This window comes from Melitaea cinxia, chromosome 8 (assembly GCF_905220565.1).
Source record: "Melitaea cinxia chromosome 8, ilMelCinx1.1, whole genome shotgun sequence".
Classification (NCBI taxonomy): Eukaryota; Metazoa; Arthropoda; class Insecta; order Lepidoptera; family Nymphalidae; genus Melitaea; species Melitaea cinxia.
The window spans coordinates 11,852,482-11,996,660 of NC_059401.1; the positions used below are offsets into that span (position 1 = coordinate 11,852,482).

A 144,179-nucleotide genomic window follows, 5' to 3' on the forward strand; every position below is an offset into this window, starting at 1 on the left:
CCAATCAATAATTTCGGAAATGATTGAACCGGTTTAAACAATCATCCAACCATTAAAGGGCTACATTTTGGTACGGCAATGAAGACACACATAGGTATGGTACTCACGCGGGAGATAGCAAGATAAAGTTGTGTTTGTCCAACTGGTAATTCACTCGACATTGGAAAAATAATAAGTGTCAATAGGACCTATATACTCGTATACAATAGCCAGTAAATAAAGAATCTACTGAATGTATTTTCTTCATTATTTGTAATGGTTTTTCTTCATAACTTTATTGAAATTATTATTTTAGGATAATATAGATATTAATTTTTGGAAATAATATATTTATAACCAAATTTTATTACGAAATTTAAAGTAAGTAAATATTAATGTCTCGCACGATTTTATTGTTGACTAGGCTGTGCCCGCGACTACATCCGCGTCGAATTTGACAAAAAAGTAATCGTTCATTTCGCAGATTTATAAAATAAATAAATTTCTAAAATAAAAGTAGCCTAAGTTACTTCTTATTACATCAGCTATCTGTCAGCGAAAATTCCGTCAAAATCTGTCCAGCCGTTTCATAGATAAGCCGAAATAAACAGATAGACAAGCAGACAAAAGTTGTAAAAAAAATGGTATATGTACCGTGTATACGTCCATGTGCATTTAGTAAAAAGCGGTTATTTTAATATTACAAACAGAAACTCTAATTTTATTTATTTGTATAGATGAAAGCTGGTAAAACATTGAAAATCGATAAACGATAAATTGAAAATTCGAAGAATTCGGAATTTATATACAAATAAAATTTGTTGCGAAATAAATAAAATTGAAGTAAAATAATGTATTACCGACAGTACTATTAAGTTACTATAAAGGTACATTACATTATATTGCGATTTATTTTAAATTTTCAACTATACTAATTACAATTTAATATAATATCATAAATATCGATATTACTTTATTTAGCAATTTTGTAAATAAATGTAAATTCTACATATAAAAAAATATAACTTAATTTTTAATGGCAATTATATTATAAAACAAATCTTAAAAATACTAAATAGAAATTACCTTATAAAATTAACAAAAAGACGCACGTTGCACTCATGCGGCACTCACTATCATATCACTAGTACAGCCTTTCGAATCGTGATGTATTTTAAAGACTCAGTTCACTACAACGCCAGCACGCAATACCGCCAAGCTTTGCGGCGTGCAAGACCAACACCTCTTACTTATAGTTTCAGGTGCAGCGCGTAATACTTTCCCCTACCATCTGCTTACAACTGATTTTCTCTTTGAAAATCTTCCTCAAATCTTAAACTTCACTGTTATTTTTTTAAAAATATTTTAATTTAATTTTTGATCCATTAATATAATTCGTAGTATGACCGTCAATAAAAATAATCGCATGTTTTCGTATCTATTATTTATAGGTTAAGGTTAACACGCGGGATATGTATGTATGTGGAGATTTGAATCGTTTATATATTTAAACTATTCTAAGACTAATTAAGATGATAGTCACTGTTGCAAAAAATAGGATATGCAATTATGTTTAGTAAACTTTTCCACTTAGGTATTCATATTTAATGTAAATTATTCCGTATGTATATATTCTGCACGGAATAATATATATATTATATATATAACTGATATAATATATATATATATATATATATATATATATATATATATATATAACTGAGGTAGGGCACAGCAGGAATTTCTTGGTCAAAATATGGAGCAGCCCGACTGGGGTAGTACCTCGACCTTACAGAAGATCACAGCTAAATAATATGTTTTCAAGCAGTATTGTGTTCCTGTTGGTGAGTAAGGTGACCAGAGCTCCTAGGGGGATTAGGAATTGGGTCGGCAACGCGCTTGCGATGCTTCTGGTGTTGCAGGCGTCTATAAGCTACGGTAATCCCTTACCATCAGGTGAGCCGTATGCTTGTTTGCCAAACTAGTGAAATAAAAAAAAATATATTGACGACGCGTTGGCGCAACAGTGACAGCACTGGTTTGTGGCTGTTGCGCTGACGGTTGCGGGTTCGATGCCCGCACATGACAAACATTTGTATTCGCCATACAGATGTTTGCCGTGGTCTGGATGTTTGTGCAGTCCCTGTGGATCTCCCCACCGTACCTCGGAGAGCACGTTAAGCCGTCGGTCCCAGTTGTTATCATATACACCTGATAGCGAAAAACGCGTACGGAATATATCTGCCGACCCGCATTGGCGCAACGTAGTGGATTAAGCTTTGACCCTTCTCCTACATGGGGAAAGAGGACTATGCTCAACAGTGGGATATTACAGGCTGAAGCGTAATTATGAGCTGTTTTACTAGATCGTTCAATAAGTCCCGAGACTAACCTGGAAATGGCGCATATATTAAAAACTCTTGATTTTTAAAAAGTACTGGCTATCAATATAAGAATATGTGTCAAATTTTTAAAAATGGAACAATAAAATTATTGATTTTGAAACATTTAAGTGACGCTACGGTTGTAATTTCGGACAATGGAAAAAAACGAGTTTCGCATGTTGATAAAACATTGTTTTTTAATGGGAAAAAATACCGTTAAAGCACAGCAATGGCTTATAAAATGTTATGCAGGATCAGCTCCCTCTAAAGCAACCATTTGTCGGTGGTATGCCGACTTCAAACGCGGTCGCATGGACACCAATGATGGGGAACGCTCAGGTCGTCCAAATGAAGCAGTGACTCAACAAAATATTAACCAAGTCCTCAAAATCGTATTGGAAGATCGGAAGGTAAAAGTGCGAGAGATAGCCGAGATAGTGAAGATTTCAGCTGGTAGTGTTTTCACTATTTTACATAAAAATTTGGCCATGAAAAAGCTTTTTTTCTAAGTGGGTGCCGCGTTTGCTTACAACTAATCAAAAGGAACTACGTATCAATGATTCAGAGCGATGTTTGGCGCTGATGAATCATAATAAAAAGGATTTTTTACGTCGGTATGTAACAATGGATGAAACCTAGATATAACATTTCACTCCGGAATCCAATCGGCAGGCAGCGGAGTGGAGAGCGGCTGGTGAAAGCCGCCCGAAGCGTCCAAAGACTCAGAAATCGGCCGGTAAGGTTATGGCGTCTATATTTTGGGATGCGCATGGAATACTTTTCATCGACTACCTTGAAAAGGGGCAAAATATAAATAGTGACTATTACATGTGCTTATTGGAGCGATTGAAGTACGAAATTGCGCATAAACGGCCTCACATGAACAAAAAGAAAGTGGTGTTTCACCAGGACAACGCGCCTTGTCACAAGTCCGTGAGAACGATGGCCAAAATTAACGAATTAGGCTTCGAATTGCTTCCTCATCCCCCTTATTCGCCAGACTTGGCCCCCAGCGATTACTGGCTGTTTGCAGACCTCAAAAAAATGCTTCAGGGTAAGAAATTTGACTCAAATAGTGAAGTTATCGCAGCAACGGAGGCTTATTTTGAAGCCAAAGACAAATCGTTCTACACACATGGGATAGAAAAGTTAGAAAAGCGTTGGAGGGACTGTATCGCTCTTGGAGGAGACTATGTTGATGAATAAAAATTAATTTTATAAAAAAGACCTTTTTTTAGTACGTAGTCTCGGGACTTATTGAACCACGTGTTATGTCATAAGATTATTTTAGTAACTTAAAGTCTTAATGCAGGAAACTTAACTCGAAATGCATGAGAAAGGTAAGTTGGTGAATAAATATTTATTAAAATGTAATAGAAAAGTATGTACTAAATCGCGTATTAATGAAATAGTTCTTAATGTAGTGTTTTGTACAAAATGCAAGGGACCAAGAGTTACCAAGATATAAACAGATGATATACGACAAAGCCAGCCCAGCGGTTAGAGAGCGTCCATAAATTACGTGAGGTGTTATTTTTAATTTTCTGTCCCTGGTGAGATGTTGTGAGATTTTATTCAACCCCCTCCCCCAACCCCCAATGTCACGTGAAAGTTTCCAAAATGTGAGTTTCTTACGTAAACGCGTTGGATTGTTATTGTAAAAAGAAAAAAATTGCTTCGTGTTTTTATTTACAAGTAGTTAAGACTAGTAATCGATATTGCTGGGAGTTTAAATATAAGTGTAATAAAAAATTAACAATAGAGTACTCAAATAATACTTTTTAATCAGAAAAAAAATTGCGTGATTTTTCCGAGGCCCCCCTTCTCTCCAATGTAAGATTAGATGAGATTTTACTCGACGCCCCCCCCCCCCCTTAAACACCTCATGTATTTTATGAACGCCCCCTTAACAGCCCGCCTGCCCAGGCAGCGTGGTGACTATGGGTAACACATGAGTTCACCTTATTTTTGGCGCGAACAATTATATCATTGTTATTTAACAAATAAAAAATTTAAAAGGTATAATGTAAAGAATGTGACTTTATTATAATTTATATATCATCATCATCATCATCATATTGCAGTCCACTGCTGGACATAGACCTCCATAAGTTCGCGCCAAAAATGCGTGAACTCATGTGTGTTGCCCATAGTCACCACGCTGGGCAGGCGGGTTGTTGACCGCAGGGCTGGCTTTGTCGCACCTAAGACGCTGCTGCCTGTCTTCGGCCTGTGTGTTTCAAAGCCAGCGGTTAGATAGTTATCCCGCCATCGGTCAGCTTCTTAAGTTCCAAGGTGGTAGTGGAACCTTGTTATCCCTTAGTCGCCTCTTACGACACCCACGGGAAGAGAGGGAGTGTCTATATTCTTTGGTACCGTAGCCACACTGCACACACCATATTTATATATTAGAGGTATTAATAATTTAGATATATTAACAAATATAGTCAAAGCTAACTGCAATCCAATGACATCGTTTTTTACTGAGTTAGGGCACAGCATTAAATATCCTGTTCACAGTCTGGAGCAGTCCAACTGCAGAAGTACCTCGACCTTACAGAAGATCACAGCTAAATAATACTGCTTTCAAGCAGTGTTGTCTTTCTGTGGTGCGTAATGTGATTAGCGCTCCTGGGGGGATTGGGAGTAAGGTCAGCAATGTACTTGGGATTCTCCTGTTGTAGGCGTCAATAATCTACGGTAATCACTTACCATCGGCTTGTTTGCTGACAAAATTGTATAAAAAAACCTAACCAGAGTAATCTGGACTAGGTCATAAGAAAGGTTTATTAAACTATTTTATTATGTGGTGGACGTCTTCAATTATTATTGCTGTCAGTTATACATCTTTAGTGCAATTCAGAAACTGCATCAAAAATTAACATTTATTAAACTGCAAAAAAAATCCGTCAGTAAACATAGAATTCCGATTGCTTGCCAAATACCTTTACGTAAAACTAAATTTACACAGAACTAAATCGCATATCAGTCTGCACTACTGTATAGTAAAATAAATAACAGATAAAATAGCTAACTGTAACTAAAGTTGAAGCAAGTGATGTGGTAACTAAACTTCTGCTATCTTTAAATTACTATTGAACTGAAACGTTAATAGAAAGACAAAGTTTATAATGCCTTGTAAGGATAACGTTTCAATTTTGGATAACGTTTTAGAACCACACGCTTCTATATCATCATTGCTATTTATTATCATTAACCAGACGGAAAGTGGTTACTGACGATCTGTCATAATAACAGGAAATTTGTATTATAACTATTTTCACTTTTAGTGCTTGCCCATAGCAACCAATTTATAAATATAAATTAGGAGGTAATTTTTAAAATAACTCAATAATTCCACGAACAACTAAGTTCGAAAGTGAGTTTACTCACTTGTAATTTACAACGCTGACGAAATTAAAATTATTTTTAAGAATTTACATAATATCAAACTTGATTTGAAAGGAATCAAATTGGTTTTAATTCTCGACAGACGCGTCTGAAAAACTTTTTTAATTAATTTTTATATTTTGAGACAACCAATTTTAAAAATCACTTCAAAAATATGATTTATTGCATATTTAAATTGCATAAATGAAAATTAAAAGTACACAGAACAATGCATAAAAAGGCTGTCTTATCGCTAAGAAATTTTCGGATTATATTTTTATTTTTCGGATAACCTTTGAATTAAGGACTTGATATTTACAAGTAGTTAAAAGATATGGAAATGTACAAATATGCAAAATAAGTCGTTAAAATTAATGACAAATAAACACTTAAATATACGTGATATTAATAAAAAAATAAAACTTTTTATTTTACACCAAAATAAGGAACATAACAAGAAATAATTGTGTTTACGCTGACCCAACAAAATTATTATATCGTTCTAATGAACTATCCTCGGAAGTAGGTTGTCAACAGGGTGATCCCCTTGGGCCTGCAATTTTTAGTTTAGCTATAAATCCGATAATAAAAATCTAAATTCAAAATTCAACGTCTGGTATTTGGACGACGGAACCATAGGAGGTGATGTGGATACTGTGTTTTCGGACCTTTTTTTAATCAAAAATAAATTTGAAGCCATTGGTTTGGAACTTAATTTTAGCAAATGCGAACTTTTTATAAATAACTGCGACTTAAATTTAAATGACATAAAACAAAAATTTAATATTTTGGCTCCAAATATTAAAATAGTTAACAGTAATTCGCTTTACCTTTTAGGTTCTCCAATTTTTGATGAATGTATTTCTGAATATATTAATAATTCATTCACTAAATTTCAAAATTCAGTTGACCGTCTCCTTGAAATTAGTTCACATTATGCACTTTGCATCTTAAAATATTGTCTTTTCGTCCCTAAATTTACGTATGCGCTCCGTTGCTGCTCCTTTTGGAATCACCCAGATCTTTTAACACAAGTAGACGACTTAATCAAAATTAGCTTAGAATCGATTCTTAATATGCAACTGAACGAGCAATCTTGGACCCAAGCACCAAGACCCTATCCGTTATGGTGGTTTAGGGATTCGCAAAATTTCCAGTGTCGCTTTACCAGCCTTTCTATCTTCTGTCCATAGTTCAGCAAATCTCATAAGTAAAATTTTAAGGGCATCCCCTTCAAACTTTGAGATTGCTGGTTTGGAAGAAGCTAGAAACGCTTTATTAATTGCATGCCCAGGTCAAAATTTTCCAGTTTCTCCAAATTCACAGAGGAGCTGGGACGACATAAACTGCAAATTGACTTATGAAAATCTTTTAAGCTGTAGTACAGGCTCGGCGCGTGCTAGGCTTTTGGCCGTGGGTACGCATGAGGCCGGCTACTGGCTTCACGCGTACCCTTCGACAAATACAGGAACATTTCTTGAGCCTGACACGCTCCGAATCGCAACCTGTCTACGGCTTGGGGTTCCGGTCTGCGCTCCTCATAAATGTCCCTGTGGCAGTGATGTCGATAAGCTAGGACATCACGGTCTGTCATGCCTAAAAAGTGCAGGCCGCTTCTCGAGTCATGCCGCACTTAACGATATCATACGCCGGTCCCTTGCCACCGTCAACGTGCCAAGTCTACTTGAGCCGACTGGTATTGCAAGAGGCGATGGCAAGAGACCGGACGGTATGAGTTTGATTCCATGGAAGATGGGCCGGGTGCTGGTATGGGATGCAACCTGTTCAGACACGCTGGCCCCTTCCCATCTACATGGAACCAACAACAGAGCTGGTGCGGCTTGTGAAGCGGCGGAAAAAACAAAAGCAGACAAATACAGGGGTCTAGGCTCCGAATATGATTTTGTCCCATTCGGTGTCGAGACCCTTGGTCCGTGGGGTCCTAGTGCTATAACCCTTTTTAAGGAAATATCGAAAAGGTTATTCGACGTCACAGGAGACCGAAGAGCTGGCAGCTACTTCGGACAAAGAATTAGTCTAGCTATTCAAAGGGGGAACGCTGCCAGTATCTTCGGAACCTTGCCTAAAGGGACTCCTTTTAATAATATTTTTTAATTATTATATTACGTATATATATATACTTAAGGTTTTTTAGTTTAATGTTATTTATCTAATTATTATTAGTTTTGTTAAAACAAGATTTTATTATGACATTATTTATGTAAGCAACACAGGTGAAGAATTATTTTCAATATTTTTTTATACAAATATGCTATGATTAACTTTGTAAATACATTGTGTTTGCTCGCAAACGAAAAAAAAACCGACTTCAATTACATCGACAAGTAATACAACGTAGATCGACGAAAAAATAGTCAAGCAACTACGCGTTATCAAAGATTACTCAAAAAGTGGTTATCAGATTTCGATAAAATTTACATGTGACCACGTGATAAACATCAGCTTTCGATTAAATTAAAAATTATCAAAATCGGTACACCCAGTAAGAAGTTATTACGGATTTTCGAGAGTTTCCCTCGATTTCTCTGGGATCCCATCATCAGATCCTGGTTTCCTTATCACGGTACTAAACTAGGGATATCCCCTTTACAACAAAAAAAGAATTATCAAAATCGGTATATCCAGTAGAAAGTTATGCGGTATGATACAACGTAGGTCGACGAGAAAAGCGTCAAGTAAACATGCATTATTAGATATAACTCGAAAAGTAGTTGTTAGATCTCAAATAAATTTAAATGGGACCAATTGGCACACACCACCTTTCGATTAAAACAAAATTTGTCGAAATCGGTCTACCCGCTCAAAAGTTCTGATGTAACATACATTAAAAAAAAAAAATACAGTCGAATTGAGAACCTCCTCCTTTTTTGGAAGTCGTTTAAAAAAAAGTAGGTAATAAGTACAAAAGATGGCTTTATCACTAAAGCGCGATCTCTTCCAGGTGACCTTAGGGTAAAGGAAATGGTGTCTTAATGTTGTAGGTGTACTATTTTTACATACATACAAAGAATTAATAAATATATAAAAATTCAACAAATGGGTACAAACTTATAGACACATAAATATAGGTTAGATAATTATACTATACTATACTATACGTCATGGTAATTGATGGTTGAAATTTAGATAAAAATGTTTTAAATCGGAGAGAGTAATCTTATATATAAAATTCTCGTGTCACAGTGTTAGTTACAATACTGCTCCGAAATGGCTGGAATAATTTTTATGAAATTTTGTGTGCATACCGGATGGGTCTGAGAATCGTCCAACATTTATTTTTCATACCCGTAAGTTATAAGGGGGAGATTAACAGGGTTAATAACATAAATGGCAAAATAAGTTTACGGGGTCAACTAGTAAATATATATTATTCAGTTTCGGGACTTGAATCGAACACACAACGTCCGGAGCACAAAGCAAGGTCACTGCAAATTCAGCCAGTATAATTATAAAAATTTTATGCACGTTATGTACAACAAAAAGTGATGGGATGGGATATCCAAAAATATAGTAAGTAGCAAAAATACTAAATAAAAGAATTAGCTATAGATTTGAATAATCAGAAATAGTATTGATGGATTTATTTTCAATTACTCCGAGTACAAACGTTTTACACTGGAATACAGAGTGTTTACCAATTAATAAATTATATTTCAAATATAATTCAAAGTAAAAAAAAAAACACTGATTAAAAGAAATCACATAAAACTTCACTCAGCTCTGCGTCATTGTATCTCCGTTTCTCAAATATCGTTTGAAGTCCTAAATTTCATAACATTTGCATTTTTTGGGTTTACAAATTTCGTTTTAACTAAGTCTCAGAAAGTTTTTTCGACGACTGATAACTGAAAAGGAACATTCATTTTCAATAAATATTTGTATAATGATTCGTATTTAAAAATAAGTACCTGGGTAACCGAGCACAGCTCGGTATTTTTAGTAAATCGTGAAGGATTAGTAAAAGAGAGAGTTAAAATGATTCGCTGCCGGTTTTGATTATTTTTTTGTAACCGACTTCAAAAAAGGAGAAGGTTACTCAATTTGGCTGTATATATGGGTGATTATACAAAACTTGGGATAGTTAGTTATAAATTCGGGTGTATATGATGGCTAATCTATAAATATATTGTTTCAAATCGGGCCAGTCACTTTTTTAATTAGATTGTGAGATATTTAAAATTTTCTGAATTCGACTGCCAGGGGACTGACGAGGGTAACATAGTACTGATAGAATACACAATTTTGTAAGAATTATAATGAAATTTAATAAAAATTAGTACAAATCTCTTAGTTTTAACAATGACACATGCCTTTTAAGTATTAAAATCACTCAGTAACAATTAAAAATAATTATTAATATGTAATACTAGGAGAAAATACTATTTCAGTTTTCAATACAGCCTTTTGACATTTAACGTAACGTTATTCACTTAGCTTTTACTACTTTGACTTAGTTTTACTTAATATTTCTAAATAATCAACAAACGATAGAAACAAAAATCTAACAATATTTATCTTAAAAGTACTAATTATCATGAAATTAAGAACAATAACAATATAATTGTCAAACAAATTGCTTAACAATTGTTTGACAGATTTAAAAGAGAATGAAAGTGGGTTGAGAATGAATAAGTTACTCGTGAAATGTCTTCTGTATGCTGATGATCAAGTATTACTTGCGTCTTCGGCCAAGGAGTTGCAGGAGATGGTAACTGCTATGAGTGGGGCTTTTGTAAGAAAGGGAATTAAGATAATGGTAGGACAGGTAGTAACCTCGACCTTACAGAAGACCACAGCTAAATAATACTGTTTTCAAGCAGTATTGTGTTCCTGTTGGTGAGTAAGGTGACCAGAGCTCCTGGGGGGGATTGGGTATAGGGTCGGCAATGCGCTTGCGATGCTTGTGGTGTTGCAGGCGACGGTAAGGTAGGCAAGCTACGGTAATCTCTTACCATCAGGTGAGCCGTACGCTTGTTTGCCGAACTAGTGATATAAAAAAAAAGAAGAATGTAAAGAAGACGAAAGTGACGGTGTTTGAAAGAGATGAGGCAGTGACAGACTGCAGTATCGTGATTGGAGATGAACAAATTGAACAGGTGAATGAGTTTGTGTATCTGGGTTCAAAGTTTACAAGAGATGGAAAGTGTGAGAGTGATATTGAAAAAAGAGTGAATGCAGGAAACAGGGTGAATGCAGCTTTGCACTCCTTTATGAGCAGTCGGAAGGTGTCTAACAAGGCTCGTTTAGGTGTGCATGAGAGGGTGTTCTGACACTCACGTACGGAAGTGAAAATTGGGTACGGCAGAAGAAACATGAAAGCAGAATAAATGCAGTTGGGATGAGAGCGTTAAGAAGTATGATAGGAGTTAAACTGAGTGACATTATAAGAAATAGTGAGATAAGGAAACGTTGTGGTCTGAAAGAAGATGTAGTGACAAAAATTGAGAAAGGTATGCTCAGATGGTTTGGCCATGTCGAGAGAATGGGTGAAGAACGATTGACGAAAAAAGTGTATAAGGCGAGTGTGAATGAAAGGGTAGGAAGGGGTAGACCTAGGCGGACGTTCCGAGACCAAATAAGGGACGTTTAAAAAAAAAGGTCAGGTCAAGAGTGCCCTAAACCGAAGAGCATGTATGAAGGGAATAATGAAAGTAGACGAAGCAAAAGAAGTATGTAAGGATCGTAGCAAGTGGAAATAAGTGGTTTCTGCCTACCCCTACAAAAAAGAGGTGTAATTATATGATAATGATGATAACAATATAATACTATTAAAGTCAACTATCTCAGTCTTCATAACAGCCTTTATGTTATATTACTTAACTTTAATTATTATTTAAATCAAGTAAATACAATAAACTATACCTTAAAGGCATCTAAAGATATAGTAATAATTAAAATAAAATGAGATCTTTTTTTTCTCTTTTTTTTAATATTTCTTTCGTAGTCAATTAGCTTTTAGCGTGCCACATGATGTGTTAAACTGAAATATAAAATAGAAATGCTTATACATGGTAGCAATAAAGATAAAAGTGCTATAAGACAAAAAAAAACATCAGTACTATGGAAACACGTCAGTCCTCTGTCGCGATATCTGACAAAGGACTGACGCCAACGGACTGACGAAAAAGACATAATTTGTGGTTATAATCAGAACTAATCTTTTTTTTCTCGGTAATTTCGAATATCAATAAACTACATTTTAACAAATCACAGTTAACAAGAAAATAACGACTCACCACAGGACTGAACGTGTATACGACGACGATGACGACAAACACAACTCAAGCATCGGTACAGTTATGGCGACCGTCAAATTGTGCGGTCCACAACTAACTTCATTACGAACATTAAAACGCAAACAGGGATTTAATCTAGAGTTAGTGATATTTGGCGTGAATTTCAAATTAAAAAAAAAACACAACGGACTGACGAATAAAACAAACACAAACTTTCTTCTTTTTTTAAAAAATAAAGTGGAGAACTGGAAGATTGTAGTAAATTAGTCAGTTTTCTGAAATCAATGATAATGTTTAATGGATAATCTCTTGATTGTTGGTTTTCGGGATTGTGACATGTCAAAGAACTGATGTATTAATTTTTTGTTTTTTTATTAACTTGTATTAAAAATGAAGAAGTGAAATTGAGTCACTAAATAAAGGACTTTTCATTGTTTTAAAATAAATTGTAGTTTCAATAGAATATAATAAGACTTTGTATATACTGGCTGATGACATTGAGTTACCTAATTTTTGTATATTCACCCATATATATATTATTTTTTTATTTAATGTATGTTCGGGGATAACTTTGTCGTTTAGGAAAAGATTTTGATAATTCTTTTTTGTTGGAAAGGGGATATCCCTAGTTTGGTACCATGATAAGGAAACCAGGATCTGATGAAGGAATCCCAGAGAAATCGAGGGAAACTCTCGAAAATCCGCATAACTTTTTACTGGGTGTACCGATTTTGATGATTTTTAACTTAATCGAAAGCCGATGTTTATCATGTGGTCATATTTCATCGAGATCTGATTACAACTTTTGAAGTAATCTTTGATAATGCGTATTTCTTGACTATTTTTTCGTGTACCTACATTGTTAACGCACGATGTGTAACAAAGGCAATGTATAAAATAAAAATAAAAAATGACGATAAATTAAAAATTAATACAAATCCAACAATTACAAGATTAAGAGTAATTGCTTCTCAAAAACTGATAGGCACTCCAACAAATCGTGTTTTCTTGGAAATCATATTTAAATACGAATTACATATTTATAAAATATGAGTAACATTTTTTGACCGACAATAATAAAAAATATAAATTAATATAAAAAATCAAAAATAGAAAATAATTAAAAAATAATAATGACAAAATATGAATAATATTTTTCAATTTTACCGAGATAATACTAAAAAATAAGAACTGCCTATTTAAATAAAAAATAACGAGTGCAATTAGAAAAAAAAAGAAAAAATAATCGATCAGGGACATGGGGATTTGAACCGTGATCTTCTCGGTTGATCCCGACCGGCCGATTTCCCACCGAGCTACTGCAACTAAATTGGCAGATGCGAAATTTACCTACGTATTCTAACGATATTTTTTCACTCCCTAAAAACAAGGATAAAACGACATTTTCTAAAAATGAATGCTAGCTAGATGGATTTATTTCTCCCGAAACCTCCTATATACTGAATTTTATGAAAATCGTTGGAGCCGTTTCCGAGATTCAGATTCTATATAATTATATATATATACAAGAATTGCTCGTTTAATAGTATTAGATTAGATAAAAAATATTATGTACTTCGACTATTAATTTTATTCCTGGTTGGGTTAGGTTAGGTTTAAGTTTCCCGGGGGGAGCCTCCTACGTGGGAGGAGCTCGCACGCATGCAGAGACTGGCGCAGGATACCCTGTTCCGCCGGCCGACGGAGGACCTGGCCCTGCCAGTCCCCAGGCAGTGGACGGTGGACGCAGTGAAGCCGGTCCTCCGGAAGTAGGTGAGGCGGCGGTTCAGGCCGCTGACCTTCCGTCTGGTGCAAGTACTTTCCGGACATGGATGCTTCGGTAAGTACTTGCACCAAATCGCAAGACGAGAGGCGACTCCAGCCTGCCACGAGTGTAGAGCGCCAGAAGATACGGCGCTCCACACGCTGGAGGTGTGCGCCGCTTGGGAACCGCAGCGGAGCATGCTTTCAGCGGTTCTCGGACGGGATTTCTCGCTGCCGAGTGTCGTAAAGGCCATACTTGACTGCGAGAGATTGTGGCAGGCGGCGGTCTCCTTCTGCGAAGTGGTAATGATGTAGAAGGAGACCGCGGAGCGGGCCAGAGAGGAAGACACCTCTGCTGGCCCACTCCGGTGCAGACATATGGAGGCAAGGAGGAGACGGTATGCCCACCTCCTCCCTCCCTCGTAATAGTGGGGTCGCCGGCCGATAGTCGGGGGACGGCCGGACGACACGACCCCACACGTCTGAGGGGTGGCCTTGTTGTGAGCGAGGCCACCCCACCTTTGTGCCGGGGCCCGGAAGCTTTGCCCGGGCCTACCGGGACGAGGTGGCGAATGCTAGCGCGACCCCATCTCGCCCCACTTAGGCAGAAGACTGCTCACATGTCTTGGTTTTTTAGTCAGTAGGAGTCTGGCATAACACTCTGGTGCCCCCGCGCTGAAGGGTATCCATGATGGATTTTCCCCACGTAAAAAAAAGGTTAGTATTGAGTTACCGCCGGGGCGAGGTGGTAAATGCTAGTGCGACCCCAGCTCACCCCACCCAGGTGGATGACTGCTCACATGTGGTGATTTTTTAGTCAGTAGGAGTCTGGCATAAAACTCTGGCGCCCCCGCGCTGGAGGGTATAAAACGTTTTTCTTTTTTCTTTTTATTTAAGGCTCTTGAAAAACAGCAATTACTTGAAATACTTGTAAGAAATATGATAAACTTATAATAGTTATTTAAACAAAACGTCAACTGCTCTTTTACGTCTGAGAATTCCGCGATATGTTGTTGTGTCCATTGTTTTATTAATTTTTTAAAATACAATTAAATTTAGTAAATAAAAACGAACACAAAAACGTGAGAAATTAAGTCATTGTCTAAATAAAAATTCTAATAATATTTTTTAAATGTTGAGTATGACGCGTTTAATTTAACTTATTAGGTATTTTTACAACTAGAAGTAATAATTATTATAATGATTCAAATTCATTTCTAATATTTTGTGTATAATATTGTTGTATTTTGTATTTTACATTTGCTACGCTTAGCTTGTTTCTAAATATCATTGGCAATTTATTACAAATTTTAAATAATGTGTGTAGTAATTAGACACGTAAAAAAGTAATCACAAGTATTTCAAATTCTTTAATTTTTATGAATAGTTCAAGACCACATATATTGGAATATAAATCTGATAAACTTCATCTGTGCCAAGTCTTAGTAGTTTTTCAGAAAACTGTGGCTATATTAATCACAAAATCCGATCAGCCCTCACCCCTTCTTCACTTAAAAAAATAGTTTCATTTCGAATCATTTCAAAAAACAAATCCATCCATATTGTTTGGGGCAGGCGTAAACTGTACATCATTACTTGAATAGTTTGGATCTGAAATTGAGTATCTGAAGTTTGTATAATCGGTAAGAAATCTATAGAGTAGAGTTTCTACCCGCAACTTCGTTCACGTGGCCAATGATACAAAGTAGGTAGTAGTATTTCAGTTTATAAAGAGAATCGAATTTTAAGTATCATTGAAGTGGTCGTGTATTTCCGGGCTTAGTAATTCAGTAGTGCAAGCTATGGAAGCCATTTTTGAATTAATAATTGTACCAACAAGTTATATAAAACTATTAATATAAAACAATATATAATTTAAAAAAAACTAAAGAAAAAAACACGCTTTTATAGCTAATCAAACTAAAAAGTAGAAAATAATTATTTATTACAAAGAGTTTATATTACAGTAGTAGAAGATCGAACAATCAATCATAATTAATTACTTCAAAATAATATTATAATAAAATTTAAGTTATTAAGAGAATAATTCAATTCAGAGTAAAAAACGTGGGATGCATTTTATTGTGTTGCATGGGGTTTTTCCTGTTAACTTAGAGCAATCAAGTTCTTCAATCCGAATAGAATAACTATTCCGCGCAGAGCAAAGCCACGAACGTACACGAACACAAAACAGCTAGTAAATAATAAACAAGGTAAAAATGCAACTAGCCTGAAAAAGTATCTGCCTCCGTTGTGCTGTGCCGAGTGGGACTCGAGCGAAAGAGTAAGTCCGAAACTACAGGCATGCGCAGATCGCTGGCTAGCTTTATCTCTCTTACTTCCTTACAGAGGATCCACGAAATAATTTATTAATCCTGGTGGTCCTAATAAGGACATTGGGAAACTGTTATTGAATTATTGCATTGTCGTCGGTCCTTGATACGTGTGCAAAGTTTCAATTTAATCAAACTTCTGGAAATTGGTGAAAATTGTGCTCAAAGATTCCATTACATACATACAACCCAAGCTAATGAAATCGTGGTAAAAATACCTCCTTGAACTTCTTGGTGAAACCCTTCAAAACACGCATACATATATACAAATTCGAATCTTGCAAATTTTACATATTTAACTACTCCTCTTTGGAAAGGCTTTTGCACTGCAATATTTACATCTTTTAGATGTGCTAGGTATAAATATATGCAAACGTACGTTTACTAAGCGCACTTCATTAAATACATCAAAATTTCCACTGTTTTTATTTTTGAAAGATATTGCTTTCCTTTTATGTCAATTGAAACCATTTATAAAGGAAGCATAAGCCTTAAACGGTAGTCACGATGAGAACAATCATTTTCACTATGTTTATATATTATTTACGAATTAATTACTGCAGCTTGAAATATGTACCAAAATATACGAAGCCAGGTTTTCTTTGATCTCCGGCCAACGGTATATGAAGATTTAAAACATTCAAATAAATTGCCGTTTCTCGTTGTTTTCGTGTAGTCACAAATGGTCGCAGAGAAAAAAATTTCTTTTTTAATGCCATCTTTTTAAGTTCATATTCATAAAATAACTAAAACTCGTAACACAAATCTGGAAAATTAGCTACTATCAGACTATACAGAGACCCCAAGCATAGCCCGTTCCATTGCACGTTGAGCGACTTTAAACTTGTGGACCTTTCCCTTGGTCAGTGTCCACGTCTCGGCTCCGTATGTTAACACAGGCAGGACGCATTGCTCGAAAACGTTTGTCTTCAAGCATTGCGGAATCTTCGAAGTGAAGACTCGACGGAGTCTGCCAAACGCCGCCCAGCCCAACCGAATCCTCCTATCGGCCTCCTTCTCGAAGTTGTTGCGGCCTAGTTGGATAGTATGGCCTAGGTAAATATAATCCTGAACAACTTCGAGAAGAGTACCATCGACCGATACCGGTATCGGTATGACTTGGTTGTTAAACATAACTTTCGTCTTATCCAAGTTCATACAGAGACCGACACGTCGGGAGGACTCGTTTAGGCCGGCCAGCATTTGGCCTAACTCATCCAGCGTCTCCGCAAAGATGATAATATCGTCGGCGAAAATCTCAAAGACAGGATTAGAAATGAGACTATCCGCGAGAGAACGAAAGTAACCGACATAGCCCACAGAATTAGCAAGTTGAAGTGGCAGTGGGCTGGTCATCTGTGTCGCAGGACCGATGGCCGTTGGAGTAGACGGGTCCTAGAGTGGAGACCGCGTCTTGGCAAACGCAGTGTGGGACGTCCTCCGGCCCGTTGGACCGACGATCTACGTAAGATTGCCGGTGTAGGCTGGATGAGGATTGCGGAAGACCGGGATGTGTGGCGCGAACTTGGGGAGGCCTATGTCCAGCAGTGGACTGCGATAGGCTGAAGTGATGAGACTATACAGCCAACCAGCCATGTGGAAAACAATGGCCAATTAAACCTATATAATTGAAAATGAACATGTGAAATAACCTTGGAACTCAAGAAGCCGACCGATGGCGGGATAACCATCCAACTGCTGGCTTTGAAATACACAGGCCGAAGACGGGCAGCAGCATCTTCGGTGCGACAAAGCCAGTACTGCGGTCACCAACCCGCCTGCCCAGCGTGGTGACTATGGGCAAAACACATGAGTTCACGTTATTTTTGGCGTAAACTTGTGGAGGCCTTTGTCCAGCAGTGGACTGTTTAAGCTGTAATGATGTGAAATATGTGCCCAGCAGTGGAATATTATAGATTGAAACTTGGGTCAAATGCATTGGTCACGACTAACACATCTTTTTGTCGTGCCATCGTATTACAAATCGACATCTGCGATGTGCATATTGTTAAGGACACACAAAGAAACTAGCGCCATCTAGCGGCAACCATTGAAACCACGCAGAGACAGAGAACGCATGAAACTCTCTACTCAATACTAGATGGCGTTAGAGGAGCAACTGTGGAACTATATAGAAGTATAGTCTCGAAAACCGTGTACATGCGCGAACTTTCCAGAATGGTCTGGGCCTCGTCTCGGCCGATATAAATAGCCGTAGCGAGGCGAACGAGTACAGTTCAGTTTGAGCGATCTTCGAAGCGACTTCAAGAGTGAAAACTAGTGATCAAGAGTGGTACTAGCGAAACCTACGACATTGGCTACGACATAGGACATTGTTAGTGCTTAGTGTTTGAACCTAGTGCTTTGTGTTGGACCTAGTGCTTGTGAATAAAGTCTTGAAAAGAGTCAGCAGGTCTTTTTCTCCAAATCATTCGAACCCTAACACGTAACAACTGGTGTCAGAAGTGGGATTTGGAGATGCCATTGACTCCGAGAGAAGACGTTAAGGGGGGCGTCAGGACAAGGGCACAGCGAGCTGCGGAGGCCACACCCACTGGGGACCAAGCTCCGCCCAGCGTGGGCCAAGCCCCGCCCACCGGACCCGTCCACCTTACCGCACCCACCAGTGACACCGTAACTTCTACAGACTCTCAAGTGGCTCTTCAATTAGGAAGTTTAATTAAATTAATGGAGCTGCAAAGGGCTGAAATTCGTGCTTTGCAAGAATCACAAGAGCAACAAAAGGCTGAAATTCGTGGTGCTTTGCAAGAATCACAAGAGCAACAAAAGGCTGAAATTCGTGGTGCTTTGCAAGAATCACAAGCGCAACAAAAGGCTGAAATTCGTGGTGCTTTGCAAGAATTACAAGAGCAACAAAAAGAGCTCCAAGAAAAAACGCTTTGGGCTGTAAAAGATGTTAGTGACGCGGTGACTAAGCTTCGAAAAGATGTCGACGTAGTGGAAGAACGAGTTACCGGGTTAGGATTGGATCTTGAAAATGTGAAAACCGGCCTCGCTGAACTACAGAAGAGAGTAGTACGCCTTGAAACCATGAGAATTGCGATGTCTAGTGGAACGACCGGAGTGGGGCAAGGAGCAAAAGTGAAAGTGCCTCCATACGACGGCACTACTTCGTGGAACGCTTATCGTCGACAATTCCAGACTGTTGCTACTGCCAACGGATGGACGGAAGAACAATGCCTGACCGCTCTCACTGTTGCGCTCAGGGGGCAAGCTTTGTCGGTTCTGGAAGCACTGCCACATACGGAAAATGGGTTCCAAGACTTGATGGAGGCACTTGAATCCCGATACGGAGATCGACATCTGGAGCACGTGTTCCGTGCCCAACTGCGCGACAGAGTTCAACGCCCAGGAGAAGGACTACAACAATGGGCGTTGGAAATCGAAAAACTCGTTAGGAAGTCACACCCAGGAGCAGACACCGAGATGGTAGACACGAATATTGTTCAAGCATTTGTCGACGGAATCAAAGACCTGGAGGTCAGAGCTGCAGTGAGGCTTCGTCACCATACATCGTTAAAGGAAGCATTGGCGCATGCTTTGGAGGTCGAGGCTGTTCGCCATGACATACGGCATAAGTACCGCGAGGTTTCTGAGGAATTCAAGGTAGTTAAGGCTCCTACGAAGAAAAGTTCTGGAGTCATGTGCTACAAGTGTGGCGAGAGGGGCCATCTTCAGCTCAACTGTCCGCAGAAGAAGACCCAGATAGCACGGATGAAAAGGATAGAGGAACAAATAGAGGAGCTGAAGAAGGAAAGGGCTTCACCTCCTGCCCGGGATCAGGAGTATGACTTCAAGACGAAACACCGCAGCGGGAAATTGTATGGGAATGCCGACGCACTCTCACGAAGGCAGTGTTCGGAAGTCTGCAAACATTGTGTTAAGCAGGATTCTAATGAAGTAACATTAAAGCTAACAAGAACAAGTCCTTCGGGTATCTGGGAAAGTGATGCTATGAGGGAGGCTCAAGAAAGAGATGACGACCTTCGGCACATCATCACATGGAAGAAACGGGGTGACGTAAAACCAATCTGGAGTGAGGTTGCACCCACTGGCGCTGTCACTAAGGCGTACTGGGCTCAATGGGACAGTCTGATACTTCAAAACGGAATACTCTACCGGAAATGGGAGAAGACTAACGGCAGAGAGTTCCACCTTCAGATAATTGTCCCAAGAACGAGAATACCAGATGTTCTCCGTGAAATACATGATGGCGTATCAGGAGGCCATCTAGGTGTCAAGAGGACGTTAACAAAAGTGCGAGAACGATTCTACTGGTTGCATTGTCGAGATGATGTACAGGATTGGTGCCGCAAATGTACTACTTGCGCTGCTGTAAAAGGACCACAGACCAGGAGCCGTGGGAATCTGCGGTTGTATAACGTCGGTGCACCATGGGAACGAATTGCAGTTGACGTAGCGGGGCCATTTCCTGTAACGGAATCGGGAAACAAGTATTTTATGGTCGTCATGGACTACTTCACCAAATGGCCCGAAGTATTCGCCATACCAAACCAAGAAGCTACAACAGTCGCTTCTAAGTTAGTCGAAGAAGTGATATGTCGCTTTGGTGTGCCTCTAGAAATCCATTCTGATCAGGGCAGGAACTTCGAATCGCAAGTATTCCAGGAAGTGTGCAGAATTTTGGGCATGCATAAGACGAGGACCACCGCGTACCATCCACAGTCTGATGGAATGGTTGAGAGATTTAACCAGACCCTTGAGAGGCATTTAGCGAAATTGGTAGACGACAAACAAAAAGATTGGGACAAGTATATACCGCTCTTCCTTCTGTCGTACCGAACCGCCGAGCATGAGAGCATAAAAGCTACCCCGGCGTATGTCAATTACGGTAGAGAATTACGAATACCAGTAGACCTATTGACTGGAGGGTCACCGGAGGAACCAAATACCGTACAAGACTATGTCAGCGATTTAAGGGAAAAAATGCGCTATATACACGCCTTGGTTCGGGAAAATGGTTTACAGTCAAGTGAGAACATGAAAACCCGATACGACCGGAAATCGAACACGAGCGGCTTCAAGGAAGGGTCACTGGTGTGGCTGCATAACCCAACCCGCCGGAAAGGGAAATCGCCAAAGTTGCAGACCAAGTGGGACGGTCCATACAAAGTGGTTACCCGACTGAATGATGTGACTTACAGGATTCAAAAGCAACCAAGAGGGACATTCAAAGTGGTACACATAGACCGAAAGAACGATGCTCGGGACGAGCATCTCTAAGAGGGGAGTAGTGTTAAGGACACACAAAGAAACTAGCGCCATCTAGCGGCAACCATTGAAACCACGCAGAGACAGAGAACGCATGAAACTCTCTACTCAATACTAGATGGCGTTAGAGGAGCAACTGTGGAACTATATAGAAGTATAGTCTCGAAAACCGTGTACATGCGCGAACTTTCCAGAATGGTCTGGGCCTCGTCTCGGCCGATATAAATAGCCGTAGCGAGGCGAACGAGTACAGTTCAGTTTGAGCGATCTTCGAAGCGACTTCAAGAGTGAAAACTAGTGATCAAGAGTGGTACTAGCGAAACCTACGACATTGGCTACGACATAGGACATTGTTAGTGCTTAGTGTTTGAACCTAGTGCTTTGTGTTGGACCTAGTGCTTGTGAATAAAGTCTTGAAAAGAGTCAGCAGGTCTTTTTCTCCAAATCATTCGAACCCTAACACGTAACAATATTCACACATAAATTGTCCAGGAGCCAATTCTCAAGAAAGTTCGGTGCTCAAGAAATATTAAGAAATATTGCAGTGCAGTCAGTCTAACGGGCCGGAGGACGTGTCTCACTGCGTTTGAAAAGATGCGGTCTCTACTTCTGGACACGTCTGCTCCATCGGCCATCGATCCTGTGACACAAGTGACCGGCTCACTGCTACTTCAACTTAATAATTCTGTGAGCTATGTCGATTACTTTCGGTCTCTCGCTAATAGTCTCATTTATCCTATCTTTGTGAGAAATCCCAAGCATTAGCCCGTTCCACTGCACATTGAGCGATTTTAATCTTGTGGACCAGTCTCTTCGTCAGTGTCCACGTCTCGGCTGAAGACTTTTATCTTCAAGCAATGGGAATCTTCGAAGTGAAAACTCAACGAAGCCTGCTCGATGCAGCCTGCTGATACCGGTCTTGGTACGACTTGGTTGTTATACATAACTTTCGTTTTGTCCAAGTTCATACCGAGATCGTCTCGTCGGGAAGACTCGTTTTAGCCACCCACCATTTGGCCTAGCTCATCCAACGTCTCCGCAAAGATGACGATACCGTCGGAGAAATGAAGTTGCGAAATGTATTTCCTGGTGATATTGATGCCTTGTCACCCCAACCCAACGTCTTTAAGACATCTTCCAGCGCAGTGGTAAACAGTTTTGGCGACATCACATTGCCCTGTCTTACATCACGTCGAAGGAAAATGGGCCTGGTTCGCTGGTCCTGGATATGGACGGTCATTGTAACCGCGTCGTTCATACATCTCAGTACTTCAATACATCGCCATTCGATATGACATCTCTGCAAAGAATCTAGGACAGCCCAGTTCGCAACAGAGTCAAAAGCTTCCTTGTAGTCCACAAATGACATATACATATGAATACAAATGACACATACATGATACATAGCGGCTGATAGCAGAAGATGCTTATGTTTAAAATGTGTATTAAAAAATAAATCCTGAAGATCGTCAAAATTTATTATTTACTTTATGTATCGAATGTCTCGAAAGTCTCGAGGTAAAAGTATCGAATTCGAGACAAGCCTGGAAGATCCGGGACGAAATTCCCTGGCATACAAACTCTAGTGTAAATGTTATTAGTATTATTTATTATCAAACACATAAAACAGACTTCAATTTACATCGAAAAGTAATAAAATAACAACATTATCAATGTAGTTAGTTGAAAAAATTGTTAATTAAATTCGCATTATCAGAGATAACTCAAAAAATACTAGTAGCAATCTTTCAAATTTAAATGGGTCCACAGATAAACATCAGATTTCGAATAAAAAAGAATTAATCAAAATCGTAACGCATAAAAACAGTCGAATTAAGAACCTCCTCTTTTTTTTTGAAGTAGGTGAAAAATCTCTAAGAATGAGTAAGTTTAATTTAAGAACTTGCGCGTTATTTCATGCAACAGCTTTTGTACAATCCTGGAACAGACGTTAAAACAAATAGACAAGCATATAGTCTCGTATTTCCTTAATGAGTAGAGGAGAATCAGTTGAGGACATAATTATATTGAACATAACTACATAACATATTACATCTGTACATAATGGAATAAAACAGACAATAATATCTGAATATAGATTCAAACAGATAATAATATCTATATTTTCAAATAATTAACAGACAAAAATTACAGATTTTTCCCACAGGCGAATAAATTATTTCCGACCTTCGAGCTTATGAATAGCTTAAGCATCCTGTTGCAAAAAAGCTCGAATTTTATCATTAGTTATAATATATTTTATTGAAGTACGTATATATGTTTTACATACGTATTTATTTGTTGAGGGTTTCATAATAAAAGCTACAAAAAAGAGCCATTTAAGATCATCATGTTTTTCAATTTACTCAGAATCACACAATTACACACGAACTTAAAAAGTACGTAAACGTAAATAAATCCACGAGACTCAAATAGATAATAAGTAAAATAATAATAATTGTACCGTTCGTATTCGTTACAATTATTCATATGAATTTTAATATCAATTTTACAAAAAAATATGAACAATATATTCGTCGACCCCTATTTACGAAACTATTTAACCTAAAATTTCAGAGTTCATTTTATTTGTTTATATATTTTGATTAATTTATTATAAAACTTATGTACAGGTATGTTTGTGTATGTGTATGTGATCAACACCAATTTTGAAACATATTGAATCAAAATCCGTAGTAATGGATAAATTTGATTACATAATAATATTTTAACAAGCTTTTTGAAAGTTTGAGAACTCCTTGGATTTAAATACAAGGAATGCCACTGACTGCTGATTATGGAAGCAGTTTTACATATAACTTTAGATTTAATCAACAAAATATTACAGACTATCTTTTACCCGCGGCTTCGCTCGCATTGAACCTTTAAGCTATTGCATAGCTTTTATCGCGGGCTTCATCAAATCAAGAAATTCAGTAACGAAAATAAAACCTAACACCCCCAGCCCGCCTACCATGTAGCTCGGCCGAGCGTTCGCTTAAAGTGTATGTACATGGTACGACTGTACGAAGCTCGCACGGATCAAGACGAGCTGCTCCATGTATTGTAAAATAATAAAAATATTTTAAACAACATTAACTTCTCATTTATTCAATAAAAGAAAAAAAATGTTTTCTACTTTTCTTATCGGTCACCACGTTAAAAAAGTGTAACTTGAATTAATATCAAAGAAAAAAAACTGCATAAATAAAAAATAAATAAATAATTATAATTGCATAAGTTGATCAAAAATGCTATGCAATACCTTTACCGCGGTAGTCCCCGAGTGTCACACCTTTTTTTATAAATAAAAAGTAGATAGTTATTACTAGAAGTAACATAATCCTATGTTACTTCTAATACCTAAAAAAAATATGTGAACAAAGTTTTATTATGATCGATTAAGTAGTTTTCGCGTGGAAGCGTAACAAACAAACTCACATTGAAATTTATATTATTAATTAGAGATAATAATCTCTGAAATAATAATTCTATTGTCATTGGTCTATCTCTTAGGGATAGCCCACAATAACCATTTTTTATCCTTTACTTTTTACGAGAAATAATGGCTTATTTGCGAGGCGATTTTAAGCAATATAACATTAACCCTTATCCAACTAAGTACATTAAGTACATTTTGCATTTAATATAGATAAATACAGCCTTTTACAGTGTGTGATTTCAATGAATATTTTCGAAGATATTACAGATTTAAGATGCAGGGAATAGCGGTTGCGGCGGTACCGGCCGTTGGCGGCACGTGTCTATACTCCTAGAGCACTTAATGAGTAGCAGCGATCGCCCGCGTTTATTGGAGCTCTCTAACGAGGAAAATAACAGTTATTTATTACTTAATATAAAAGGTGCTTTTCAGCGCGACAGCGTAATCCGTACTAATAAGTACGTTAGGATAAATTAAAGAAATATATCTTCGAAATTGTATGATAGTATTTAAATACTAAAGTGAATTCTTTTTTAAGAAAAAACGTGCTTTTTAGCTTGACTTGATTGAGATTAATTTAATACATTCTGTAGTATAAATAGTATCAGCATTGCACCCGTGCGAAGCCGGGGCGGGTTGCTTGTATTTAAAATAGGAATTCTGCTCAACGCCCAACAACCATTAACAAATATTTAGCGTACTTGTTAGGGAAACGTATCAAATGTTAAAACATTTCTTCTCGACGATAAAGTTAATAGACACCTTTGTTTTTTCAATAAAAATGCCTTTTGCAATATATACGCAATTTGCCACTTTGATGTTTACAGACAAGGGTTTTATTTCTTTTTTACTTGTTTGAATCTCAACATACAAACTTTGATAAAAATATATTATTGACGTATAATCGTAATACTATTTATTAACCGAGCAATTCTTGTACATATATAGAATCTGAATCTTGGAAACAGCTCCAACGATTTTCATGAAATTTAGGTAGTATGCAGGGGATTTCAGAGGAGATAAATAAATCTAGCTAGGATTCATTTTTAGTAAATGTCGATTTATGCCAGTTTTTAGACAATGAAATAATTGCTACAATATCGTTAGAATACGAAGGTAAATTTCACAATCACAAAAAAAATGTTTTATTGTAACTAAATGCAGGAACTCCTCCTTTTAATAAATCTATATACAATAACAATAAAATAACAAAGACAGTTACGTAAAATTTGGAAAACACCAACAAAAAAAAAAACTTTACCAATTGAAATCAGTCATTTTTTTACCGATTATCTTTTTGGACACAGTCGGTGTATACCGTTTTAATACGTGTTAGGCATATGTTACCCTTACAATAATGGCAAACAGATTTGAATTTTCGATCTGTTGATCTTGGATGATGAATGCAAAGGTGTCTTCCTCAATTTTTTTTTATGTCACTGCAATTTATCAATCAATTTGCAACTTATTTTGTAGGTCCCATTTCTCTCCCTCTTTTTGACGATGAAAAACTTTTGTGACGATATATTTATCAATGGCTCTTCATCATCATCTCTATACGAACTTTTAAAATCTATGTGTTGTTTATTCGATTCCAAAAACACATGCTGTTCGTCCAACGATTCCAGAACCTGACGATGCTCACGCAAAGATTCCCAATTCTCAAGCAGTTTGTCCCGAGATACTTCATGTTATTCTGTAGATTCATCTTCACATTTCTGCTCAGAATCAGTGTTATGCTTACTTCTTTTATCCGGATATATACCGCCTTCACCATCTTCATCATACTAACACCGTAAACATCGTTATTTTCATCATCTAACCAGCTTGATATATGACGTTGTTGTTCTTTGTCCATTTTACCAGTTAATAAAATTTAAAATAACAAAAAAATACATAATAATATGTTACAAATGAAATCTAAACTAAAAAAATCAATTAAATTTCACTTACGCGGTTAGTCGCGTGGGGTCTTTCAAAGCCCGTACGCACAAAACGCGTTTTTATCTCACGGCACTTACGCACGAACTGGAGCTAATGGGTATACGCAGCAAGTATAATCCAAATTAGGAGGGTACCCAAAATATTGAATCGTTGAAATGGTTTTAAATGTTAAAATTCTACATTTCTGTAACACCTTGACTTTCAAGGTCGACGATAAACCTTGGGCTCCTCATAAACCTAAGCCCGCGCTGTTCGTGCTCGTGATCGACGATAAGCCTCCGCTATTGAGCGTGAGCCCGCATTACCCCCGAACACCTCCTGCTGCTCTGTGGTTGACGGTCAGCCTCAACTTTTAAGTGTAAGCCCATCATAAGACCATTCAACGGACCTTTCAGCAAGATATCGCTGATAATTTCAACTGTTCATCACCTAACACAAGCCACGTGCACCCCGATTAAGAAGAACTCCACGTGACGACAAGCATTCTTGTTATACGACTCCCTGAGTCGCCAGCTGCTTGCCGTTTCTCACTGCATTACGTGTGACGTAATTTTTCCAGAGTGTTCCTGAGTGCTGCCACCGTATCGCTATGTGTAATTTTTACTCGAACTCATTTAGATTAAGATTATTACTTTTTATAAATTTTATTTTCAATTAATTGTGCATATTTTCTGTTTGATTAATATATTCTACGTAGTTCGTTAATACGATTAATTAAATAAAAAGTAAACTAATTAATGTCTCTAAAAAAAGAGCAATCCGAAGAAATCGCATATTTTCCAGTAGTTCTTCTGTTTACAGTTCAGCACCGAAACAAAAAGTTAAAATGACTGACAAAGTTACCCTGTCTGTCCTAACGAAATATATTAAGCCCTATAATGGGGATCGTGAGTTGTTGCCTGCATTTTTAACCAATTGTGAAAATGCGATTTCCTTCCTGGCAACTACAGAACAACAAAATGTATTCTGTAAATATATTGTCTCACAGTTGGAAAGCAAAGCGTAATTAGCCTGTTGTTTAAAAAGGTTTAGTAGTTGGGTAGACATCAAACAATTTCTTAAAACAACTTTTGGAGACAAAAAGCACTCCACACATTTATTATTTGATTTACAACATTGGCAAAAATTGAATGGTAATAGATACATTTATGTACAATCTAAACCTAATAAGCTAACAATGAAATGTAATAATAATATTACAGACTATATTTTACTAGGAACAGGAATTTTATCTTTAAAAAATAATTATGTAGCATATTTTCAGACACTGCAATTTTATCCTTCAAATAAGTACAAGTGTGTGTGGCTACGGCACTAAAGAATTTAGCCACCCCCTCTCTTCCCGTGGGTGTCGTAAGAGGCGACTAAGGGATAACAAGGTTCCGCAACCACCTTGGAACTTAAGAAGCCGACTGATGGCGGGATAACCATCCAACTGCTGGCTTTGAAATACACAGGCCGAAGACGGGCAGCAGCGTCTTCGGTGCGACAAAGCCAGTACTGCGGTCACCAACCCGCCTGCCCAGCGTGGTGACTATGGGCAAAACACATGAGTTCACGTTATTTTTGGCGTAAACTTGTGGAGGCTTATGTCCAGCAGTGGACTGTATAGGCTGTAATGATGAAGTACAAGACCATTGTACCGAGTCAAATAACTTTAAATTTTGATTTAACTATAGACGATTGTTGTAAATATTATTTTCTTAACGAAAGCTTTCACTCTATAAACCCAATTAGTTTATCTAATATAGATCTAGAATCTTTAATGTTAGCTTCATATAAATTAGATGATTTAGAAAATGAAATTTGTTACAGCGAAAATCAGTCCCACATTGTAAAATATGGTAATTATTATTCAGGACTGACCTATGCAATAATATCAATAATTTGTGTTTATATAATTTATAAAATTTATAAAAAAAAGTTATAGTGCTTCAAACGCCTCGCAAATACAAGAGTATTGAAATTTATAATCAATGCTATATAATTAGTGCAGCCGTGCTGGTGTAACCTGGCCGAAACGTCAGGCCCAAGGTAATATAATATTTTACCTTAAAATTATGTTCGCGTTAATCCCCGTGTGAACATTAAAATATAAAAAATGTTTAGTGTAATTCTATTATTTAATTATTATTTTTTTGTCTTTTAATTTTATTTTTTATTTTTTGGGGTCTAAACTTTTATTGTAATTAATGTAATAAATTTCATGAAACTAATGTCATAATTTTAAAAATCTATTCGATATAATTAAATATTATTAATTAAGTCAATATTATTAATTTTATTGTTAATTGAGTTTTATTTTTTTTCAAATTTTTAAGATTAAAATCTTGAACTTGATCTGAACAATTTTAAATTATTAATTATTTTATTCCTTCACTTTATTTAAGAAAACATAAAGCTCAGTCTAAAGGGGAGGAGAATCTAAACATGTTTTAATAATTATCATATCAAAAATCGACCGTTCCAGCGGGGATCGAATCTGCATCTCCGACTGATAGTGTCGGTGCTCTAGCCAAGTAAGCTATGGAACGCTGTTATGAACAAATATTATATTAATAAAATCCAACATATGCAGTATGTAAGCCTGGGAAATTTATACAAAATTGTTAGGTAAGTCAGCGATAAACCCCGTCGCTTCCATTTTTATTATTTCATATTAAAAATACTAAATGTATTTAGTCAGTTCGAGTCAGATTTTGTGTTAGAATAGTTGACAGTAATTAAATTAATTTGCAGCAGTAAATAAAGTGTTTTTTTTAAAAAAGGATCAACGGAGAGCCATCCTAACAGTATGTACAGCTATTTTATTTATATATTTATAAAAAAATAAATAAATAAACTGAAAAATAAAAAAGCCTTTTATTTCTTGCGAATTTATGACAAAAGTACCAAAAAAATACATCTAACATAATTTAACTGTATACATTTAACAGAAAATATCTTTCTTTTCTAAGAACTTAAGTATTTTGTTATTTCACTTGGTTTCACAAAAAAAAACTTTAACTCTTGCCTATTTTATGCATGTAGATTTAAAATAAGTATTATTTTATTATTATGTTAAAAAAATATTAAATAAAGTTTAATTAAATTAAAATATATACATTAAAATAAACAAAATCTTATCGAATCAAGTAAAATTATTCAAATAAATCAAACAGGATCTTAGCTACACAATTTCAATGTATTATAATTTAAAATAAAAATAATTAACAAAGTCGATAAAGTCAAATGAATTCAACAATTTAATGTGAAAATCAAATTAATGTATACAAATCAAAATATAAAATTAGTAACAATAAACAAGCAATATGTAATACTTATTCATTATTATTGATCAAATTCATCTTTCGCTTGTAATATGATGGCAATGGGTAATTGCATTAACATTTAAATTAATAAATTAGAACTAACAAATAAAATTCACATAACCTATTTATTTTACAAATTTTCAAAATTTATTCATCTTCAAAGTTGCATTCCAAAATAAAATTCAAAATTTAAACTATGATTGCATTAAACAGAACCAAAACTTAAAATTCAAAACATTTCAAAAACAAAAATGTATCCAAACCAAACTATTTCTATTGAGTTAATATCATGCATGCAAGAACCCCTCTTATTTGAGGGTGAAGGCCTCCGCCAGACTTTTCCACTTATATCTATCTTTTGCAATTGTTTTCCAGTTTTTTCCTGCTATTTTTATTATATCGTCTTCCCAACAAGTTACTGGTCTCCCTCTCTTTCTAATACCCGTATATCGTAAGTCGAGAAGCCCAACGGTCGTCGTTCATCCTGGCTACATCGCCCGCCCAGCGCCATTTCAACCTCTATGAGAATTCGAGTGCATCTATAACTTTTGTCTTTTTACGTATGATATCGGTATCGGATATTTTGTATTTTTCTCACATTTGTCATGCTTCTCTCCATACTCCGTTGGCAGGATTTAATTTTGTTTTTAACTTTTTGTGTGTATTTCCATGCTTGATATACATAAGTGATAGAGGTGAGCACGCAAGAATCCATAACTTTTTTCTATAAATTTAATGGCATAGCACCTTTTTTGATTTCTTTTAGGTTCCAGAATTTTTTCAACTATCCACATATTCCAATAGATTTTCGTCGAGATATAAAGGTTGTTTTGTACTGTTAATCATAATTTTGGTTTTACTCAAATTCATTTCTAAACCTATTTCAAAGCCCACAGACTTCAGTGAACATATCATTGATTCTATTTCCTTATCACTTTCAGATAGTAGAATAATATCGTCGGCGAATCTGAGGTGGCTAATAAATTTACCGTTAATGTTTAGCCCTGTTCTGTCCTAATTTAGCTTTTTGATGACCATTTCTAGTACAGCTATAAAAACTCTCGGTGACAGTGGGTCGCCTTGCCGTACACTTCTCTTCGCTGATATGGGCGGTCCTGTCCTTTCAAGTTTTAGTCTACTACTACAGTTGTTGTACAAATACTTTATAACTTCTATATATTTTTGTTCTACGTGATGTAATCTTAAAGCTGTCCATATAGAAAAGTGTAGGATTGTGTCGAAGGCTTCTATAAATGCAATGTAGAGTGGTCTCCGATACTCACGCTATTTTTCTATTATTAGTTCAATTGCATGGATATGATCCATCGTAAAATATCCGCGTCTAAAACCAGCTTGCTCTATCGATTGGTGATCATCTATACTTTTACTAATTCTTTTTTCTATTATAGATGAAAAAAGTTGGTAGAGCGTTGGCAGCAAACAGATAGGGCGACAGTTGCCTATCTCCGTTGGATCGCTTTTTTTGTAGAGCAGAATCATGTCGGACTCCGACCATTGAGACGGCGTGATACCTCTAATTAATATAGAGTAGTAGGTTTGTGAATTTTTTACGACTTTTCTTTAGGTTACGTAATAGCAAAGATGCCCTTATAAGTCTGTGATCGATAGGGAAATTTATATTTAAAACTTTTTTGAATATCTTCTAATATATAAAATTTCTCTAATATATAAAATTCTCGTGTCATGGTGTTAAACATTGAACTCCTCCGAAACGGCTTGACCGATTTTAATAAAATTTTGTGGGCATATCGGGTAGGTCTGAGAATCGGCCAACATCTATTTTTCATTCCCCTAAGTTTTTGAGGGGGGGGGGGTTGAGAAAGTTAATAAAATTTATGGCAAAACAACGTTTGCGGGGTCAGCTAGTTTTTATCTAAATTTGTTAGTATGTAATCAATTTTATTCTTTGTAACTCCGTCTGGCGATTTCCACGTCTATCTTTGATTCTTGGGTTTTTTAAAGAAAGTGTTCAGTATGCATAATTTGTTTTTGTATGTAAAGTCTACAAGGCGCTCGCCTGTACTATTTCTTAAACCGTATCCATAGTTTTTCATTATCAAACTTTCATCAGGTCTAGGTTGCCCAATTTTAGAATTAAAGTCACTCATGACTATTACGTTCCTATCCTATATATACAGCTCCTCAAAGTATCGTTAACTGTATTATAGAAGTGTTTCACACCTTCATCGTTTGAAGTCTCTGTAGGTACATAGACTTGTAGTATATCTAGTTGATTCTCACTTATATTTAGTGTTAAAATACCTACTCGTTTTGATACTCCTCTAAAGCTCATGATACTTCCTTTAAGGTGTTTCTTAACTATGAAACCCACACCATATATTCCTCGTATTTTACCTGTATAACAGAAAATGAAGGCAACGCAATTTGTTAAATGTACTACAGCTATTTTATTTATATATTTATAGCTAAGTTATTTATGTAATTTATACCAATAAAAATGTATATACCACCGAAATATCGGTGGAATAGTGCATAATTATGTACGCGCAAAACTTCCGAGCTATTATACTAAATGAGATTTATTTGAGTTCGTTATGGTCAGGATGAGATTTATATATATATAAAAATATATTTACGAAAAAAATATGGTACGCTGAGTAAGCTACATATTTTTTACAGGGTGGGGATGACAATACAACGATAAATTTGACGTCGTATATGTAATGACATTCCAAGCCCACATACAATAAATAAATATCATTTGTGATAAAAATACATGGGACATGTATAATTAAAAAAAAAAAAAAAAAAAAACATACAAAAAATAAATAAAATACATCCAGTAGTTTAGTCACAAAATATGATTTTTCATTTTTCAAAATTTCTACGTGTTGTATAACATTAATAAACGGTCACCCGCAGGTTAACGACCCTTTAAACGCGATCGATACAAACAATCGATTCGTCATTTCATAATATTTATTACGCGTAATTAAAAACGTGCAAAATTGTTACCTGTTTTGGTAGGTCAGTGATAGGTCAGTAATATGTCTTATATTAAAAACATTTGTTAAATTGTTTTAATATTCAGTATGATTTTCTTTTTATAATTTTTGTTTTTTAAAAATTTATTGTTTCTTTTAATGCTTAAATTTTAAATTCTGAAAATGTAAATTCTGAATCTAACATAGTTTCTTAAAGTAGGTAATATCACGGGGAGCACACATGGCATATTAAATTTATAATCTTTAATAAGTTTAAGTACCTACCTATTTCATTGCCAACATTGACTATATTTATTTCAAGATCGAAATATTCGCGAAACTTTTGTTCGAGCAATTCAAAAAATGCGATAAAGATAACAACAATATTAAATAATAAAATACCACGTTATTATATTAAAATATTAAATCTTGCAACAGCTGAAAAAAACAAACAAAGTAGCACGTGTGTTGCAATGACCGTGAGATATTGTGAAGGACAACTGACAATGCCAGGGCTGCCAGAAAATTTTGAATGAGTGTAACAAATAAAACAATTTGTTACACATACAAAATTTTCTGTAGTCATATTTTTTAACAAAAAGAATTTATTGGCTCAAAATTCGTATAATTTTCGTTTCTTCTTATTAAATGCTTGGCTAATAATGTGCCCTTAAGTGTATCATTGGATGAACTGTTTCTAAGTTTGGTTCTGATTAAATGAACTTCGTTGAATGCCCGTTCATATTACAGATTGCACAGTAATGGAGAAGAATAACAAATTTAAAGCAAATTTAGCCAGTGTTTTATAATTTTCAAATTGTTTTTTATTTCAAAAAGTATTTTTTTTCCAGTCGCAATTATTACCACAACAGAAATTATAAGTTTCATTAGAAAGCAAACAAATGCAGCCTTTAAATGCTTTTTCAAAGAGTCTGAAGAGTTGGGAAATTAAAAAAAAAAAACTTGAGTTCACTCCATTTTCGGTGTGAACTTTTGGAGGCCTATGTCCAGCAGTGGACCGTATTAGGCTGAACTGATGATGATGATGATGATACCCAAACATGAAGCAGCAACACAACTTTTTTGCGTAAAGCATTAAGGTTGTGTTGTGAAGGTTTACTGTTAGTGTTTATTATAGAAGTTTGTAATAGTATATTCAAATAAACGAAAATAGTTTTTTTTGGCGAAAAGTTAATCCGTAGAAAGTCGTTTTTTTGTACGTTCGACAAACAAGTGTACGGCTCTCCTGCAACAGTAGAAGCATCTCAAGCGCGTTACTGACCTTACCCTACCCCCCAGGAGCTCTGGTCACCTTGCTCACCACAGGAACAAAAATACTACCTAAGAACTGTGTTACTCGTATTTCGATGCAATCTTGTGTAAGGTTGAAATAATTCACCAAAAAGTCTGCTCGAGAATCAAGTGAAATGTCATTCTCACGGCAGGTTGTGTTACTACCTAACGTTACTGTTTCACGCGAATTCACTTCCCAATTGTTTCTTCTTTCGGGTTTTATATAGTTGGTATTAACACCAATAATATTATAACGACTTAGAAATACATACAAATAAAATAAATTCATAGCATTAAGTTATTCCGATTTCTGAATAAAAATAATACATATTTAAGAAGGTAAAGATAATTTACAATTTATTATAATCATCTGATTACCGTAAATAATATTAAGATCTTTGTTGAAATATCGTAATAAAATATGAGTATGCAGACAAATTGTTTTAGTAAAAATTACGGAGCACATTGTTGCTATTTTATTTTGTTAGGGGCTTTACTTGATTTAGCGTATGTTGCCTGTCAGTTGAAGCCTGTATTTGTATTTATTGAGGAAAAACTTCTTTATGCACGGTTGACTTGGAGAGTAAGCTGGTGAATGCGTAGCCTTATGAAAAGTTTGATCGGGCGAAGCGAATGGAAGTTGAGAGGGAGATATAAGTTAGTGAAGATAGAAAGATAAGGAGTTACGTTTCCTTAAATATTTGTATTTACACAAACATTTGTTTCTGGTCTAAGTACATGACTTGTAAGTCTGGATTTCGTGCCAGATAGAAGTGGAATATTTTAAAATTCAGCGCCACCAGGTAATAAAGTTTGCCGTTTAAACTACGCGTCAAAGGCATTGTTTATATTCAGTTCAGTTTAGCCTATCGCCGTCCACTGCTGAACATAGGCCTCCACAAGTAGCGCCAAAAATTACGCAAACTCATATGTTTTGCCCATAGTCACCATATTATATATTTTTAACTGACTTCCAAAAAAGGAGGAGGTTCTTAATTCGACTATTTTTTTTATGTATGTGACTTTCGAACTTTTGATTGGGTGGACCGATTTCGACAAAAAAATTTTTTATCAGAAGGTGGTGTGTGTCATTTGGTCCCATTTTAAATTTATTTGAGATCTAACAAATACTTTTCGAGTCATATCTAATAATGCGATTTACTTGACGCTTTTTTCGTCGACCTACGTTGTATTATACCACATAACTTTTTATTGGATGTACCGATTTTGATAATTCTTTTTTGTTGGAAAGAAGATAATTTGGTACCATGATAAGGAAACCAGGATTTGATGATGGGATCCCAGAGAAATCGAGGGAAACTCTCGAAAATCCGCATAACTTTTTACTGGGTGTACCGATTTAGATAAATTTTAATTTAATCGAAAGCTGATGTTTATCATGTGGTCACATTTAAATTTTATTGAGATCTGGTAACTACTTTTTAGTAATCTTTGATAACGCGTATTTACTTGACTATTTTTAGTTATTATTTAATTGAAGTCGGTTTTTTTTTTTCGATTGCGAGCAAATACAATTATTTTCTTAGTTAATTTATTATAATTAATTCATTAAAAACAAATAAATGATTAGATACAATTAAATTGAGGCATCAATCGGTAATGTAGATTCTGCAAAGAAGAATCGGCAAGAAACTCAGGAGCTACTCTTCAAAATAACTATTGAAAATCATAAAGAGTAATATGTATGAATAAACGTTTAGCTTTATGGATTTTTACTGGAAATAAAAAAGTAAAATTAAGTAAGTGTACTTTTGACGTGCGTAATTAGAAGTAACTTCGGCTAACTTTATTTTAGAAATTTATTTATTTAGTAACTCTGCGAACTCAAAAAATATTTTTTAATAAACTGACAAATAACAATTTTTTAATAAACTGACAAATGACAAATAATAATTATTAAAATATTTTTTGTAAAACTCCACGCAGCCTAAGTCGTAGGCACAGTTTATAAAAAATAAACTGCGACCCTAGTAAATTATACAGTTCACTAAGTTGTAGTAGATACGATCACGGAACATCCTTTGATCTATATTTACTGAAATAGTTTTACTAAATTCAGAAAGATTGCGTTGCGAAAAAGTTGCGTACTTTTTCGCGTCTCATCAATACGCGTCATCAAAGATTACTCAAAAAGTACTCATTATATCATGATAATATTTAAACGGGACCACATGAAAAAACTTAAATTTTATATGACATCATGAAAGAAACATCAAAATCGGTGTACGCAGTAAAAAGTTACGAGGATACAAAAAACAATCAAGTAAATAGGCGTTATCAAAGATTACTTAAAAAGTGGTAATCAGATTTCAATCAAATTTAAATGGGGCTACATGACATGCATTATGCTTTCGATTAAAGTAAAAATCATCAAAAATCGGTAAACCCATTGAAAAGTTATGCGGTTTTTAATACAACGTAGGTTGATGAAAAAATAGTCAAGTAAATATGCATTATTAGATATAAGTATAATATAACTCGAAAAGTACCTGTCAGATGTCAATTAAATTTAAATAGGACCACATGACACGCAACACCTTTTAATATAAAAAAATATCGAAGTCGGTTCACCCAGTCAAAAGTTCTAAGGTAACATACATAAAAAAATACAATCGAATTGAGAACTTCTTTCTTTTTGGAAGTCGGCTAAAAAGTAATAAAAACATCAGGATACATCTTGGAACAATAAAAGAGTAACTCTAATTGTCAAAATGTGTGAAATTCCAATGAAAGCATCTACAACACAAGAGCGGAATGAGTGAATATTAAATTCCACTTATTTCAGTAACAGTCATGAGGGCAGGGGCAAAATAACCAAATTTCTTGCTCCGTGTTTAGTTGTATGTCTACATACTCCAAGAAAATGTGATATAAACAAATTCATAACAATAAACAAGGGCCAAATGTGACATTGTCATCACAGAATAAGTTGTTTGTGTCGGTTTTAGGGTTGTCAAATTTTGTTTATCCATGTATTTTTTTTTTAATAAATGCTTGATAATTAAAATGAGAATTACTATGAACTAACTGTGCTCGCGACTTCGTCCATGTGGAATATTGACTTTGGACGGCATTTTCTAGATATATCCTTTAGTTTATTTTGGATATTAAAACAGCTCTAATATTTTGTCTCTTCTCGCAAACTTATAAGACACTCGCGGAAACCATAAACCAACATATTTCCATTCAAACTTTATCCTCTATTCCCTATTGTTATTTTACACCCTTGATGGTAAAACGTTTACAAATTTTGAATATCATATTTATTTATATCGAATCTACAGCCAAAAAAGAAAAAAGTTTCAAGCTTCTAGCTTTAAAAATGACGATACTTTGCCTTTACCAACTTCCTATATTATAATGAGTATTGTAAAATTACTTAGTAAAGAGTATATGTACTCCCATACAACTTTCTTACACCCCATTTTTCGCATTAAAAATTAGTCTATCCTTTCTCAGGCTCTAGACTATCTGTGTACAAAATTTAATTTAAATCAGTTGAGTAGTTTTGATGTGAAAGCCACAGAAAGACAGATAGACAGAGCTACTTTCGCATTTATAATACTAGTAAGGATGTAACAATTAAAAAAAATATATTTTTATTTATATACTACTAACTAACTATAATTTGTTTCTATTATTAAGTTATTTAAAAAATGCTAGATTGAAATTGAGCTCTTTATTTTGACGGTCGCATTGATCTGACTACGACGAAATTTGAGTTAATTCAATTTCGTTAATTCTAAGCCCTAGAGTACGTGCGTAGGCCGTCGTCGCCGCGCCTCGCTGCCGCCTAGGTGACGCATCGGTGGTTGATTCCGCACGACGCGACGGTCTGAAGATATATCTTAGCATTTGTTTTAAGCACATTGATTAAAACTAAAAATCTTGTCCTTAAACTACCATAGAAAATAAAAACATTTAAGTAGCCTTATTATAAATATAAAATCCAGCGTTAGTTTTCTTTCGCTTTTTTATACGCCTGACTTGGATAGTGCGAAACCACACTTCAAATAAAAATTGGAAAATTTGTGACGTCACACTAGGTAGGGGGGGAGTGTTGTAAATGTGATCAACTATTACAAGAACGGGGGAGGAGTCAAAAATCGTAAAATTCGTATAACGTAATTTATAGATGGCACCCTAATAATCCTAATAAGTAATACTATTGTGAATTCTAGATAATTCGATTACAAACTTGCGTTTGTAACCTAGATGTTGAACCTAGGTGTGTATGAAACCCATAGCAGAAATAGGTTTCGAAGCCGTAATCTATCAGAGATAAAATTACCATTTAATTCTTTACAGTGTTATTTATACTGTAAACAATACACGTGAGTTATATTGAAGTATCGTTTTGCTTGTAACAGTTTTCATAAGACCTTGAGACTAAGCAACAGCTGAATCGATTGTTAGTTTTCACGATAAACAACTCTTGCTACGATAGGTCAGTGAATTAATGTCTAGGGCTATTCTAGTTCTAGACTATTCCAGGACAATATAGTTATATAATATAGTATTCCTCCTAGGTTAGTATTGCGTGTAATAAAAGAAAGGCTGAAAATCTAACAATGAGCCTAATTTGTAAAATAGGTACTCACCACGCTGTTCCAAAGTGTTGGCAGATTTCCCTTTTAACTTTAATATTATTATAGATGTGTTTTTGAAATTTTTCTTTTATTCATTCACTAAAACCTGCCTGTATCTTTTGACAATATCTACCAGTATAGCTATTTTGAACTTTATCTATTACTAGTTGTGTCCACGACTTTGTCCACATGGAATTTAACAAAAAACTTATTATCCAGTTCGCAGAGTTATAAAATAAATAAAGTTCTAAAATAAAAGTAGCCTATGTTACTCCTTACTACACCACCTATCTGGCAGTGAAAGTCCCGTCAAAATTGGTTCAGCCGTTTCAGAGATTACCCGGAACAAACAGACAAACAGACAGACCGACAAAAATGATATAAAATGTTATTTTGGTATACGTACCTTGTATACATCCATATGCATTTAATAATAAGCGGTTATTTTACACCAGCTAGCTTGCCCAGCGTGGTGACTATGAGCCAAACACATTAGTTCGCGCTGTAATGTTTGGCAAGAACTTGTGGAGGCTTATGTCCAGCAGCGGACTACGATAGGCTGAAGTGTCATGAACAATTAATGGAAATAAATCATAATATGAAATTAATTCTGTGTATTTTCCAGAAAATGTTTGAAAATAATTGCAGGTAATTTATTCCTGTATAGTTTTAAATTTGCTCATTTCGTTTGATTACGTCTAATACTTTATTTTTCAAACCACTTTTGCGCATTAAATATAATTCTTCGGTTTGATTGTATTTGAAATAGATTTATTAATTTTGTAGAATCTATCTTCTTGAATACTAATAAGCTGTTTGATATTTTTCATTGTTGCTTTATTAATAGAAAGCGAAATTATTTGTACAGGAATAACTTTATTACAAATATTTTCTTTTATTATCTAGCTGACTCACGATTGCTAGTTTGAGAGCCGAATAATTTTCGTTTGATACCACTCATTTACTATTTCTCAATCGCTGATTCAAATATCCGGCGCGAAGGACCAAACTCTCTGCACTAAAATTAAAGTTTATGTTTGAAATTTGAACCCGTCTTTTATTGCAAAAAGACGCTGTGTAATATGTACGCTCAACACTATGTTACTTACATATCAAACAAAATATTATGAAAAATAAAACGCGTTTTAGAAGAGAGGTAGCAATAGATACGTTTGTATTTTCTTATAAATGAGGAGACAGTATTATTTAATTACTCCAAGCTTTTATGCAATTTAAATATTGTTGTAAGACAAATAAAAACAAAGCAGGGAACATAAACTCAAATCAAGCTCTACAATTTTCTAGTGCATATAATTTATATAAATATTATTAGTTAAAACTAAATTGTCTGCGGATAAATCGAAGATGAAGTTTTTTTATAAAATTATTTATTTACAATAAAAGCATGGTTTGCTAAGAAAACGAACGAAAGATCTATCCTCGGTTCTATAATGCCATGTATGCCCGCATTAAGACGTGTTAACTATAATAGGTGGGTACGCAGTGTTTGAATGGCCCCGTCCCCATCCCATCACTGTGACCGAAAGCAACCATACCACCTCACCAGTCCACCAAAACGCGTCGCGAGCGTTGGTGTCGCACGCCCAATTGCACACTGAAGGCTAAACTACTTCGTCACCATGACTAATCCCGTTCGTTATTTTCCGTGAGTTCAGTAAAGCGACAAAGCTACGTGACGCAGTTTTGTAATCAATAGACAGATTCTTATGAAAATTTGTTTACTTTAAATTTCTATTGCTTCGTTGGCCACCTGTGTGAGCAGTTTTTGTGTATGTGTCAAGGCTGGATGACAACAAATTCATTTCAGCGACCCATGTGAACATTTTAAGTGCCTGAAAAGTATGTATGAAATTAATTATTAATCTAATTAAAAAGATTTCATTAAAAGCAATGTATTCAGAATATTAAAAAAGTGTTTTATATTTAGTTTATTTACTTAATAGTCTTATAATTAGTAAAAGTTATTTTCTTATTTTTCCATTACACAAATACGAATAGTTTTATTATAGGCGATTTTAATAATTAGTTGTGAGAGTAGAAAACCCTTTTGGGATATGAAATACGGAAACCATTGCATTATTTTTGTTTTGTACTATTATTCCAATTTACATTTAAACAAAGCATATTGAACTCTAATAACATAACACAATATATATATATATATTAGATTATTGAAACTGAAACTATTGAACTTTTTTTATTATTCAATGATACATTTAAGAATGTTATATTGTCAACAACAAACCGATACAAAGTCTATTATAGGTACATCTCACAAACAAGTATCAGCGTTAAATATTTGTGTGTTTGTGCGTGTGTGTGTGTGTTGTTTATTAGCATAATAGAATTACAACTTTGAAAGTTGATTTTTTCGCTGTTAATAAAAGTTGCATTTATACACATTTGTTTTAAAGTACAGTTTTTGTTGAATTTCAATATTGATTAAAATGGGTATTCTTAATAAAAATGATTTTCCGATAAATCTAATCACATGGCCTCAGTCGTATGACACGGCCTTCGCATGATATCATCTCAGTACAGTACAATATAAATTACATCAATGATTCTGCATGTGAGTGACTATTTAAGAAGATGTATTACGTAATAGCCATCGTAATTGATTATTGACAATGTTTCTATGTGTAATGCTAGTACAAAATATTATCTTATAGAAGGTAAAGTCGTAAATAATAACAATTTACATTAGACATGATCCTATTCGATCATAAATATATCGAGAAGATTTTATTCAACATATTTATACCTTTCGAGGAAAATTCAAATGTAAATAACAAGAAAGTGTGCAAATCTATCAGCATGACAGTCGAAATAAAATACCTTTGTTATTACAGTTACAGTTAGGAAATATACTATTAAATTATTTATTAAATCCAATAGTTCTGTTGTCTGTACTCATAGTATATAGAGTATATGCTTGTTTTTATATAAAATCTTAACGTACTGTATGAATATAAGACAAGTTATACGTGATTTTTACGAGACTTTGTAATAAGGAGCTACTGAGGCTACTTTTATTTTAGAAATTTATTTATTTTTTGTAACTCTGCGAACTGAACCATAACTTTTTTGAATTTTACGCGGACGAAGGGGACGGGCACAGCTAGTTTAAAATAAAAGCTTGTTTTTAAATAAGTTTTTTACTTTTAATTGATTTTAGTAGTACCTAAATTAGCAGCACTAAATGTCAATACGAGCAAAGACGCAAAACGTGTCTAGTACATAACAAAAAAACAAATAATTAAAACTACAACAAATCAAGTTATTACGTATGGTACGTAACCATAACAATCTCAATATCGTTTGCTATTCTTAGTAGGTTGAAACAAGATTAAAGGTTTTTTTTGTCTAGAAACTCCACATAGTACAGCTACAAACGTCCAGACTTCGACAAACATTGATAAGCCCTAAATAAACATTAATAACACCTGCTCAAATATCGTCAGGACGTAATTCGAACCATTGACCATTAGTACAACATACAATCGTTGCAACTATTTCATTAATCAATTACTTAAAAAATGAGGTCATCTTACATAATCTATGTCATCAATGTCAAGTTAATTATTTAATTACCTAACTAACTATTAAATACGCGACTTAAATTAAACAATGACAGCCGGATCAATGACAATACATATATTATTTTATAATATACTAGACCTCGCAAACGTTGTTTTGCTATAAATATGTTATTAACCCCCTTAATACCCCCCCTCCACCTTATAACTTAGGGGTATGAAATATGGATGTTGGCCGATTCTCAGACCAACGGTTTCGGAGGAGTATTTTAACTAACATTGTGACACGAGAATTTTATATGTAAGACTAGCTAGTACTACTAATATTATAAACGCGAAAGTTTGTACGTATGGATGTATAGATGTATGGATGTATGGATGTTTGTTCCTCTTTCACCGAAAAACTACCGAATGGATTTAATGAAAGTTTACAGTAATATAACTTATACATTAGAATAACACATAGGTTATAATTTTTTGAAATAGTGGGTGAATTCTCAAAAAAAAAGGAGCAAATGGCATTAAGAGATCGCGCTAAAAGGAAGTTCAAAATTTGTCCTTCCGGAAGTAATCTCCAAAAATTCAAAACTTTTCGTAATCGATGCAACCGTCTTTGTCGTGCCGCCAAACGTCAATATTTTCACTCTTTTCTCCAAAATAGAAGTACTTCAAACGTGTGGAAATTTCTTAAGTCCGTGGGTATCGGTAAATCACCTATCCTTTCACCTAGCGATTTTGACTTAGATGCTCTCAACAATTTTTTTTCCCATTCTCCTACGAGACTGGTTTCTAACGTCAAAAAGGCACTTTAAAATATTTATCAGAATTACCATTGTCCAATACTCCTTTCTCCTTTACACCTATAACTGATTCAGATATTAAAACTGCAGTCCTTTCAATTTCATCGCAGGCCGCTGGCAATGACAAGTTATGTTTGAAAATGATTACGCTGATTCTTCCATTCTTATTACCGATTCTTAACCATATTTTTAACTACTCTCTTACCACTAGTACCTTTCCGAAAGCCTGGAAACAAGCGAATGTTATTCCTTTGCCTAAAGTTACCAATCCTTCTTCTTTAGCTAATTTCCGACCTATTTCCATATTACCTACTCTCTCTAAAGTTTTTGAATGCATTTTCCGCAAGCAGTTCTCTTTCTTTTTATACTCTAATGATCTTCTCAATTCACATCAATCTGGCTTTCGTCCAGGCCATAGCACAACTTCGGCTCTTATCGACGTAACTGATGATATTCGCTTAGCCATAGAGATTAAATCGCTTACAATCCTTATACTTATTGATTTTAGTAATGCTTTCAATTCTATCGACTTCTATATCCTTCTTGGCGTACTAAAATCTATTAATACTTCTTTATCCGCGTTAGCGTGGTTTGAATCTTATCTTCGGAATCGTTCACAGCGTGTTCAAGTAAATACATCGTATTCCAACTGGTGTAACCTTACTGTGGGAGTTCCCCAAGGTAGCGTACATTCCCCTCTTCTTTTTTCAGTTTTTATTGACTCGATCACTAAGGTCATATCTTCCAAATACCACTTATATGCTGACGATCTGCAAATTTATCGCCATTGTAAGTTACATGATGTCGCGTCTGCTATTATCTCCATCAATGATGATCTAAGGCGTATTACTGAATGGGCTAACAGTTTCGGTCTTACTGTTAACCCGGGAAAGACTAAAGCATTAATCGTAGGTAGTAAACGCATTCGCTCTCGACTTGATATAGCTGAACTACCCCCTATTACCGTCGACGGCGTTCCTATTACTTTTTCCGACTCGGCTAAGAACTTAGGTGTTGTTTTTGACTCCAATCTTAACTGGGATGCTTATATCAATGAGATCAGTCGTAAGGTATACTTTTCGCTCCATTCTCTAAAAGCACTACAAAATTTTTTACCCTTCAAGACTAAAGTTTCTCTTGTGCAAACTCTCATACATCCGATCATTGATTACGCCGATGTCATTTGCTTAGATACCACCGAAGAATTGCTTAACAGACTTGAACGACTACAAAATTTATGCTTGCATTTCATTTTCGGCTTAAAAAAATATGATCATGTAAGTCACTTTCGTAAACAGCTTCAATGGCTACCTATCCGCCATCGTAGAAATTTTAGAATACTTTGTTTCCTTTTTAAGACTCTTTTTAATCCTCGTTCTCCTTCGTATCTACGGGACCGCTTTTCTTTCTCTCACGACGATGATTCTCCGTGCAGATCACTTAAACGTTCTCTTCTTCAGATGCCCACCCACCGTACCGATTTTTATTCTTACTCCTTTACTGTACATTCCGTTAGACTTTGGAATTCCCTACCATATGAAATTCGCGATTGCAAAACACTATCGCTATTTAATAAAAGAGTGAGAAAATTCTACCTTAATCAATCCTAGTCTAAAATCAATTTAATTAAGTGTCCTTATGCGTATTGGAATTTATTATCGTATGTATTATATTATCGTATGTATTGTACTGTGTAGCTACGGTGTACTGTGTGGCTGCGGTACTAAAGAATATAGCCACCCCCTCTCTTCCCGTGGGTGTCGTAAGAAGCGACTAAGGGATAACACAGTTCCACTACCACCTTGGAACTTAAAAAGCCGACCGGTGGCGGGATAACCATCCAACTGCTGGCTTTGAAATACACAGGCCGAAGACGGGCAGCAGCGTCTTCGGTGCAACAAAGCCAGCCCTGCGGTCACCAACCCGCCTGCCCAGCGTGGTGACTAAGGGCAAAGCACATGAGTTCACGTTATTTTTGGCGTAAACTTGTGGAGGCCTATGTCCAGCAGTGGACTGTATAGGCTGTAATGATGTATTATATTATGTATCGTATATGTGTATGCGTGTATGTATAAGTATCGTATTATTTGTATATACGTGTGTATAAATTATTATGTATTTAGTTATATATTGTATAATTATGTATTTATATTATATTTTTACTATCTATATGTTTAGATTGTACACGCTAATTTTGCGACTGTTTTATAAGTTTCCTGTAGCAGGACTACTGGAATAGATTCCATCATGGGATAAGTAGTGCCTTTGTACCAGCATTGTTTATAAGAGCTATTTCCTTTTGCTTTCCTAGTGTACATAAATTGTTAAATAAATAATAAATAAATAAAAAATTAACGATAAATAATTGTCAAGTAAGTCGGAAAAAAACCGCCATCTGGGAACTATTCTGGCGTACGCTGCAAAAACTATAGAGTTTACATATATCGAGAGTGCAAAGTAAAAAGAGTGACATATAAAACAGCTACTTTTTAGGAGACCGCATAATAGGAAAAAATAGGTAAAAAAACTTTTTAAGTTAAACGGTTTTATGTTAAACATACATTGCAATGTTTAAGATAAATGTACTAAAAACCAAAAAATAATAAAATAGATACAGTCGTGGGAATTATAAACATATGCATAGACTAGACTAAAATAAAACCGTGGGGCACGTCAATTGTCTACAAATTGTCAACAAAAAATGTATTTTTTGGAAAGACAAACACTTGTATATTTTATTTCTTCTAATTATGTTTAATTTACAAGATATATCAGTTGTCTGCCTCTACATTGTGCTTAAAAATATGACAACTGAATTAACTACCACTTGGTCGTTTCTACATAGGAATTAATAAATCTGGATTTAATAAAGATGTTTCATATATTTCAGTAAGTATAAAAAATATGACTTTTCCAATTCCAAGAATTTCCAAAAACGTCATTCCATGTCTATTGTGATGTATTCAAATAGTTTACTATTATGATAACACTTTCACACAAACCTTAATACTTAAAGCCAAAACAAAAAACATTGTTGCCGGTCGGCGAAATGCCATCTGACTGATGACACAATAGGAATGAACGTGCGCCCCCCGCGCGGTCTGCGTAAAAGCGGCCAGGCGGTAGTTGAACGCATGTACGTCGTGTAATTTTACAAAACAGCAGTAGTTGTCTTCTTTTACTTGACAAAAGTAGAAGAAATGAGGCGATATTTGTATTTTTTATTATTCCATATTATAAAATATAAATTTTTTAGTTAGTTACTGCAATAAAAAAAATCTCAAAATTGTAGTTAATTTTTTTTTACTTTGCACCCGTTGATATATAATGTATAAAAAAAATGTTCGTCAAAACAGTTAACCATAAATAGAACAAAAATTGATAATACATTTCTAATGCACATTTGGTAGTAACAAATTGATTTTATATCAAAATAAATACTTTTATTACGTCTTCTACATTACATCATTTAGACGATAATTAATTTATAGTAAATAAATAAAATTGAAGCGTCCGTTTGTAATATTAAAATAACTGCTTTATACTAAATGCACTTGGATGTATACACTGTACATATACCAAAATAACATTATTTTACAATTTTTGTCTGTCTGTTTGTCTGTCAGTTTGTTCCAGTTAATCTCTGAAACGGCTGGACCGATTTTGACAGGACATTCACTGGCAGATACCTGTTGTAGCAAGCAGTAACTTAGGCTACTTTTATTTTATAAATTTATTTATTTTATACCTCGGCGCACTGAATAATAGCTTTTTTGTTAAATTCTACGCGGACGAAGTCGCGGGCACAGCTAGTATAAGATAAGCGCTACCGCATAAAATATAAAGAAAAGGTTAAAGAAATTAACCTCACTTATAATCAAATATATCGTTGTTGGTTGGTTTAATGTGTTAATTTGGGGGCTTGGAAGCCTAATCATAGCTTACACTTTTGTTTCGAAATAATCGTTTTTATTACTACTGAAAATTACAGTCGCGCTTCCAATGTAATTACTAAAAGCTATACTGATGTTATAAAGCTGAAGGCTACTGAAGAGGTCCGTTCGTTTGTTTTAATAAAAAACACAAAAATGTGTATGTATTTATTTAAATTTTTGTCACACACAATTCCATAGCACCGTCCACTCCCGCGATAAATAAATCCTATAAATTTGAACTTAAGCAATTTTACGTGACAGAATATGAAAAAAAACTAGTTAGAAGTAAGTGTATTTACTACAACAATTACATAGAAAATAATCTTTTTTCCAATATCTTGCGTCTTCATTCTTTGAGGCCGGTTTCGGCCTACATATACCTACATACACATTTTTGTGTTTTTTGTGTTAGTTGTGTCAGTTAAAGTTTCATGGAAGTTCTCTTTGACAGTACACTAGATTGCATGAGATTATACTTTTGTATACTTACTGACGACTGCTCTGGTGTTATGGTGCGTCTGCTGTGTCGGCGGCATCTAAGCGCCGACGGTTGTGGGTTCGGATCCCGCTCAGAGTGGATATTTGTGTTTATACAAATATTGTTTTCCGGTCTAGTTGTAAGTCCTTGTGGGTCTCCCCACCGTGCCTCGGAGAGCATGTTAAGCTGTCGATCTCAGTTGTTATCATGTACACCTAATAGCGATCGATACTCGTAATAGGGAATATGTCCGCCCACCCGCATTAGAGCAGCGTGGAGGATTAAGCTCTAATCCTTCTCCTACATAGAGAAAGAGGCCTATGCCCCGCAGTGGGATATTACAGCCTGAAGCGTTACGTAACGTACCTATATTTACTGCGTATCGTCAATTAAACCTATATAATTGAGATTAAACATACGAAATATATGTACATATATGTATACATTGTAATTGAACTTATTGTTGTTCGCGTTAATTGTTTTTGTTTTGTGTTCCTTACAATCAGAACAAGGTTTGTACACAAGAAAATTTAAAAGAAATGTGCATAAAAAATTTTGATGGTACAAATTTCCGGTTCATACAACTATAGTTACCAATATTTGCTTGATAATATTTCTACTTACAGAGATAATTTATTATATTAATTTCGCTACAAATAAGAAAGAAAAAAATCGACACAAATATGAAAAAGTATATGAAGATAATTATTATTGTAAGGAAAAGTGCAAGTTATTGGAAATGTTATTGGGATCCTCCTACGTTTACTGGTTTTGATATCAAGGCGTATTAATGTCTCGATATTAGTTTGTGATATATAATAAATGTTTATCTTCCGCAAACTACGGTAGGTGCTCTGGTGTAGTGGTGCGCGTACGGTATTGGTGATCACTCACTGGTGATCGCGGGCTCGATTCCCGCTCGGGGTGAATACTTGTATGTGTACAATGGTGTCTGACCATGAACGTCACCTGACTACTCAGAGAACACGCTAAGCTGATATTAATTGTTACTTATAGTTAGGACCACATCTGCTAGGCCGCAGCGTATCTATCAATCAAGTGATAATATTATACATGTATGTCAACAACGAATCAGTTTTACTGATTTTTTATGTAATAATTGAAATGAATAGTACCTGCAACAAAGAATAATAGATTAATGGAATGGGCTTAGATTCAATTTCCAATGAACTTCTTTCGTACGTATCTAAGATAGATGCAAATCGGAAAGAAAATAGATACTGAGAATACAATTATATTAAAAGATTTAAAAAGTAGACAAAATACACTGTTACATAGCACTTAAGGCAGCTTATTTTATTTTCAACAAAATTTTATAGCATAAATATGTATTTTTATATCGTTATTAACGTTAGTAGATTTTTCAAATATTATTTTCATTTTTAACTTTCTAATAATCAACTTTTAAATATCGTAATACAGTAATTTTTATTAATTTATCTGATCTGATTTAATTAATGATATTTGATGTAATTTTTAAATGAAATTGAAAGAAAGTCCTAATAATGGATACAATCATACCGTCAACATTTCTTTCAATCTTCAATTCTTATTTCAGTAACAACTGTTCTGCTGTAGTAGTGCGAGTATTTGCTTAAAACACCGACGGTCTGCAGGTTCGATTGCTCCTCAGGATGGATATTTGTATTTGTACAAATATTTCTTTCCGATTTGGATGTCTGTCCTTGTGGGTCTCCCCACCGTGCCTCGGAAATGTCGTTAAGCCGTCCCTAACGGTTGTTATCATAAATAGGTACCTACCTGATAGCGATCGTTACTCGTAAAAGGGAACATATCCGCAATTCCGCAAAAGATGTAAAAAAAATATATTTATTTTTGTACCATTGACTAATTTAATATTTTGAATTATTGAGGTTAAGCCCAACTGTAAATCTATTTAGCTAATACTATTAAACGAGCAATTCTTGTATATAGTATGCAGGAGATTTCGGGGGAGATAAATAAATCTAACTAGGATTCATTTTTTGAAAACGTCGTTTTATTCCAGTTTTTAGACAATGAAAAAATGGCTACAATATCGTTAGAATACGAAGGTAAATTTCGCAATTGTCAATAAGATCGTAATAGCTCATGTGGGGAATCGGCCAATCGCGATCGACCGAAAGGACTGTGGTTCAAATACTCAAATTTCCAGATCGATTACTATTTTTTCTTTTTTTTTTTTTTCTTCTAATTGCACTCGTTATTTTTTATTTAAATAGCCAGTTCTTATTTTTTATTATTATGTCGGTAAAATCGAAAAATATTATTCATATTTTATAATAATTATTATTTAATTATTTTTTTATTTTGTACTTTTTATATTAATATATATTTTTATTATTGTCGGTAAAAAAAAATATTATTCATATTTTATAAATATGTAATTCGTATTCAAATATGATTTCCAAAAAACACAATTTACTAAAAATACCGAGCTAAGCGCGGTCACCCAGGTACTTCTTTTTAAATTTAGAAGGTAAAAAAGTAAGATTGTGGTCTAATCTGTATTCGTATCAAGCTATTATTCTATACTCGACTATAAAGTTTATTACCATGACCAAGTTGTAGCGTGTTTATCGACACATTGCTGGAAGATCTCTGATAAAGAACAGCGAGTAGCATACATCACGTTACACTTCATTGCTGGTTGGTTACGTCAATAATAGTTTATAGATTAAGTAATATATGTAGAATAAAGCGAGACAGGATTTGATGATATAGTTAGATGTATTTTTTTTAATAATTACATTCAAAAACATTAAGATACAGAGCAAAAGACACACATGGAGCTAACATATTTTTTAAAATAATCAAGAATTGAACCATTGACTGGCAATTAGCTTTACAATCATTCCTTTTTTTTTTTTTTAGAAAACCAACAGCTTTAAACAATGTATCTTACAGCTAGGTATATGCTATATAGTATAGCCAATAATAGGTTTCCCTTAGAATATTTAGATTATGGAGTGTTCGCTTGCGACATCAAAACAACCGCCCTTAACTAAAGGCGTATAGTTCATTTTTAGACTTTTTTTTAAAAGTGATTACTTGTTTTGGCGCACCGCACACACATTTTTTTCGTAGATAGTAAGTTAGGCTGATTCGTCACGCTTTGAGGTGAAAGGCTCGATCGGGTGAACTCGGGACCGCCGAGTGTACCCGGGAAAGAAAGATACAGACAGCTGCATTTTGCTGCTGAATAGTGAAAAGCTCGGGTGAACTCAGGACTTATTATTTTTTTTGCGTTATTGTTTGATTTCGATTGCCAGTGAAGTTTTCACTTCTGCCGTGCGAACTTAAGCATACATTCTATTTATTTTTTTATTACAGCTTTTATGCGATTTCTATCACATTAACGTAGCCATAAGCAGAAATCTACCAGAAAGTTGTTTAACTGTAGTTTATAGTAAATAGGCATAAGAGTTTTATCAAAAGACTGATTCCTGATGGAAATCAATTTGTTCATGTTCTTAAATCAATTCAATTCAATTTTCAGAATTGTGTTTATACAATCTAGTTTATATATATTTAAGTAAAAGAACAAGAAGCGAGTGCTACTTTTAGGGTACCTCAAAAGGAAAAAAACGGAACTCTTATAGCGTCACAGGATCACTTTGTTGTTCGTCGTCTGTCAAGACCCTTTTTCTCAGGAACGCGTGGAAGTATCAAGCTGAAATTCATATTCAATACTCAAGTTTACTGTCCCTTAGTGCTGTGAAAAAACCAAACTACTAGGCTAACGCAATCAAAAGATACAGCCGTTTATGGTGCAAATTTTCGACACTCGCAAGGTAATCTAAACCTACAGGATACTTCCCGTGAACTCAGAATCTTGAAATTAGGTATGAAGCAACATCTTATAGCACCGAAAAAGGGAAAATTACGAAAAGCATAAATTTTTAGTTACACTATATAATAAAAACATTTTTAATAATTTTGTTTGTACGGAAATTTGGTGTCAGGATGAAGTCGCGGGCGCATAACTAGTTTACATTAATCGTAATACATGTCACATACATTCACACAATCAGAGATTTACTTTCTTAACGAGTCTAGTGATTACCCCACCTTTTCGTAGCTTTAACGATCACCGGATTGAGCTAACTATGCGATTTTATCGGTTGTGGGTAATGTTTATTCTGTAAATAAGTTACGAATAAACTTTAACAGCGGGAGTTGGAATAGTTCATTAGGACCTATATCTCCTCAATCAATAAACTACAATTTTCAGATTCACATTTGCAAAAAAAATGTCTCATACATAATTCAGCCTGTAACACTGCACGGCATAGGCCTCTTGCTCCCGTGTAGGAGAAGAATTGAAGCTTAATCCATCAAGCTACTCCACTGCGGGTTGGCGGATATGTTTCCCACTACTATAATAACGATCGCCATCAATGATTTACAATAACAACTGGGACCGATGGCTTAACATGCTCTCCGAGGCACGGTGGGGTGACCCTACAAGGACAGACATCCAAACAGGAAAATCGTAGCGGGAATCGAATCCGCTATCCATGTGTGTTTTAGGCGATTACACGCACCACTACACTAGGGTGGTTGTAGTCTCATAAATATAGTGGAATTTGATGATAAATAGAATACATCAAAAACTTTTATCCACTGGATAGCGAAATCCATTGACCAAACAGGCCTTCAGTGTGATTTGTTAGTTTTACTTTAGAAAGCTATTTAATCTTATAGCCACAGTATAAATAGTGAAGCTACACATAGGAAAAATAATATAAAAATATAAAGAAATAAAGATAAGAATAAAGCAGTAGATAGCATCAGATAAAACAGCGTAAATATTAGATAGTGTTTTATATAATTTATCAGAAATTGGTACTAGATTTAAACGTTTCCATTTATGTTTCCGAATTTTTGAGTCACGGTAAACTGTGTAAGGTGTGACGAAGACTATCAAGTGCTTAAATAAATACATAAAACTAGGTAAATGTATGTGTCGTTTATCCAAGCCAACCGATTATCTATCTTGGCGTTTACATACGTTATCGTTTGTATATGATAATTGTGTTTGCTGGTAAATGAAAAAAAACCGGCTTCAGTTACATCGACAAGTAATACAACGTAGGTAGACGAAAAAATAGTCAAGTAAATACACATCATCAAAGATTACTCTAAAAGTTGTAATCAGATCGCAATGAAATTTAAATGTGAGCACATGACAAACATCGGCTTTCGATTAAATTAAAAATCATCAAAATCGGTGCACCCAGTAAAAAGTTATGCGGATTTTCGAGGGTTCCCTTCGATTTCTCTGGGATCCCATAATCAGATCCTGGTTTCTTTATCATGGTACCACACTTAGGATATCTCCTTTCCAATAAAAAAAGAATTATCAAAATCAATTCATAAACGACGAAGTTATCTCCGAATATACATATGTATACGGTCAAATTGAGTCCTCCTTTTTTTATGTCAGTTAAAAATATATTTAAACGACTTCCAAACAAGGAGGTTCTCAATTCGCCTGTATTTTTTTTTTTGTATCTTACCTTAGAACTTTTTACTGGGTGGACCGATTTCGATGATTTTTTTTATCGAAATATGGTACGTGTCATGTGATACCATTTAAATTAATTTAGATCTAACAAGTACTTTTCGAGTTATATCTAAAAATGCGTATTTGCTTGCCTTTTTTTTCGTCGATCTACCTTTGTATTATACCGCATAACTTTTCACTGGGTGTACCGTTTATGATGATTCTTGTTTTAGTCGAAAGCTGATGCTTGTCTTGTGGTCCCATTTAAATTTGGTTGTGATCTGATAACTACTTTTGTAATAGAAGTCGGTTGTATCGTTTGCGAGCAAGCACAATTATTTAATTTTCTTTTCCATAACGGGAAATCACTTTTATAAATTGCAATAAATTTATGATTTAGAAAAAAAACTAATAACAAGATAACGAGTACAATCACTGAGGACTGAATATCAGGTGAAGAGAAGGGATGACAAGTAATAATTTTTTTACCTTGAAAATCACTTATTTTGAAATCATGTACCTATATGATTCCATTAAATATAAATTTAATTTGCAATTATAAAACTTTAACGCCCGGTTTCTGAAACGTTTGTCAAAGCACAGGTCTGCTAAACGACTGTTAGATTTAACTCGGCTGTCAACTAAATTTCAGTTACTGAAACGTCATTAACAGCAAAATTAGCTAGTCCTCGATTAGTTTGATTTGACATTCGTTTTGTAACATGTGATCATGTAACATTATAATTAAATATTATTTTATATATTTTTGCTGAATCCAATAAAGCATCATATAAACGAAGATACAAAAAAAAAAGAAAATAGTTCCTAAAAACAATAATATATTTAAAAAAAACAATATTATGAAAAAAAAGGTGAAGAGTGCATCTTTAGAAGAAAAAATTAAACTATCAGAATATAGACTATTTTTAAAAAAAACATTCGTTATTAGATATAGAAAAAAATAATTAAACAGAAGGAGTACGAAAATATGATAAAGTAATTATAATTATAATAGCTTATTTAAATTCTAGTTATTAAGTAATTATAAGTATTTTTTTTTATTGTTCCTATAAATGTATATTTATCTATATATTTATGATTGAAATTTAAACAAATTATTATTATGACCTTTTTTTTAAATTACCTATTATTTATATATTGTTACTAATAAAATTTAAAACTTAACAGTTAAAAAGTGTCAATAATAGAGATGACCGCACAGAAGTGTTTTCATTTATTATCAAACTTTGACCAGTTTCTTCTTGGTGATAATAATAGACATCTGTGTAAACTACAACAAAGAACGAAAAAATTTAGTTTAACAAGACCAAAATATAGACATTTAATAAAACATATATTACATTTATAACACTTGGTTATAAATATGTTTAACATACCTTTAAAGAAACAAAATTTACATTCACATAGAAAATAATTATTTTTCTTAAGTTAATTCACCGATATACACCGATTAGTTGACCGAGTTTTTGACATACGTTTGATCAATGATTATAGCTTTATTTGCGTTTCAGAAACCCAAAATGCCGGTTAACATACGATTCCAGAGTCAAATTTGACAGCTATGTCAGCTAACAGTATGAATAAATTTAGTAGTTTAACCATGCTTTTAGTAAGTCATTTGATACTTAACAAGAGTTTTGACACATGATTTGTTAATTTTTGCGTTGCTCAGCGTCGTTAGTCGTCACCTTTTTTACTTTAGTATCGAAAAAGGGATACGTAAATAATAATTGTGTTAAAAGTGGATATATAACACGTACGATGAGTTTATTTATTTATTTATTTCTTACATTTAATGTTACAGACAGAACCCGATTCATTAGACATAGTAAAAAGGAAAAAAAATAACATACAATATAAAAATATGAAATAGCTAACATAAACAACAATACTAAAAAAAACAACGTAACATTAATAAAAATAAAAACATTAAATTCTTTATGTTAGCGCCACAGCGCATAGATTATTGTTATGGAATGGATATTTTTTTGTTATGGAAACGCTCAAACTTCCTATATCGTCCTCTCCTTTCCCCTTCCCTCCAGTACCTTTGCCTGAACGAAGAAAGGGACAACGCATAGCGAAGAACCGACGGCGCTCACGTCGCCGTCGTGTGAACTTTTAAGTGAGTGTTGTTGCAGCGTTGATGCGATAGAGTCCACGCGCATATGGCATGCCTCCCGCTTAGTTTAAGAAATAAACCGTTACAAAGTGAAGAAGCAGAACATCGCGAGTAAGAACTCCTGCGAGAACATTTTCTGCCGGGTTGGAAAAATCAGCTGCCCCGAACAACAAAGGTACATACTACAACTTATCTCCTTTACCCGCAACCCTTACATCCAAACTCACACCTATTTTTGCGGATCCACCGATCCACATACCCACTTTACCTATAACATATTATATACAAAGTAACTTTTGCGAACTTACGCCACGAACAAGTGTGTGTCAGCTGCCAAGTTATTGTTCAAGTTGTCAAGTTGTAAACGTTGTAGTTACATGTGGTTGTCATGTTAAATGTGTGACTGGTAGCCTAGCATGAGGGGTGGCTCAAATCGAGCATACGTATTATGGATGTGTAAAAAAAGGTCAGCCGAAATGTATTCTGAATATTAGCCTTTTACACGATGAATATATATTCAAAAAAGAAAGGGGCAACCTAAAAAAAAAACCGAAAAAGTTCAAGTACAATAATCGATTATTTCTTAATCGATTTTATTCCGAAAAGTCACATCTCTAATACATACGCTGCTTTCGCCTTTTTCACGTAATTTATGGGTCGGCAAACTTTAGTGGCCCGGGGCGCTGAATTTTAAAATACATCGCTGTAGCATTTTGAGATAACAATACACAGATTTACGATTTTAACGATGTCTTGCTGAGATAATGTACGAGATAAATGGCTATCTCATATTAATTATCACATATATTTCATGATCTAGGTAATATAATATGACGTAAAATTATTAACATTAAACACGTTACGTAACGTCTTTTCTATAAGCCATTCATATAAATAAAAATAAAGTATCCATCTGTGACTTCAACATAACTGTTTTTTTAACGATAGTAAAATAAAAACAAACGGTTTTTAAAAAAATTGAATAAAGAAAAATACATAAATTACTTAAATTCCAAAATAAAATAAAGGTGGTCGTATGGCAATATAACTTTTTGCCAGATACAATATCCCACGCGAACGTAGTCGCGGAACCAGCTAGTTTCAAATATATTACACCAGTAAAACACTTTATGACTATTTTGTACTAAGCTGTTTGATGCGCACACTACTATTTTTAACTTACTGCTTATTTTAACTACTTGTGATTTTATGTACGTTAAGTACTACATCATTTATTGATTATCACTATATTCTAGTAACAGGAAAAACCCCGCCATTATCGGACCAAGTCCGCGCTCTAGCGCAACCCTTCTATGCGGTCTGGGGATTGTTGATCTGCAGTTTCAAAATAATAAATCAATAAATTGCAAGATGTTCACAAAAGGTACCGGCAACAACTAGTATATGAGTGTTGTGTAATTAAATAATAATTAAAGAAAAAAAGATACTCAATACTAATATTGTAATACTGAAGTGATTAAGTGTGTATTCAGGAAATACTATATAAAGATAGTAAGCTTAAATCACAATAACGGTAAGTCCCGTTGAATAAAAAAGGTTCATAGTGTTCGTAAAAACTTAAAACCTTAGTAGATAGTACATTACCTAATTACTCTGGGTAAAGTGAAGTCGTAATCATTATCACTCATTACTTCAGCCTGATACAGCCCATTGCTGGACATACGCTTCCACAAGTTCGTGCCAAAAATGCCGTAAACTCACGTGTTTTGCCCATAGTCACCACGCTGGGCAGGCGGGTTGGTGACCGCAGGGCTGGCTTTGTCGCACCAAAGTGGCTGCTGCCCGGCTTTGGCCTGTGTATTTCAAAGCCAGCAGTTAGATGATTATCCTGCCATGGGTCGGCTTTTTAAATTTCAAGTTGGTAGTGGAACTGTGTAATCCCTTAGTCGCCTCTTACAACATCCACGGGAAGAGAAGGAATGGCTATATTCTTACTGCCGTAACCACACAGCATAAGTCCTAATGAAATGTGAGAATTGTGTACATTGGATTAACAGAAAGTAATCACTATGAAATGATTGATGATGATGATGAATCACTATGAAAAAGTTGTATAAAAAGTAAAACGATATTAGAAATGTACATGTATTGTGTATACACTAATTTATTCTAAATTATTTACTTTTCATGCAATATTCGTGCTGAAGTCTATTAAGAATGATTTTATCGCCGACAATTTTCATAAAAATAATGTATGTTGCCTTGAAAAATGTAAAAATAACATTTTATATTTCAATTTTCATCTAAATTATTAAAAGCACGTTTAAACGTTTCATGAACGAAGGATTTGCTTCGCTCGCTCGCTTCAGCCTGTAATATCCCACTGCTGGAATAGGCCTGTTTATATAAAGATATAAGATAAATAGTTGAGAGAACCTTTAATAGTAACGAAAGGCTTTTCAGGCTTTAATTTCAAAACGTAACATTTTTGTCATTTTCAAGATTTTTCAATGAATATATTTTTTTAAGACTGATAAGTATTAGGGGTCTATACTCGGGCCCATTATTATACAATGAGAATCTACGCTTCAGCCTGTAATATCCCACTACTGAGCATAGGCCTCTTTCCCCATGTAGGAGAAGGATCAGAGCTTAATCCTCCACGCTGCTCCAATGCGGGTTGGCGGATATATTCCCTATTATGAGTGACGTACATTATAACAACGGCTTAGCGTGCTCTCTGAGGCATAGTGGGGAGACCCACAAAGACTGCACAAGCACCCTGACCACGGCAAACATCTGCATGGACAATACAAATATTTGTCATGTGCGAGGATCGAACACGCAACTGCCAGCACAACAGTCAAAAACCAACGCAACGCGTCGTCAGAAGTTAAAAAAATGGATACCGCAATATGCAATAGGCTCGTCGTGAGAATTTCAAAATACCCTGACTATATTTGATAAAATACGATAAGAATTTAGTTTTTAGGAATTATTGCTTTTTTTTTTATTATTACACAGAAATTAAATTTTAGGAACTCATAGTATAAAGGCAAAAATTTTAGAAATAATATTGTATTTAACTATAGAAGCATAATATAAATCGTTAAACCTGGTTAAGCTCGGTTTTCGAAATAAAAAAGAAATAAAGAAAATGTTTATGACGTCAATGTTACTGTGTTAATAAAATAAAACGTAATATTGAACAAACGTATATTAATAAAATGAACTGACTCCGATATATATTTTCGTACAAGTTTTATGATGAGCTAGCAACATAAGTTTTCCAAAGTCAAATAAGCTTTGCAAACTTGTTCTGTTTTCTTATTGATCTTGACCATGAAAACTAAACGTATCTATATTATCTATACATATATTAATACGTAAAGCATAAACTATATAACCCTCTCTACCTATGTCCTATATATAGGACTATGTTCAGCGGTGGACTGCGATAGGCTGAAGTGATGGTGATGAGTGATGAAATTAACATTTAAATATATTTCTCTATGTTTTTAATAAATGCAATTTATGTCTGCATATAAAAATTTATATATAAACTAGCGGACCCAGCAGACGTTCTCCTTTTCGGAAAACAGCTACCAAATTTGATAGCTTACAAACCGATAGTAGCGCCACTTAGCGGGTCCAATTGGGATAAAAACTACCATATCTTCCAAGTCAGACAAATTGCAGATGCGTACAAAATTTGATAAAAATTGGTTCAGTAGTTTCGGAGTTACATACCAATAGCAGCCCCACCTATCGGGTCCAATTGAGATAAAAACTACCTTATCTCCCAAGTTGGACCAAATTACAGATGCTTACAAAATTTGATAAAAATTGATTCAGTAGTTTCAGAGCTACATACAGACAGCAGCGCCACCTACCGAGTCCAATTGAGATAAAAACTACCATATCTTCCAAGCCAGACAAAATTACAGATGCTTACGAAATTTGATAAAAATTGGTTCAGTAGTTTCGGAGTTACATACTGATAGTAGCGCCACCTACCAGGTCCGATTTAAATAAAAACTACTCTATCTGCCAAGTTGGACCAAATTACAAATGCTTAAAAAATTTGATAAAAATTGGTTCCCTAGTTTCGGAGTTACATACATTTAAAATTTTCATTGTTAACGCCCACCCCCGTAATCCTTATTGGACATGAGTTATCCTAAAATTCGCTCATAGATCATTTCTACACACACACATACAGAGATTCGTACCAAATTTGAAGTCGATAGTTTAAAAACGGGAATTTTCCATTGTTAACGCCCCCGCAACAATATAATAGATAATATGAAATAGCTAGTTAATACCATTTTTACTGTATGTAAATTAAATTAAAATGCGGTCTACGAATAAGATCAATTTAATCATTAATAACTTACATAAAATGCGCCCTAATATATTATTTAACATGCATTATTTATTTTGCATCATTTATTTTTTATTTTATTTTTATTTTATTTTATTTTATTTGGGAAACTTACAGCTAACATTAACAATAATATAAATTATAACAACAGAAGGCCATTGACAAGTTTCCACGTGTAGCAATAAATTAACAATAGTGTTGTGTTGGACAAGTAGGAAATTAAAATATTAAACAGTATTCATAAAATTGTGCATAAAGAAAAGAGAAAAAAATGTGAGCAAACAAAGTTCTGTGTTTGTAGGTTGTATTGTTCGGTTAATTTTAAACTTTTAGTTAACAAAGCTTTGACAGAAAAAGCGTTTATTTAGTAATTGCTTTAATTTAGCAGAAGTAGTGTGATATAAATCAATATCACACTCACTGGAAATCAAGTTGAAAGACCTACAAGCACGGACAGTAAATGAATTCTTTCTATAATTTGTGGATGCAAATGGTACGTGTAAAGGCATATGTTTGTTCCCGCGTGTATAATATGGTACATTTAATCCAACCTTTGCCAGGAGCTCAGGACTATCCAATAACCCATTCGACAATTTAGAAAGGTAAATTATATCACTCATTTGCCTGCGCTGATACAGAGGAAGGATATGATGCCGCTGGCATCTTGATTCATAACTAGTGTCGAATATTTGACATTTAAATTGCAGATGGCGAAGAAAGCGTTTTTGGATACTTTCAATGCGATTAATGTATGTAGCGTACATGGGATTCCAAACTTCGGACGCGTATTCGAGGTGGCTGCGCACAAATACACAATACAATATTTTTAATGTTTTTATATTCTTAAATTCTGAAGAAAGTCTCATAACAAAGCCTAGAGCCTTTGATGCTTTAGAGACAATCGTGTCAATGTGATTATCGAACCGTAATTTAGAATCAAAGATGACTCCCAAATCTTTTATAGCAGCCACTCGGGTTAACGCTGACCCCTTCAGAAAGTAGAAGGTTGCTAGTGGTGTTAAACTACGAGTAAAAGTGCAGACAAAGCATTTATTTACGTTTAAATCAAGATTATTAAGCTGACAGTATGCCTCAAAAGTCTGAAGATCAAGTTGCAAACAATACGCATCTCTTTGAGTGCGAATAGGACAGAGAATTTTCATGTCGTCTGCATATAAAAGAATCTTAGAATGATTAAAACAATGTGAAATATCATTTATGAATATATTAAATAAGAGAGGACCCAGAATCGAGCCCTGAGGGATACCGGAGGGTATAAACAACGATGATGACGTATATCCGTTAAGAACCACTGTTTGACATCTATTTTTAATATATGACGAAAACCACCTGTATAGATTACCTCGGATACCAACCATTTGAAGCTTACGCAATAGCATTTTATGATCAATTCTATCAAATGCCTTACTGTAATCTGTGTAGATTACATCTACTTGGTAACCTTTAGACATATGTTCTGTTAAGAAATCACAGCATAGCAGAAGATTAGAAGTGGTTGATTTATTCTTAACGAAGCCATGTTGTTGTTCATTTAGAATACACTTGATATGAGCATATACTTGTTTTTGCACGACTCTTTCGAAAACTTTAGCAAAAAGACACAATTTGGAAATTGGTCTGTAGTTTTCCACTATATTTTTTGGACCTTTCTTGTGTATTGGCGTTACGAATGCAGATTTCCAAATATCGGGCACTGTACCGGTCTCCAATGAAAGTCTGAACAATAATGCTAACGGTGTCTTTAAACTCTTTGCACACGAAACTATAAATAATGGAGGAATATGATCAGGTCCTGCTGATTTACTCAAGTCTAGACACTTAAGAAGTTCAAGTACATCATTATCAAGTACTTCAATGTTAGCTATATCTACGACGACCTCCGGTGAAGGTGTAAGATCGGGAGACATTATATCACACGTAGACGGTTGCTGAAAGTTCGATTGAAAGTATTCAGCAAACTTATTGCATATTGACTCACCAGAACTCAACGAGTCGCCACCATATGACATTACGGATGGGTAAACTGACGATTGTTTTTTATTTTTAATGAATGACCAAAACGATTTCGGATTTTTAACAATATTGTTTTCAATTTTCGCAATGTAAGCTTGGTAACATTCTTTTTCTATGATCTTAGCACGTTCTCTTAGCAAAAAAAATGTATTTAAATCAGTTATGTTTTTATATTTTTTATATTTTAAATGAAATTTATGTTTTTCTTTTAGTAATTTAATCAAAGATGGGTTATACCAAGAAGGATATTTGCGATTAACTTTAAGGACTACTGGTACATAAGAATCTCGTAAATTGTAAAGAGTCTGGTAAAAAAAGTCTATAGCTACATCTATGTGGTTGCTAGAAAAAGTTTTGGGCCAGTCGATTTTGCTTAGTTCATCATTAATAGCAGTATAGTTTGCTTTTTCGTACAAGTACTTAATTCGTGGAATAGTGGTTAAAGGCTTAAGATCGGTGAAACGGGTGGTTACAATCAGGGCAGGGTGATTTGGGTCCACGTTAACTAATGGGTCAGAGGATGCTTCAACACTAACCTCAGAATTTGAAAACACTAGATCTAGATGTCTGCCGTGGAAGTTTTTTAAGTGGTTGTACTGCTCCACATTACAGAATTTTAAATTATCAAAAAAGGTAATTTGGTGCCACCCGCTTATATTAGTGGGGTACAAGTATGATTCACCAGGTTGACGAAACCATGTTAAATTGGGCATATTAAAATCACCTAATATGAGGAAACTGTCGTTAGGTCGGCTAGACGAGTTAGCTGTCAATTTTTCTGAAAAATTTACTAATTGTTCCCCCAATGAATAGCCACGATTTTCTCCAATGATGTATACAGTGCATATGTATAATTTATGTGTGGTCTGCGAGTTCCTTAAAGTTAATACAACCCACACATCTTCCGCCAATGAGCGTCAGTTATTACATCCATCCGTTATTAAGTCCTTTTTGACAGCAATGAGCACACCTCCACCCCTCAACTGACCCGTCCGAGAATAATCTCTATCTCGTCGCCACACTAGGTAACGATCGTCAAAAATCTCCGAATCATTTATACCATCGATAAGCCACGTTTCTGTTAATGTAATAACATCAAAGGATTTCTGTAAAACATTTCTAAGGAACGTATGTGTCTTCGTGCGCAACCCCCTAACATTTTGATGGTAAATCTTTAACGTAGTCATTTATAATCGAAATCTGATAACAACGGTGTAATCCAAAACGTGTTGTGTAGTATAAGAATAATAATATAACAATAAGATCGATTAATAAGTATAATAACATATTCTTTCTTATAAAATAGTGTCCGCATGTGATAAATTAACCATCGTGACATACGCAAGATATCACGGTCAAGACACATACACACATACATAATATAATACTCACACGTACAAATTCTAAATTCCCATTTATATCTTAAGTTATAAATATGGTAAGCCATAGCGACATCGCCAATGTTTTTATAATTATTATTACATAATAAACAGTAACAAATCAACCACAGGAATCTGCAAACACATACCACTACAGCATCACACAAACAAGAACACTGACCAATATGAAATTTCAATATTTTGTTTAAAACTGTTATAGTAATTATAAAATGAAAATATAATGACAAGAGTAACTTTTTATTAATAACGCGATAAAATCTGGTGGTACAAAGTAATAATGTTTCCATATTAAGAAGTACATAAATTAAGAAATTAATTTTTTCAATCAACAAGAAACTAAGTAATAATGTTTTCATATTAGCCAGTGCATAAATCAAAAAATTAATTTTTACAATCGCAATAAAATTGTGTGCATAACAATCAATATAAATTTGTATATTTTCTTCGTACACACGTATTACATAAAAAGATCCACAAACCGCAAAACGTATAGAATATAGAATTTTACTGTATGCGGAATAAGTACGACACTCCAATATACGAAATCTTAAAAACAAAGCAAAAAATAAATCACTGAGGGTAGACAAACGCAATGGTGTGTTGGTCGAGTCTAATATGTCCTTGAGTGTCCGGCGAACAAAAGAATTCGTTCGGTGCGTAATAATGTTTATAGCGTTTCTCAAACATATTAACATTAATATTTTTGATTTTAGTTTGTTAATTTGAGTAGGTCTAACTCTGATTTTATAAAAAAGGCTCGCGATTCGGAGTTTTTTCTGATCCATATTTTAGAATATATGACCCAGACATACATAAAACCTTTTTCTTTGGCCAGTATCTTTGTTTTATTTAACAGCAATTTATTATCTAGGGTCAAGTGATCATTAATGAATATTCTTCCATCTCCTTGAAGTTGCAGATCCTTTGGAGTTAGCGATTTGTGCGACCGGGCGGAAGCCACAAAGTTATCTCTTATATAGCGATTATTGAAACTTACAATAATAGTTTTACTGTCCTTTTCTTTTTCATTTCTTGTTGGTATTCTAGATATATAATTTATTTGGCTATTTGAAATGTTACAGTTCACCACAGTTCCAATTTTTGTTACAATATCTAATAAATTTTCCGAGCTTTTCTGTGGGATACCTTTTATTTCGACATTATTCAAGCGTGCACGCTGTTCATTATCTTTCAAGGTTGATTCCATCTGCTCCACTCGTTTTTTCAGGGAGAGTAACTCAGGTCGGTCATTCTCTAATAACTCTAAGGCTGTTTCCATGTCCGAAAATTTATCGGAAAAGGCCTTGACAGTTTCATGAGCATAATCCACGGAAGATTTAAGATCTTGTATTTCTGCTTTGATGGATTTCATGTCTTCAGCTAAAGTATCTAAGATGGACATTCGTTTAGACATCTTTTTTAGCTCACTATACATGCTATCCAAATCTATAGTCTTGGTAACAGACGGTGAAGACAGCAAAGCATGTTGACCGACATTTTGAGTACCGCTTTTGCATCCCAGGCATTTCCAGTTAGATTTTCTGTCACCTAGCTTTCTGTAACCCACTTCGGTTATGCCTGCACAGTTAAAATCAAAACAACGTGAACAAGCACTGCATTGCGCCACATCCCGACTTTCGGAGTTACAACCAGCACACCTGAACATGATGCAAGCAAAAACAAAGAGAAAAAAAAAGAACTTTGAGAGTCTCTGACCCCGTTCCTCAGAACACAAACGTACGTTAACTACGATGTCTCAACACAGACTGAAACGTTTTCTAACATGTTATTATTTAACATGTTAGAAAACGTTTGTATGGGAAAAAGAAAAGGGCTGTTTTTAGGATTTTCACGAAAATTGTTCGAATTTTTCTCACCGTAAATAAAAATCTAAACTGCAACTACATTTATTAATTGTATAAAAGGTTTTTCTTCTTTAAAAAAAAAAAAAAAAAACATAACGAATAATAATAAAAACTGAATCTAAATCAGTTCTTTTCATGTAGGTACATTATCAAAATGACTGCCGAGATGTTTACACGCCAAAAGATACATTTAAAAAAAATCACAGTCTTCTTTCCTTCAAAGTAAAACCTTACTGGCTTTTCATTTAAATACGCAGATTTTTACTTTTTGAGAAATGAATTTATTCTTCCGAATAAGATAAAAGGGTTCCTTAATATTTGACTGTTTATCGAACGAATCGTAGAAGAATCGTACTGTAAAATAAAATACCTAAAAATTATTTACTTCGTAAATAAGTAAACACATAACAGTCAACTTGTTTCAGAATTCAGTCTGGAAACATATACTTTATCCACACATCCATTTGAATCAACTTTCAGACTGATTTTTCTAAACTGTTGTAAATTAGAAATTTAAAATACAAAAAATAAAATAATTCTGCTACTTCGTAAAAATATTAATGAATTTATTTGAAATATTTTTAATGCCATTTTATCGTCGAATAATATTTTACCTGCTACAAATGACATTCATTCAATATGTGATACAAATTTCCAATAGTCATTTGCAAATGATGATACGGATATACGTAAACATATGGGTATATACGATACATATACCAATATATTTTTTTTACAATTTTTATCCGCCTATCTGTCTAACTGTCTGTTGTTCTATCTGTCTGTCAGTTTGTTCTGGCTAATCTCTGAAACGGCTGAAACGATTTTGAGCTGATGTAATAAGGAGTAACTTAGGCTATTTTCATTTTATAAATTTATTTATTTTATACTCTGCTTAAATTTCACACGGACGAGTTGCAGCCACAGCTAATAAATTAATTAACATTAAGGAAGAAAGAAATAGTTTCAGTGACACCTGTAACAAGGATCTCGAGCGACCGAGAACTTTTGGTCGTTTATGAAGGCTTTTCATTTACTCAGTTCCGTAAATAGAAAAGTTAAGATGACAACTGACATTATTTTATTTTATTTATGCAAGGTATCAACTGTAAAGAGAGAGGGAGGGCCTGCTCCTAAGCCAGCATATGTTCAAAACTAGCCAAGTCCATTTTCCAAAATTTTAGCTACAGCAATATAGAAATTAAACTCGTTTGTAGTGAGCCACTTTTGAAAGGGGTATAATTAAAATTATTGGTATGAATTTTCATTATTTTAGGCTCGTTTTGAAGGGAATCAAATTGATTTCAAAAGCCATTCCTCTCTTCATTCTCAGACATTCAGACTCTCAGACATTCTTCTCTTTTGAAAATTATCTACCGAATTATAGAGGTTTAGGTAATATCCGTGTACCAAAGTTATTTCAGCGTACAAGTATCGAGACCTCATTGTAATTAAAATTGGGCTACATGTAATCAGATTAAGGATTACGATAATAATGTATAAGCTACAAATCATGATTACAGATTACCAAAAATTAAATAAAAAGATAATTATATTTGGTGATTCATGTTTATTAATCAATAATCGTAATCTTTATTACTTTCTTGATTAATTTTTCTCACTGAATAAGACTAACAGTGAACGTCAGCTAGAATCATGTAATTTTGATTTTACTGTAATCAAGATTAAAGATTTCATAAGTAGTCTTGATTTTACAAATAATCATGATTACTTTTAATCAGATTGTTAAACTAATTACAACAGTAGTTGATTACGCCCAACTCTGATTGTAATAATCAATGACAGAAGTATTTTAGAAATTCACAACCCACTTAACCAGGTTTTAACTGTATATATTATGCTTTTATAGTTAAATACAATATTATTTTTAATATTTAAACTTTTTGCCTTATCAATTATCAATTCCCAAAATTTAATTTCTGTGTAATAAAACAAATACCAAAAGTCTTAATGTGTTTAATCAAGTAAGGTCATGGTATACCATTTTAAAATTCTTACGATGAGCCTATTGCATCCCGACTAGAAAAAAGGTCAGGCTCAACCAGATCATGTATCTGGACCGGATCAGGATAAAATGAGGCATGCCAGATCCGGCAAGCTCTATCAGGACCAGGTCTGGCCCAGACAAGGATAGTCTGATGTAAAATATAATCAAGTATGGTAAGGCATACTGGATTAGGACCCGGTCCGGTCCAGATCAGGATAGCCTGATGTAAAATATAATCAAGTATGGTAAGGCATACTGGATCAGGACCCGTCCGCTATTCGAGAATCGCGCTATTAATGTTTTCAAGCACACTTAGTATACAAACAGTTATCAGGACAGTCTAGCAGGGAGTCCATTTCTACACAGTGGAGCAGTCGTAAGTAATAGGAAATAGTTAATATTATATATTATATGGTAGTTTAATTATTAGAAGTTAATAAATAAAAGTTAATTAATAATAATAATTAATTAATAACATAAAAATAAATAAAAATAATTAATATTTAAAGTAAAAACGTAAATAAACAATACATTAGAAAAAATAAACGGAAATAGATATCATGATAATTATGTTAAGTACATATTTATATATCAGTTCGCTTTTTTTTTTTGTTAAACAATTTTTTCAAGAATATACATTCGTGTTTTTTTTAAAAAGCCCGGACCTAACCGGCTGATCAGGATGAGATGAGATTTCCTGATCTGGACCCGATCAGGAAATCTCATCTCATCCTGATCAGGTCCAGACCAATCATCTGCATTACATGCCTTATCTAGTCCTGAACAGGCATGCCTGGTTCGGTCCTTCTAAGGAAGACGAAAAAATTTCTACTCGGGATATTGCGGTATCCATTTTTTCAACTTTAAACTACGAGTATATAATGTACGTATATAGTGTCTCACAATGACTATAATAGTCTTTTTAACGTTATCTATCTATGAACACAACTTCATTATCAAGATGAATCTAACAATATTTTAATTACATAAATTCATTTAGCAAATTGGAAGATATGCGATAACAAAATAAATTAAAAGTAAAAAGAAAAAATTCAAAAAAAGTGTGGGTGTACTTATGTAAGTACACGTAAGAAGTTTTATTTCATTGGCTAGCTAGCTTCACATTGCTAACTTCTTCTTCATTGACTAGCTAACTTCAGTGTGTCAATTTTTTGTGACGGTGTGCGCGCGCATCGTATAAATTTACTGTCATCATTTTTCCCTAACGCGTTAAGAGAAGAATAACTTCAATTAAATACGCTAAAACGAATTTAAAAAAACGAGTGTGCTTTAGAACACACGACTAAAGTAATACTTACGAACCGCAACTCTCTTTCTTACTATCTTCACTAACAACCGTTCGCCTCGCCCTATCACACTTTTTGTAACGTTCTCGTCACGCATTCACCATCTTATTCCCCAAGTCAAGCGTGCGTAAAGAATCGCGATCCCGCGATTTACCTCTGTAGATAAACAAGGAAATTAGGTATATAGATAAGAACACCTGCTGCTCGAAAGACGTCTGACACGTCACAGTCAAAGTGCTTACAAACAAACTCACACCTGCTGATTATAATTGAGTCACCTACATGTATGTACATTCGTCTACATTATAACTAACGATGTTTAAATATTATTTATTTAATAAATTCTAAAACGCACTTTATTTGTAACGGAGCAGTTCATTTGTTCTTATTTTTCTTTACGATAATATTGTTTTTATTTTTAATAAAAAATTATAATTCCTTTATGCTTATTAACTGGAATGACAGTCTTGTGTACATACATATAATTTGTTGGATTTATAACAAAAGTGACAAAGATATTGCCTACACATACATATATCCCCATGACCCATGATCATTATTAACACAATATCAAGCAGCATCGTATCAAGAGGTCATTTTCAAACAATATTTGCGTACATACACAACATGTTAAAAAAAATGTTTACTCCAAAATCATTACGCTCTCCAGTTAAGTTGTTTACTTTACTTCAATCAGTTGTCTTATACAAAACTCGCCTACATCATTTGTATTTGTCGATGCTTTATTTTAATAAAAAAAGCCTTTAATTAATTTATTGGATCGAACGTCAAGACCACTTCAAGCTTTTTTTCGAGAATCCTACTTTTGTGAAAAGAAATCCGAAATAAAAGAGATATCGAGAAAATTAAAAATAGAGCAGTATTTAAATTCTGATTTTTCGAAATATTTTATCAATGCGGAAATTTATTATAATTTCGATTTTTTTATCCTATATAAAACTTTTTCCTGACAATAACGAACCCAAAAAAGGATAACATTTGATGCAATCGTTCGGAAGTTATGCGCGTTCATATACTTCACAGATTCGTTTTTATTTATATAGATTGAGTTCACATCTTTCTTAACATCGTTTTGTATTAAAGTATATTTTGTAAATATACATTTTTCATATTTTTAAAACCATCTAATGTATATACATTTATTTTGTTTCTTTAATGATGTGACTAATTATATCGAAATAAAAAAAATATATATATATATATATATATATATATATATATATACCTATTTAAAACCGGATAGGTCACCGAAGTGAGATTAATCATACTTCATCGCATGGTTGGAAACAAACACTTCACAAAGTTTTTTTTATCTGTTACAGATAAGGCGGAGTGAGTCAGAATTGTTTCTTGATAAAGAATTTCGAAGTAATCTAAGCCGCTGCTAGTACTACTAATAATAATTTAAGTTACTTAGTATTATGGCGCCAACAGTTCAGAACGTGAAATTTATTGGACCTGAGTTCAATCAAAATATTCGATTGATAGATAAAAGTGATAACTTAAAAGATGGTGAAAATTTTGAGAACAATAACACAGTACATAAACACGACATCACTGAAGAAAAAAATATTGATTTCAACAAAGAGTTAGCTAAATATGAAGCCATGAAATTTACACCGAGAATAAGGTGGCCCGATTTAATAGTCCAAGTGAGTTTACATTTAGTGACAATGTATGGATTCTATCTCATTTTAATCGGCGAAGTGATGTTCCTTACAACAATTTTCGGTAAGAATTATGTTTAATATTTAGTAATATGATACGATACACTCGGGTGTTTTTTTATTTATTTAAAAACTTTGATCCACGGGCTCAAAATGCCCGTGCCTTTTGTTAATCATGCAAGCATTATAATAATACCACAGGCGATTTTTCTTTATTACTACAGATCGACAGTCCTGTGACTGCCTAGTAAAACTAGGACGTGGTCCGACGCTGACGGTTTTTTTTTCCTTACTAAATACGTAATGCTATATGGAGAAATATACACATAATTCCTTTCTAAATTCTGAACATTATTATGTTTCTTATGTCTATATTTACACATATGTACACTTATTTCCTAGTTACCATATATGTACACTTATGTTCTATTTACAATGTACACTTAACCTATGTTACTGTTAGTAAGGGTTTTTTTTTCACTCGGGTGTTTTAATCAATTACGAGTAAGCTTAGTTTAGTATTTTTCGTTTTACTTACCAAAAGGTGATCCCATATAATAAAAAGATCGTCCACACTTTGAGATCTCTACAGGTTATCTAGTCTATATATATATATATATATAGTATAAGATATATATATATAGTATAAGATATATATATAGTATAAGATATATATATAGTATAAGATGTCGAATGAAAATTGTCCTTAAATTTTAATATCATATATTTATTATCACATTTTTTCTTCTAGTAACTTCATTACTACTGGATATATTAATAAATTAAGTAGTAAAAATATACTAGACTAATTAATGAATAAAACTATCACAGTTAGATTGGCTTTATAAGTAACGAAACACTTGGAGAATAAAACTTAGTTTCATGATCAGCATCACGCTGCTAGGCATAGTCCTCTATCCTCATGTAGGAGTAGGTTCTAAGCTTAATTCACCACACTGCTTCACTGCGGGTTGGCGGATATATTCCTTATTATATGTACCGATCACTATCAGATGTCTGTAATAACAACCGGGACCGACAGCTTAACTTACTCTCCGAGGAACGGCGGAGAGACCTACAAGGACAGACACCAAGACCGGAAAAAAATATTTGCACAAACACAAATGTCTATCCCGAGTGGGAAACGAACCCGGAATCGCCGGTGTTTGAGCGCGTACGCAAACACGCATCACTGCACTAGAGCGATGTCAAAATTACTTTAAATTCCATCAACATATTAAATTGATATATATATATATATATATATATATATATATATATATATATATATATATATATATATATATATATATATATATATATATATATATATATATATTATATTTTATACATTAGGTATTCAATATTTAAAATATAAACTGTATTTATTGAGAAATTAGGTCTATAGCTATGCTTAATCCCTGGGACTTATTACGTAATTTGGGAAATATTTTTTAGTAAAACTATTCAAAAACGGGATTCTTATATGGTAAGAATCATATAAGAATCCCGTTTTCATAGTTTTGTGTCGTGAATAAGAAATTCGCAGTTAATGTCAAAATATCGAGCAACGCAAAATGAAAATAATAAAAACAACATGGTAAATGTCCCGTTTTTGAATAGTTTTAGTAATAGAAGTAGCCATGTTAATCTAAAGTCTAATATTTTTTAGTCCTGCCTATGACTTGATTTATATTCATCATCATCAGCTTACGGACGTCCACTGCTGGGTATAAGCCTCCTCTAAAACTTTCCACGCATCTAGCAGCGGCGCCCGATATGCGGTCGCCACTCGATAACCTTTCCGCCCCATCGGCCATCGGTTCTTCGAGCTATGTGTCCTGCCCATCGCCACTTCAGCTGTGCGATCCTTTGAGCAACGTCTCGGATCCATATGTCCTTACTGGCAACACACACTGGTTGAAGACTTTCGTCTTCAGACACTACGGGATATTGGACGCGAAGATTCTCCGTAGTTTCCCGAACGCTGCCCATCCGAGTTGGATTCGGCGAGAGATCTCGTTCTCGAAATTGGACTTATTTAGCTGTATTGACTGTCTGAGGTATGTGTAATGTTCAACAACTTCGAGAACAGTGTTCCCAATGGGAACAGGAACGGGTGCGACATGGACGTTCGACATAATTTTTGTCTTGCCCATGTTCAGTTTAAGACCCACTCTTTGGGAAACACTGTTGAGATGCTTGAGCATTGTGTTCAGGTCTTCCAAGTTCTCAGCCATAAGGACTACGTCATCGGTAAACCGGAGGTGGGTAAGGTACTCGCCATTGATGGTGATGCCGAATCTTTTCCAGTCCAGAAGCTGAAAGAGTCCTCCAACGCGGTGGTAAACAGCTTCGGGGATATAACATCCCCTTGCCTCACGCCTCGCTGAAGTGGTATTGGCTTCGAGCTCTGATCTTGTAATCGGACCGACATTGTGGCGTTAGAATATATAAGTAAGTTTACGAAATTCGTGTGGACGGAGAATTATGAATTTTCGCACAATTATAGTTTATATAGAGAAGGAGTGCAGAATTCTAATAATTTTGTTAAAATTGTGTATAAAAATATAGTAAATCAATAAAAAAAAACATCACATACACTACCATGTATTTGGCTCACACACGCATATTATACCCATTTTTTGATTGTAAAAGTCTGTAGTACCGACCACTAGTTAATGTAAATATTTTATTAGTTATATTCTTATTGCACACACTTTTTATGCTACTCAATCGATAAAACCAAAGCAGACTACTTTTAGGAAAGCATGTTTAAATTACATATTTAATTACATAACAAATCAACAAAAGAATTATTTGTATTATTGACAGGATAACTAATTGCTATTTCGCTCAGAGAATTGGGATGCGACCGAAATGCTGTTAACATTCCTGCCACCATTCCACACTAAATCGCTTTATCCAGTAACTATTTGTTAGTAATTATTTAGTTAATTTCGTATTGTTTTTATGTTTAACAAACTTCATAAAGATGTTGTTAACACTGTAATAAAATAAAAAAAGTTTTCGCTCATTATTTTATACTAGTTCTTTGATTTTTAGAACAAATATTGTTGCAATTTTAATTTATGGGTTTGCTGATATATTATTTTTGCATTTTTAGTCCTTAATGAATTTATTCACATTGATTTTTCTTAGATATTTTTGACCTTTGACGAAAATATCATTAGGACAATCGGGTACAGATTAGGAAGTAACTTAATTGTCTTGGATAATATTGTTGTTATATTCATTTTTTGCCTTAGGGTCTAATTCCAGTTGATCACAAAATCTTGATGGACTGATTATTACATGTAATTTAATCTTAGACAATCTTTCTGTGTTATTATTCCTTACCCATAAAATTGTGAAGTTAAAGCTTAGCGCTTAATTTCCCACCGTAAAACTGTATACGTAGAAATCTTCGCATAAGTAATTACTAAACATAGTACATTCAAAACAAAAATAAGTAAAGTACGACATATTTTAATTAAATTAAAATGAATTAATTCAAATTGTAATTGCCATGGCTTTTATGCAAATACGCTTACTTGAATTATACTGTAACGTTACAAAAATTGTACACAGATAATCGAGTAAATGGAAAAACTCCCCTCATAGATTACTTCAATGGCCCCCATAAAGTGCGTAACTATGTATTCTATAAATTTACTTTCACACTAGGTCATTAAGTAAATGACATTAGCATTTCATTTCAAATGGTAATATTTTTTCCTAAATTCATTTGCTTGTTTTTTTTTTTTTTTTTAATATATACATAATACACACACGGTCATCTGTTCCTAAAGTAAGCAAATTAATGCCTGTGTTATAGGTAACAGCCGACTGGCACAGCTACATTTATTTTTTCGATAAACACGCCCACAAATAATACATATATAAATATGTAAATAAATATCTATACTATACCCAGACTCGGGGCGGAAATCGAACCCACAACCCTTGGAGCAGAAAGCAGGGCCCAGCCAACGCCAGGGCTAATTAGTTACGTTTTTGAGAAATAGGTTTGATGACAGAGACTAAAAATTTATTATGCATACGCTATAACACGACACAAGCTTATCTAAGAATAATTGAAGTTAAACTTTACGCAAGCTTGACTTGAGGATTAAGCTGGTGAATGCGTGTCGAGAGCGTTACGAAAAGTGTGATCGGACAAGGCGAATAGAAGTTGAGAGGGAGATATAAGTTAGTGAAGATAGAAAGAGAGACCAAGTATTGTATATTACTGTAGGGGTAAGGGAGAGAAAGAGAGGTGCGAACACACATTTCCTTTCTCTCTTTCTCTTATGGCTAGTTACGTTTTGTATATCTATGACACGGTACAGACCTATTGTGCATATTATATGCGAGGCGAACGGAAGTTAAGACGGAGATATAAGCTAGTGAAGATAGAAAGAGAGAGTTATGTTTCTTAAGTTCTACTCAGTCGTGTGGTCTAAAGGTAAGCCAATAGTATTAAAATAAATAGAACAGACACAATATATAAACAAAAAGTACGTATGGTACTCGTAATACCAACTCGTTTACCACAGATTACGCATTTACTATAAATTACGACGGTGAATCAAGAAATTGAAATTAAAAATTTGTATGATAGCGTGTTTTATCTTTAAAGGGCCTCCTTGAAGTGAACGTGTTAACAAAAAACTGTACGAGGTTTTCTATAACCTCACAGTTTGAGTCACATTTCGTAATGTCGTCAACAATAAAGATACTGACAATTGCATCATGATAGAATGAAACAAGTTTTTGTGTGTTGTAATAATATTGATTACTAGCGACCCGCTCCGGGTTCGCACGGGTGCAATGCTGATACTAAATATAAAATATTAAATGAAATATATGCGCAAAAAATGTGTTTATATACCCTCTTATAGAATCCTCCTAGACTATCAGTATTTCTCTACCATATTATGCATGTATTATACATATAAACCTTCCTCTGGAATCACTCTATTAACTTAAGAAAACCGCATCAAAATCCATTACGTAGCTTTAAAGATCTAAGCATACAAATAGCGGGAAACGACATTATTTTATACTATGTAGTGATTTTGACAATAACGGTGACGAATGTTCCGTTAATGAGGTAATATTGACAGAATATTCGTTACCGTAAATATTATGTTATGAGGAGAAATGTAAACTTATAAATTGAAAACTAGATTGTATATTTTCTAAACATTAGATAACGTAGTATAATCAAGGTCGCTGAGATTTGGGCTCAGATTCTATGTCTCAAGTTGAAATGTGAATCACGAGTAATATTTATTTTTACTTATTTAATTTAAATAATTCATAAATTATTGCTTAAAATTTTTATTTAGATTATTACGACAAAATTAATAATAATACTCTTTATACTCTTTCATCACTATTGGTATTTTATTCAGTAGAGAGATTTATTTTTGCTGTAGAAATATCTGAAATATATATGTAATGAAATGACATTTCATTAATTGAATATGCCGCGCTTCGCGCGTGTTGCGGTGTTGCGGTTGTCTGTGGAAGTTAGTAGAAGCCGCATCGGAGTGACTCGCATTTCAATGACAGATGACTTGCACATTATTTTATGATTTTATTTTTATAAAAAAAACTTGTAGAAAGATAAGTGAAAGGATATAATCGAGGAGGTGATATTAGTGAACTTTAATGTCGTTTTATAAGATATATTATTGAGGATTTTCGCAGTTAAACACAAATTGTTTTTCTGAAAATACAAAGTTTTATTTAACACAATTTTAATTTTACCATATTACGAAAAACTATAAGAATTACACTTTTATCTCACCAGAAAATACAAATAAACATAAATATATATATAATATACTAACTGACTCGGCAGACTTTGTCTTGCCGCTAAACGATATTTAAAAATAGGGGTTGGTGGTAGAAGATTGAAAATTTAGGGTTGTATGTATTTTTTAACGCCAAATCATAATAAAATAAAAAATAAATAATTAATTTAAAAATAAAAAAATAAAATTTAGTGGTGGACTACCCTTAACATTTAGGGAGAGAAGAAATAGATGTTGTTTGATTCTCAGACCTACCCAATATGCGCACAAAATTTCGTGAGAATCGGTCAAGCCGTTTCGGAGGAATTTAACTACAAACACAGCGACACGAGAATTTTATAAATTAGATATTAAATATAAATGAGTGACATTCAAATAACAATAAATACATTTTATTTAGGTTTCAAAATGTTTGCTACAAGCTGTTTGAATGTAGCGATGTTTATTACTGTGTAATGAAAATACTGTACTGTAAATATTTTTTCCTATAGAGAAAAAAACAATTTTGAAACTGTTTAACTTACCTATATATTAGGGTTTTGACGTGACAACGTCTTATAAATTGGTTTGCCGGGTGACACTTCAAGAAACTGCGTTACGCTCCGCTCACGTTATGCGCTCACAATGAGAGCGAGTGAGAGGCACGCGTCCCTTCCACTCGGGCATGGTTAGCCCGCCTAAGAGCGAGAGAGACAGACATAAAAAGTGAATGAAATTCAGTGCGGGATTCTTTGTATAAATTAATGTTTTAAATATAATTCTTTGTATAAATAAATGTTTTAAATTGTTACTATTATTTCATCCTTCTTCCTACTATACGAATGAATATTCACATTAAAATTATTTTACCACTCAAAGTCGTTGTCACGTAAAACTTTCGCCCGTATACCGACTTTACAGGCAACCAATTTTTTTCTTCTTCGTAATGTATACTTTAAAACATCTTTATTATATTATTAACAATTCGCGCCTTAGGCAAATAAGTTTTATTCTCGATTTTTTTTAATAAAATTAATAGATAATTTAACTAAAATGTTAGCGCAGTTGGCAGTGACCCTGCATTTTGTGGCAGGGTTGTGATGTCTAATGCTGCCCCGAGTCTGGGTGTAACAATCATATTTCATGTCATATATCACATCATAATATGTATTACGTAAATACATATACAGTATTTATTTCTTTCTTTATTATTTATTTATTAGAATTACCAACAGAAATTACAACAATAAAACAAAAAGAATTATTTTACGTAATTGATTAAAGAAGTTTAATTGTATTTCTTTTTAAAGGTAATCACAACATGCAATAATTAAATAGTAAATATGAAATAAAATATACATATAAAAATATATATATATCAAAAAGTAGGTTTAATTATTGAATTAGATTAGATTTAATGTTGAATTAAATAAATTGAAATAGATTTTTAAAAAGAAATATAATTATTTGACAATTTTATATATAAATAGCTTTACAAATACACGTCAATAACTTTATGAAAATAACAAATTGGAATCAAAATAATATCAACGATTAAATTATTCTAGTAAACAATTAGCAATAAAGAAACTGATCAATTTAAATCTAAAGGCATGCAAGCCATCAAAAGTAATGTCAAGGCCAGAAATTTTTGACGACAGATCGTTATAAGTACGTGACAGTCGAGCCAAAGGGGAATACTTGCCCAAATTGGATCTATAGAGGGATACATTTAATAAGGCGTGCGGTTCCCTAGGTAATCTGGATGGTATATTATAATGAAATAATTGAAGTATTGGTGGACAATCAATGCTGTTATTGAGTATTTTGTGCAGAAACATCATGTCCGAAATAATTCTTCGTGATTGCACTGACAACATTATGTTGAATCAACCTATCCCCGTATAAACTACCACTATGACTGCCGTTCGAGCCGTACGTGAGATGATGATGCTGTCAGATGTCAGCTGTCACCCAACAAATGTCAAACGTCAGCTGTCCTCCGTCAGATGTCAGCTTGATATAAGCTGTCAAATGTCAACCTTCACTGACGACAAGTGCCAACTCTAATACGAAAAATATTCAGTGCTGTTGCGTTGGTTGTGTTGATTTACTTTCTTTAATAGTACTGTAAGTCTACCCTCAATGACTGTAATATTATGAAATCTTCCTGATGATAACTGTTTTGATTAACTTTACATCTTTATCTACTGCCACAAATTATACTTGCAAGTATTCCCGCAACACAAATTCACACTCTTTGGGCACTTGCACAAAACTATCGATGTAAATTTCACATTATTTCATAAAAAAATTATCTGAGTACCATTAATAGACATCTGTTCAGTGACAGCCGGAAATGAACATGATTGTATTTCTATTTACTTAATATTTCTTTAATTAATCAATTCTTGGGTCTAATGGCAATGTTTCATTTTACTCGCTTTTAAAACCGTAAAGTAAACATCGTAAACTGATACTGATACCCTTATACATATACATATGTATCACTCGGCTGTTACTTTAGGAACAGACAACTGCGTGTGTGTATGGTAACTGATTTATTTATTTATCAAATATTCACCAAATGCAATGTTTCTAATTAAAGTAAGTGAAAAATCATAATTTGTTTTTGTTGTTTTTTCAAACATTGCATGTTAAATTAAATTAAATTAAATTTGAAACGTCGCATGCTTGAAAAAAACATTAATATAAAATATTAACCCCATACCATATGATATTAACCTTATATTATAAATTTTAATTGCATAATTAGACTTTTGTAAACACGCAAATTAATATGAATTAAGTAGACTCTCTTCCCGTGGGTGTCGTTAGAGGCCACTAAAGGATAACACACTTCCACTACCACCTTGGAACTTAAAATGCCAACCGATGGCGGGATAAGCATCCAACTACTGACTTTGAAATACACAGGCCGAAGGCGGGCAGCAGCGTCTTCGGTGCGACAAAGCCAGCCCTGCGGTCACCAGCCCGCCTACCCAGCGTGGTGACTATGGGCTAAATACATGAGTTCACGCCATTTTTGGCGAGAACATTTCTTGCCTACGTCCAGCAGTGGACTTCGGTAGGCTAAAGTGAGCTTACGTACTTTTCTCTCCGTCACGCTATCATTCGAAAAATTACCTTAACCTTAAGAAAAGCATTTATTACACTACACTACATTTACTTGCAAAAGCCCTTAGACTTGTCCGCAAGTAACAGTCTCACACATTTTATATAACCCTTATACATATACATATTGCTATAACATTTACAACTACAATAGTTACAAAAACACATTTATACTAAGCTTAAACAATTATTGTTAAACAAAGTTTTTACGTCTACCCTACTTATTAAAAATCGCTTCTCTTTTATTAATTAAACAATACTATCATCGACGGTATGATCCAAAGACAATTACAAAAAAACACACGGGTATAAGCGAGATAGTTGAGTTGTTTTTATTTGCTCAGATAGCTAGCAATATACAGATTATTATAGAAAATTAGTTAATATATTTTACTTTTATTTATTGATCATCCAAAACAGATAGTAATAAAATCTATATTATACGTACACATATTATATACTAACACATACACTATACATTGTACATAATATATAATCTGCATATACATACACAGACATATCCATTTATTACTTTTGTGTTTTTCATATTTCTCATTTTTTGCAGTTATTCACAGAAATATTTTTTAAGTTTATATTGTAAGTAAAGGGACAAACTGTGGAGTATGCTACTTGAGATGGGAACTCCGGAACACCTCGTTGCACTTATTCACAATCTGTACACTGAGAACCGTTCTTTCGTCAGGATTGGTACGGAATGCTCCAGTATATTCCAAACAAAGAAAGGTGTGAGACAGGGTTGTATTCTGTAGAAAGACGATTGAAAATTGGAGGAAAGGTTTTCCTATAGGTGGAAAAAGACTATCAATTCTCAGGTATGCTGACGACACCATTCTTCTCGCAACATCCGTAGAAGATATGAGAGAGCTGTTCCATAGGCTGGAGTCGGAAAGTCTAAATATGGGGCTTGCAGTAAATCGAACGAAAACCAAGGTTATGATAGTGGATCGAGCCGGAAACCTATCAAAAGATACTCTCAATATTCCGGGCATTGACACCGTCGATCGCTACATTTACCTTACCTAGGTGCCCAAATCTGCAATGACGGCAGTTGTGTCCCCGAAATAAGAAGGCGTATTGGGATGGCAAAGGATGCTATGGCGCGTTTGAACAACATCTGGAAGAAAAGGGGAATCGGTATCAGAACCAAGACCAGGCTGGTACGAGCCCTTGTATTCCCTATCTTCCTGTATGGAGTTGAGACATGGACAATCCTGGCCCGAGAAAGGCAAAGGATTGATGCATTCGAAATGTGGTGCTGGAGGCGAATGCTGAGAAATACCTTGGACTGCGAAACGCACTAATGCGTCGATCCTGGCCCAGCTCCATATCAAAACCAGGTTGTCCACCATATGCCGACGGCGTATTTTGTCGTACTTCGGCCACACGATGCGCAGAGGCGATAAAAATCTGGAGAAACTGATTGTGGTTGGGAACACGGACGGCAAAAGATCGCGCGGTCGTTCACCAACGAGATGGGTAGACCAGGTCAAGAACTCATCTGCCACTAGGTTATACACGGTCGTAAGAGACGCCATGGACAGAGACCGGTGGAGGCACATCATCCGCTCCAGATGCAACCCTGATGCTGACCACGATCCTCAGACATGAGGGACCGACAAGAGAGAGAGATTGTAAAGTTCTGGGTATTTGGTTAATTAAAGAGGGTATCAAATATCTATTTGTGCGTTTACGTAATAGTTACGAACTTTAGGTGTAGCGAGTTTGTTTTGTGCAATTGTTTTTGTAGTGATTTTATGGTTATTTTTAATTTGTAATTCATTTTTGTGAAATTTTTCCATTAATAATAACATCTGAAATAATATCTGAGTAATATTTTGCAATATTTCAATATTCCGTTTAGGTTGTTTTCATTGTATAATTGGTTTTTTACTTTTTTGGGTATTATAATTTTTTATATTTACTATAGTGAAGATTTTTAATATTTTATATAATGAAGCAATTTTCAAGAAACTCAATGATGACCAAATGTTACTTCAAGCTGTGCTTTATGATTTTAATTTTTTACCATGCACTTAGTACTTTCACTGACTCGACAGCAAAAAATTAAAAAAGAGACTTACAATTTTATTATGTATGTAATTATGTATATTTGACTATTATTACATTTTAATTGGAATCAAGCGTCAGAACTGCAATAGAAATATACTTAACAAGCACTCTGTTCTCTCTCATGGGAACTCTCAAAGTTATAATTTATGTTTACAGAGAAATATTTCTATGTGATTTTGACCCAATTCTACTGTTCTGTCCATTCAAATAAACTTTAACGTACATATATGATTGGTGTGTAAAGGTCACTGAGCGCACGGTGGTCCGCTCGAAAACAATATTTGTATTTATACAAGTACTAGCTGTACCCCCGGCTTCGCCCGCGTTGAAATCAATGTGTCACGAAGTTTTCCTGGCAAACTTCCAGTGAAACTCTCATCAAAATCGGCTTAACCGTTCCGGAAACCTTCCTCTTGAAGCCCTCTCTCCATTGGTGGAACCGCATGAAAATTCGTTCTGTAGATTTTGACGGAATTGATCACATACACTTTTGGGGTCAGTCAGTCAGTTCAGCCTATTGCAGTCCACTGCTGGACATAGGCCTCCCCAAGTTCGCGCCAGACATAAAGTCTGGTAAAACACTGGTCCTGGACATAAACGGACATAGTCGCCGCGTCGTACATACATTTCAGTATCTCGATATATCGCCAGTCGATATGACATCTCTGCAGAGAGTCCAGGACAGCCCAAGTCGCGACAAAGTCGAAGTGCAGTTTTGGGAACTTTGCTTTATAATACACTAACTGTTGCCCGCGACTACGTCCGCGTGGTTATGAAGATATGCATTACTATTAAGATGTTTAACGCAAATTATTTTTATTTCAGTCACTTGAAATGCTTATTTGCACAATTTCGCACATTATCTGGACCGGACCGGGGCCTGTTCCAGTATGCCTTACCATACTTGATTATATTTTACATCAGCCTATCTTCATCTGGACCGGATCGGGTACTGATCCAGTATGCCTTATCATAGTTGATTATATTTTACATCAGGCTATCCTTGTCTGGAACAGACCTGGTCCTGATGGAGCTTGCCAGGTCTGGCATGCTTCATTCTATACTGATCCGGTTCAGATACATGATCTGGTTTAGCCTGACTTTTTTCTAGTTAGGTATAGAGCATACATTTTAAATTTCAAGTCTCTTTTTTTAAAAACATAGGACTTTCATACAAACTTCCAACTCCCGTTTTACCCCCGTAGGGGTCGAGTTTCGTAAAATCCGTTCTTAGCGGATGTCTATGTCCTATAAGGAGCCTACCTGCCAAATTTAAAGTTTGTAGGTGTTATAGTTTCGGAGATTTCGTAATGAGTGATCTTTCACTTTTATATATAATATAGATATAGATAGATAGATTTACTTCCGCTTTGGATGTCAGCCATTGTGGATCACCCCGTCGTACCACACAGAGTACGTAAAGTTGTCGGTACCAGTCATTATCGTAGACACCTGATAGCCATTGTTTATTTATTTTTTTTAATTTATTGTACACCACAAATATATTACAAACAAAGCATAAAGATAGTTACAGACAGTGAAGTACACTGGGTGGACTTATGGCTAATTAGCCATTTCTTCCAGACAACCCAGACATAAAAAGGAAACTTATTATCAAAATTGGGTAGGTGGTGTGGATGTATAATAAACTAACATACAAATGTCAAGATTCTAATACTTATAATAAAATAAAGAATTTGTTTTACTCATAATAGGGATTTAGGGGGGAACATTGTTACTTATAATAGGAAATGTATCCGCAGACCAGCAGTGAAGCAGCGTAGTGATTATGCTCAGACCCTTCTTCGTGAAGAAAAAGGCCTATATACAATGGCAGACTATAATGTTTATGGTGTACCTATTACTTAAAATTGTGCAATTTCGATTTTAGAGTACTTTTAAAGGCCACTAAAATTAAGTTTGATTTAAAACCACGAATAAAGAAATAATTACACTACATCAGTTCCAAAATATTATTTATTTTTGTCTCTATTAATAAACGTAATACTATTTCGCCATTATAATAATAATAATAATATTTCATTTCCGATTTACTTATATTCTATGTCCTTTGCTTGCTTTTGCAATGTTGATTTCATGATGAAAAAGAAAAAAATTAATAATAGAATTCGAGAGAAGAAAACGATTAAAGCTTATTTTTATTTGAAATTTTATAAAAGACTTAATTTCTTTCTAAATTCTTTTTCTGTAATTCATTAGGGAAAATAGGATATCCCAAAAGGAGGAAATGACTTTTTCTTAATTAAATACACGATCAAAGACTAACTCATTTTATTACGTAAAAACTTAAATTAAGTGTGAATTTAATGGTGAAAGTCATAGTTATAACTTTATTAATTTCCTTACGAAACGATTAACTGGCATTTATAATTGTTAGTCATGTTTCATGCAAATGTTCATGTTCATACACTGTTTAGATCCGAGCGTTCACATTGCTCATCTAGGATATATGTATAATAAGTATGCTATGAATCAATTGATTAATATGGTATTATAAAAATTCGCGTAGGTTGGTTGAAATGCTTGTCACCTATCGATCACGATTCAGACGGTAACATTCCACTACTGGGCATAAGCCTCTTTCCCCGTGTAGGAAAAAGATTAGAGTTATAGTCTAGTCAATAAGTTCAAAAATGAATCAAATAGAGATAAAGGTACTAAAAACATGAGCCAAAGCTCATTAAATTCGGAATGAAGTCTACAAAAATGTGTCGGTAATATGTCGGTATGTGTCGGTATATCAAGCACGCAAAAAAATTCAAAGTTATCAACAAATTTAAAAAGTTCCAATAAAAAGAAGAGGAGGAAATTTCCAATTAAAAGTCCTAAGTCCTGGAGTTCTATATTATTTAAAATTTTAATTTAACACTGAAAATAGGTCTCCATGTGGTCGCTTAGGATACAGAGAGAAATATTTTATCTTTGAGTTTTTCTCTGAAATAAATATACAGATAGACAGAAAAATATTCGAAAAATAATTGTTTTGGCTTGTGTTTCTCTCATAAAAACCCCTCCCTATGATTACTTTTTCACCGGCTGGTTCCAATATTATTCGATTCAGTCTTGACAACCCACTTCTGAGCACAAGTCTCTTTCTCCATGTAGGAGAAGGATTACGAATTAAACATGAATTTAAGCAGAACATAACACGCCCCAAACCTAAAACAAACCGCACTCATTGAGTGATCGGCGTGTATTTATTAAAAATTTTGACATTAATGTCTTTTATTTTCATACAGCTTTTGCTGTAATATATACATCGGGTTTCGGCATCACTGCAGGCGTTCACAGGCTGTGGTCTCACAGATCATATAGAGCAACTCTACCGCTAAGGATTTTACTCGCCATACTGTTCACAATAACGGGTCAAGTAAGTATATTTTTTCTAGTTGTTTCTTAAGGTTTTTAAGCTATGTTTTAATATGACGTTATATTAAAACATAGCTTAAAAGCTTATGTTCAGAAAGTAACTACGCAGTATCGTATAAGAAAGTAATGACTGATATGGCATAGGTATGAACTTCATAGTTACTTATTGAACAACCTATAGCTACATAAGACCTACATTGAAAATACCAAAAACAATATAACTATTTTCAGACATATTTTTTTATTATTGAAAGAACTATTTATTTCCGAATATAGTAAACTTTACAAACAAAATATTCCAGAACAGAGTTTCGAATATTGGGGTCAATTGTACGAATTAACCTCTTATTGTTATAGGCTGTGAGTGCTACGGATACATTAGACGTCTAGTCATAATCATAATAAATAAATAAAAGCGTATAATATATAAGAGATCTAGAGATAATGTATAAAGAAAATCTGAGTGCTACAAGTATATGTATACAGGTTTAATTGATTTTGAGTAAAATCCATAACTTGTAGTCAATAGAAAATATATCGCAAAGTGATTGTATTTAAGCGTGCATATTTATTAATTTTTTATTTAACTTATTATTTAAACCAACAATATTATGATACAATAAAAGTACAGTGTGACATTTTTTAAAAGTAAATATGGCCAAATGGCGATTGCACTGATATGAATAACTTAATAATTGTAAACTGTATAATTAGTTGTAAACAATATAGGTATATTATATAACCCCGTGTTGATAGACGTGTGTATGTGTATGTACGTACTCGTAAAAGTGAATGTGAATTCGTGTAGCTATGTGCATGTAAAGGCGAATGTATCTCGTGCAGGTGTGTGTGGTTTTATATTTTAATCAAAGCATATACACGCTTGTGTTGGTATTTTTTTATTATTACTAGGAAAAATATATCATTTTTATTTTATTATTAATTGACGTCTTCGTTGTTAAATAGAAAAGGTTCAGGTTCGAGTACCGACCGATCGAGTTAATAGTTAATAAAAATTAAAGTCACAGCCATGGATTTTACCTGTTGCGCTAGCGGGTGTGGGTTTGATCCCCGCATATGACAAACATTTGTATGGTAGTTCATCGTCTGGGTGTTTATGCAGTCCTTTTGGGTCTCTCCACCATGCCTCGCAGAGAACGTTAAGCTGTCGGTCCCGGTTGTTATCATTTACACCTGTAAGCGATCGTTACTCATAGTAGGGAATATATCCGCCAACCCGCATTAGAGCAGCGTGATGGATTAAGTTCTGATCCTTCTCCTACATTGGGAAAGAGGCCTATGCCCAGTAGTGGGATATTACAGGCTGAAGCGTAGATTCTCATTGTATAATAATGGGCCCGAGTATAGACCCCTAATACTTATCAGTCTTAAAAAAATATATTCATTGAAAAATCTGGATGACAAAAATGTTACGTTTTGAAATTAAAACCTGAAAAGCGTTTCGTTATTATTTTTTAAGGGCTCTCTCAACTATTTATCTTTCAGAGAGACATCTACACGTGGGCGTTAGACCACCGCGTACATCACAAATATTCAGACACCGTAGCGGATCCACACGACATCCGTAGAGGCTTCTGGTTCGCTCACGTTGGTTGGTTGGTTCTGACACCACATCCAGCCGTAGAAAATCGGCGGGCAGCCCTGAGGAAAACTTCCGTCGACCTCATCGATGACCCTGTAGTGAGATATCAAAAGTTGTACGTAAATAAATGATAAGTCATATTTGTATTACATTAAGGAAGAAACGAATGAGCGGGTTTTCTATTTGGTTATATAAATAATATAGACAATTATGAATAGGTAACTTTTAAGAAATTTCATGTTCAAAATATGGAGCAGTCCGACTGGGATAAGTACCTCGACCTTACAAAAGATCATAGCTAAATAATACTGTTTTCAAGCCTCGTCGTGTTCCTGTTGGTGAGTAATGTGACCAGAGTTCCTGGGGGTAATTGAGGATAGGGTCGACAACGTGCTTGCAATGCTTCTGGTGTTGCAGACGTCTATAACCAACGGTAATCGCTTAACATCAGGTGGGCCGAAAGCAAGTTTGCCGACCTATTCATATTAAAAAAAATTACTTCAACCTTCAACATGTCGTTGGATTTACAAAAAGACCAAAGAGTGAAGAGTCTAAATCACAAAGACTTCTTAACAAACTGAGACTGAAGAAATTGAATTAGTTTTTGCTACATTTTCACGCGTGTTTGAATTTATCTTTTAGTTTATTAAAAATTATATTTACTTAATCTGGTACAGAATTGAAAAAAGTTTATTTTCTGTTCGGGCATCTATCATACGCTATTGAGCTTCCTAAAATTCTACACATTACCAGTATTACCCATACTCAGAATAGTAAAATTAGTAACAAACAAAAGGTTGTTAATAGAACAGTTTCAATTAGTATTTGTAGTTCACGACATCGACAAAAAAACTGTTTTGTACAGATGTATGCTTTATTGCACTAAAAAAAATAATATACAGAAAATTAATTGTATGGCAAAGGTGGACGATACTTACTATTTACTTGTAATAATAATAAACATGTTTGTTCACAGGTTCTTCATTCCCCTATTTTTACTACTTAACATTTTACTCCCCGTGGGTATACCTATTTATTTCTGGGGAGAAACGCCTTTAAACAGTTTCGTGATTAGCTTCGTAACGAGGTTCACGGTGACACTAAACATCGCATTCTCCGTCAACAGTTTCGCTCATTTATATGGCAATAAGCCATATGACAGGTTAGGACCATTCTTTCCTTTTTTTATATATTTACTCCTAATTATTATAAAATTAATACTACATAAGATTAGTTTCATCGGTTATTTAAAACGCCATTTGACGGATGAAAGTATCAAGTCATAAGAGTTTTTGATATATTATTCTTTTTGCCATCAAATTCCACTATATTTACGAGATATTTTTCAATTTATTGTATTCGCAAATATTAATCTAGTTGTAATATACCTATTAATTGAGAGGAAACAGGACCAGGCTTTTCCTACCTTCTGCTGTTAAAGTCATATTGATTTAAAAATGATGTAGGTACTTGAAACATACATAAAATGAACGACAATTTTACGCCTGATTTTTTTTGTTAACATTTACACTGAAGGTATATAACTTGCTCAGTGTCCGACATCGTTATACATATATGAACAAATAAAAAAGTTGCTATGATTTACGGTGTTTGATATCTTTAACGTAATTTTGTTGTCTTTTAAACTAAATATAAAATTAAGAAAAGTTTTAGTATATTAATTCAATACTCATAAAATACAATTTGATTATAGAGGTATATCATAAAAATATTCTCCTTCGTATTTAGGTAACGGTTAATGTAGTGTGTACTTTATTTTATATGGTTTTTCAATTTGACAGATTTATAAATCCAGTGGAGAATCCTATGGTGAGTTTAGCGGCCCTAGGGGAGGGGTGGCACAATTATCATCACGTCTTCCCGTGGGATTACAGAACGTCGGAATATGGAAGGCTGAATATTTCCACGAAGTTTATTGACGCATTCGCTAAAATAGGCTGGGCGTATGATTGTAAGAAGCCTTATTACATCTTTTTTATGTAATATATTAATGTATATAATATAATAATTTACTCTTGGTAAGCTATATTTTTCGTTCATTCATATATTTATTTATTTTTTTATTGTAATCACCACGCTTAAAACACTTATCAATTAGAATCATTCTATACCTATCAGTCATTCTTTACAATAACAAACTATAATGTAGGCTGAGCAGTACAATAAGTTATTATTTTACCTTGCAATCAAATTCAAGCTTTGATGATCGAGTTTTCAATTTTATCAATCAGAAGTCGTGTATACCTACGTAAAAATATACATAATTATGTTTACTTATATACTTAGTATGAGATAGAACGTACACAACTGTGGTGTAGTGACGCGTGTGTCGTATGGGACTAAAAATCGGCGGTTGCAGGTTCGATTCCCGCTTGGAATGAGTATTTGTATTCATAGAAATATTTTGAGTGCCTGTCTTTGTGGATCTCTCTACCGTGCCTCAGAGAGAGCGTTTAACTGTCGGTCCCAGATGTTATCTTGTACACCTGATAATGATCATTACTCATAGTGATAGTAGGAAATATATTCGCTAACCCATAGTGGAGCAGCGTGGTGAATTAAGCTCTGATCTCCTATATGGAGAAAGAAGCCTTTACCAAGCAGTGAGATGTTACAGGCTGAAACATCGATACACTCTGTTTGTGTAGATGACATGTACGATCAAATTTCTTTATTGAAATAAACATAACACATTGTGTCATTATAATAGTAAAATACATTTACCTTAGTTCTATTTATATCTTATAATAATGAGGTTCGTATATATTCCTAATATTTATTTTGTTTCAGTAAAAGCAGCTACAAATACCATGATAGAAAAGCGAGCAGCCAGAAGTGGAAAAGGACCCTTTAATGACGCAAACCAATCTGAATCTGTCGACATCACTGAATAAGATTTAATCAAATTGCTTGTAAATTTACTTTTCCACGTACCAGTGATTTGAAACTATTTACAGTAACTTCATTACCATCTTTTAAATATAATCTTTTAAATAAATTCTAAGCTAAATAATATTGAAAAGTAAATTTTAACGATATTTTTGAATTTAAACGATGTATAAAAAAATATTAACTTGTTATTAGTTAAGTTATTGTTTATATATATATATATATATATTTTTTTTATTTGAGGCTAGTGATTAAAACATAATTATGTTTGAAATGAATGTATTAAAACATGTTACATTTAGTTTTTAATTTATATTCAAAAATAGTTTTTTTTGCTTGTAAACGACAAATAATCAACTTTTTCAATCAATCAATTTACATCGACAAGCAATTTTTTGACTACTTACATTAGGTAGTCATTAGTCAAAAATTGTTAATCAAATAGACGTTATTAAGTATCTCAAAGAGCTCTCGCTCAAATTTAAATGAAAAAGGAATCATCAAAATCGGTACACTCCGTGAAAAGTTATGAGTACCATATATAAAAAATATCAGTCGAATTGAAATACATCACCTTGTTTTGGTCGGTTGGAAAAAAAATATCACGCAAATAACACCAATAAAAATATAAATCTCTAACTGTGCAAATTTTGTACCGTATAAGTGCTAAATTGAATTATATTTATATTTGTTGCAACAAATTCCAATTATAAATTTACTTAATAATGCGTATTTAAATAGAACAGTCTTTACGAGTATAAATAGGCAGTAAGCTGTATGACCAATATGCTGAAATATATTTTTTTATACCGAATATATTAAAAATTGTTATATTCTTCGATAAAAATGTAATGTACATTTTTTTTTATTTTAACAGAATTTTTATACATTTGTTCCGTGTTGGTATGTATTTTAGATGTAAAAGAAAATATATTAAATTATTATAAAACCGTGCGGATTCTGCTGCTGGCAATGCCTTTCGTATATGTGTGTCAGCCTGTTATTGTAATTTTCTTATGTAGACTAGTTGTTAATATGTTAATATTGTGATCATAACAATTTAAGTAATAATGATACAATAGTTACTCCACCAAAGTATCTTATTTCTAAAACTGCCAAAACTAACATCAGTCATTGACAGTTTTTAAAGGATAAAATAACGAGCTGTGCCCGCGACTTCGTCCGCGTAAAATTTAACAAAAAAGTTATTGTTCAGTGCGCCGAGGTATCAAATAAATAAATTTATAAAATAAAAGTAGCCTAAGTTACTCCTTGCCAGTGAATGTCCTGTCAAAATCTGTCCAGCCGTTTCAGAGATTAACTGGAACAAACTGCTGCTGCAAGCTGGAACATTTTGGTATATGTACCGTGTGCATCATATACATTTAGTATAAGCGGTTATTTTATTATTACAAACAGACACTCCAATTTTCTTTATCTAATATATAAAATTCTCGTGTCATGGTGTTAAACATTGAACTCCTCCGAAACGGCTCGACCGATTTTAATAAAATTTTGTGGGCATATCGGGTAGGTCTGAGAATCGGCCAACATCTATTTTTCATACCCCTAAGTTATAAGGGAGGGGGGGATTAAGCGGGTTAATAACATATATAGCAAAACAACGTTTGCGGTTAGTTTACTATAGATTAATTATCGTCTAAATGGTGTAGTGTAGAAGACGAAGTTTAATAAAAGTATTTATTTTGATATAAAATCAATTTGTTACTACCAAATGTGCATTAGAAATGTATTATCAATTTTTATTCTATTTATGGTTCACTGTTTTGGCGATAATGGCTTACTCATAAATGATAGATATATGCTGTCGCAGACTTTTTTGTAGGACTAATTAAGATAAACATTTCTCCTATACATTATATACATGTAAACTCCACAGTTTTTGCAGCGTACGCCAGAATACCTCGCAGATGCCAGATTTTTTTCCGACTTACTTGACAATTATTTATCGTTATATTTTGGAGAATTCACACACTATCTCAAAAAATTATAGCCTATGTGTTATTATAATGTATAAGCTACATTACTGTAAACTTTTAATAAATCCATTCGGTAGTTTTTGCGTGAAAGATGAACAAACACCCATACATCCATACATACGAACTTTCGCGTTTATAATATTAGTAGGACTAAGGTCACTATTAAAGCCATTAGTCCTAAAGAAGAAGAAGAAGTTAATGACAAATGTGTGCTTTAAATATTTAAATATAATTTTGGAATATTTAATAAATATACAGATATTACATAAATATTTCAAATATTGTTAAATACTGTATTATAATTTTTTTCGTACGTATAACGTATATTAGGATTTTTGTATAATTTGGATTAAAGATATAAAATATTATGCTATTGCAAAGGAAAAGGGAAAAATGTACATACTTTAAAGCATACGAGATTTTTTTTTGTTGGTTCTTATTTCCTACAATTAGTTCATACTTTCTCTATGTACTCGTATATTTATTTATGTATATCTTGCTCAAATTTTAAAATAATAAAATATTTTTCACTCGATTTCAAATACTTTTTGAAGTAAAACCTCTTTAGACGCATATGGGTATTTTTACGGATGAAACGCAATAATAATAATATTAGCGTCACGAAGATGTGCAACGTTTTGTCGAATAACAGAGCCACCTAGCGTGTACTATAGAAACTACAAAGGTTGTTACATTAATATCGATAGTATTACATTGCAAACTAAGTGGCGCTGGAATGGAAATCTAAAGTTTTAGATTTGTATAAATATAAACGCGACTTAAAACTTAGTTTGCTAAAGAAGTTTCACTTCTGACTTGTGTACTTTGTACACACACACTTTTTTTATCTTGTTGTGGACGACACTTGTTAATTTTTTTTTGTTAATTAATTAAACTCTTTGAATTAATATGAGTTTTATATGGAAAAATAAACTTAAGTAGCATCTCAGCTTTTGGGCATTGGACGGGTTTATCCTTTTATTTCTATTTATTTGCTTCTTAAAACACCTTATTACGAAAAAATAAAATAAAAAACTGACGATCAATGGCGTTAGTATTTTAAAAAAATATGTAAAATGTATAAAAGGTACTTTCCATTTTTTCTTGTTAATTTAAAATCTATGTTTAAAATACTAAATTATTATTATTTTTTTTTTAGATTATAACTCGACCTAAAGAACTGCTGAATATAATCGACTTATGTATTACTAAATACCTTTACCGGATATGTCCGGTAAAAGTATTTAACCAGAATGCCGGACATTTCGACATTATTTATTAAAATCGAATAATCTCAAACCCTGTTCAAATTCCAATACTGGATTTATTCAATGCAGGCGCATTTAGTTACAAATACTAACTCCTACCTTCTATTATAAGAATAAATTTAATAATGTTTTTAATGTCTCCCGTGGCATATATTCGATATACTTAGCTCTACAAGACGATTTCACTGAAATTATTTATAAAGTAATAACTAAAATCTTAATATCTTCAGTTTTAGACGGGTGAAAGCTGTGAAAATTGCAATTTATTTAAATATGTAAGTGTAAAATAATATAATCTACAATTATTAAATTTCCTACGTTTAGTTATTTTTTTTAATGTCTATCATGTACATGTCTTTAATAGTTTTATTTATTCTATAGATAATTTAATTCCTATTTTTTAATTAAAGAAATAGATACTAATTATCATTTTTATTTTTCAAAAGACTTGCTGATTTGGTGGACTCAAGAGATTTGGTGTCTTAATTGAACTATTTCAATATTAAGTTGATAAGTTACCATCGCATTGTTATCCATTTTAAAACGAGTATTATATACTGCCTTATTTGAAAGCTTAGGTCAAATTTAAGGTAAGTATACAATAAGATGATTCAAAGTTAGTAACAAAAAATGAAATTTTAAATATTTAATACACATAAATCTTCTATGTGTTTATTTATTAGTATATCACTTATTGTACAAAATAAACTTAGGTACCAGAGAATTCTTTTGACAATTAAGCTTAAGTTGTTTTTTTTTTACAACAACGCATTTATCTACGCTTTTTTATCGAAATATTTATAAAAAAAAATTGTCGTTGCTTGGTAGAAAAGTGTTTATGAAAATTTGTGTTGTTTTTCAAATGGAATATGGAATAAAATTATGAATTTTGATACTTTGTTTTACCTGATCCCATCATTGTCTTCTTCATCTGAGGGTCTACAAGCCAGAAGTGAGCCTTAGCCCAAGATCAAGAATGTTACAGTAAATCTAAATCTGACTATTTCTCTCTTTCTCTTTCAATCTTCTTATAACAATAACTTTTAGAGCTTGTTTCAAACTGTCCAAAAATTTGATCTTTAGCCTTTTTACTCCCTTTCTTCTTAGGTATACCAACTAGCCGATAGTGACTCTGTGAAATTCTAATGTCTTTTATTATTATGTATCTTATCCAGGCGTCCTAGCTAAATCAGCTAAAAGATACATTGTTCAAGCAATTGCTTCTTCTTTTTATTTTATATATTATTTCAACAATATATAAATTTCACCTTTTTTACGTGGGGTAAATCCATCATGGATACCCTCCGGCGCGGGGGCGCCAGGGGGTTATGTCAGACTTCTACTGGCGAAAAAACCACCACGTGTGAGCAGTCGTCCGCCTGGATGGGGCGAGATGGGGTCGCGCTAGCATTCGCCACCTCGCCCCTGATTTCAAACAACTAAATATCGCCCGCGGTTTCACCCGCGTTATTTTAAGGACAAATGGCGTATAGCCTTCCTCGGTAAATAGGCTATCCAACATAAACAGATATTTTACAATTCGAACTAGACGTTCTTAAGATAAGCGAGCTTAAACAAACAAACTTTTCAGTTTTATAATATTAGTATAGATTTAGTCACAAAAAGCGCAAAAAAAGCTTAGTCATTTAATATCTATTTGAGCTGAAGGTACTCACTCGCGCGTGATAAACGTGATTTTTCCCACGGAAATCTCGATTTTGTGGAAATTCCGGAAGAAAAAGTAGCCTATTAATACTCAATAATCTCCTCTATCTTCTAGTGAAAGTCCCATACAGATCAGTTTAGCCATTCCGAAGATTTGCCCGGACAAACAGACAGACAGATAGACTGACAGATAGATAGACAGACAAAAAATTTAAAGTCATCTGTTTGTGTTTTAGATCGTGTAAATAACCAAATGCACTTGATAAAATACAGGTACTTTGAAATCACAAACAGACACTTCAATTTTATTAATACTTAATGTTGATAAATATAATTGCTACAATATTTTCATAGGCGTTAAATGGTGCTTGAAACTCAATGTGTAAAATGTCATTCTATTCTCATTACTCGTACGATAAGATGCAATAAACCAAATACAAAAACTTTCCAAGCCTTCATTTGACGTTTAGCATGAAGTGTCAACTACTGGGGGAAACAGGGGATGGAGTTGGCAACGCGCTTGCGATGCTTCTGGTGTTGCAGACGTCTATAAGTTACGGTAATCGCTTACCATCAGATGAGCCATACGCTTGTTTGCCGATCTAGTTACAAAAAAAAACTATTTATATTTTTCAATTACTTGAATATATTGTTCTCTAATCTGTCAAACATTTTAAATAATTTATTTAGTACTGAAAGAGCTAAAATTAACTAGGCTAAAGCTAGATAATAATAATAATAAACAACTTATTATCGACAGTAACCTACAAGAAATGTGTATCATTATTATACTCGTAAATAGCTAATGATTTCCTTCACTATCCATTCACGGATATCACCAAACAGGAAGAAGCTTTCAATGTAACGTAGGGTATTAAATTATAACGTTTGCTACGAATGTCAAGATCGCTATATAGTGTACGTCAGGACTGTCATTTGTATGTCTATTAGGAAATCGAGTAGGGTATTAATAAAGCAATTACCCCGATGGAATGGATCTATTAAGTTAAGAGATGTCAGTAATGGAAATCTGTTGAGTCTAATGTGTTTTCAATTTACTTCATCGGCTAGTTAGACTTAGTTCATAGACAACACACTCTGATTTTTTTTTTCGCTTTTATATTTTAATTGACTTGAAATAAAATTTATTCCCAAAAAAAATACACAAACTTTACATCTGTCGAATATTATGTACTGATAAAATGATAAAAGCAGTTTTAAATGACAACCCACAAAGCAAATTAAGTGAGTAAGATAATTATATTATATTAATATTTTTTTAAATTAATTTATTAAATGAATAAATTGTACATACTCATATTCTTTGGCTATTACAGAATTTTGTATATCTTTTGTCATTTCGTCACACTATTTTTCAATTTTTTTTTTCTATACAATTAGATCGCCAAACAAACGCATGGCTCACCTGATGGTAAGCGATTACCGTAGCTTATAAACGCCTGCAACACCAGAAGCACCGCAACCGCGCTGACGACTTTACTCCCAATTACCACCAGGATCTCTCGTCACCTTACTGACAACAGGAACACAACGCTACACGAAAGCAGTATTATTTAGCTGTGATCTACAGTAGGGCTAGTACAGATTTTGCGCAGGAGAAATCCTGCTGTAGCCGACTTTAGTTAAGAATGGGAATTATCTGTAGCAAAATTAAATATTTACTTGGCAAAGTAAGAAACTTTTGTTTACAATGCTATAATTTCTTTTTTTAATACTCTTATGACATTGTTACCATAATTGTTATATTATAAAGTTTTTGTTGTATCTATGTGCGTAACATTATAACCATACTGTAATGCAATTGTGACTACGTATACTCTCCAATATTACAATAACAACTTTACGATTGTGTACCATAGTTGTATCTTCAATTAACGTAGTTTGCATGTATAGCAATTAGCATCAAAGTGTATATATATATATATATATATATATATGTATATATATGTATATATATATATATATATATATATATATATAGGTACCAACAGGCACGATGACTTTTACTTCTGTAATTCATTATGCTTCTTTCACTCGACGTATGAACACTATTGAAAAAATCCTGCATTTTGCGTTTTCTTTCGTAAATGATGTCGAATATCAATTTCATCACATCACCATCATCATCACATCAGCCTTTCGCAGTCCACTATTGGACATAGGCCTCCACAAGTTCACGCCAAAAATGGCATGAACTCATGTGTCTTCAGGCGGGTTGGTGGCCGCAGGGCTGGCTTTGTCGCAGCGAAGACGCTGCTACCCATCTTCGACCTGTGTATTTCAAAGCCAGCAGTTGTATGGTTATCCCGCCATCAGTCAGCTTTATAAGTTCCGAGGTGGTAGTGGAACAGTGCTATCCCTTAGTCGCCTCCTGCGACATCCACGGGAAGAGAGAGGGTGGCTATATTATTTAATGCCGTAACCACACAGCATATCAATTTCATAAATCATATAAATCTTAATATATATAAATCTCGTGTCACAATGTTTGTCCTCAATGGACTTCTAAACTACTTAACCGATTTTAGTCAAATTTGCACACCGTGTGCAGTTTGATCCAACTTTAAAGATAGGCTATATTTTATTTTGATATATTATGTTATTATTATATTTCAGAAAAAAATAAGGTGATACAAAGTTCGCCAGGTCAGCTAGTCAATTATATATAATATAATATAATCTGAATCTCGGAAACGGCTCCAACAATTTTCATGAAATTTAGTATCTAGGGGATTTCGGAGTCGATAAATCGATACAGCTAGGATTCATTTTTAGAAAATATCGTTTTATCCCTGTTTTTAGACAATGAAAAATGGCTACAATATCATTATAACACGAAGGTACGCCGTTATCTCTAAAATAGTAACGACTCAGTTGAAAAATCGGCAAGATCCACAGCGAGCAGACCCGGGTTCAAATCTTCGTGTCTACAGATGGATTGCTTTTTTCCTTTTTTTTCTAATTGCACTCGTGATTTTTTTGTTTAAATAACGAGATAATATTTTTATTATTGTGTGATATTATGATCGAAAAATATTGTTATATATCAATACGTAATTCGTAATTGAATATGATTTCCAATAAACACGATTTACTAAAATACCGAGCTAAGCTCGGTCACCCAGGTATTACATATTATAAATCAAGCAAATTTTACGACCGAAATAAATATACTATTGAAGAAAAAATTAGATGTCTGAACACATACAGAATTTTTAAATGAACCGTCAAAAGATACAATTTTCTTTGAAAAGGGATTATACCAAAAACAATTCGTTACGCGTTTGCGTTAATATTGAAATTAAAGTATATTTGCGTCTCATAATCTCGACATAGCAATTTATCTAGCCCTTTTATATTTCAGCCTTCGGTAATTCTGTTTTATATAGTTTTTAGGTATCCTTTTTAGGTAGGCTTTGATGATTTCCCGTTTCTCTTGGTCGCACAATAGCCTGATAACGTCTTTACTAACTTCATTCATCTTTTTTAACTTTCTAATACTTTGTAGTAGGTTCTTATGCAATGAAAAATTGAGGGAATAGGGTAGAAAATTGTCAAACTTAAGAACACTTAACGAAAAGTTTGTCGAGTTAGTATATCCAAAAGTTCATAAATTCTATTGTTTTGTCAAACTGATATTTGGAGAAATGTGTTAAATACGATTCGTACTGTAACAAAAAAACATGTTTATTCTTATATTATTAACAACGACGATCAAGAGAACTTCGCCTCAGAAGCTTCACCCAAGTACTATTTTAAAGATACAACGAGTCTGTCAAATATTAGTGTCATTGAAATTCATTTAATAAAATGAACTATTTTGTTGTGCTCTGATCCTTCTTCTACACGCAGAAAGAGGCCTATATCCAGCAGTAGTGTATGTAATATCCCAATATTACAGGCTGGCGTCTATAAATAATAAGTGACACTGAAAAGCAAATAACAGGAAAAAACGTATTTAAAAAGGTGTTAAGGAAAAACGATATATAATAGGGCTTATTTTTAAGATGTATATAAGAAAAGGTTATTTATAATTGAAGTACAAACGCTTTTTTTTTGTATCCGTCAGTGTTTTTATATTTTTGTTTGGCAAGGACCAAATCACAGCGTAAAGCTAGTAAACAAAATATAAAAACTAATGGTACCAACTATTCTATTCGTCAGTCGTTACAGCGTCTACAAACCTTCATTATCGCCTCTCTAAAGTAACGAAATAATTTTGTAAATGTATATTTTTTGTGACTATAGGAGAAAACGATCCAATTACCTCAAAACAAACGGCGTAACGAGCTGTGTTTAACTAAAAGATATACGATATTATAACACCAAATCTCTAGATGTAAAATAGGCCTAGTTAAAATCAAACCCGCACCAAGGAAACAGCTATTCGATATTCAAACTCTACATATTTTCAAGAATGAAAAAAGTCTAAAGTAAGAGTATTAAGTCGGCAAAATAGTTTCAACGTATTTTATATTAAAATACAAGGTTCAATTTATTTACATTATTTATAATACATATGTACCACTTTGTTCGATAATAACTTGCCCCCGTCTCGTAGGTAGTGGCAGAATTCCGTTGCCGTGGAAATTTTGGGACTTCTTGCTAAAAAATCGTGACAAGTAGTTTGACAGTTCTCTCTTGATGTTAACTTTACAGTACATAATTTATTTTTAGCTTACATGTCTAAAGTAATTTGAGTTAATTAGCCAACTAGAGTATATTTTAAAGTCGCTAGAAAAGTAGTTTGGGGAAAAGGCTTCAATTCTCGTTACAGATGTTGAATATTCACAAGGACATACCTTTAAGGGTGTCAAACCGGTGAGAACTGTTTATCCACGTAATTGATTCGTCATCAACAAAGTAACTTCAACAACTAACTTTATTGGCAGGGCGAAAACTTTTGAAAAACATTAACTCTGTGAGAAAACTGAACTTTTTTTAAATTTCATTACGTAAGAATAACTAACAACACCAGAATTTAACCTTTGTGAGATAAAGCATATTTCTTATTTCTTACTAGCTGGCCCGCGGCTTGGTCCGCGTGGAATTTTACAAAAAAGTATTGTTAAGTTCGCAAAGTTAGAAAATAAATAAATTTCTAAATTAAAAGTAACCTAAGTTACTCCTTACTACATATCAGCTATCTGCCAGTGAAAGTCCCGTCAAAATCGGTCCAGTCGTTTCAGAGATTAGCCGGAACAAACAGACAGACAGACAAAAAATTTTAAAAATGTTATTTTGGTATATATACCGAGCATGCATTTAATAAAAAGCGCTTATTTTAATATTACCAACAGACACTCCAATTTTATTTATTTGTATAGATAACGGCTGTTATTGCAGTGAATTGAAACATTTCACCATCGCAATGTAGAATACTATCAGCGCCATCTAGTTCATTTAATATAATGATGAAATACGCTATACTGACACTGTTTTTGTATCTCCGCTTTTTTTAAAGTCTTATTACGTGTTTTAGTTATATTACGTGTACCTCGCTTTCCTCCTACCTCCTTTCTAAACTTAAGCTTATAATATCCCACTGCTGGGCATAGGCCTCTGTCTTCATGTAGGAGAATGATCAGAGCTTAATCCATTACGCTGCTCCAATGCAGATTGGCGGATATATTCCCTACTATAAGTAAGGGTCGCTATCAGGTATACGAAAGCTTAACGTGCTTTCAGAGGCACGGCGGGGAGACACACAAGGATTGACAACCGGACTGGAAATAAATATTTGTATAAACACAAATATCTACCTCGAGCGGGAATCAAACCCGCGACCGTCGGTGTTTAGGCGCCGCCGACACGGCCTACACACCATTAAACCAGAGCGGTGGTCGTGTGTGCCTACTAAGTACAAAAAAATAAGCTGAAATTTTATGTATTATATTAAATTATGAAATATTTAATCGGAACATATCTAACTTTGCTTTTATTTTAGTTTATTAATAGTTTGATTAAAATTACTTGAATAATTATACAGTAGACGCAAAATTGATATTATCTTTGTTATATTAAGTTGAAATTAAAAACTATAATTAATTTTAAAATTAAATTTGTTAACGTTCTTTTTATACTTTTACTATAAATAAAAAATTATATTATTATATATATTACTAGGTTAAAAAATAAGCTTACGGTCCGCCGATGGTAAGCGCATACTTTAACCTATGGACGCGTGCAACACCAGGAGCATTGCAAACGCTTTGCACACTCTAACCCGACACTCCCTCCTCTGGGTATCTTACCCACCATGGGAACACAACACTTGAGAGTATTATTTGGCAGTGATCTTTTGTAAAATTCTGTTACTTTCTTCAGTCAGGCTGCTCCGAGATTTCGTACAAAATACACATCACAGTGGTTCAAGATACCTTGCAAGTTTAAAAACTTATATAGTACAATATAAACATATAGTACATACATATATATATATAGTATTAAAGTAGATATTTCCGCTTTTTTTTTTTACCTTTAAAAGTACGAAAATTCTATTTATGACTTTAATTATAACATAGGTACTAGCTGACCCGACAGACTTTGTCCTATCTTAACCATAATTATTGAATTCGAATAGTAAAAATTATGTTTTTACATCGTCTTTAACGATATTTGCAGCACGCATTCTGCCAATTCTATGTTAAACGTCATAAGGTTACATTTAAAAAAATTATCTGTGAAAAATGTCTTCTCTATGCTGATGACCAAGTATTACTTGCGTCTTCGGCCGAGGAGTTGCGGGAGATGGTAACTGCTATGAGTGGAGCTTTTGTAAGAAAAGAAATGAAGATGAATGTAAAGAAGACGAAATTGATGGTGTTTGAAAGAGATGAGGCAGTGACAGACTGCAGTATCATGATTGGAGATGAACAAATTGAACAGGTGAATGAGTTTGTGTATCTGGGTTCAAAGTTTACAAGATATGGAAAGTGTGAGAGTGATATTGAAAGAAGAGTGAATGCAGGAAACAGGGTAAATATGGCTTTGCACTCCTTTATGAGCAGTCGGGGGGTGTCTAACAAGGCTCGTTTGGCTGTGCATGAGGGGGTGTTAGTTCCGACACTCATGTACGGTAGTGAAAGTTGGGTATGGCAGAAGAAACATGAAAACAGAATAAATGCAGTTGAAATGAGAGCGTTAAGAAGTATGATTGGAGTTAAACTGAGTGACAGGATAAGAAATAGTGAGATAAGGAAACCTAGTGGTCTCAAAGAAGATGTGGTGACAAAAATTGAGAAAGGTATGTATGCTCAGATGGTTTGGCCATGTTGAGAGAATGAGTGAAGAACGATTGACGAAAGAAGTATATAAGGCGAGTGTGAATGGAAGGGTTGGAAGGGGTAGACCTAGGCGGACGTTCCGAGACCAAATAAGGGACGTCTTGAAAAAAGGCCAGTTCAAGAGTACCCTAAACCGAAGAGCATGTATGAAGGAGATAATGAAAGTGGACGAAGCGGAAGAAGTATGTAAGGATCGTAGCAAGTGGAAAGAAGTGGTCTCTGCCTACCCCTACGGGAAAAAAGCGTGATTATATGTATGTATGTATGTAAAAAAAAAATTATAATGTACAAAGCGCTAAGGTTAGATTAGAAATAATTTTATATTGTGGTTAAGTATTTCTGAATGATCTAATTTGCCACGCAATTTTCTCAAATTTTTTCTTCCATAAGAACCTTCTCCAGACAATAACAAACACAACAAATAAAGGATTGTCGAAATCGGTCCAGTTGTTCACGCGTGATGATGTGACCAAGAGAAATAGGGATCCATTTATATATATATATATATATATATATGTACTGTGTGGCTTCGGTACTAAAGAATTTAGCCACCCCCTCTCTTCCCGTGGGTGTCGTAAGAGGTGACTAAGGGATAACACAGTTCCACTACCACATTGGAACTTAAAAAGCCGACCGGTGGCGGGATAACCATCCAACTGCTAGCTTTGAAATACACGGGCCGAAGACGGGCAGCAGCGTCTTCGGTGCGACAAAGCCAGCACTGCGGTCACCAACCCGCCTGCCCAGCGTGGTGACTATGGGCAAAACACATGAGTTCACGCTATTTTTGGCGTAAACTTATGGAAGCATATGTCCAGCAGTGGACTGTGATAGGCTGTAATGATATATATATATATATATATATATATATATATATATATAGACAAATCTAATATAAAACACTGTAATTATAATTAAATACTTACAGGACAGTGGATTTACGACGGAGGGCACTGAACAAAGGAATAAATTAGGGACAGTTAAAAGGCATATAGAATACAGAGCCTTTGCCGCGGCTACAATCCTATAAAGAGAGTTCACGTTACCTACAGTAACTAAGTAATAAACATAATTGTGTTTACTCACAAACGAAAAAAACCGACTTCAATTACATAGACAAGTAAAACAGCGTAAGTTGACGAAAATAATTAACAAACGCACTAGTCGTCACTACGATTTTCGAGGGTTCCCCTCAATTTCTCCAGGATTCCATCATCAGATCCTGGTTTCTTTATCGTGGTACTATCCCTGGGATATCTCCATTCCAACAAAAAAAAATAATCGGTTCATAAACGACGAAGTTATCTCCGAACACACATAATATATATACGGTCGAATTGAGTAACCTTCTCCTTTAAAGTTAAAAAGACAAATTTCAGCATGCACTAATAGGGTAACAACATTAGGCAATCTCAATCAGTTGAAATATTGAAATGTAGCGCCCGGGGCATGGTGACCCGCTACGCCACTGGTTAACAAAACGCTAAGCATCAAATAATTTAATGCTAGCCAACGCTCACTTCACTTCAGCCTAATACAGTCCACTGCTGGACATAGGCCTTCACAAGTTTGCGCCAAAAATGGCGTGAACTCATGTGCTAGCCAATGCTAATTAACTCAATTATATAATACAATATCATTACTGTATATTTTATAATTAAGTTCTCCGCCGCGTCTGTCTGTTTGTGATGAACTTAAAAATTCAGTAATCGTTAAGTTCATCACGGATCGGATTTTTATACAGTTTTCACTAATAGCTATTAGTGATTCACAAGGAAGGTTTAGGAGTATAATTTGTTTAGATTATGCATAAATTGGTTGGAATATGACGATAACTGTTATAAAAGTTAGAAAAAATCAAGCCACCTGAGAACTTTCATCGTAAGCCTATAATCTCTTTGAGATACAACAAATCGATGTGCGGACGAGCTATTTTTCTTTTATAGTTCAAGAAAAGTGCGCGGTTAAATTTTAAGATAGCTTACTATTGCTATTCTAAGTACTGTAGTAATCTGTTCAGTAGTTTTGGAGCGAAAGCGTGACAGACCGACAGACAGACAGAGCTACTTTCGCATGTATATATTAGTAAAAATGTATATTATATATATACTTATATATATTTTGTTCAAATATAATATTACATATAGAACATTTATTGGCAACTTATAATATAATAATAATAATTAGATAAATAAGTTTTTTTAGTTTAATGTTATTTATCTAATTATTATTATTATACTATAAGTTGCTAATAAATGTTCTATATGTAATATTATATATATATATATATATATATATATATATTGCTATTAATATTTTCATTTATTATTTATTTTAAGTTAGAAAAGTAAAAGGAGGTCGCTGAAAATCATTTATGAAGTATTATTTCGTAACTGAGGGGCATTCTTTTTTGTGGACATTACACCAGCTTGTCCTTTCTTATTTATTCGTGATTTTTTTTAAACTATTTTTTTTCTTCCTTTTTTTTCTTCTTCCTTCTTTCTTCCCTATCAAACAAATACTATTTTTATCAAAAATATTATTATTCTTATTATAGGCTTAGACACGTTAATTACCGTTACACATTAATTACTTTACGTCATATTTTAATAAATAATTTATGTCAGTCACACACCTCACTCCAGCTTATTGTAGTCCACTGTTGGCCATAGGCCTCCACAAGTTCGCGCCAAAAATGCCGTGAAATCATGTGTGTTGCCCATAGTCACCACGCTGGGCAGGCGGGTTGGTGACCGCAGTACTGGCTTTGTCGCACCAAAGACGCTTCTGCCCGTCTTCGGCCTGTGTACTTCAAAGGCAGCAGTTGGATGGTTATCCCACCATCGGTCGGCTTTTTTAGTTCCAAGATGGTAGTGGAACTGTCTTATCTCTTAGTCACCGAAATAATACACCCGAAAATAAATCAAAGCGAAGACATCACACCATGCTACCACCCATAGTGCAATATTATTTACGAACCTTCCTGAATTTTTTCGATGTTTTGGCGAAATCTTTGTAGAAAAGGCGTCTAAAAGCAAAAATTATAAAACATTTCTTTCAATGTTAGAAATGTCTGTCTATTAATTTTTTTTTTTTTTTTTTTTATGAGCACACATACTACTAAGCTAATTTTTTTAGTGGTACGTGGCTAAAGAAATAATGATGGATGAAATAGTAATGGTCTCAGTAGCAAAAGGCTCTTGCTGTATATAAAATCAGTTCAAAAATAAATCAATTAAAGAAAGTCACGCTAGGTTACTCTACTGGTGGGTCAGCAAATAATAACCAGAGTAATGATTATAAGAAGATATTTGTGATATCTACCAGGATCAACGACGTTATGGCTCTTCGGACCAAAGCGACAAAGACAAATGCCTAGAGAAGAATCCAATACTAGTACTAACCGGAAATCAATCGCGCTTTCGTAGCTAACAACGTTTTTCATCATTTTTGAGAAAAGAAAGAATTGGAAAATGTACGGACTCGAAACATTAGAATAAATAATATTATATTCCTCATATTTCCTCTCTTCTACACTTGAACAATGTCAAAAAAAGTATGTAAGCAAAGATGTCATAAAGAAACTTTTATCAACCAATAACTTGGTCCAAAGAATATCCACCACATTCTAACACTTAAAAATTAATTACCTTATAATAAATTTATGAAGCTTTACATAACTTCAAAACTTCCTCCTATTCACAGAATTTCGTCCTACACTGACGTTCCTTCCAATGCTAACAATGCTAAAAAAAATTGAGGAAAACAGTTATATTTACATTAAAATCTTATAACTTTGGAGATGTTCCTAAATACAAAAAAAAAAAAAATTAAGGGAACACAAGATGTTTAAATATTGTTACCATAAAGTAAAAACCAAAATAATAAATAATTTTATGAAAACGAATTAGATGAAGATAACCTATTATATTTCATAACATAATTTAATATTTTAAAATAGATGTTGTTTGCTACAAAAAGCATAACTTGAACATAAGAAATTAATTATTAATATTTTTTCAAATTAAAATATTGTCATTTTCCTTTTGTTATATATACAAATAAATAAAATTGCAGTATCTGTTTGTAATATTAAAATAACCACTTTTTACTAAATGCATATGGATATATCCACGATGCATATACCAAAATAATATTTATTACAATTTTGTCTATCTGTCTGTCTCTGAAACAGGTGGACCGACTTTGACGAGACTTTCACTAGCAAATATCTGATGTTATAAGGAATAAATTAAGCTACTTTTATTTAGATTTTTTTTCTCTGCGAACTGAACAATAACTACTTTGTTGAATTCCACGCGGACGAAGTCGTGGGCACAGCTAGTATATAAGTAAGTCAAGGATCACTTCGAATGGCCGTAAGTTGGGACTGTGCGCTTAAAAATTTAGCTGAATCAAGCAACACCGCCTTCTAAAACAGTATCCTAGCTGCAAACGATCCTTTATGTTTTATTTATACACTACCTACGAAAGTATATTGCAGTTGTTTAAGTGATGATAGAGTAGTTAGCGATATTGTTCAAAGAAGGAAAAATATTAAGCGTTCATTGAGCCAAAACAACAGTATCCGTATCTTTCTATCTCGCCCCACTACCCTATATATACCCTATATAGGCCGTTTCCGCAGTTATTAATACATCAAAGAAAGTAAGTATAAAACCAATCAAATCGAAAAGTCGAACGTAAACAATGTAGAATAACGCAATAATTTTCTATTGTTTTTTAATAAGCAATGTTTTTTTAAGAAGGTCAAATGTACCCTACAAACAACAAGTGTTGGTGTAATCAGAAGTGAGGTTACAATTTAACATTTTTTTTCAAAACTAGCTGACCCGGCGAACTTCGTATCGCCTAACACAAACTTTATCGTATGGTATTAAAGTTCAAATTGACTTTTAAGTATTATCCCAAATCTTTTGTATGGGAGTATAGAAAAGTGTTTTTTTAGACTTTTTCAGGAAATTTAAATTTTTTTTTTGAATTTTTCTCGCCGTAAGAACCATCCTCGTACTTCAAGGAATATTTTAAAAAAAGATTTAGCGAAATCGGTCCAACCGCTCTCGAGTTTTGTGCTTAGCAACACATTCAGCGACTCATTTTTATATTATAGAAGAAGATAAACATTTAATAACATATTGCATAATTGATTCAATGGAAGATGAGCCGGGTGCTGGTATGGGATGCAACCTGTTCAGACACGCTGGCCCCTTCCCATCTACATGGAACCAACAACAGAGCTGGTGCGGCTTGTGAAGCGGCTGAAAAAACAAAAGCAGACAAATGCAGGGGTCTAGGCTCCGAATATGATTTTGTCCCATTCGGTGTCGAGACCCTTGGTCCGTGGGGTCCTAGCGTTATAAGACTTTTTAAGGAAATAGCAAAAAGGTTATTCGACGTCACAGGAGACCGAAGAGCTGACAGCTACTTCGGACAAAGAATTAGTCTAGCTATTCAAAGAGGGAACGCTGCCAGTATCTTCGGGACCTTGCCTAAAGGGACTCCTTTTAATAATATTTTTTAATTATATTATATTATGTATATAACTTAACTTAAGGTTTTTTAGTTTAACGTAATTTATCTTATTATTGTTATTATATCTTTTCATTCCTAATTAAATGTACATATTTATGTTTTAACCTCGTAAGTCCCCACGTACTTGTACAAGTACAAATTAACGATAACAGTTCAGACCTGAGATTTGTACTACATAGATGGAGTAACTGCCTAATGTACTTACCCAAGTACAAATGAGGAATTGCTCATTTACCGGGTAGTTTTTTTACATCGCCAACATTGCTACTGTTATTATAATTCTTTACTCTGTAGTCAATTCCGTCATGTTAGACAGGTTACGTCAACTGTCAGTGTTAGTGTCACTTTTTAGCAAGATGACCACGCGGTCGGCTCGTCGGCTAACACGAGGTAAGATTGTCTGTTTATATGAATTAAATCATTTGTTTTTTCTATTGTTTTTGAAATGAAATAGTGCTTTTAAATTATGAATATTGTAAAACAAGCAATATTTGTAAGAAAACTATATATTTAAAGTGGTTCCTGATCAGTCAAAATAATTTGTACTTAACATGATACGTTAGGCGTTTGTTACATAAATAACTGTTTATAATTTGTACTTGAGGTGGTACATTCGGTCTATATAACTACTGTTTTTTTTTCGTATTTGTAGCTTTCGACGAAATAAAAATAGCAGAACTTCTTAATAATTCGGAGTTCGAAGACTCGGATGATGAATATGTGCCTGACCTGACCTCCCTGACCTAACCTAAACCTGTCCTCGGAATCTGAAGGTGGATAAATAGAAATCGCTGTAAGTGGAGGTGGATCTACTCGTCGTACTCAAAGTGCTCGTGACCAACGAGTTGGACGTGGCCGTGGCAGAAGTACAAGTACAAGGGCACGACATAGCGGGCATAGTGCCTGTACCATCAAAAATGCAACGCTTATATGGCAATATCCACTTACCGGAACATCTAAACAAACAACAACGAGGCCATCTCTCTGGGTGTGACAAAAGGGGTTTATTTAAATGCTCTGACTGTAATGTAGCTATTTGCCTGAACTCAACAAGAAATTGTTGCAGGGCCTTTCATCGACAAGAGAATTAATAATAAGAAATAAAAAGTGATTTTGAAATAAGATGTCAATTAAACTAGCACGTAAGGAAGATTGTTATGTCCTCTATCCTATTTCGATAATTAAGAATAGTGATACTGTTATCCTCTGGTTTATAAAAGTAAATTATGCTAATATTGTCTTTGAGGGAGTATTTTATAAATGTTTCTAGAAGAAAAATATTGTTTATGTTGTAATAAACTTTTTCATTCTGATACACCTCTGTACCTTAAGGAGCGTTTCAAGTATCTTTGTAATACACACGAACGCACCCTTAGATCTGAGTCTACTTTGATGCTCGAAACCCCAGCTCACACTACTTCTTTTTACTCCAATTCCTTTTCAGTTAAAGCTGTTCAACTTTGGAACGCTCTACCTCTTCCTATAAAACAAGCCCAATCCCTGTCTTGCTTTAAAAAATACCTCAAGGCGCACTATTTGTCACTTAGTACGTCATAATTGTTTTTATCTCTGCATAACATATTGTAGGAGTATCGCTTCACTTGTATTTTGTATTCTATGCTATTATTCATATTATATGTATTTCGTTTATACCGTAAAATGGGGTGAATAGAAATCGCGGGGTGAATAGAAACAAAACTGGAAGTTTCATTATTTTATCTCTAGATTATCTATAGCTTATTATTGAAGATTTATTTCTTCTATTAATTACACAGCAATATTTTCCCTTTATGCTGATAACACACAAATTTACGTAAAGTTTAATGGTTTAAAGAAAAAAGCCGTTAAAGTAAACGTGTGTGAATAGTGATTTTAGACCTTGCGAAAAGTTTTGCTCAATATTGAGTTCTTTGAAGATTTCACCTAGCGAATTGATTTATTTGGAAAGATACATTTCTAATCTTTTAGGAATACAAAGGTAAGTTGTTAATATTCAATTATTTCTTTCTTATTTCTTGTGAAATCAGGATGCAGGCATTTTTCTGCAATTTCGAGGTGAATAGATACGAGAAAGGGGTAAATAGAAACGCCTTTAGGGTCAATAGACACGAAGAAAGAGGTGAATAGATACGAGTGAGAGGTTAATAGAAACGAGAAAGGGGTTAATAGAAACACGTTTTTTAGGGTTGTCTATCGTAGACTAGTTCATTATACTTGGCTACCTACGTGCTTTAAAAATATTATAAGTATCAATTAATTATTAGAAAACCATTTTAAGTAGTTATCTGTTTTTTTTTAATATAAATTTAAACATTAAAATAAATTAAATAATTATCTGTATTTGCTGTTCAGTAAATAATAATGATATCAGTCTAAATAATTGATATTTATTTGAAACAGGTACACTACATCGTATTGCGTTCGCCATGCCAAGGATTTATAAACCAGATCCTCGTGGCAAGAAGTATAAAAGGTATTCTAAAGAATTGTTCTTCTGAGCGATGCAGAATTAATGAAAACATTGTCAAATACATTTGTTGAGACAGCATCAACGAAAACCATTTCTAGGCAGCCCACTTATTATAGGTGTGATGATGATATATGTATAAATGCTCTGATGGATTCAGATTAAATAGGTAGTATAACAAGTTACCAATTTAATTTCCAAAACTAAACCCCAAAAGTGAATTATATTGCTACTATAATCGCAATGTTCCCAATTTTATTTTCAATTGTGATTATTGATCGCATTTTATAGAAAACCTTAGATTATTTACCAAATATAGTTTTTTTTTAGAATTTTATAGTTTATGTTAGAATTAAACATTCTTATATTTTTGTTATTTTTTTAAGCTTGTTTGCTTGTAAAATATACTGCTCATTTTTGTATTCCTAAATTATTTAATTAAATGTTCCTGAAAATACTTAATACTTATATATATACTGATTTATAAAATATATACATACATTTATGTTGTCTTTGTTCTTACTTATTATTTCAATAAATAAATTAAAGTTGAATTTGACAGCCCTAGTGTTTTTTCTCTATTCACCCCTTCCCTCGTGTCTTTTGACCCCAGTTTCCGGGTAAATAGAAACCACCTACTTTTTTTTCATTTACAAATAATAGACATGATTTAGCTAATTTTTGGGATTCATATTTGGTATATTACAACACGACTCACGATTTCACAATGTTTTATTAATAAGCTTCTATACAAAATATGTAAGAAAATCAGTGTTGAAGTTGAAAGTTGTGTCTATTCACCCCATTTTACGGTATGTATTATAGGTATAGTATTTTATATATATATATAAATGTTTGTATGTATGTATCTATGTATGTATGTATGTATTGTGCTGTATATGTATGTGTATTTGTACTCGATAGTTGATATTGTTGTAGGTGACACTAATTGTCACTTCTCTGTATACACTTCCCTACCGCTTTTTCACTACGCTGTGTCCTATATGCCCAAAGGTTGTCTGGAAGAGATCGCTACTCTAGCGATAAGACCGCCTTTGTACACTGTTTTATTTTTATTTGTAATATGTTATTGTGTTGATTGTTGTTGTGTACAATAAAGAGTATCTATCTATCTATCTAATAAAATAAAATATATACTACTAAGTGATTTTAGAACAAAAATAATATTTAATTTTAATACGAAATAAAAGCTTATAACTTTTTCATATTGTTTTATTACACTGTGTTAAAACCTAATGTACTCCCACAAGTACAAAATATTTTTATTTATTTCCTTTTTAAGAAGGTGCTATACATCACAAACATACCGTAAAAAATACACACAACGAACCCTCACTTCAAAAATTGCCTAAAATCGACATAATTTTGTCTCGGTCTGAAGCATTATTCTTAGTTTGTACTTGGTATAGTACAGCCGGCAGATATGACTACTGGTGTTCATAAAACACAGGACTTACGAGATTAAATATATTTACAGAATAGTTTTAACATAATTTCTTGATAAAATATACGTTAAACATGTTGAATTAATGTTAAATAGGATATTTACCAATATATTAGGTAATTAAAATATTTACTACTTATTATTAATATCCTCAAAATTTATAGGCTTAAGAAAGATTCAAAAACAAACGTAAAAAATATGTCAATTTAATGGAATAACTTCCATTCTTCAGGAATTATTTAAAGAGCTCAAAATAAAGATTTTAAAGATCCGTAGTTGTTAAAGTAGACAGTCTCGGGGTCTGTGACATAACTGATAAACTCCAAGAGTGACGCCTGGGGTGGTATGGCTATGTGGTGCGGCGGTCTAAGGACTACGTAGGAAGAAGGTGCCTTGACATATCTGTCCCTTCAACTAGACCTCCCAAGCGTCCAAGAAAGCGATGAATAGATCGCTAGTGACTATTAACATAGTCGGAACTGCAAAATCGCATTTTTTTGTTTATTTCATAAAACGTTCCCAAATGACCAAGTCTATCATCAGCTGAAGAGAAAATTTTTATTTTATGCATAGTTTTTGAATTACTTAATTTAAAAATGTCGGATATTACCTGGCTAGCTCGCTAACAATGTCAGATGATAACTACCAACGTTGTTAGCGGTGCGCAGGAGCGTGTGAGTGCGCACGATCTCCCACTTCAGACTATGTTAGCGGGACTAACTGATGTTGCTATAACACTTGTTTTTTTAGGACATTTTATTGTTAATCCTTTACTTTATAACACCGTTCACAATGTCTAGTAGATAAGCACGTTTAATCAAACTAGCTACTGGACGTGGTAAACAAAAACATAGTAATAGAAGTAAAATGCCGATGAAAACATTTTGAGCAAAGCAAAACCTAGTGAGAAACAGGTATTAATTTTTACTTATTATATTACTTTTACGATTTCTAACAATAAAGTTCATAGTTTAATACTATTGCAAATTTAATAATAGATAATAGAAATTACACGAGACATTTACAGTAAGTAATTTAAAATTGTAGGATGTACCTCATCCAACTTTGTTAACCGGTTTTTGAAAGGAGTTAAATGTCGTTAGTACCATATCCGACGTTGTTAATCGGTTTTCAATATGAGTTAAATGTCATTAGTACCACATCTGACGTTGTTTATCGATTTATTAAATGGGTTCAATGTCGGTAGTACCATGTTCGACGTTTTTAACGTTTTTTTTAATTAATAAAATGTCGGATATATTACATTTGAAGTTCTTTAAGGTTATACAGATGACTTAAAATGTCTTTAGTGCTAAATATAACACCCAAAAATATAAAATAGTTGATTTTAACTGTTTTTTTTTTTATTATTATCTCCTATTGAGTTTCTAATGCCGAGAACTTTTCAAGATGAGTGAACTCAATTTTTTTATATATAACTAGATCACCCAACAAGCGTAAGGTTCACTTGGTGGTAAGCGATTACCGTATCTTATAGACGTCTGCAACCTACTCACTAATAGGAACACAAAACTGCTTGAAAGCAGCGTTATTTAGCTTTGATCTTCTGTAAGGTCGAGGTACTACCGCAGTCGGACTGCTCCATATTTTGAGCAGGATATTTCTTGCTGTGCCTTACCTCAATAACTACTAAGTATGGTCATAAAATTTTATTATTTCCATCCAGACCATAAAAAGTTATAGTATGTAATGTTCTTAACTACAATATCTGCAGGTAAGCGCATCATCTCACTACATAATGGAAAAAATTTGAGGAACGAATTTCAGTTTTAGTAGATCAACGTGGCAAATATTAGCACCAGAACTGAATTATAGATAAAGAGATGACGAGAAGTGTGTGTGATGATGTCAAATCGTTTTCATTGATTGTATCATATTGTGTCAGCAAAAATTCAAAGAAACTATATTTAGAAGGTGTGGATAGTGCTTCTCGAATGTATAGCATATACACGGAATGATTTGATTCTAAAAAAATATAGTGACAAAGCAAATAAATAGGAATATACTTAACGCAAATTTTAATATTGGCTTTCATAATCCTAAAAAAAGATCTCTATGATACTTGTCACACATATACGAAAGTAAAGAATTGCCTACAAATGAAAAGTAATCAGTAGATAAAGATGAAGCTAAGTCGAATGAAGAATTATTAGCAGCTACTTTTGATTTTGAAAAAGTTTTGATAACACCACATATATATGTAAGCGTGTTTTACTACAAAATGAAATTGTCTACTTTAAACTTTACGTTCTATAATTTGTCTAACAAAATAGCTACATGTTTTATGTGCCACGAAGCTATTGCAAAACGTTGTGCAAATGAAGTTTCAGGTTGACTTTATCAATATATATATATAAGAAAACGCATATAGTCTAGGCAGAAATTTTGGTCCGACTATAGCCCGGGTCAGAACAGGAACGGAAGGAAGGTTTTTCTCTATACTTGCTTGCAGTAAAATAATTTGGAGTCACGATTACTCACTGTTTCATGGAGAAGGGTCATACTCAAAATGAAGGGGATAGTGTGCATTCAATCATCGAGCGCGTAGTGAACGCAAGATGCTATATTATATACCAGAGGAATGGTGCTGCCTCGTTCGCTGGGCCAAAGCTGAAGGTAAACCTTATGAAGTTAAAGTGATAACAACTCCAGAAATATTGGATTTTAAATCCTTGCTTTGAATTATATTAATTACACTGGACACATATGAAATATGTAACAGTTATGACACAGTTTTGACAGAATTTAATATGAATATAATTTTTAGGACGCATTTAAGTGACTAATCCCCAAAAGATATCACAATTTTTATTAGAATTCTATAATGTATCAGAAGGAATCTTCTTGGATGAAGAAGACTGATTTTCATTGATTAATCTAAAACATATTAATATAAGTCTTAGATTTAACCAAATCTTTGATTACTACCCAAGTGTCTTATTAAATCTAGATAATTATTATAGAAAATTTTGTGTTTTGTTTAGTAGATTTTAGTTATGCCACAAATTGTTGATTGTCAATAAGAAGATTGATTTGATTTAGTTAATCTGAATATTACTTTAAAAAAAAACAAAAGCTGTAATTATTTGTTGAGCTATTTCATCATCTCAGTCCATTGCTGGACATAGGCATGACGTTAGGCATGGCGTGGTGACTATGGGCAAACAAACGAGTTCACGCCAAAAATGGCGTGAACTCGTGTGTTTTGCCCATAGTCACCACGCTGGGCAGGGAGTTGGTGACCGCAGGGCTGGCTTTGTCGCACCGAAGACGCTGCTGCCCGTCTTCGGCCTGTGTATTTCAAAGCCAGCAGTTGGATGGTTATCCCGCCATCGGTCGGCTTTGTTAGTTCCAAGGTAGTAGTGGAACTGTGTTATCCCTTAGTGGCCTCTTACGACACCCCCGGGAAGAGGGCTAGGGTGAGAGGGTGGTTGAGTTATTTAAGTCAAAAGAAATATTTTGTATTTATTTTGACGATTTCCTTTATTCAACAAACTTTTCTTTGTTATTTCTAAATAAATATATTCACTTTTTTAAATTTTTGGTGTTTGTTTTTTAGTAATATTTACATACGACATACATTTGTTATAAATACTAACAATGAACAATGACGTAAATGGAACTTCCGACAAACAATCATCAATTTCGTACAAGCAACAATGTCGGTTGTGGTACTTCTGACAAATCAGTATTAGTCTTAACCCGTTAAAAATGTAACAAGTGACTTTTCTCATATTTACACATTAAATACCGGCTAGTAATAATATTATCCAAAATATAAATAGCCTGTACAGCATTACTCTAAAATTTCATGACCCTGCTTAAAATGAGTAAAAAGATACACGCAATTTACACTTTGAATCGCTCTCCTGTAAAGTTGCTGTTTTTCACATCCGACGTTTTTAATAGTCATGGGCGAGATGTCGTGAAGCATGATATGAGAGCTAAAGATCTAACCCAGAACGATGCAAAAGATCGCGCAAAATGGAGAAGCGTTAGTTGGAAGGCAGATCCTGGCAATGAAAGGTGGGATTAATAATGCCAAAAATATTAACGTACGTATATAGTACACGTATATATATAGTACACGTATATATATAGTACACGTATATATATAGTATAACATGTTATACTATATATATACGTGTGTGTGTGTGTGTGTGTATAAATTTGTATTGTGATATAAACAATATCGGACAACGTGTTAAAATCGGGATATATATCCTTTGGGATAGCATTATTTCATATTGAGATGACTAGCATAGCTTTAATTCCTTCATTGGTTTTGGCGTGATTCGTTTTCAAAATACAGGCAGACAAACAGACATTAAAATTTTACTTTTTAGCTTCAGGTTCAATTACACAGTGGGCGTTATATAAAAGTTTAAAATGTACAAAATTTAAGGTAACAAAAAATGTAAGCTTACCTTTCGACATATAAAAATGCCATTCACACTATCTTCTAGAGTTTTTCAAAGCATCGATATGTAATTTTTATGTAATTAAAAACAACAGAATAATATTGAATTATAAAATATCTATACGCTTCAGCCTGTAATATCCCACTACTGGGCATAGACCTCTTTCCCCATGTAGGAGAAGGATCAGAGCTTAATCCACCACGCTGCTCCAATGCGGGTTGGCGGATATATTCCCTACTATGAGTAACGATCGCTATCAGGTGTACATGATAACAACCGGGACCGACGGCTTAACGTGCTCTCCGAGGCACGGTGGGGAGACCCACAAGGACTGTACAAACACCCAGACCACGGCAAACACTTGTATGGCTAATATAAATGTTTGTCATGTGCGGGGATCGAACCCGCAACCGCCAGCGCAACAGGTACAATCGATGGCTGTAACCGTTGCGCCAAGGCGGCGTCAAAATATCTATACGGAACAAATATTTTTTACTTTTTTCAAATAATATCTTTTGCCAAGAACACAATCTATATATAAGAATAGACCCCAAGTCATATAGCCTCCACTGGTGACCGACAAATTGGTGCACTTTTTAACCGACTTCCAAAAAAGGAGGAGGTTCTCAATTGTATATTTTTTTTGTGTGTGTTACTTCGGAACTTTTGACTGGGTGGAGCGATTTCGACAAATTTTCTTTTGATCGAAAGGTGGTGCGTGTCATTTGGTCTCATTTAAATTTATTTGAGATCTAACAACAACTTTTCGAGTTATATCTAATAATGCGTTTTTACTTGACGCTTTTTTCGTCGACCTACGTTGTATTATACCGCATAACTTCCTACCGTATGTACCGATTTTGATAATTCTTTTTTGTTGGAAAAAGGATATCCCTAGTTTGGTACCGTGATAAGAAAACCAGGATCTAATGATGAAATCTCAGAGAAATCGAGAGAAACTCTCAAAAATCCGCAATAACTTTTTACTGGGTGTACCAATTTTGATAATTTTTAAATTTAATCTTAAGCTGATGTTTATCATGTGGTTACATATAAATTTTATCGAGATCTGATAAATACTTTTTTTTGTAATCTTTGATAATGCTTAGTTACTTGACTATTTTTTCGTCGATCTACGTTGTATTACTCGTTGATGAAATTGAAGTCGGTTTTTTTTCGTTTGCGAGCAAACAATTATTGCCATGTAATGTTGAGTTTTGCATTGCAACACATGTAAATAAGTAATAATAGTACCGTCACATTTCTAAACAAATATTTTGTTATAATTTGTGATTTATATTATTACAACCTATATTTAATACATTTTTATTATTTCTATCTTATAAACATAGCACGCCTATGGTATTAATTTATACCGCAAATGACACAAAACTATTTTCTTTACGTTTTATCCTTAGCAATTCTCGTATTATATAAAAATTGCAAAACCTCAATATAATTACTACTCTATATTTATTGCCTGTATGTGGAACGATATTTGAGAACCAGTTTAGATCGACAGTGGAAAATTATCTCACTATTCCTGATTAAAGAACCCGTAAGTAAAAAATCGTTTGATAACCTACAAATAACTTTTGAAACACGAGAGCTTTTATGTTTAGCTAAAGAAATAAGAATGAATCTCTAAAACTCGAGGACGGCTAGATTGATTAAAATCATTTCCTTTTTTAACCGACTTCAAAAAAGGAGGAGGTTACTCAATTCGACCGCATATATATATTTTTTATGTATGTTGGGGGATAACTTCGTCGTTTATAAACCGATTTTGATTTTTTTTTTTTTTTGTTGGAAAGGAGATATTCCAAGAGTGGTACCATGATAAGGAAATTAGGATCTGATGATGGAATCTTAGAAAAAACGAGTGAAACCCTCGAAAATCGTAGTGACAACTAGTGCGTTTTTTAATTTTTTCGTCTACTTACGTTGTATTACTTGTCGATGTAATTGAAGTCGGTTTTTTTCATTTGCCAGCAAACACAATTATTCGTTTACTAATACTTTTCAGAAGGTTCTCATGGAATGAAAATTAAGGAAAATGACACAATAAAATTAGAAAATTTCAAAAAAGTAAATCAAGATGAAGTTATATTACATTACAACACAACATTTAATTATGATCAACTATAGTTATACTCAAATAATAGTCTATAAATCACATTTTAGAAAACATTTATGCTTATCATTTTTTACGTCGGTTATATTTTATAACTTTTTCTTAGTTATTTTACATATTGTAATCAAGTAATAGCTAAACTATAAATTTATAGCTTTATAATAAAGTAATCTATTTAAATAGAATCAGATAAATTTTATTAATCGTAATAAGAAGATATTCGATTCAATGAACAGTCCTCTCCTATTTCCTTAGACACTATGTGTACATATTATATTCATCAAGTTCAAATGACATCAAGTTAGCTGTACTCAAATTATATATATATGTACATGTATAACTTATACAATGTTATACAACTCGTCTAATCAGATATTCAAATGTAATGTAAATGGGATTGAATCGATTAACAAATACAAATTTAGTTGCTGAAATATCAACCCATAGTTAAGTACAAAGTTACGCGTCGATGTAACCAATAAGGGTTAACCATTGAGTAAATATGAGTAATAAATTAGTCACAAATATAACATAAGCACCCAGCACATTTAATCTTTGTGCAAAAATACTGGATATTTTCACCTGAGTATTAAATACTTATGTATTCCAAATGTTAAATTAATCTAACGATGCTCTGATATCTAACTCGAATGTTCTTTTTTTTTCTCTGATACGATTTACAATACATCATTGCAAAAAAAATCATTTTATTTAAATAAAAATTACAGGCAACATAACCAGTTCACAAAATGAGTATAACCGTACCTACAATAGCATCCGCTTACCGATGGTGGGACAAAAATGATTAAAACTGTGATGTCGAAGCGATTTAGATTGAAGTAGCAGAAACTCCTGAAACTTCTGATAAAGATTCGGTAGAAGTAGATGAGTTTGGTCTTATAGATAACATAAGTGGGCGTAAACTAGAAGCTACAGATAATATATTTCCTAGTATCTCATTGCTCACACATTTACACGAGTGTGATTATAAAAGAATTAGTACGTTCACAGATAACAAAGTACCAAAAAATAATCTCTTCTCTGAAGCGAATTTTATAATTAAAAAACATGAATATATAGTATAATGGTTGGATAACGCTATGGTAATGATAGCTTCTATACGCCATGTTCGTTGGGTCTTGGGTTATAATGAAAAGGAAGGGAAATAGTATTTACGAGGACGAATTTCACCGTTATAATCGTATTCTGCCTATTGATAATTTTGGGCATTCGGAACGTCTTACAATAGGCATTGATGTTGTTCAGTTATATGCAAACTACAATAAGAACTGAATGTATTAAGTGGTATGTAGGGCTATGTATAAATTGTTTTGTTCATTCTCATAATAAATAAGTATAATATATAATAATCGTTATTATGTTTGGTCGTTTATTCGTATTATAATTTAATTTTTGTTTTGTTTATGTATTGTAGGTACATATATATTTTTTAGTGTGTGATTCTAATGCCTAGCGTGTCAATATGATCATGGCCTGTAATTATAAAAGTATTTTTTTATCGAATTTTTAACGTATTTACTTTAAATATATCTCAACAAACTTGTCTTTCAAAGAGTTCTAAAAATTTCCAAAAAAAATTATTGTTCGTGAACTAAGTGGATAATCACAAAAAGTTATAAAACTCGACTTATATCACTTATCACCACAACACTAGTACTGTTCGATATTCACGGTGTATTCTCTTGTACTTTATTTACTATAAATAAATAATCGTTAAATCAAAACTATTACGGTAATAATTAAACTATTGTCCATTAAGAAGTCCATTTTCCAGCTCAGATAGTTTTCATCAGACCGTTATTTATATATATTATTAGCACCCTCGAGACATAAGCCTATTCAATGAAAATCAATTGCTGAATACGCTTTTTAGTCATCGTCAAAAACAATGAATTTCATATACAAAAGTATTAAAAGTGAAATGGAGAAATAAAGTCTCTTTAAAAGTTTTGTTATTAACTTTCAGCTAGTTAAATCTTTTTATATAAAATTCTCGTGTCACAATGTTAGTTACAATACACTTCCGAAACGGCTGGACCGGTTTTTATGAAATTTTGTATGTATATCGGGTAGGTCTGAGAATCGGCCAACATCTATTTTTCATACCCCTAAGTTAAAGGTGGAAGGAGTTAAGGGGGCTAATAAAATATACGACAAAACAAAGTTTGTACCAGCTAGTCATTTTATAAAATATTTTTTCAGAACGTCAGAGTCTTATTGCTATCACTTGTTACAAGAAGCACAGTATCGATTTGCTTTTTAAATTTTCTTTTTATACGAGCCTTGTCCAATGTGACAATAATTACTATAAAAATATTAAATAAATAATCTCTTTATTTGATAACTAAATAAATAAATAAATAAAAATAAAAAAATTATAGAATTTGATGCATTCGTTCAGAAACTATGCGAGCATATATTTCGGCGATTTATTTTATTTATGTATAGATTACAAATTGCTTAATGTAATAAAAGGTAATAAAACAAATGGACACAATAACCAAGTCCTTAGAATAAGAGAGTTACGAGCGTCAGTCAGCGCCATGGTATTGCGAGAAACGCACGACTTGTTTGTCAGATCTGAATTTATGGAGTGAGACTCAATCTATCGTGTCGATAATAACAATTAAATATTATTGTGTATTTGTTTCACGATTAATGGACTTAAAATACCGTTCGTAGCATATGGTAAGAAATTTTATTATTTTCTTTTAAATAACATTTTATGATATTTTATAAGAAATACTCTGTTTGAGTAATAATAATGAATTGCGTGTAAATAAATATGTTACTAATAATTTATTTTGTATTAATATCATTTTTCATGAAAAAAAGATTTAATAAATAAATATAATGTTATTGTTATTCGTAACTGTTTGATAAAATACCAACAGTACTTGTTAGTTTTGACAACAAATGTAACTGTTTGTTTTAATTTGACACAATAACTAGATTTCGTGTCAAATATTCCATAATTAATGTAAGCTATTTAGGTTTTCATTAAAAGTTCGTTAATTATATATACCAAGTATTGCGAAAAATTAAATTGCTTTTTATAAATTACCGGTACAAACAATCAGATCAAATCTACTATAATCTGTACAAATAAATAAAATTAGAGTGTCTGTTTGTAATATTAATATAACCGCTTTTTACTAAATGCATATGGATGTATACACGGTACATATACCAAAATAACATTTTTTAAAATTTTTGTTTGTCTGTCTGTTTGTTCCGGCTAATCCCTGAAACGGCTGGACCGATTTTGACAGAACTTTCACTTGCAGTTAACTCATGTAGTAAAGAGTAACTTAGGCTACTTTTATTTTAGAAATTTATTTATTTTATAAGTCTGCGGACTGAAAAATAACTTTTTTACTAAATTCCACGCTGACGAAGTCGCGGGCACAGCTAGTCAATACATATAATAAAAAATATAACGAGTTGCTGTCTGTACATGTAAGATATACTTGAAAAAAATATTATTGGGACCTTTATCAACGCAAATAGCACCCAAAGCAATGATTGTTAGGATTTTTGTCTGTTTTTCTGTTTGTCTGTGCGTTTGTGCACGCTAATCTCAAAAAAGGTTTATCCGATTTAGATGTGGTTTTTAATAATATATTACAGCAAGCTTAGCTTAACATTTCGTGTTTGTTTCATGTCAATCAGATCATAAATAAAAAAATTATAACAATTTAAAGAATCACGTTCAACATATACCTAGTAGTATTCCACGGGGACGAAGTCGCGAGCACAGTGAGTAATAAAATATATCACTATGACACACATTTTGATCTCTGAGATCAAACAAAACTGGAAATAAGTATATTCGCTTTTACGCTGTGTTTATATTATGTAAACAAGCTGAACTTGTTGGTTCATTGTCTTATTTAAAACAACTAATAATATTTTATCCAACAACTATGAGGTTTATTAAAACATCACGAGATCTTATAAAAAATACATCTTTTTTATAAACAGCCTGTGATTTTTAGCCTTGGGCCTTTGTTTGCTGATTTCCAACCAACTATTTGAGATTTGAACTCTACATACAAATAATTTAGGAATTTTATTACCCTTGATAAGGTCACTGATGCCACACGAAGCTCATTATGCCAAACTTTATATAATTTTTCTTTTATATTATTTTGATAAAATTTAAAGTAGGAAGTAATCCGCTATGTAAAAGCTTATCCTTATCTAAGGATAATGGAAGAATTACGATGGCTTAATGTTATCTGCAGGATCGTGATTGTTTGAATAAAATTATTCGATATTTGAAATTTTGATAAAATGATTAATTAAGAACATGCTATTGCTATAATGTTCGTTCCCCTCAATAAACGATTCTGCAATAAATACATTACTTACATATATAATGATAATTTTAGTTTTATTCACCTTTTTTAATTCCATCTTTTGATATTCATGTACAATTTTCTATTAATAAGCTGTACGCTTTAGTCTGTAATATCCCACTGCGGAGCACAGGTCTCTTACCCCATGTAGGAGAAGAATCAGAACTTAATCCACCATGCTGCTACAAAAAGTTGCAACTCTACTAAAAAAAGTTTGAACTGCAACTATACGTCTTCAGACTGGATACAAAACTGAACTTTATTGAAAATATAAATTTGATTAAGAATCTTTCCACTATAGGACTTATAATACGTCGGATTCTGACGTTTTACAGAAATTGATTTTTATGTACAGGATATCAATGTCCTATATGTATTTCTGTGCTTTAGTCTACCTTAATTTATTTTTACATTTTTTTGAACCTTGTGCTAACATTTTATGATCAGTTCAATTAACCGAAAACGATAGTAAAACGCTTTTGAAATATATTTACTTTCCTCTGAGCCTCCGCAATATTTTTAGCATACCTAATAACAATTATTTGTTTTTATTATGTTACACTAATAAATATTTATAATTTATAATATTGTTTTACATGTTGATGTTTATAGAGAAAATCCGTAAATCTAAAAATACTGTAAACAAAGCTTAATTTTTGTAGATCTTGGTCAAATAAAGAAACATGTGATGACATGAGATGAAAAATTTTAGCTTGAATACTTTGGAGAGAAAAAAATCATTTGTTTTATTTGTTATTTGTAATTGTATTGTTTGTAATTGAATAATTCTTTCACCAACAAAAAGCTAAATTACCCAGGGGTAATATATCATGCTATGACTTGTTGTAACCTGACAGTAACCGCAACAACAACCATAATTACTATAAAAACTAGTGACATAATTGTGTTTGCAGGCAAACGAAGAAAAACCGACTTCAATTATATCGATAAGTAATACAACGTAGGTAGACGAAAAAATAGTCAAGTAAATACGCATTATCAAAGATTACTACAAAAGTTGTAATCAGATCTCAATGAAATTTAAATATGACCATATAATAAACATCGGCTTTCGATTAAATTAAAAATCATTAAAATCGGTACACCCAGTAAAAAGTTATGCGGATTTTCGAGAGTTTCCCTCGATTTCTCTAAGATCCCATCACCAGATCCTGGTTTCCTTATCATAGTACCGGGATATCACCTTTCCAACAAAAAAAGAATGATCAAAATCGGTTCATAAACGACACAAATGAAACCAATGAATGAAATTCCTTTTATATACTATTTTATACTATATTATTTTTATTTGTTTGTTAGCATTGTGTGTATGGCCACGAGGCTACACTATTTTGTGGGTATACTAAACTATATTAATGAATCTCCGAAATGTATGGAGATACTCGCCTAACACGGAGCGACTACACCACTTCGAACATTTTTATTTGTATTAGCTAATGCTCGGACAAGGCCCGAACCGATTTGTTCACGAAAAAAAAATTACGATATTCATATTACAATATTTCACCGGGTCTTCTAGTTTCTATAAGTACATTCAAATTTCCCATCAAAATTTTATTGAAAAATTTATTACGTTTGAGGTGATCAAGGACCGTAGTCAAACTAGCTAGATAGGTACATATTTTTATACTATCTAGTAAACAAGCATACATATGTATATTAAATCCTGACCCGTGGTGAGAATCGAACTCACAACCCTCGGAGCAGAAAGCACGGTCATTGTACACTGCGCTATCGGGCTAGTCAAAAATAATAAGATATTAGAACAAGGTATGTATACATTGTTCTAATTTTCAATCGATAAGAAAATATATAGTCATCTACTAAAAGACGAATACTTAATTATTTTTCTAAACGTGTAGAGGATTACATTTGATGTTGTTTTTTTGTATATATAAAGTTATGTCCACAGGCTTATAATTCCCGTGCTTTTATTGTTCCAATTTTTAGTTTTGTTACTGATCTTTTACTTGATACACTACTGCAGCTTTAAGAGAACTAATTTTTCTATCTTAGTATCCCTAATGCAGACGTAAGTCCACCGACCAAAATTATGCTAACTTAATTGATATCTTACATGCAAAAAGACATTGACTTTTTTTTTAATTTTTTTTTATTTCTTTTTTTAATTATATTGCGCCTTACTTTAATTATTATTGTCATTATTATCTATGTTTATATATACACTTACTTGCTATCTATAATATATGTAAACTTATTTTCTAGTTAACGTATATGTACACTTATGACCTACTTGGCCTACTTACAATATAACACTTGATGTTCAAAGTTTTTTCAAATATTAATTTATTGTTTAAATTTTGTTATTATTTTTTCTTGTTGACCTTAGTATGAATCAACTTTGTTTTTTTTACGATAATTGTTTATAAATTGACTTATAAATGAGTAATTAATAGAATCTGTCAAATATAACTTGTGTAAGCTTAACCTCGAATATCATACAGAAACTAAACCTAAATAAGTAGAAAAAACTCACTAGCTCTTTTTTACGTACAACCACCTTATGACTGTGTAATTAATCACACCGTAAATCAATAAATTAACATAACAACTTTTTTATTTTAAACGATTTTAATATGTGAAGTGTGATTGATTTTATCTTGACATTTCATTAAATCAATGATCGAAGTATGTGTGAGATCCATGTCGAGATGGCTAAGTGTAGTTAATTATAGAACACGTCTCCACACCAGATAGAGTTAGGATCAAATCTGAGCTATTACAATTGATGTTTCAAGAGCGTAATAAGTCTGTAAATTTCATATTTTGTTCGGCATTTAAACGTCACAAGAAAACTTATGTATTACAAGATTAATTTGCCTACCTCCAGAGGAACAGTATAGTCAATTAAACTCCAACCTTTGTCATTTATATGATGAAATGCATGCATAGTGGCAATATACAACTCTTTTAACGAACTAAAAAAAAATAGATAGAGTTTGTAATACGAAATGATTTTAATCCATTTTGTCTCGCATATAAAACTGTCTAAAATTATTAAAAACCTATAAATAGTTAAAATAGAATTACTTTAATCAACGCATATTAACAACGATGCTTTTTATAAGTAATAATGTACGCATAAACTGTTTTGGGAGAGTGTGAGGGAACGTGGTGTTGAGTCCCTCATCCGCCATTGAAAAGGGAGGATCCTCCGACCAGACGGGTGCTGTTTCTGGTGGGCTACCACGGTTCTTGTCGGCTTCTTGTATATATATTCAATCGCTCTGAAAACTTTGACATCGCGATGTAGGATACGTCAGTTCTTAGTTCGTAGTTCGTATGTTCCGCGATAGATGACGCTACACCGTCATTATTGGCTGTCTGTTAAAAATCTGGTTTGAATGGGGCTAACGGGTATAATATATCATGTAAGGAATTTTCCAGCCAAACCTTTCGCAATTAAGTTATTAAAATACTAAAATAGATATTATCATCAATTAATAACATTACCTAAGTTTGCAATGTACCAAGAACCTATTAAATGTACATTTATTTCGACTAATCACCTTATGGCAAAATAAATGTTCTTCTTCTTCTTCTTCTTTTACTTTGGCTCCCTGAAGGATTTGCCAATATCTGAGTGAAGCTTAGTTTACGTTATAAGAATTGTTAAGTTAGCACAGAACACTTTGCTTTGTGTAAGGCTTTGTGGGAGTGCAAGTCGTAAGAGCAAAAATAAAGACTTAAAAATGAATCAAAAAAAAACGTCGGAGTTGTTGTCAGTTTTTCACAATTTTAAGTGCCGAGTTAGTATCTGAAACAAAAGACAAACAAAACATGTATTAACATAGGTTAGTAGGGTTAATCAAAATAAACAGTGCTACAATATAATGTTATTTTGATTATTATATGTAGATAAAATATCAATAAACTGAGAGTGAACTAATGATAAAGAGACCTCAGGTTTATAGTTGGGCGAGGCATATCAGGGGGAAGGACATCATAGAGGGAAAACTGGACTTTTGAACAGTAAAAAAATATGTGTTCAAGGGTGCCTTCCTCAAGACCACATTCGCAAAGTGAAGCGTCCTTTACTCTAATTTTGTGAAGTAAGACAGGGGTGCAAGAATTATGAGGCAGACAGTTGAGGTTACCTACTTAATAGCCTTTCTATACTAGAAAAACCATGGTTTGACAAGTATGGATCCCTGTACACTAGCATAGAACTTTTCTTTTGTTACACTTGAGTGAGACCAGAATTTAGACCAATCACGCATCATTCGTGTCTTTGCTAATGAAATCCAGTCATGGCTATAAGCTTTGTATAGGCTGAGGCCACCTGATGTTGTCGCTTCTTTTGCGAAAAAATTTACTTTCTCATTCCCTATAATACCACTGTGAACCGGAACCCATGCCACCTCGACACGGATCTTTTGTGCCAGATACCTAAGGAGGAGATGTCTAATTTTGAGAATAAAAGGGAACTTAAATTTAGACTTGAATGTTTTATATAAAATATTCTGCAGGTAGCTTCTGGAGTCCGAGAATATAACGGAGTTGTTAAAATAAATGTTTTCATTTAATTTCATTTTCACAGATGTCTGATGTTATTACGTACTCAGATACATATTTTAATTTATTTATTTTTATAATTATATTGCACTTTTTAGCACAAAATTATGCTATTCAAACTTAATAATATTCAAAGGCTTTATTATGAAAATGATTTTAGATTTTTCATTTTAAAAATGTTGTCTAAAAAGAAGAACTCAGTAGAAACTTAGTATTTTTTTTTCAGTTCTAACTACATGTTTTAACTTCTATTTTCATACTAAACCATTTTTTCTACCTTAACTAAAAGTCTTCGCAATATTTTCGCGTGTTAAGGAAACACCGTAACTTCGGTTTACAATAGCGACGTTAATCTAATAACGCTGACATACCTAAAAGATGGCCGGTTACTTTATTTCTTTGAGTAATTTAATATTACCTACTTTTTCTTTATTTAGCACTTATCACACTTACACTGTTGAAAATTAACCGTAAATAAAAGAAAAATGTAAGTATAAAAAAAAAAAACATTTAGATATTGCAGTTTTACCCCCGTCAAGACTTTATACCCATGAAATTGGTATACATTTAAATTTATAACTGACATTAAATTAAAAACAGAGGATACAGAAGAACAAATCCTGCACAAAATCTGCAGCAGCCCAACTGGGGAAGTACCCCAGCCTCACAGAAGATCACAGCTAAGTAATATTTCTTTCAAAAAGCATTGTGTTTCTGTGGTAGGTAAGGTGACCAAAGCTCGTGGGGGATTGGGTGTAGGCTTGCGATGCTTCAGACGTCGATAAGCTACGGTAATCGCTTACCATCAGGTGAGCCGTACGCTTGTTTTCCAACCTAGTTGTATAAAAGAAGAAAAAAACAATCATAGTCGTAGCGTAATATTATATAAGTAGCCTATGTAACGAAACAATATTATAAACATGGTTACTTCGTACTTTTCGTAGTAACGAAAAAAAAACGGTAAAGCAATTCAAATAAAACTTCTAAAATATTTTATGAAAGAACAAACAAAACTCTTTCCTCTTTATAATATTTTTAATGTAAATAAAATTATAAAGACATTTGTAAGCTATCAACTAACATTTACAAAAATAATTCTAAAATATCTTTTTTTTTTCTTTTTTTTTTTTATATATCACTAGGTCGGCAAACAAGCGTACGGCTCACCTGATGGTAAGTGGTTACCGTAGCTTATAGACGCCTGCAACACCAGAAGCATCGCAAGCGCGTTGCCGACCCAATCCCCGCCCTCACCCGGGAGCTCATATATCTATTCAACTCTGTGTTATATTTATAATACTGTGTATCTACTATAAACTAAATTGTTTCGCAATATATATAGCGGAACAATGTAGTCTATACAATCTTATTAAACGATTCATTGAAACAGAATTATCTTAAACAATCATTCTACAGTCATTCGATTTAACTAAAAAGTTTTGAAATTTGAGTGGATGAATCCGCGCAGATTATCTACTTAAGCTATAAATACGATATTTATGTTATTCATTCCTTTGGTATAATAGCTTCCAAAAGTGACAAGGCGGCGTAAATGATTTTGTCAATGTCACATAGAATAGAGAATACCTACACTGTCAATAAGTAATTTCTTTTATCTGAGCTTTCCTTCAAAAAGGTTTTATTTAATTTGGATAAAAATACACAATAGAGTGGTATATAGTACGAGTACAATAAAAACGACGTACGAGTACAATAAAAATGTTTTTTTTTTTTTTTTCATATACAGCAAGAGTGCAATTTAGCGTAAAAAAAAATTAATTAAAGTTAGGAATTACTTACCAAGTCATATAAGAGATAAAAATCTTTGTTTGTTTAACTTTGTAACACAAAAATTAAAGAAATTCTAGCCACTATAAAAGAAAAGCTCTTTCAAACTAGGGGGTCAATAAATTTTATGAAATTTGTTTTTTTTTTTTTTTTTTTGACTACATTATTTAAAAAATGTTGCATTTGAGATTATAGTTCATAATTTTTTTAAATCTCTTGCCCTTCGTTTCTTTATATAATTAACCCAATGAATCCTCGCAGTATCATCGGCGCTAACTTTAAATATTTTACAGATCTTGTTTATTTTAAAACTCCTTTTTTAATAATGTTGAGGTTCACCTACAAAGATATCCCTCGCAAAATATAATTATTATGATAAAGTATATAATAATTGTTATTAGTCGCAATTAGCTGCCAGGGCTTATAATAAACAAATTACTAATTGTTCACAAATGATATGTATTTTTTTGCGTCGAAGCGTCGAGCTATTTAATAGGTATTCGAAAAATAGCTACATATTTTACCGATCAAAATTTCTCACAGTTAATCAAACAATTTGTTTAATGTCATCAAATGCTCTAGTTCAAGGATAAGCAACATATTGTATTTATTTTTAAATAAATAATTTCTCCTTTTTTTTTTCAAAAAAGAGGAGGTCTTAGATACTGGGTGTACCTACCAATTTGATGACTATTTTTTTAATCGAAAGCTGATGTTTGCCATTTAAATTTAATACAAATGTGGCGAGTAGTTTTTGTGTTATCCCTAATAATCCGTATTTAATTGATAATTATTTAATCAACCTACGTTGTAGGTATAATGTATTATTTGTCGATGTCAATTGAAATCATTTTCTTTTCGTTTGCGGGTAAACACAATTATTTTATATGCGGTTTTCACATTTATAGGCAATAAATTTAGCTGTAAGTAGTTTATAAAATATACAAATGTCTATGATGTAATATTCCTGGTGAATCTTGATAAATAGAAAAATACCTACAATGGAAGAAACAAAAAAAAGCTATATTTATTAATTTTCAATTAATGAAGAATTTAAGTTCAATTATAATATTTTCTAATGTTTACGCGAATTTCACTAATTACAATTAAACATTTTTTGGATTTTATCATGCCCGACGTTTCGGATACTTGACAGCAACCATGGTCACGAGAGAACGCCGAAAAAGTTATTTCATTGTAATCAATTATAATGATTCAAGAAATAATTGTGTTTGCTCGCAAACGAAAAAAAACCGACTTCAATTACATCGACCAGTAATACAACGTAGATCGACGAAAAAATAGTCAAGCAACTACGCGTTATTAAAGATTACTCAAAAAGTAGTTATCAGATCTCAATAAAATTTATATGTGACCACATGATAAACATCAGCTTTCGATTAAATTAAAAATTATTAAAATCGGTACACCCAGTAAAAAGTTATTACGGATTTTCAAGAGTTTCCCTCGATTCCTCTGGGATCCCATCATCAGATCCTAGTTTTCTTATCACGGTACCAAACTAGGGATATCCCCTTTCCAACAAAAAAAGAATTATCAAAATCGGTACATCCAGTAGAAAGTTATGCGGTATAATACAACGTAGGTCGACGAAAAAAGCGTCAAGTAAAAACACATTATTAGATATAACTCGAAAAGTAGTTGTTAGATCTCAAATAAATTTAAATGGGACCAATTGGCACACACCACCTTTCGATTAAAACAAAATTTGTCGAAATCGGTCCACACGGGCAAAAGTTCTGATGTAACATACATAAAAAAAAAAAAAAAAATACAGTCGAATTGAGAACCTCCTCCTTTTTTGGAAGTCGGTTAAAAAATTAATATACATCTTTTCTATTTAAATAGCCGTCTTCAGTCATTTCGAATGGAAAAGTAATTACGAAAATGTAATAAAATTTAATCATTGTTACTATTAGACCATTGAATTTGACCTTTGTCTTAAAATAAAAATTATGACATAAATTTTTAAAAATGATAAATTTTCAGTTACAGATATACCTACACACAATTTGCATATTTTTTTACGATATTTTACGATAGACGTTATCCTGTCTCACGAACTGTCAAATGCGTTAAGTTTAAATAATCTTTCCCTTTCGAAATTTTTCAATTTTCTACGCAAAGCACGAGAAGACTTATAAAAAAAAGGTGAATAAAGTTGTTTAAGTTGTTCTAAGTTATGGAAAACAGGGATTCATTTTTGAATAAGCTGACTTCGTACCACCTTAGTTCTTAACGAACATTTTTTTTTAATTTCCATTTATCAATTTATGTAAAAAATTTAAATATCCAGTTTCGGAACTTCCCGACTAGAAAAAATGTCAGACTCAACCAGATAGAATGCTGCCGCCAGATCCGGCAAGCTCTATCAGGACCCGGTCTGGTCCAGATAAGGATAGCCTAATGTAAAATATAATCAATTATGGTAAAGCATAACTGCCTGAAAGAAATTACGCGAACTGAGCATGAATCGCGCAATCTATAAGCTGCTGCTAAGGTTTTCAAGCGCACTTAGTATACTATACAGTTATCAAGACAGTCTAGCAGGGAGTCCATTAATTCGTAGTAAATTATTCGGAAATCTCATTTCATCCTGATCAGGTCCAGACAAATCTTCTGCGTTACATACCTTATCCGGTCCAGATCGAGCATGCCCGGTCCGGTCCTTCTAAGGAACACGAAAAAATTTCTACTCGGGTTATGCGCGTATTTGGAACTTATACACCTACGTAATTTATTTAATGAATTCAACAAAAGGTTATCGAAATTTCTCGGAAACTAATGAAAACGTCCTATAATTATGTAAATTGTACATAGCTATTTTGAGTTGAATATTTGAACGGATCAAATAACAGTAATTACGACACATGTTAATTATTGATTACCCTCCTTTAGACATAGATATACTTACTGATCTCTGTTTAACGATGAAATGGATAGAAGACAAAGCAGTATATGTGGTTTTACTTTGATAAACAACTGCTCTGACGTAGTGATGCATGACTGCACCTAGGCACCTGCAAGTTTGATTCCCGCTCGGAATTGATATTTGTAATTGTACAAATCTTTGTTTCCTGTCCGGATGTCTGTTCTTGTGGGTCTCCCCACCGTGCCTCGGAGAGAACATTAAGCTGTTGACTGACCAAATAATATGCTTTAACTATTAACAATGTATACCTATATCAATATTTAGTGACAATCGTGATACTGTTTAAGTAAATGTGTTGATAGTGGGCGTAATAGATTAAAAATTTATAGTATCTACGACTAATTACCTACCTAATAATTGAACATTTATTTTGTAAGTAAAATGGCTTTGCAATGTTTAGTTACATAATTTCTTACATATTCAATAAAGTAAATAATATTTTAGATTTTATGTCTAAAACATAAGATCATATTCCCGTATCGGATATTGATATGTCAGTAAATCAACTATTATGTAATCAACAATATTTTTGGGAAACAAACAAGTTTTTTTTTTGTAATAACATCAATTAAATATTTTTTTGTAGTGATAATTATTATACTTATTTAATGTGAATTATTCGCACGAGTAAGTATTGCAGTAAACATTAATTATTTTTTATACTTTCAAATTCCCCGAGTTATCGAAAATGTTAAAACATATATTTCTGTCCTTTTCTAATGCATGAGGACTTCTGAAAAGACCTCAAAATCTTTTGGAATGGTCTAGAAAGTTCCAAAATGTGTAAAACAGTTATAATTGATCTGGAATGTTGTAGAAAGTTCTAAGTTTCTGGAATAATCTAGAAAATTCAGAAATTCGTAAAACTATTATAATCAATTTAAAGCATTCGTGAAAGATCTAAAAATCTCTTGAATGATCTAGAACGTTTCAAATGCGTAAAACTATTATAATCGAAATATTTGAGAAAGTTCTAGAAATATCTGGATTTATCTAGAAAGTTCCAAAATATCCAAAACCGTTATTATCGATTTAGAATGTTCGAGAACGTTCTAGAAAGTTCCCGAATAATCTGGAAAGTTCAAAATGAGTGTTATTTATTATGATCGATTTAGAATGCTTAAGAAAGTTCTAAACTTTTTTTTTAAATTATTTTAATTCGATAATTAATTTACTCAACTAGATACTCAAATAGAAATATATAATATCTTTGTTAAAAAATGTATCCTTATATATGTTATATTGCATCCTTATGATGTATTTTAACCCGAGCAACGCCGGGTTTCGCTGCTAGTTTAGTTATAATAAAGAACAATAAAATACAACCATAATAAAGTTTTTCACAAATAAAACAATTAGACGATAAAAAATAGTTTTTAAATATAATTAACCTACAAAGTAGGTATTCAATTTCATCAACATAATTGTCATTAAAACTAAGTATTCACTGTCAACGATCACTATACAATATTATATTACGCAGAGTCATCACAGATTAAAATTGTTTAGATATTTTTACAATGCAGTAACAATGCTTGCGGAGGATGTTGTAATAAACATAATTACTTCAAAGTAATAATTCTAATAAGTAATAATTTTGATACTTAAGTAATTTTATTTATGACTAACTTCTCATCTACGGCATCGCCTGCGTGAAATATACGATTTCGACTGTTTCAATTACTCCCACTAAAATATAGCCTATGTCATTCAGTCATAAAATAATACTAATTTACTCCTGGTGAAGGACAGATCTTTATTGTATTAACATAGATCAAATGCAGATTACTTTGTAAAAGGTAAACGATCGATGGTTATTCGTAACAAAGAGTATTGTACGTACTATTTTTAAATTTGGTTAATTATTTTTTTGCCTTTGCTATAAACATTTGAATAAGATTACATAAAGACGAAAGGCTCAATTTTTAACCGATTTCCAAATAAGGAGGAGGTTCTCAATTCGATTGTATTTTTTTATGTATGTTATCCTCCGAACTTTTGACTGGGCTGACCGATTTTTTTTAAATCGAAAGATGGTGAATGTCATGTGACAAGTATTTTTCGAGTTATATCTAATAATGCGTATTTACTTTACAATTTTTTCGTCGACCTGCGTTGTATTATACCGCATAACTTTTTACTGGGTGTACTAATTTTGATAATTCTTGTTTTAATCAAAAGCTAATACTTGTCTTGTAGTTCTATTTAATTTAATTGGTCGAGATCTGATCACCTTTTTTTGAGGATAATGATAATGCGAATTTACTAGACAATTTTTTGTTTAAACTCAATTAACATCGTTATATTTTGACAATGTAATTGAAGTTGGTTTTTTTTTTATTTGCGAGCAAACAAAATTATTTCAGTCCTAACTTCACCTACAGGTACAATAATAACAGACATGGCACAAAACGAAAGCACGTAGATCCTCTGGTTATTTTAGGTTTTTTTTTTTTTATTTACCTACTAAGTGGTTAATAACGCCAAATCTCAGGAGATAATATTTATGTATGTATATCCACCGAACCTTTGACAAAGGAAAATGCCTTTAAGTAACAGTGAGATACTCATTACTTGTCACAGTAGAGCACTGTCAGTAAAATACCCGTACATTTATTACTACTAATTTATATTTTGATTGAATGGTTGATGGAGCTTAGAAGCGTCTACTCATACGTGTATAAAGTTGCTAATACCTAAACCTATAAAGACACGTCTCAAATATTATAATAAAGGTACATATTTGACTAGCCCGTTGGCATAGTTTTTTTGTGGCTCTATTTTTTGATCCGCGGGTTGCGGGTTCGATTCCCGCCTGAGTGGGTGTAATATGTGTTTGATAATTATACGTAATAGCGGAACCGGCAGATGTTGTCCTGCCCGGAAAACAGCTACTAAATTTGATTGCTTACATATCGATAGCAGCGCCACCTACCCGGTCCAATTGCGATAAAAACTACCCTATCTCCCGAGTTGGACCAAATTACAGATGCTTACAAATTGGTTCAGTAGTTTCGGATTTTATCACTAACATATATCGTGACATGCAATTTTTATATACATATATATATATATATATATATATATATATATATATATATATTATTTCTATGTATATTTATCAAAAAGAAAATAGTTAAAACAGTTGGCTAATATCTACCTGTAATACAAGCATTAAGTTTCTTAACATAGGAACAGACGACTGCGTGTGTTTATCAGTGCATAATAGAAATTCATTATTAAGTTTATTTATTTATTGTCAGAGTCGTAAAAAAAATAAAACATTATAACACAGCACATTTATATTTATATGTTTGCATAAAAGTATATAGTAATTTTATTACATTTAAAAGTAGATATAATTATGCATGTGTCGATCGATCGACCAATTCAGCCTTTAACATGCCACAGCATAATAGACCTCTTTCTCCGTGTAAGAGAAATATATATAAAAGCATGTGTAATGCAAGTAATATATTTTACGTGACATAAGCCGACTGCATACTTTAGCACCACTTAATTATTTCATGTCTTCTCTCTCATACATGTTACTCGTCCAAATGAAATATAAATGCTGTGTTTTCAAATTCATTTGAGCTTAAGACGACTATAAATACTTCGCGAGGATTCATGATATTTCGTACAACTTAGCGAATGGAATCATATTACTAATTCCGTAAAGTTGGTACTGTTAACACAGCTCACAAACGACATTTTTATTGTACTTTTAAATACCTGTAACTTTACTATTCTTTATTATTTCCGCTGTTTTCCTTGATCAAACGTTAAGTGTAAAATACTTTAAAAAAAACTAAAAACCTTAAAAATAGAGCATGGACATGTCTAGTAAAAAATAAATCAGAAGTTTGGCGCAGTTTGTAGTGGCCCTGCTTTCTGTTCCGCGGGTTGCGGGTTCGATTCCCGCCTGAGTCTGGGTGTAATATTTGTATTTATGTATTTATATATGCATTATTTCTATATATATATATAGTTATAACAGTCGGCTGTTACCTGTAATACAAGCATTAAGTTGCTTACCATAGGAACAGACGACCGTGTGTGTATGTTATAAGATATTTATTAAGATATTTTATTTATACTACAATTACATAAAAATATATACATAAAAAAGGAATATACGATATTAATAAAAAATATTGACAAATATGAGTGGAGTAAAAACATAAGGGAAAAAATAGCATATTGAAACTCTTACTGAAATCCTATCAACGAGAAATCCCAATGGAGACGTGACTGGTATAAATTAGTTTTCTGTGATGTTAATTATTATGTACCTACTAGCTGACCCGATGAACTTTATAGGTGTAGCCATGTTCTTTTTTGTTAATATATCGCGTACATTTTAGGTACATATTCATTTTTGTTATTACAGATAATCTAAAATGGTAGATATCTCTTTTCTAACGAAAATAAGATTAGAAAAACTTTTTAAATAAAGTTAATTTGTTTCGGTAAAGCTTTAGATTACGAACCATCGAATTATGGGATTTTGGGGGGAAGAGGGTGGGGTTTCACTACCCCCGGTATCACTACCACCCTTCGGAACCCCATGGTTATGGAGATATTATGGAGATATCCATGGTTAAAGTTTTGAGAAAAGAAGAGGAATTCCGCAGCTTTCACACGTTATTGTCACATTTCACACGCTATTTTCACATTTTGCACGTTATTTTCACTTTTCACACGTTACTTTCACACTTTTTTTTCGAACAAGGAGTACATAAAACCGATCTTGACTGTAAGATCAACAAACGATACAACTTACGTTACTCATGTTCCGTTCCGTAGCTTTCACACGTCCTTTTACACGCCATGGAACGGAACATAAGTAACGTAAGTTATATCGTTTGTTGATCTTACAGTCGAGAACATTTTTACGTACTCCTGTTCGAAAATAACTTGTTAAAGCTGCCGAACGGACCATGAGTGGCACTTCCCGCAGCGCCGAAGCTAAGGTGGAGTCAGAAGTTCAGCTCGAAGGTATTATAATAACTTTAGATTATTCTTCTAATCTCAAAACTTTAACCATCGACATCTCCATAACCATTGGTTTCCGAGGGGTGGCAATGTTACCTTTTTTTACGTGGGGAAAATCTATCATGGATACTCTCCGGCGCGGGGGCGCCAGAGGATTATGTCAAACTCCTACTGACTAAAAAAAACCACCACGTGTGAGCAGTCGTCCGCCTGGGTGGGGCGAGATGGGGTCGCGCTAGCATTCGCCAGACACCTCAGACATATGGGGTCATGTCGTCCGGCCGGCCGAAGTCCCCCGACTATCGGCCGCCGACCACACTATTATGAGGGGGAGGAGGTGGGAAAACCGTCTGCTCCTTGTCCCCATACGTCTGCGCCGGAGTGGGTCAGTGGAGACGTCAATCTCTCTGGCGCGCTCCGCGGCCTCCTTCTGCGTCTTACCTCTTCGCAGAAGGAGACTGCAGCCTGGTGGCATTGTTACCTAGTGTAGCTGCCCCTCCACCCCCCCCAAACCCCATAATTCGATGGTTCTTAATCTAAAGCCTAGTTATTGTTTCTGTATATTATTTACTGTATATATTTTTAAAACACGTTGATTTTTGCATATATTGTTTCTTATTACGTTATACCAAAAATGATAAATGGCCATTATTTATGTTTATGTTAGGTTTTTGATACGTGGTAATACTGTATTATAATAAAAAGGTATAAATAATGCTAAAAAAGAAATTAAAAACAAGTGCGTTACAGAAATATATCATTTTAAAAAATTATTTACATTGTTATCAGATTTCCGAGCCTATATTATCAATTTATGTAATTATAATTTGTATATTGTGATTTTTAATGTTGTTGAGTCCAAATTGACAAGTCTTTCTTATGTACTCGGAAGATATATTAATCATTTTGCATAAAAAATCAAAGAGAACAAACTCTTCACTCACTGTGCATGGAGCGTGCGTGTAAAAAAAAACATTAATGAGTCAATAAACTACTAAATCAAGAATTATAGCACACATAGTAATGTGTATGTGGTAGACCGATTCACATATTATTATTTTTTTCTTTTTGTATCATTAAACTATCAGACACTTGTATTTAAATTAATGCTAAGTGCAGATTTATTATATAATTTGTTAATTCAGCTATGTCTACGCATAAATTAAAAAATATATATTTAGTTGCTCTTGAGTGATAACCGACTTACATCTCAAATTAATCGACATTCAGCTAGCAGCTTCTTAATAAGTATAATAGTTCTTGTTAGGAATTTTGCTCGCGGTTTGTAAATTTTATTCGAATAAATTTATCGTTCTTTCCTCTAACACCAATAGGCTACATAAAAAATAACCTTTTGTGTCGATTTTGATTGAAGTTAGTAAAAAAACTTTAAATGGATATGATGTAAGTTATGTGAGAAAAAAATAAATTTACTATTAGCATATAAGTACGTATTACGTTATCTGCTATGTACACTAACAAACCTTGATATAAAATCATTTGGTTAGTTACGATCATTGAATTATTCATTTTCCGATGAGACGAAATGAACGAAAAGGACTTGAATAATCTATATCTGGCGTCTTCATTACAATTTCAATCATCTTTAGTTATTGACAATAATAAAACGTTGCCATAACACCCTGTTAGTAAAATAAATCATTATCAATTACACCAGTAGCACAGTCTATAGAAGAGCCATCGTCCAACTAACGAGCTCGTATAGATCATGTATGCGGAGCGTCAACTACGAGTATATACACACTTAGGAGTGAAGACATGTCAATTAAATTTTCACATTTTATTGTTGAAAATATAAAAAATGGTACACATGTCTATTGAAGTGAAAACTTCTTTAGCGGCGTTGTGCACTTTTTTGTGATGGGTAAAAAATGTTAAGCTCGTGTCATACGTCAGCCGTCAGGACACGTGGCCTGATCGAAAATTATTAGGGCGATTCAAGAGGAAGTATCCCACTCTCTTTTTACCGTGCGGCAAAAATATGCCTGCGCCTGCTGTTTCGTTTAGGCGGCGCAGGGCACTTACGCGAATGTACGTGTGTATTATTTTAATATAAAATAATTTTAATAGTTTATGTACGATAGCGCAATTAATGAATATTGTATTTTACCACATAAATGATTAAAGCAATTCGTGCAAAATTATTCCCTAAACATTCCAAAATATCAAAAATGCACAACGTTAATTTTCAAGTTTTCACTTCTGCTGGCACTCCCGGAGTGTAACCCGTTTTCTTTTTGTTACTATAATGTTTTTCAGATATTTTTTCCTTCTGAAAATTTTTAAATTTTCAGGACATCAGTTTCGTCCTTTTTATCTAGAAAATGTATGTTTGTATAATGTTTATAATCGTTTTGAGAACGTTAGAATCGATGGGATGTTAAGTCTCCTAAAGTTGGAAGTCAAATTGATGAATATACATTTTTAGAATCCCTTCTGCGAGACATTACCTACAGGTAAACAATAAAGAAATAAATTTAAATGGGACCAATTGGCACACACCACCTTTCGATTAAACAAAATTTGTCGAAATCGGTCTACCTGGTCAAAAGTTCTGATGTAACATACATAAAAAAAAAAAAAAAAATACAGTCGAATTGAGAACCTCCTCCTTTTTTGGAAGTCGGTTAAAAAGACAATTGATTTTGTCACATCAAAACTCAATTCACAGGTTACAGGTGTCTACTTATACTTGTACCAAGCACTTTTTATAATAAAACAGTTCAACCAAATAAAAATTAGCGATAAATATATTCCATATATCATCTAACACACGGACCATAATATACTTTTACTCCACATGCAAATTTCTAACAGAATGGGTAAAAAGGGAAGTTAATAACTTTGCGGCAAAATGAAAAGCCTTTTTTCATGAGACTTCGATATCGTTGGATTAGCGTGTGTTATTTTTGTGCTGTGTGGCTACGGCACTAAAGAATTTAGCCACCCCCTCTCTTCCCGTGGGTGTCGTAAGAGGCGACTAAGGGATAACAAGGTTCCACAACCACCTTGGAACTTAAGAAGCCGACCGATGGCGGGATAACCATCCAACTGCTGGCTTTGAAATACACAGGCCGAAGACGGGCAGCAGCGTCTTCGGTGCGACAAAGCCAGTACTGCGGTCACCAACCCGCCTGCCCAGCGTGGTGACTATGGGCAAAACACATGAGTTCACGTTATTTTTGGCGTAAACTTGTGGAGGCCTATGTCCAGCAGTGGACTGTACAGGCTGTAATGATGATTTTTGTGTTGTGCTAATTGAGAACTGCGATTAAAGGGCTAAATATTTATAAAAGCATAAATAAAATACAAACGATGTTTAAGGTTTTATCAACCACTATATTATCAAAAGATTATAGACAAAAACAAACTGCTCTCAAGTAGTGTAGTGTTCCTGTAGTTAATGAGCTAGTCAGAGCTCCCGGAGAGGGAAGGAGGTAAGGTCGGCAATGCGTTTGTAATACTCCTGATTTCAAGCTCCTCCTTCGCGTTGGCGCAACGGTCACAGCCATGGATTGTACCTGTTGCTCTGACCCCACATTGGACATACAGGTGTTTGCCGTGGTCTGGGTGTTTGTGCGGTTCTTGTGGGTCTCCCCACCATGCCTCAGAGAGCACGTTAAGCCGTCGGTCCCTGTTGTTATCATGTACACCTAATAGCGATCGTTACTCAAAGTAGGGAATATATCCGCCAACCCGCATTGGAGCAGCATGGTGGATTAAGGTCTGATCCTTCTCTTACATGGGTCAAGAACCCTATGCCCAGTAGTGTGATATTACAGGCTGAAACGTAACGAGCTCTTGAAGCCAGGCGTCAATAAAGTACGGTATCCGATTACTGTCGGATGGATCGTAAGCTTATTTGCCGCCCTAGTGGTATCATTAAATTTAAATATTTTAAGCTAGAACCAAATACGATCAAAAAGTCCCATTAGATTAGAAATGTGGTTCATTGAATACTATCATTTTAAAAGAAAGTAATTGTGAAATTTACTTTAAGCCCTCGTATTAAGTTTATAATTTTAAATCTAAATGAAGTTGCAATACCTCCAAGGCGATATTTGTTTAATTCAGTTTAGTATTAAAAACAAAAAGTAATTAATATTGTATTAATTAAGACTTAACTACCTTCAAATTAAGTCTAGCGGTTCGAGCGGATTGAAATTTCTTGGAGAGGTTACATGTACTCGGCGGTTAAAAGTAATTTTAACCGACTTCCAAAAAAGGAGGAGGTTCTCAATTCTTTTTTTTTAATGTATGTTACTTCAGTACTTTTGACTGGGCGGTTCAGTAATTTTATCGAAAGGTGGTGTGTGTCATTTAGTCCATTTAAAATATTTGAGATCTAACAACTACTTTTCGAATTATATTTAATAATGTATTTTTACTTGACTATTTTTTCGTCGACCTTCGTTGTATTACGAGTATACCTCATAAATTTTTACTGGGTGTACCGATTTTGATGATTTTTAATTGAATAGAGAGCTGATTTTTATCATGTTGTCACATTTAAATTTCATCGGGATCTGATTACAACTTTTTGAGTAATTTTTAATAACGCGTATTCACTTGAGTCAGTTTTTTTCGTTTGCGAGCAAACATATGGAACAAGAATGATCGTAGCAGTGGTTTTTAAATTTTTATGTTAATGTTGTGTAATGTTTTATATTTTAATATTCTTAAAGACTAGGGGTTTTCAACGTAGCAGATGACCCTTTAATTTTACTGAGTAGCATTAAAAAATATACCTATAGAAATTTTTATATAAAATTTTTTGTATATATCCTCTCAAAGACTTTACTGAGTACACATTATTCTGGCCGCGTCTGAAAAGCGTGCTCTCGGTATCCTACATCTATTCAGTAAAATTATGTTAAAATTACATTATAATATTTGCCACTTATTCCAAAGAACATATTTGTGCCGTTTGCAGTCAAAACCCGTGGACCTTCGAGTAAAAGCCCAAAAAAAAAGAATTGGCTTCACGTCTTCCGACTTCCGCTGGTGATTTTGCCTCATCGATTTTGCGGTTCAACGAAGAAATGGCGCCAGCAGTCTTGGCAATATTCTCTATTTATATTTCTAAACATAGTAATTTTAATAGTGAAGATGGGTTTTGGGATGGGAAGGAGGTTATGGAAACCCTTCAAGAATTATATAAAAAATTCGTGAATCAATACGGTGAGTTTCATCTGTAGAACACGGGATCGAGTGTAGAGTCTACTTACAACAAGAGACAGAGTAGGGGTAATTGTGACAATAGTAGTGGTGACCAGTGTTTACAGCAAACGTACGAGAAAGGAGGTACTTCGGTATGAACACTTCTAATACAGTCAACATCTACCCGCAAACTTCAGTCTCGTGAACAAGAAATTCGCAGATAATGTCGAAATATTGAGCTCCGCAAAATAAAAATATAAAACATGGTATCCCGTTTTAAGTAATTTTAGGACCACGTATTTTTTTTTTTTTTTTTTGTTTCTAACTTACTGTAAAATTCACATAGTATTTTCGGGAAAGTACACCTTTGGTTCTGATAAAATAAACACTACAGTACATTTAATACAATGCAAGTATAAAGGTCGGACATGTTAATTACATACCCATTTTTTTATTCTACATATACTTAATATAAATGTACTCCTAAAAAAATTTGACACTCATCATATCTTATTAAATTGTCGAGACATATTTTACTTGTCTTAACAAGGGGTTTCATCCACGTAAGCCTCCTTTCTCTGTCAGCAATATGATCCCCGACAACATAATTAATATTTATCGTCACGTGTCATAATTTCAATAATGTATAAAATGAATATTACAATCAATAAATGATTAGACGACAGACTAGTTGCCATAGCGTAAACACGTTGGTGGCTTACTGCATACTAAAGAAGTTGTTTAGTTTTTTCTCGCGTAAACATTACTTATAGCTTCTATAATTATAACTGCTACTATTTAACATATATAAGCCGTATGTGAGATACTACTACAATCGTATTTTTTTTTTGTATGAATCTTATTGTTTTTTAATTTTCACAGTTCTCCCACTTCTTTGCTGACACTTTAATTTTTTTTTACTTTTATGCGATTCCCACACTATAACTAAGTTATTTAGGTATACTTGATTAAACGCAATATCCTGAAAAAATCTCAATTTTTACAATAACAATAGAATACGAACTTATTTATTACGCATCCAATAAAACACTTTACATTGAAAAATGTGGAATAAAAATAATATGTACGAAAGGCTAGGTCTAATCGCTAAAAACCGATCTATTGCAGAGAACCTCTAAAAAAAAGACATAAAGCGGCATTTAATTCGTACATACGTAAATATAAAAATAATTGTGCATATATAAATACGTTCACTTATCTACGTGTATAGTCTATACAAAATATAAGACAGAAAAACGGAGAAACAACCTTCAGTTGGAATTAGAATTTAAATGAGTTCACCAAACTCAAACACAAAAACAAAGTGGTAAATAAAGTATCAAGACAGGAAGAAAGAGACTTATCGAAAAATAATTTTAAAGACTAACTAAATTGCTGTATGGCTACGGCAGTAAAGAATATAGCCACGCCCTCTCTTTCCGTAGGTTTCGTACGAGGCGACTAAGCGATAACACAGTTCCACTACCACCTTGGAACTTAAAAAGACCTATCGATGACGGGATAACCATGCAACCGCTGGCTTTGAAATACACAGGCCGATGGCAGGCAGCAGCCACTTCGGTGCGACAAAGTCACCCCTGCGGTCACCAACCCGCCTGCCCAGCGTTGTGACTACCTAAAAAAAATGTTTACTTCAATGCGCTAATCTCAGTATATAGGTACACTATTTTAAATAAGTGTTTTACTATTCATAAATTTCTAACAGAAATGTTTTAAAAAGTGATTGCACATTTATGAATTGAAGCGAAATCATAAACAAAATAGACCTAAAATACATCAACAATGTAAATAGATCGAGATAATTGTGTTTATTGACAAACAAACAAAAAAAACTAAATTAATTGTAATCGACGGGTGATAAAATAAGAACAACATCAAGGTAGTTGAAGTTAATTAAAAATGCGTTATTAGTGATTAATGCAACCAAATGAAAAACCAGCTTTCGACTAAAAAAATAATAATCACAAATTCACAATCGATACACGTAGTAAAAAGTTATGCGGTTACATATATACCTACACCTACAACAAAAACCGGACAGTACTCCTTTTTCGTTATCGGTTAATAAAATAAGTAAACTCGTCATGTTCATTTTGTGTAGTTCGCCTTTAACAGATGAAGAAAAGAAGTCTCTATAATTATTACAAGATTTCCATACATTCTGTATGTACTAATGACTTGCACCTTTTCTTATTTATTTAAGACAACATATATCATATAACGTATAATATATGTACGTAAATAAGAAGAATTTCGAAGTATTTATTGATAAAAACGTACATATTTTTAGATTTATAAAATTTTAAATTGAATTTTGAACGAACTAGAACTTCCCCAACGGGACACCATTATCGTCGGTAATTGAATTCCAATCAATTTTCATTCAACGAATGTATTTTCTGCCAAACTTGAATTTTGTTAGAACTGATAAACGAATTGTGTTTTTTAAGTTTAGATTAAAGTAACAATTTGCAGAAAATTAATTTATTAAAATCAGTAAAATTTTGGAGAACGTTATTTATTTATATTATTTAATACTTCACGCATCCTTTGAAGGAAATGTATATTCACACTCAGTATTCACATTACAAATTATTTATTTGTACCCTTCCTAACCGCATTTTCTTTGTCGTGTTGTGTTTTGGGTATACCCAAAGGCTGAAATGACGATGAAAAGTGCTCTTGGAGCCTATTTAAATAAAGTTATTTTTGATTTTGATTTTGCTGTCTGGAAGAGATCGCTTTTATGGCTCATGGTATTTAAGAATGCCTTTATAAATCTTTCTTTGTGTTTTACTATTTTGTCTTTTTTTTCTTTTAGAGGTTTACAATAAAGACAATTAATTATATTATTATCCATAATATAAAATTGTTTCCTTTCGGATATAACTTATGACAGCTGCTACTGTAGATAAAGACAAACCTAAAAAATTGGTTAACCTTTGACAAACAGTTCAAAAATCAAATGTATTTAATTTGAATACAATGAAAAAGAACAATGAAAATTTTAAATTTAAGATCGGTTACTTCAATGTCGTAAACAACG

The 144,179-nt window shown here is 33.4% G+C and overlaps 1 protein-coding gene across 1 annotated transcript; it reads left to right on the plus strand.

Annotated features, from left to right (window-relative positions):
* The first annotated feature begins 40,417 nt into the window (after positions 1 to 40,417).
* Positions 40,418 to 89,031, plus strand: LOC123655701 (stearoyl-CoA desaturase 5-like). The gene is made up of 7 exons (XM_045591455.1): positions 40,418 to 40,786; positions 69,675 to 70,083; positions 84,310 to 84,440; positions 85,946 to 86,157; positions 87,019 to 87,204; positions 87,845 to 88,014; positions 88,854 to 89,031. Exons 2-7 carry the CDS (start codon positions 69,774 to 69,776, stop codon positions 88,955 to 88,957), a joined length of 1,113 nt encoding a protein of 370 aa, XP_045447411.1. The 5' UTR covers positions 40,418 to 40,786; positions 69,675 to 69,773; the 3' UTR covers positions 88,958 to 89,031.
* The last annotated feature ends 55,148 nt before the right edge of the window (positions 89,032 to 144,179 follow it).

Coding starts and splice junctions, on each gene's coding strand:
- LOC123655701 (XM_045591455.1), top strand. CDS start 69,774: ATGGCGCCAACAGTTCAGAACGTGAAATTTATTGGACCTGAGTTCAAT. Junction 84,441..85,945: donor TGTTCACAATAACGGGTCAA/GTAAGTATATTT, acceptor TTTATCTTTCAG/AGAGACATCTACACGTGGGC. Junction 88,015..88,853: donor AATAGGCTGGGCGTATGATT/GTAAGAAGCCTT, acceptor ATTTTGTTTCAG/TAAAAGCAGCTACAAATACC.